Consider the following 144,179-nt stretch of genomic DNA (forward strand, 5'->3'; position numbering starts at 1 on the left):
GTATTTTTTTCCTTTTTTTTTTTTTTTTTTTTTTGTGGTACCAGAGTTGGGAATTGAACCTGTGACCTTGTGGGAAGCTGGCACTCCACTGAGTCACACTGACTTCCCTGAGTTGTTTTTTTCATTAGTTTGCTTGTTGTTTGATTTTGTTTTTAGGAGGCACTGGGGACTGACATGGCACCTCCCATGTGGAAAGTAAGTGCTCAACTGCTTGAACCACATCTGCTTCCTCCAGTGTATTTTTACTCACTTCTAATGTGCTTTTCATCCCTGTAATTTGTTCCTTTTATATTTTCACACTTTTTAATTGTCTTCTTAATATCCTTTATCTCATTAGCCATATTTTTATTTATCTCCTTGGATTGATTTAGGAGATTATTTGAATTTCTTTCTTTAGTTGTTCTAAATTCTTTGTATCTTCTGAAATTTTAATTTGTTCCCTTGACTGGGCCATTATCTTCCTGTTTCTTAGTATGGCTTGTAATATTTTGTTGATGTCTAGGCATGCAATTATCTTGATGAGTTAATTCTGAAGGTCAGGTTCTCCCTCATGTTTAGAGTTATATTGTTGATTGACTTTGTGTTTTCTCTTCTTTTTTTTTTTTAAAGATTTATTTTTTATTTATTTCTCTCCACTTTCTGCCCTGTTGTCTGCTCTCTTTGTTCAATTGCTGTGTTATCTTCTGAGTCTGGTTGCCCTATCTGGTGGAACTGGAAAACTGTGTCTCTGTTTTTGTTGTGTCATCTTGCTGTGTCAGTTCTGTGTGTGTGGCACCACTCCTGGGTGGGCTGTGCTTTTTTTTCACGCAGGGCATTGCTCCTTGCAGGATGTACTCCTTGCACGTGGGCCACCCCTATGCTGGGGTGCCCCGTGTGGCATGGCACTCCTACATGCGGCAGCACTGCGCGTGGGCCAGCTCACCACACAGTTCAGGAGGCCCTGGGGATTGAACCCCGGACCCTCCATATGGTAGACAGATGCTCTATCAGTTGAGCCACATCTGCTTCCCAGTGTTTTCTCTTCTTTGATGCTTGGCTCAACTTAATCTAGAACTTATAGTAGCCCATGTTCAACTTATTAGATTTTTTCAGCTATTCTTCATATGAATCTTGCCCTGGATATGTAGTACAATTTTTGAGATTGCACTTTTCGTGCAATTGTTTCACCTCTATGAGAAAGATTACTTTCTTCTGTTTCTTCCTCAGGAATCTTTATCTGTTCTGTTTTTGGCAGAATTTTCCCCCAACTCCTATGATTTTTTAAAATGTTCTTCCTCAACCAATGCCCCTTTTTCCTTACACTTTTTATTTCTGAGACCCTCCTATCCTACATCAATTCAGTTTAATGCCCCCTCCCCCTTTTCTATGTGAGGCTTTTCTGCCTACAGTTTCTTGCCCGTTAGAGTATCCCACATTGGGGAGCCAGACAAGGTCAATCCAGAAAGGTAGGTCACTACAGAAAAGTGTTTTGTATTTAGTTGGTCTGCTAACAGAAATTAGACTGAGTGTACCACTTTTTTCATTCTTTTCACTCTCTTCAATTTCAGTTTTTCTTCTGCCTAACTTATTACTTCTTCTGTCATTTCAAGTCTACTGTTGTATACCTCTAATATGTTTTTTACCCTGCTTTTTATTATTTCATTTTTTTTATTTCTCTCCTCCCTGCCACCCCAGTTGTCTGTTCTCTGTGTCTATTTGCTGTGTGTTCTTCTTTGTCTGCTTCTGTTGTTGTCAGCGGCACGGGAATCTGTGTCTCTTTTTGTTGTGTCATCTTGTTGTGTCAGCTCTCCGTGTGTGCGGCGCCATTTCTGGGCAGGCTGCACTTTCTTTTGCACTGGGCGGCTCTCCTTACAGGGTGTACTCCTTGCGTGTGGGGCTCCCCCATGCAGGGGACACCCCTGTGTGGCAGAGCACTCCTTGCACGCATTAGCACTATGCATGGCCAGCTCCACACGGGTCAAGGAGGCCCGGGGTTTGAACCGTGGACCTCCCATGTGGTAGAAGGACGTCCTATCCACTGGACCAAGTCTGCTTCCCTCTAATATGTTTTTGATCTCACCTATTGTATCTTTCATTACCATAAGCTCTGTTATTTTTCTATTCACATTTTCAAGTTCTTTGTGCTCACCCAGTGTTGTCTTGTTTATCTCTTTAAATATATTCTCTTTCAACTCTTTGATTTGATTTAGGAGCTGTGTATGATCCTCATTGATTAGTTGTCTCAAATCCTGTGTCTCATCTGAGGCTTTACTATATTCCTTTGCTTAAGCCATATCTTCCTTTTATATAGTATTGCTTGTAATTTTTTGGTAATGTCTAGGCATCTGATTATGATGATGTGTTTACTCTGATGGCCAATCATCTCTTATGAAGGGATTTAGTGGTGGGAGGCTGTGCTACTGCTGTTCTTTGATTCTTGGTTCTTCTTGTTCTAGTTCTTTAAGTTTGTCCATTTAGTTGCTCAAATCTGGGCCATGGTCCCATTAATGGGTTGCAGACCCACTTCCAAGGGCCTTGGGGAAGGAGGCTGTAAAGGCTCAAAAAAGTCTCTTTTATTTTATTTTCCTTGTATGCACTTCCTTGGTCTGCCAGCAAATGGCACTCTTCAACAGACCGCTCAATTCAAACCCTGGTCAGAATGTGTTCACTTTAATCCTGACCAGAAGAAAGTGATAAAAGGTCCTGTCTCAGGCTATTCAGAGTCTTGCAAATCAAACTTTCTCAGAAACTGTTCTCCCTTTGCCAGAAGCTCCCTCCCTTTCCCAGGGAGGAAACAATTCCACTCCCCTTTCTGTCCTCAACAACCAGTCGTGGTCTGTAGGGAAGGTGTTTGTGAAAGTTGGATCTCTTTCATCTCCAGCTGACTTCCAGGGCAAACAATGGTGTGGTGCCCCCTGGCCTAGAAGGGCTCATGGGCATACTGCATCCTTCTCTCTTCCTTTTTCTGGGAGATAGACCCCTGCAGCCCCCTATGTCCATAGTGCTGGCCAGAGGCCAGAGAATTTAAAGCTGTCTGTTCCAAGGGTGGAGGGGATTGTTGCTGGCAGCTGTAACTACAGATTTTATACATAGAGATTTCCCGTTGAGACTATTTTCCTTTGCCCCTCTCTCTTCTGGATGGTGTCCAGCCTTTCCCTGGTGTCCTAAACCTTAGAAAAATATTTTTTTCCAGGCAATTTCTTTTTTCCTTTCTTCTAGCAGTTTTACTGGGAGAGAAGTAAGTCCTGTGTATCTCTAATCCACAATCTTCCCTCAAGCCCCTGAGTATACCACTTGCCAGCCTTTCTACTGCGGCCTTTCCTTCCCACTGGGGGACCCTTTTACATGCAGCACTCCTCAGTGGCTTGTGTTCTGCCCTGGGTCTCTGTGAACTTGGGTCCCTGTGCCTGGATATGTGTGGAGGGCTGCCCTGACTAGCCCCCCACCCCCATGGCTTCTAACTTGCTGCTCTGAGTGGTTGTATACTCTGTCCCTAGTGGGAAGCACTTGGGCCATTCTCTTGAGCAACTTCCAAGCTCACATAACTGAGTTGGGGGAGGGAAGTGGATCAGCAGATCTGGAATGGAAATTTCTTACCTGATGCTTTTCTTTTTCTTCCGTTCAGCATTTGTGGAGTTCTGCCATCTTTACCATCCTCCAGATTTCTAAGCAAATGGGATTTGTCCTTTTATTCACTGAATCTCTGGGGAGATTTTTTTCAGGGGTTGTCTTACATCATCATGTTGATGGTATTTCTCCCCATTTATTAATTCCCCCCCCCCATTTATTTTAAATTATAGGACAACTAGTCTCAAGAATATGTAATTAGTCAATATTGATGTCCATTGATAGAACCAGGGTTCCTCCAGATTATCTTCTGATCTTTGCTTCATTGCATGGCCATTGGAGTCAGAAAACCTAAGATTTAAATCCCTTAAATTAAAAAGTCTGGTTTATTTTATTTTTTTAAGTGGGTCAATAATCATCCAACTGGAGACCATATTTCCCAGTTTTCTTTATAATAATCAAATTACCTTTATATAGTTCAGCAATTTTTTCTTTTCTTTTCTTTCTTAAAATAATAAAAGCATTTTAGGCCAGGAATTTTCCTCTAAGCATATGTTTGTCAGCATTCCATCAATTATTATTTGTAATATTCTGACTTATTTTCTTCCTAAAGCATTTTTTTAAATTTTCTTTTTGATGTAGGAGTTATTTAGGAAAATGGTTTTTAATTTATAATATAGGATTTCCTAATTGATTTTATTGGTTTTGCTGATTTGTATAGTGTCTGTCCCTCTTCACTAGCATATGAGAACAATGAAAGAAGTATCTTGCCTGTCTTATCCTCTGCTATATTTCCAATGCTTAATCAAGACCTAATACATAGTAAGCTCACAGTAAGTATTTATTGAATGGGAAAATAACTTTTAGCTTTACTATGCTGTGATCTTAGAATATGAATGGTCATGTATCTGCTTTTTGGAAATAATTGCAATTTTCTTTGTGGTTTATTATATGATCTATTTTCAAAATATTTCAAGATTACTGGAAAAAATGTATATCCAATAAGGCCACACAGTTTGGTGTATATTGGTAAAAGAAACCTTATGAATCATATGTTCTGTTTCTGAATTGATTGATTTATTAAATACTTGTTTCCTCCAAGATTGGAAGCTCTAAAATTGAGAGGCCTTCCTTTCTTCCTTCCTTCCTCCCTCCTTTCCTCCCTCCCTCCCCCCTTCTCTCTCTTTCTTTCCTTCTTTCTTTTTTTTTCTTTCAGTTTTCTCTTGAATTTCTAACAATTTTCATACATTCTACCAATAAATATGTAGCTCTCACTATGTTTCAAGCCTAGTACTAGTCTGGCTGTACAGCAGTGAACAATATCAAAAAAGACTTGGTCTTACTTTTATTGGGAGCCATGGGTATTAAACACATAAGCCAGCACAGCAATTATTCCAAGTGGCTATAAGTGCCATGGAAGGAATGATTAAGGTGACCATATGGAAGGTAACACAGGAAACCAAGTGGTAGAGTAGGTAGAAAAGGTTTCTTAGCAGAAGTGACTTTTCAGCCTGGCTGGGAAGCTTGAGGAAAGAAGGATAAGGAGCCAGTCTCTGGAAAAGAAAGTGGGAGTTTTAGGAGTTGAGGTTAAGTGGGGAAGGCAGTGAACTTAACCTGTATGGAACCGAGTTGGGAAAGAACTTGGCATGTTGTGCTTACCCAAGGGAGGCCAATGTGGCTACAGCAGTGGTTCTCAATAGTAACACCCTCCTTTTATAACAAATATTTTGCAGCACCCTTTTTATTATCCTGAAATGAAATTCACAGATAATATACTTAGATACATAATTTCCCCCAAATTCCAATATAATGTCCTAATGGTAATACAAAAGGGAAAACAAAAGGAAATAAATATATTACAGATTAATAAGTATTGAAAGTGTAAACTTGCAGCTGGAAGTATTCTAAAAGGTATAAGGAAGCTGTCAGATGCTTGGATCCAAACATCTAATCACCACAAATGTGACAGCTACAAATGCAGATTGACTCAGGCTTATTGGTTGGTGACTCACATCCTGTGTTTTGAGTTGGTGTTGATGATATAATATTCCTAAACTTATCTTAAAATTCTGACCAAAACAAAAAATTCCACTCTCCTTGGTTGATACAGAAGTTGTTTTTAGAAATAATTTGTTTTCATCTGTAAAATAATAACTATGTCGAGGTAATAAACTTCCCAAAAAAAGGATTATTTTTTTAACGTCCATGAATATCTGGCGGGACATACTAAAATTGTATGAGATGTAGGACATTTCTTCACCATTTTAGCTCTGTCCACTAAATACCAGTAGTGGCCTCCAATCATAGTGACAAACAAAAACTTACAAAACACTTCCTAGAGAGTGTGCCATGCTCTGGAGAAACCCCTGGGTAGAGCATTGTGACTAAGGTGGAGAGATGCTTGAGGTGGAGCTGGAGAGGGGGTCGGGCCTGTGTCGCCCTAAAGTCAACAGCCCAATAGAATGGCCAATGGTAGCATACTCTGGACCGTGGATAATGTCGAAGCTTCAATTTTTCTGTTTTCTTTAGATCTGGCAAGTCTTTGCATTAAGCTTTTAGTCTTTTGATTTTTTTTTTTTTATGGCTATTTCTTAGTTAAAAATCATTTTAGACCCACTTTAAGAGAAGTTATCTACCATTTGGGTCTGTTGATATCAAAGCACTACACTATACTGCCAAACTAGAATGGTGCTAGCAAACAATGGGTGCTCAAAATACATCAGATAAATGAATACGTCCGCTATTTCCTTTACTTATTTTCTTTAGTGTTTTGGAAGTTATATACCTTGCTTTATATTTTATATATGGTTATTTTTAAGATTTTCTACAGCTTTCATTAATATTTTCTATAATTGTCAAAAATGAAGAATGAAGTGACTTATTTTGAATCCTCCTTACTAAAGAGGATTTCCATTCTTTACTCATTACTTCTTAGTCTTTGTTGCTAAAATCTTGGGGTTTGGATCAATATTATTACAAGGCCTTCTTTTTTTCCCCTTAAAAAACCTTCTCTTTTTGACATTTACCCCTAGTTTTATCACCAGATATACAATTATTTAGATCTCATTTTAATTGGATTCCGTGTTCACTGCCTATTGTTTTATGCCCACTTTCCTGTTTGTGAGCTGTTAATTATATTTCTTTTTTTCTGTTTGTCTTCACATAATTTTTTCAAAAAGGGTACAGAGGTGGTATCTTTCTTGAGACCTTGTATTTTTATCATCATCAGTGAAAGACCACTTGAATAAGTATTGATTTACTGGGTTATATCCCTTGAATAATTAGCTCCTGAATAACTGAGAGTTAATTTGAATAATGTAGTCTTCAAAAGAACACCATTTCCAAGAACACTGCTATTTACATTGTTCTGAAATGCACATGAAAAAATTAATTCTTTACTGCTTGTCATGAGACCTACTCACCTCTCCTCCCCAGAACAATACGGTAGAACATCAGAGGGTTTGGCATTCATTATTTTTTCATTAATTCAAGCAAGAATACAAAGGTATATGATTCATCCAGCTTTTATTGATCAGTTATGATTTTAGCTCATAAACATAATTCAAAACAATAGGAACTCATGATCCCTGGCATTTGCAGAACTTAGTATTTTGTTGGAGAGAAAAGAAATTCATAGAAATTACTGGGGACTAATTACAAGGTGGTGTATAATCTAAAATCTGACATATAAAGCATTCTATAAAGCAATAAGACAGATTTTACAAGCCATCAAAACTATTTTAATGGTTAATATTGACACTGTATAAAGTTGTGAACTATTAATTTGTTTTTTCATTTACTATGTGCCATTCTTTGTTTAGGATATGGAAAATCTAAATGTGATTAAAATTGAGTAAGGTACCCCAGGAACTTTTAGAATGGTAAGGAAGAGACCAATTATCAGAGAATTCAAAATAAAGACAAGACTTACCTGCAGTAAGATTAGACAATACAGACTTCTTGGAAGTGGCACATCTTGGTGCTATTTCAGAGTATTATTTGAGTAGATGTATAGTTGAATAGAGATGATAGAAAACCATAGGTTGAAGGCAAAATGCCATTTGTTACTGTTATATAATCTTCTATAACCAGCACCAAACAAGTGTTGGTGCCTAACACTGCATCTTGCACATTTGACACTCAAAATATTGCTTGAGTTGATTTTAATTCAATCTAAAACCTTTACCGGTAATATTAATGTTTGGGGAATTTCTGCTGTGCTGGTCTTCAAGGATTACAATTTGGTTAGCTCTAAACAAACATGGATGAATCTAAAAGGGTTGAGAAATTGGTTTCCTAGAGGCTGAGAGGTGAATTATAAGAACCCCATTAGCTTAGCGTCTGAACAGATGTTTGTCCCAGGTGTCAACAGGCCACGTGCCAAATTCACAGGATTGCTTCCCTAAGCGAAAAAATAAAAACAGGGGACTAGACTGGAAAGTACTGATGGACAGGGGCACACTTTGTTCATCTTCGAAAATCTCACAGCCCCCAGGTTTGGTCCTTTTTAATGGTGAAACGTCAATAAAGACTGGTTAAATTGGGCCACATTCTTGATGATGGGACATTTCTTTCCCTGTAAGGTTTTTCAAAAACAATAGAATTGTCTAATAGCTGATGAATGAATGCTAAAGTACAATGTTCTGGTGAACTAATGAGGTGAGTTTATTAATACCAATTTACTTTACTCCAGGATAAACACTTCCTTGGGTGGAAGTGTTTTTTATTTTATAATTTGTTATAGCAAGAAACTCAGGGCATATAAATTCTAACTTGCTGTTAATTTTAAGGACATATATGACATCTCTTGTTCTCAGTATTTTCCCCCTTCAATTAAATAAGATAATCATATTGACTAAATCATCAGCTATGAAAAATATTTTAATAAAAATACCCCCACACCCATGCATCCCTTTAGTGATGAATAAAATGTGGTATAATGAGGTGGTAATCTCCAGCCCAGTGGGAGGGAGAGAATTGTAACCATAAGTTCTAAGATTCCTCAACCTTACCTGGAGACAATTATAATAATCATAGTTACAGTAATAATAGCAAAAATAACCCCAGTAGTACTTAGCATTTATATTATTCTACAAACAGAGTCATTTATTTCTTACGGGAGTATAGCAATCTAGTTGGAAAGGGGTGGGGAGGCTAGGAGAATTGTCTTAAAAAAATTTGTTTTTTTAGTATTTAAAAATTTTTTTTAAAAAGATAAATAGATCACATAAAATGTTACATTAAAAAATAAGAGGTTCCCATATACCCCACTCTCCACCCTATCCCTGTTCCTCCCACATCAACATCCCCTTTCATCAGTAAAGCACAATCATTGCATCTGGTGAATACTCCCTGGAGCACTGCCATACCACATGGACCACAGTTTACATTGTAGTTTATACTCTCCCCCAGTCCATCTAGTGGGTTATGGCAGGATATACAATGTCCTGGCATGTGTCCCTGCAATTGCATTCAGGACAACTCCAAGTCCCAAAATGACCCATATCATACCTCTTTCTCCCTCTCCCTGCCTTCAGCAAATCCTGTTGCCACTGTCTCCACATCAATGGTACATTTCTTTCATTGCTAGAGTCACAACATTTCTATAGTAGAATATCAGCAAGTCTATTCCAATCCATATTATATTCCTCCATCTTGTGGACCCTGGGATGATGATGTCCATTCCATCTCTAAATTGAGAGGGGACTTAGATCCCACATGGCTGATGGATGCAATTCTCCTGTTTGTAGTTGTAGACAGAGGAGAATTGCTTTGAGTTTCTATCGGTGTATCCCTGTGGTAGGTTGAATTATGTATCCAGAAAAAAAAAACAAACATTTTTCTTAATCCCATTCCTGTGGGTGTGTACCCACTGTAAGAAAAAATTTTTAGTTGAAGTGTGACCAAATGAATCAGGATGGGTCTTATTCCTATTATTTAAGGTCTTATGGGAGAAAGCTATGGGGAAGAGCTGGAAGTCAGTGGGAGCCTGGAATAAAAAAGGGAGAGGATGTTGCTGTGTGCATAGCTGTGTGTCGGGGAAAGCCAAAGAACCCGAGATCACTGGCAGCCAGCATCAGAAGACCACAGTCTCCTGGGAGAAAACTGTGCCTTGCAGACACCTTGATTTTGGACTTCTTCAAGCTCAAATCCGTGAGCCAATACATTCCTGTTGTTTTAGCCAAAACCAATTTATGGTATTTATGATAGTGGCCTAACAAAATTAAGACAATCACTTTGCCTAAAATTAGGAAAATGGCAACTGTTAATATTTAAGAATTGTATCACTGATGTGGAGACAGTGGCCACAGGAGTTGCCGAGGGCAGGAAAGGGAAAAAGAGGTATGATATGGGGCATTTTTGGGCTTGAGTAGTCCTGAATGATATTGTAGGCACAGATGCAGGACATTATATAACCTGCCATAACCCACTGAATGGGCTGGGCTAGTGTGTAAACTACAATGTAAACTATTATCTGTGCAGTGCAACAGTGCTCCAAAATGTATTCATCAAATGCAAGGAAAATGCCACAATGATGAAAGAGGTTGTTGATGTGGGAGGAGTGTGGGGGAGTGGGCAGTGGGGTATATGGAGACCATATTTTTTAATGTAACTTTTCTGTGATCAATGTATCTTTTAAAAAAAGACAATAAAAATAAAATTAAAAAATATCTAAGAATGGGGATGGGGCAGGTGCATGGAGGTGAGGTATCACTGAGGCAGGCTCAGATGCTCTACCCCCTCTCCTCAGCCCCCACAGCCTACTTCTTGATGCCTGCTAATGCTTGGTACTTTGTCTTTCCGGGGCTCAAGATTAATTTATTCACATCAATTCATACCTATCGCAGACATAGTCCCTGTAATTCTTTGTTCAGAGGAAGCATCATTTGTTCACGTCATTTCTGTTTCATGTCATTCTCTTACAGGATGACACTAACCTGTGTGAGACTAAAATGTCAAAGAAAAGCTAAAATATCTCCATGGAAGTTAATGAAATTACTTTATAAAGTACACTTCACATTATATATGAAGTTGGCCAGTATCAAGTAATGAATATTTGGACTACAGAATGTTAATGCTTTCCCCTCTCTGTGAAGTTTAAAGTTCACTGGGATCATTATAAATCAGTAATCAGGGCCAGAAGACAGTCTTGATTCGGGCAGGATAAATGCATTCTCCCTGCCCCATCCATTTTGTCAGTGATGGCCTTATCTAGAATTTCCCAAGCCGATTTTGAATATTCCCAGTCATCATTCTTAATGAATATCATCTACTATGTATACGAGCTCATGAGAGCTTTCTTAGCTGTAATTAAATATGCATAAAAGGCAAGTAACACTTTCAACTCAAGATCATGCTGGTTTGTTTTATCAAGTATTCTCGAATGGTCTGGTGATTTGTGATTAAAAGTGGATTAACCATTTGGGTTTCCTCCTTCAGGGTTATCAGTCCCGTTTCTTTAGCAGAGTATGTGAATCATGCCTTGGGTGAGGCACATGCCCTAAATTGCTAGATCTAGTTTGCCTGGGGTGCCCTTTCTAATTTCTAAGTCCCACAGATTTAGAAAACTTCAGCCCAGTCCTTCCTGATTTGTTAAAGAAAAACAAGTCGTCTTAGTTTGAAAAAGTCCTTCTCTGAGGAGTGTGACATTTTATGGATTTTAACATTTAAATACATTTTCTTTTTAAATTGAGTAGCTTTCCCAAACTAGAAAGATGGTATGTTTGCATATATCCACAATTCACCAGTACTGCAGGCAGAAAGCTAGATACAGTGAAGGAAAGAAATGGCTATTTAATAGCTCTTTTCTTTCCCATTCAGATCACATACACTTTTACTGAAAGAGGCCTCACAGCAAGGAGTATGATATTTCAGTGTTTTCAGGAAGCAATAATTGAATACTCCTCATTAAAAGGGCTCATAAAAGAATCCTATTAAAAGCAATACAAATAATAAACTTTGAAAATGCTGCTTTAAATTCCAAGAGGGTGGTGAAGATATGCTACAGTAACAGTTTTCCTAGTCATCCAGTGAATCTGAAAATCCTGTTGGCTGAATTTTTCTAAGCCAAGCAGGTCCTTCACTACCAAATGAAAGATCCAGGGAATATTTTAAATGCAGTCATTGAAACTTGTGCTTTTTACAGTCAGTCTTCTCCAAGAATTTATCCCTATTTCTGACAGTATACCCAATCAAAAGTCTAATTATCCTTAATCGCTTAATTAATAGGTAATTTTTACAAAGAGGCTAAACACCTGAACCCACCAAGTCCTCTTTGCATGGGCAAATCTAGCTCGTTCTTTGTGCTAATTACTATAAATGAGAATGTGGTCAAACTGCATGTTGCTGCAAATATTGGTAAAAGTATCCAATTCAAAAACAACAACAAAAAAGTTATTTTTTTGTTCCATTTTTAATCACAGAGGTGGCTGTAGAAGGCCCCAAATGCACAGGGCATATGGCTCACCTCACCACCCCAGATGGTGTTGCCCGCTGAGCATCCCCAAAGTCCACTCTGGCTGGCTTCGCTCTTTCGTTTGGCCCTCACCGCCTCGCCGCAGCCTTCCAGCTGTTCTGGCTGCTTTATGATGGTCTTTCTCCACAATTTCCCCTCATTTCCTGTCATCTCTCAGTGTTCTCTCTTCTCAGGGTTTTTTTAAAGCTTCTTCCTCACTTAGGTGTCAAGTCCTGGTGGTGGTCTGGCCTCTGAAGGAGTCAAAATTCATATGAATAGGAATTTGTGTATGAACAAGACTAATGCAGTTCTCCATTGTAGATCTCAGAGTGCTGGGATGATGTATCTTGATTTTTATACATTTCAGTTCAATGGTTTCCTAATTTTTCTCATCTGAAAAGTGTAAGAGACCTCTTGATGAAAGCATTTTGTTTTATTTTCATCCTCTTGAGTCCTGAAGTGATTGTTTTTATTACCAAATGGAAGTCATTTAATAAAAACTTAAAAATATCTGCAATATATCTTCTTCAGTTTAACAAGTGCAGTTGTTTTCTGTTTTTTTTTTGTTTGTTTGTTTATTTTTATGTTCTAGATAACTGGTTCTCAAACTTTTGCGCTATCAAAATGCCTGCAGAGCTTTTAGAACACAGATTGCTGGGTCAACCTGGAGTTTTTGATTTGGCAGGTCTGGAGGTGAGACCAGGTAATTTGCATTTCTAACTAGTTCCCTGCAGATCTTATGCTGGTCCAAGGACAGCACTTTGGAACCACTGCTCTACAGATAAGAGAATCTAAGAGGGTTAAGTGTCTAGTTTGGGTTGGAAATCAGTAATAATCCTTGCTTTACCACGTTTTTAGCTGGGTAGCCTCCTGGCTGATAAATCTTCCTAAATTTGTTTCCTTGTTATGAAAATAAGTTTAAGAAAACATCCTAGCAGGGCTGTTAAAAGGGAGAAATAAACTGTTTACTAAGCATTTGAAGAACAGTGATTGGTGATGAGTGTTGTTTTTATTATTACTTTGTATTTCTTCCCTAGAGTTCAATTTCCAGGATTTCTAACTGAATCACAAAGGATCCTTTAAGCACCCACTTTGGTTAAGGAAAGTGTGTATCTGTTTAGAAAATAAGAAAATTAATTCCCATTGGAAAGATCTTGAAAAGATAATGATTCTAAAATCATTTGAACATGCACAATATCCAAGAGATTTTTGAAAAGAGGCTCTTCTTTTGATTTGGGGTGTTACCACACTAGGCATCAAATTTACTATAAAGTCACAGAAATAAAAAAATCAAAATAGTATGGTATTGGGTTAGAAAAAGGCAAATAGATTAAAGGAACAGAGTAAAAAAATTTATTACACAGAGACATGTGCATATGTATGTATTTATACAAAAGCATATATATCAAAAGTACTTTGGAAGGTATATAATATATTCAAATCAGTGAGGAAATGACGATTAAATGATGTTGAGGCAATTAGATATTGATTTTTCAAAACATATTTGTTTCATATTATAACTGAGGGTTAAGAATTAACAGATGATTATGATTATTGAATTCTTATATAATTCTAGCATATTATAGAATAGCCAAAAGTAAATCCCTGAAATTACTGAAATTTAATGAACTAGGATCCAGATGCCTTAATCTCTGATAATAATTGTAAAACTATATAACGTTTACCTTGTGATTGTAAAAACCTTGTGACTGACCCCCATTTGTATTCTGCTCCCCTTTACCTGTTTAACAACTTTGAAGTCTTTTGATCACTAGACAGCCCCCTAGTGTTTGTTAATGAAACTATTTTACTAGATGAATCTAGAGCTAATCAAAATTGGCCTGCCTGACATGCGCAGTAGCTTCTGTGACTAAGCATGTAATCAATCTGCACATGTTCAGTAATTAGATCCTCTCAAGCCATTGTACTCAATAGCATAAACCTGTCTGTCTTTGGATACTGTAAAACTATCAGAATTACTGCAGTTCAGAGAGACAGATTTTAGGCTTGTTAGGCCGTCTGATCGCCTTGCTATGCTCTAGCAATAAACTCTTTCTTTGAAACCCCGATACCTCAGGAATTTGTCATTGGGCAAAGACCCTTGACTTTGCTTAGTAACAGTATCACACACAAATAATTTCTGGGTGGGTTTTGAAAAGCTAAATTATATTATAGAAAATACAGTATAATATTTCAGTAATTTGGGGAATGGAAAGAAATAAAAGTAAATGTCAGATTTGAACTGACAGAAATTTGAAACTTCTATATGAAAAAGGTGTTGATTATGAATAAAGTTGGAAGACAAAACAGACTAGAATAGAAAAACAGGCAAAAAATATCAATAGCCAATTCAGAAAAAGAAGAAGAACTATATATACCTGATGAAGATTGATAAGATTTGATGTTGGTAAGGCAATAGAATCCCAGTCACTTTCATATAATGTTGGTGGAAATGTAAGTTTATACAATTCTTTGATCAGAGAACAAAAAATGTACATACCATTTGAAAGGAAATCTACCTCTGAAAAGTAAGCAATAAAAATACTTTTATATGGACACAATATTATATTCACAGGAATGTTTATTGAAGTGTTTCTGTTAATACTGAAAAATCTGACCATCTAAATGTGCATTGAAAGGGAAATGAATATAGGATATCACATAAAATATAAGACTTGAGCTTCCAGAAAATGAAAAGTCAGATCTCACAAGAAACCCTTTGCTGGATAAAATATAATAAACATGCATTTGAAGGCATAGTTGAACTTTCAAGAAAATAAAAGATATTCACAGGGGCCAAAAAGAATTAGGAAATCAGGTAAGCAAACTCAAGAATACTCTGAGAGAATTTGCCTATAGCAAGAAATTGGAACTGTAGAGGATAGGAGACAAAGCCTTGACCCTGTGCAAAATGAGGAGGTGAAACTGAGTCTTCTGAATAAAACAGTTCCTTATGGTTAATCTTCAGTGAAAAAGGGTATGCTAGAAATCTTCACCTGCTAGCAAAGGGAGATGATAGATACTTGTTTGTCTGGATTCAAAACATATATGTGGGGAAGCGGATGTGGCTCAACTGATAGAGTATCTACCTACCACATGGGAGGTCCAGGGTTCAAACCCAGGGCCTCCTGGCCCATGTGGTAAGCTGGCCCACATGCGGCAGTGCCGTGTGCTAGGAGTGCCCTGCCACGCAGGGGTGTCCCCGGCGTAGGGGAGCCCCTTGCACAAGGAGTGTGCCCTGCATTGAGCCACCCCACGCAAAAAAAGCACAGCCTGCCCAGGAGTGGCACTGCACACACAGGGAGCTGACACAGCAAGATGACACAACAAAAAGACACGGATTCCTGGTGCCGCTGAGAATGCAAGCAGACACAGGAGAACACACAGCAAATGGACACAGAGAGCAGACAATGGGGTGGGAAAGGGGAGAGAAATAAATAATAAAATAAATCTTTAAAACAAAACAAAACATATATATGAACTCATTCACATGAATGAGTAAAAGTCATAACAACCCAATAGAAAAATAGGAAAATACAGCCAATTTGAAGAAGGGCAATATGAATAGCTAATCAGTAAGTGGAAAATAATTCTTAACTTAGCAATTAGTGATTGGGAAATTGCAATTTAAAACTATAAGAAGATATGCATCAAATTGGCAAAAAATGACAAAGTCAGAAGTTACCCATTATTGCTGAGGTTATAGAGTATCAAAACTTATAATGGGACAATAAATTGAATAACCATGTTGGAGAACAAAATGGCAATAACTAGATAACTTGAAGATACAAAATCTTACTAATCAGCAATCCATTCCTATATTCATACCTTAGAGAATATACCCAGGCATATAAGGATACATTTGAATGATAAAATCTTTATAGTAGCAAAGATCAGAAATAATCTAAATGTCCATCAAGATAAGAATATATGAATGACATAATCAAATAGTAGCATGCTATTTTGTAGTGAAAATTAAGAAACTAGAGCAATATATAGCCACCTAGGTGATTCTCACAAACATGGTATTGAATGAAAAGTACAATTTGTAGAGGAATATATACAATAGGATACTATTTCTATGAGTTAAAAAACATGCAAAAACATATAAATGCTGTTTACCAATATATACATTTCTACATTTGTAGAAAAAAAGAAGAAAGAAATGTATGAGGGTGACAGTCATAAATTTAGAGTAATGTTTACCCTTGTTGGAGCATGAGGGGCATGAGGTTATTGTGGTTTACACAGGGAGCTATAATTCGAGGAGTTTTTTATATAAGTTATTTGGTGAGTATATGGGTGGTGGTTGTATTATCTTTTTTACCCTTTTATAAGTCTCTAATATTTTAACAAGCTTTTAAACATAAAGACTGAAGTTGATAAATATATAATAAAATGGAAAGATGTCCAAAATATATTTTTAAATAGAAAATTTTGCAGACCATTTGTATAAAATGCCAAGCCCACCCCTTTCAAAACACAGTGTTTATGTCTAATATTCTTATGAGCACATAGAAAATAGTGCTGAAAGATACCCACACAATTGTTTACTATCACCCCGTAACTTCTGTCTTGTTTGAAAATGTTATAAGGATATAGTCTTGTGTTAATTACATAATAAAAAATTATAGTGTAATGAAAAAAAGACAAAAATATAAGAAGAGAGACAAAACATATCAGGGAAAATTATGCCAGTTCCAGTTCTGCAATTTACTGATGGTGTGACTTTCAACAAACCTGCTCATTACGATAGAGCCAAGGATTTGAGTTAGAGCGCTGTGTACTGACAACCCAGGTGACCTTGAACAAGATCCAGGGCTTGTCTTATCATCAGTTCTTTCATCTGTTAAATATGGATAATAATAATGGTTGTCTTGCAAGGTTGTTGAAAGATTGGGTGACATATGTGCATGCTCATTAACTAACTTCCTTTTTCCTCAAACTTCTCCATTTCACTCTTTCCTAACTGATTCCCATTTTGAAGAGATTAAAGACAATAAAATAGAGAACAACTCATCAATATGCGCAAGTATGGTAAGTGGTACAGTAGGAGAATGAGAGTCTATGATAGGATAGTTTCTACATATTCTATATTTGGTTTTCTTATTTTTAGATAAGAGAACCATGGAAATGCACATTTAACACTAAAACTGCAGGATATTGATAATTTACATCCTATCGGTCTAGCAATATCTCAGGTTCGTTTTTATAAAGAGCACTAATATACTAGATATAGGGAAGTACTTCTCATCAGCAATTGCTCATTCATAGAAAAGCAGCTAGAGCAGCTTTTTTGGTGTTGTTTTGGTTGGGACAAAATAATCACTTGAATTTTAAAATACAATTACTTATTAATAGCATAAGCATCAAACATGCAATGAACATGGAGCAACCTAAATTTGGAGAGGGTCGTGGAATTAAATGGATTCTGTAACAAATGTTCTCAATCATGACATTCTGGAGTTTGAGTTCCGAGGGCCTTTTGGCATGCTAGTATGGAGGACTGGCTTTTTCAGACCATTTATGTGAAAGTATTTTGCCAAAGTAAGCATGTCTTTCAAATACTTTTCCTGAGTGGCATGAAGTCTGGCCAGACATTTTGGTGTGTTTACACAGTCCCCAAAGGATTGAAAATCTGTTATTTGTAGATTTGGGGGAGGTCTTAGGTGTCACACAAGAATGACAGCTGTCATTAAGAAGATGTTTTGGTGTGTTCTAAATATAGTAATTATGGGACTAGAAATGGGACAAGTTAAGGAACTTTCAACAGTATATGGTAGATGTTTGGAAAGCTTTAGAACAAACAGAATATTGGAGAACAAATAATGATTTACAATTAGTAATAAATCATTTTATTTTCTTTTGCATATTTTTGCTGTGTGCTTTCTGCTTGAACTATACCTTTTGGTCTATATTGGGTTACTTTTAAAAGCTAAATGCTGATTTCTTTTTATTATTTATGGCTCCCCCCCCTCGTTGTTTTTGCTCACCATCTGCTTCCTGTGTCCATTTGTTGTGTTCTCTCTGTATCTGCTTCTCTTAAAAAGGCACCAGGAACCGAATCTGGGAACTCCCATGTGGGAGAGAGGTGCTCAATCACTTGAGTCACCTCAGCTTCCTGCTTTGTTGTGTCTCTCATTGTTTTTCTTCTTTGTGTCTTCTTGTTGTGTCATCTTGTTATGTCAGCTCGCCACACCTGCCTCTTGCATCAGCTTGCTGTCTTGCTCGTCTTTTCCAGGAGGCACTGGGGACTGAACTTGGGACCTTCCATGTGGTAGGCAGGAGCTCAACCAATTGAATCACATCTGCTTCTCTGATTTTTTTTAAAGAGTCAACCAGCAATGGTATTGATACATGGTATATGTGCTACTTTACAATATTTTATTTATGAACTCGATCAGTGAGATTATTTTCCCCCTCGCACCAATTCAGAAAAATGTAGAGATTACAGTTCTAAGTGCTCATTTAACTACTTGAAAATAATTTTTTAAAATAAAAAACATACAAAAAATTATGGTACCTCAAGTAAACTGCTTCAGTCTATTTCATATACTTTAGTGGCTCTGAGCTGTAAGGGTTCTGAATGACAATTTATTCAAATTCTGATCACTTTATCAGTACTGATAGTACTTTCTCAAGGTTTTAATCTGGTGAATCTAAAAATGATTAAAAGTTGAGAATTACATATTCAGTATTTAAAAACAATTAATTTTTAACTGCCCTTAATCAGAACAATTTAACAAAAATTATTTCGGTCCTTCCAATCCTTGTCCACATGGTCCTATATTTTCTTTCTTTCTTTCTTTCTTTCTTTCTTTCTTTATTTGTGCAGGTCTTTTTTTTTTTCTTTTTTTTCTTCTTTATTTTCTTTTAAATGTTACATTCATGTGGACCACTGTCCACATGGTGCAGTGGTGCTCTAGAACGTTCCTTTATTTTTAAATGTAGTATGATATACCTCTAATTGCATTCTGTGTTTTCATTAATCATATCAAAATCTTTCTACAGGTTTATGTGTAATCTACATAACTGTCATTTTCAATATTCTGAAATGTGTCAACATTTATTACCTCATTATCTATCACTAGACACTAAATTTTGTTTCATGTTTTTGCTCCTGTAGATAATGGCACAATAAATATCTAAGATTTGCTTCTATTGATTTCCTTGGGATATATAACTTTCTGAGAAAGTTACCCTCAAATAATTTGCTTCTTTATTTTGAAATAAAATTTTACTTACCCCTGGAGTTCTTAATTTTATGTGTAACTGTGAAGGAATGTGCATGGACTTTTAGAACTTCAAAGACCAGGTAATTCCACTGTTACTTAAATTGTTTGAGAACTCAGATAAGGAAGGATACTTTTTATTTAAGGCAAGTTAACATTGATAACCAAACCTGAAAAATACAGCACAAAATATAGAAAACTACCAAGCAATCTCGCTTATGAATATTGATGTAAAAATAATTCTAACTAAAACATTGGCAAACAGAAGGAATCAGCACATATAAAAAAAATTATGACTGAGAGGGATTTATTCTTAGAAATCAAGAATGATTGGGGAAACAGATGTGGCTTAAGCAATTGGACTCCCATCTACCATATAGGAGTCCAGGTGTCAATGCCTAGTGCCGCCTGGTGAGGGCAAACTGGCCCATGTGGAGTGCTGGCCCACCCTGGAATGCTGTCCTGCGCAAGAGTGCCCCCCTGCGTGGGAATACCGCGCAGTATGGGAAAGCCACTGCGTGCAGGAGGGCTGGCCACTGCTGGGAGCTGGTGCAGCAAGATGATGCAACAAGAGACACAGAGGAGAGAAAATAAGAAGACACAGCAGAACAGGGAGTTGAGGTGGCGCAGGAGAGCAACTGCCTCTTTCCCACTCCCGAAGGTCCCAGGATGAGTTCCTGGAGCCACATAATGAGAATGCAAGCAGACACAGAAGAACACACAGCAAATGGACACAGACAGCAGACAGACAATGGGGGGTGGAGGGTGGGAGAATAAATAAAATAAATCTTAAAAAATAAAAGGACAGCTTAACTGTAATGGGAAAAAAAAACAATGATTCATGTTAGGAAATCCTTTAATGCAATTTACTATATAATAAATATTAGATGGAAAAAAATCATATGATCTCCATAGATCCTGAAAGGCTTTTGACAAAATTCAACACCTATTCTTGATAAAAACACTCAGTGAGGGGAAGATGTGTGGCTCGCGCAGCTGGACACCACCTACCACATGGGAGGTCCTGGTGCAGTTCCAGATGCCTCCTAAAGAAGACGAGCAGGACAGTGAGCTGAGTGACAGGCTGGCATGGCAAACTGATGCAACAAGATGATGCAGTGAGAAATAAATAAATAAAATAAATCTTAAAAAAAAAAACAGTGAAATAAGAATTGATGGATATTTTTTAACATGGAAAGATTTAAAAAAACCTTAGTCTAGTGAGCGTCTTACTTAAGGGAGAACTCTAGATACTTTACCAATAAGACAGGAACAAGGCAAGGATACCAGTATCTGCACTACTAGAATTTCTTTTGGTACAATGAATCACTAAATTAATTAATTTAGACAAGGGAAAGCGAAAATTGGAAAAGAAGTAGTAAAACAATTATTTGCAGATAATATGATAATATATCTGAAAAGACTGAAAAAACCAGTGATAAAATTAACCTCCAAAATAAAAAAATTTGGGAAGGTAGTAAGATTTAGTTAACATACAAAAAATTGGTGTCATCTGTAAAAAATTCTTAATTAGAAGATGTAATTGAAGAGAAACCCCCACTTAAAAACAGCAGCAAATCCAGCTTTGAGCTGGTGATCCCATTTGTGCAGTGAAAGGGCCAGCATAGCATGTCTGGAGCTGAGCTGATTTTCACTCCTTCCTCTTTCCTTCTTGGGCTGCTGGTTTAGGCCAGTGCATCTAGAGAGGGGAAGATAGAATGATCTAATTGGTCAATTAGATCTAATTGGTCCCTGCTTTGGATATGCAAAGTGGTGGGAGAGAGGTGGGGGATGGAGAGCAAGTGGTTTGTAGGTTGTGGTTTTAAGCTAGTACAACCTTACTGGCAGGTGGGATTGAGCAAATAAGCATAAGCATTCGCTCTTAGAAAAGGGGCTACAATAAGAAAAGAGAAAGCATGAAAAACCCAGTGGTTTTATATTGATTGGAGCTTTCTAAGTATTAGTGTTAGGCTTCAAGGCAGGGCTTTTATGGATAACCAGAGATGACATGAAGAAAACTTCAACACAAGAGTTAGGGAAACTCACATTTATTATGTCTGCAGAGGTAAGGAACCAAGGTCAGTCTAAAGTGATTCAGACCCAACTCCCTCTGCCGCAATTTCACTTTTGCTTAAATACCCAAGTTACTACTTAGCATTTGCTTTGATTATGCATTAGTTTTTATGCATATGGATGAATGCACATAGCTCCTTATATAATTGTATGATTAGTGTGTTCAGGAAATCATGCACATACATTGTATGATCAAGAAAGGGGTGGGTAATCAAGTAAAAGTAAAGCCTTTGAATACAATACATTTTAATATGCCCAGAGGAACTCCACTCCTGCGTGGGAATTTTACTATTTTAGTTAAGTAAGTTGAAGCAAGGGAAGCAAGGGGCTTCTTCTGTGCAGGTCTGACCAACCGGTCAAAGTCAGTTTTCATACGTCATTGTTTCAATAGGATGTTCTTGACCACCAAAAGCAGAATTTGGCGCCAAGAGAGGGTTGAATCTCATTACTTTCTAATTTACATACAATTCTTTCCTTGTATCATAGCAACAGATACAGAAACAAGTTACTTTCAGGTATTCGGTCATCCTACATCCATCATTAGTGTGAGCTCAAGGTTCTTCCTCTATGTAGATAGATCCAGATGAATGTATGCGTTTGTGTGTTTCTTATATCTTTCTTGGAGAGGGCCTAGAAACAATGACATCAGGTTTGCAATGAGCATATCTCTACTACCCAGATCCTAGCTGTTAAATACAATTTGCCACTTAAAGGAGCCAAAGCTGACTCTAGGGCTTGGATAGGGAAAATACAAGATGAACATTTAACACCTTATGCCACAGAGTAAGAACAATATTGAAGAATGAAGGAAACATATTGTAACAGTTTGATATTATCGATGAATTCCAAAAAGAAATGTTGGATTATGTTTGTAAACTGGTCTTTTCCTCTGGGCATATCAAAATGTATTATATTCAAAGGCTTTACTTTTACTTGATTAAATAATGATTAAGGCTTTGATTGGGCCACATCATTAGGATGTTGAGTCCTTGCCTCCTTAGTGGAAAGGGACTCACAGAGAAACTGCACTGCAGAGGGAGGTTGGAGTCTTGAGCTGGAGCCCAAGGAAGTAAGCACGCAGAGGAGCTTGGTCGTGAGGAAAGAGAGAAGACCCCGGGAAAAGAAACAAGTCTTTCACCTAATGACCTTTCACCCACAGCTGAGTCCAGAGAGAGGCAAGCCCCAGGAAGAGAGGAACCCAGGAAGCCTGAACCCTTGCAGACATCGGCAGCCATCATGCTTCAACATGTGACAAAAGATTTTGGTGAGGGAAGTAACTTCCCCTTTATGGCCTGGTAACTGTAAGTTCCTACCCCATATAAATACCCTTTTTAAAAGCCAACAGGTTTCTGGTATTTTGCATCAGCACCCTTTTGGCTGACTAATGCACATATCCAGAGGACACAGGAGCCAGCTTTAAGGGGCTCCTACTAACCAAGCTTAGGACAATTTGAGCATGGAAATTAATAATGATAGTAATGAATTGTAACACTTTGAATAAAATAGAAGTTTACGAAGCGATATTGACATAAATAAGTGAATAAATAAATGGGTGCATTCTTTCCTACAGTAGAATGTCAACAAATCTAGAAGGAATAATGAAATTATAAGTCACCATTTGCTTACCATCGTAGTGATAACTGATTTAGATAAGAATCATCGATGGATACTAAGACGAGTGAAAGTCTAATGAGGAACAGGATATTTGCATAATCTCAGAGTAGCTCCCCAAGAAATATTTATTAATTACTTATAAATAAATACAGCATAATTTATAGGGAAGAGACTGGCAGATATCATCTTATTCAAGGAATAAAATTTAACATTACTAGAAGTAGGACAAATTGACATTGTGCCCTCCTGATGTGATATACGGAGAAGGGCAAAGCATCACTTCTGGAGCATTCCTGTCAAAAATGCATAAATTATGAGGAAACATTAGAAAGGTTGAAATTGGAATATTCCTCAAAGAAACTGGTCTGTACTCTAACAATTTCAAGGTCATGAAAGCGGAGGAAAGACTGAGAAATTGTTACAGTTTAAATGAGACTAAAGAGAATGGCAACTAAATGCAACATTTTTTCCAGAATTTGCATCCTGAATCTATAAAAGAAATTATTTGAATGGGGACTCTAGATTAGATGGTAGTATTAGTTCAGTGGTAATATCCTGGTTTTGATGTTTTTTGTTTTTTTTTTGTGGTTGTATAGGAGAGTGTTCACACACTGAAATATTAAAGGGTGATGGGTTATTATGTCTGGGATTTGTTCCCAAATAGTTCAGAAATGGCAAATAGTTGGGGCATCTGGATGAAGTGTATCTAGGAGTTCTATGTACTACTTCTGCAACTTTAATATAAAATTTAAAAGTATTTAAAAAAAAACAAGTTTAAAATATTCATGTGGAAGACTAAGAAATCAGACCAATGAGGAGAGATTATTAAATTGTATATTAAAACATAAAAACATGATGTTGGTACATTAATAGATAAACCATTAGAAAGAATAGAAAGGTCAGAAATGGATCCAAGTACATACAGAAATTAGACCCAGGTATATACTGAAAGATAATATATGATAAATTTATAGATTAAGTTACCATGGAAAAGATAGAGTTCTAAATAAATGCTGTTGGAACAATGGGCTAGCCTTGGAAAAAAGAAAATTGAGTCCATAACTTATAACACATCATAATAAACTCCAAATGCACCACTGATTTTAGTGAATTCATATTAATTGACTCTTTTTTTCCCTATGTTTGTCGTACTAAAAGTCCTAAGGTACAGTGACATCTGCAAGGACCCCAATATTGGTGTTTTTTTCATTTTTAAAAAATTTATTGAACTGTGTTACTCATACATAAACATACATAAACAATAAGTGTATAGTAATAGTTTTGAACTTACAAAACAAACACAAAACATCACACAGAGCTCCCATACCTCACCCCACCACCAATACCTAGCATTGTTGTGAAACATTTTTAATTAATGATGAAAGAGCATCCTCAAAATATTACTACTAACCAAAGTTTCTAACATTTGGTGCATTTTCCCCCCAACTCACCCAATTATTATTATTATTATTTTATATAATTTATAATTGAACATATATAAACAGTAAGTGTAGAGTAAAAATTGTGAACTTACAAAGCAAACAAACATAACTTTAAAGAGGGGTCCCACACATCAACCCACTACCAACAATAAGCATCAGTAGTTCATCTCAAAGTCCTCCTTTATCTTTTTTAAGAATCCACCACATACCAACAGGTCTTGAAGATGTTTTACGACATTTCTTCTAGAAGTGTTATTGTTCTTGGTTTTATATTCAGGTTTTTTATCTATTTTGAGTTAATTGTTGTATAAGGTACGAGATGGGGTCCTCTTACTTACTTTCGGCTGTGGATATCCAGTTCTTTCAACACCATTTGTTAAATGGACTGTTCTGCCTGAGCTGGGTGGATTTGATAGGCTTGTCAAAATTCACTTGACCATCGATGTAAGGTCTGTTTCTGAACCATCAGTTTGATTCCATTGGTCTATGTGCCTGTCTTCATTCCAGTACCATGCTGTTTTTATCACTGTAGCTAGAAAATATGATTTAAAGTCTGGAAGTGAGAGTCCTCCAACTTTGCTTTTCCTTTTTAAGATATTTCTGGCTATTCAGGACTCCTTACCCTTTCAAACAAATTTGATAATCATATTTTCCATTTATTTAAAAAGTGCTGGTGGAATTTTTATTAATATTACATTGAATCTGTATATCAATTTGGGTAAAATTGATGTCTTACTAATGTTTAGTCTTCCAATCGTGAGCATGGAATGTTCTTCCAATTAGGTCTTTAAAATTTTCTTTTAACAATGCATTGTAGTTTTCTTAATACAGTGCTCTACATCATTGGTTATGTTTATTCCTAAATATTTGATTCTTTTGGTTGCCATTGTAAATGGAATTTTTTCCCCTGGCATTCCTCCTCAGAATGCGCATTACTAGTGTCTTTCAAGGTCTATTTCATCTGATATATGTATAGCCACTCTAGTTTTGTTGTTGTTGTTGTTGTTGTTGTTGTTGTTACAGCATGCATGCAATGTCTTTTTCCAGGCTTTCACTTTCGATCTATTGGTATCCTTGGGTCTAAGGTTGCTTTAGGCAGCACATAGGTAGCTCATATTTTCTAATCCATTTTGCCAGTCTGTGTCTTTTGATTGAGGGAGTTTAAGCCATTAACATTCAAAGTTATTAATGTAAAGGCAGTTCTTACATCACCCATTTTGACCTTTGAGTTTTATCTGTCATGTTTTATATTCACCACCCCTTTGACATTTTTAGTTACTTTTGCTGATATTATCTTCATTTCTAGACTCTCTTCCAAGCCTCCCTCTCCTATCTTTTCTTTTCAGACTGTAGTATGCCCTTTAGTATTTCCTATAAAGCTGGTTTCTTGGTTAAAAACTCTCTCAAGTTTCTGTTTATCTGTGAACATTCTAAACTGGCACTAATTTTTAAAGACAATCTTGCTGGATATAAGATTCTTGGCTGGAAGTTTTTCTCTTGCAGGATCTTTAATATATCACACCACTGTCTTCTTGCCTCCATGGTTTCTGATGAGAAATTGGTACTTAATCTTATAGGATATCCCTTATATGTTATTCATTGCTTTTCTCTTGCTGCTCTCAGAATTTTCTCTGTCTTTGGCATTTGATATTCTGAGTAGTACGTGTCATTCAGATTTATTCAGATGGGAGTATGTTGCACTTCTTGGACATGGATGTCTATGTCCTTCAACAGGGTTGGTAAATTTTCAACAATTATTTCTTCAAATATTCCTTCTGCCCTTTTTCTCTTCTCTTCTCCTTCTGGGATACCCTTGACATGTATGTTTGCATGTTTCTTGATGTCATTTATTTCCCGAGACCTTGTTCAATTTTTTTCCATTCTTTTCTTCATCCGTTCTTTTGTATGTTCACATTCAGAGGCCATTTCTTCAAGATCACCAATCCTTTCTTCTTCCTCCTCCAATCTGCTATTATATGATTCCAATGTTTTTCTTTAATTTCATTTATTGCACTTTTCACTCCCATAAGATCTGCTATTTTTCTATGTATGCTTTCAAATTCTTCTTTGTGCTCACCCAATGTCTTCTTTTTTTTTTTAAAGATTTATTTATGTATTTATTACTCTCCCCTTCCCCCTACCCCAGTTGTCTGTTCTCTGTGTCTGTTCGCTGCATGTTCTTCTTTGTCCGCTTCTCTTGTTTTCAGCAGCATGGGAATCTGTTTCTTTTTATTGAGTAATCTTGCTGTGTCAGCTCTCCATGTGTGCGGCGCCGTTCCTGGCTGCACTTTCTTTCACGCTGGGCGGCTCTCCTTACGGGGCACACTCCTTGTGCGTGGGGCTCCCCTATGCAGGGGCACCCCTGCGAGGCATGGCACTCCTCACGTGCATCAGCACTGTGCATGGGCCAGCTGTACACGGGTCAAGGAGGCCCAGGGTTTGAATCGCGGACCTCCCATGTGGTAGACAGATGCCATAACCACTGGGCCAAGTCCGCTTCCCCCAATGTCTTCTTAATACCCTTAAGCTCTTTACCCATCTCATTGAATTTATTAAGATTTGTTTGAACATCTATGATTCGTTGTCTCAACTCCTTTATGTCATCTGGGGGCTTATCTTGTTTTTTTAACTGGGCCATATCTTCCTGTTTTTTGGTGTGGATTGTAATTTTTTACTGGTGTCTTGGCATCTGGTTTACTAAATGTATTTATTCTGGGTGTAGTTTCTTTTTAGTTTAGGGTTTTCTTGCCCTTTCTCCCTTGGTAGTGTAGTAGGAGCTAAGGATGTAGTTGGTGCTATAAGCTATGGAGACTCAAGCTGCTCTCATTGCCCCAGGTACTGATGAAGCTTCTCCCCCATTTCTCCTTTGCCAGGTGTAGGGACAGAGCCACAGCTGTGTGTAATGATCCAAGTTGTGCAGTCCTAAACTGTAGTTGCCCAGAGGGACTGATGAAGCTTCATGGCCTTTCCCTTCCTACCTGGGGTAGGGAAAGAGCTGCAGGAGTGGGCAGCAATCTAAGCTGTGCAGTTCCAAAATAACTGCAGTTGCCCCAGTAGATTTCTGACTATTCAGTCTGTGCCAGCTGAAAAAACCTGCAGTTACCTGGAGATGCTGGTGCAGGTCCTGCCAGCTTCCTCCCTTCCAGAGGTGGAGCTGAAGCCTAGGCTAGAGCTGTAGTCTGATCTGGGCAAAAAGAAGCTTATTCTTATTGTCACTGATTTTAAATCAGCCCGGCTTCCCCTCATGCTGGAAGTGGAGTAAAAATGGTGCTACTGGCCTCTTTCTGACTTGGACATATTCGAACTTTAGCAGTTCTTAGGGTTTTACTTTAGCCCTACCTGAATTTACTAATCAGTAGCTGAAGTTGGTGGTCAACTGTCTCTTCCTCCCCTGTTTTTTGGGAAATGGAGCTTCCAAGTCCAGCCACAGAACAACTCCTAAGGCAGTTTGCACTGCCAGAATAGGATGATCACTAGCCTCCATGGCATAGAGTGTGCTCTACTCAAGAATCTTCTCTACACATGGGCAGTCTCCTTCTTTCATTCTTTCAAAGATATTGCAGGTCTTGTGGAGCCCCCAAATAGTATTTTAGATAGCTCTGTGTGATTGCTAACTTCCCTGTAGCATGAGCTGACTCTAGGAGCTCCTTACTCTGCTGCCATCTTGCTGGTTATCTCTGATATTGGTTTTTAAATATCACTCAAGGGAAACGGACTTGGCCCAGTGGTTAGGGCGTCCGTCTACCACATGGGAGGTCCGTGGTTCAAACCCCGGGCCTCCTTGACCTGTGTGGAGCTGGCCCATGCTCAGTGCTGATGCGCGCAGGGAGTGCCCTGCCACGCAGGGGTGTCCCCCGCGTGGGGGAGCCCCACGCGCAAGGAGTGCGCCCCGTAGGGAGAGCCGCCCAGTGCGAAAGAAAGTGCAGCCTGCCCAGGAATGGTGCCGCCCATACTTCCCGTGCCGCCGACGACAACAGAAGCGGACAAAGAAACAAGACACAGCAAGTAGACACAGAGAACAGACAACCGGGGGGGGGGGGGGGGGGGGGGGATTAAATAAATAAAAAAATCTTAAAAAAAAAAAGTATCACTCAAAGGAACCAGAACTTCTTTAAATATTAGATAATTTTAGGTCCTGTGAAGAGAAAGCAAGAGAAAGCACAAGAAAAAAACCAAGAACATATTATGCCAGAAAATGTGGAAGTACAGAAGGAGTGTTGGAAATGTACCAAAAAAACATGGTAATAACACCTACTTGCTAAATTTGGTACAAAATGAGCATCAAAAAAACATAATGACAGTTGTAGATTATAAGCACATTGAATATTAAAAATGACATATCCGGATGGTGGGGTATTTTCTAAGACTCTTGACCTTCACACTGCAAACAATGTCAATGTCATATAAACAACAACAAAAACAAAAAGGGAGGGTTAAAGGGGACTAAAAAAACTGTGACAACTAAATGGAATATGTGATCTTTAACTGGATCTTGGATTAGAAAAAAATAGCTGGAACGGACATTTTGTAGACAACCAGGAAATTTAAATCTCGGAATATATTAGACAATATTACTGTATCACTGTTAAATTTATTGGGCATAATAATGGTACTGAGTTTACATAAGAGAATATTCTTATTCTTAAGAACATGCTGAAGTAATTACTGGTGAAATGTCATGATATGTCTAACTCATTTTTACATGATTTTGTCAAAATTGTGGGATAGTGTATGAGTAAATGCGGGAAAATGTTAAAACATAAAAAGATGTAGGCGACGGGTGTTCATTGAACTATACTTTCAATTTCCTATAGATATGCAATTTTTCAAAATGAAAATTGGAGGAATAAAAAACAAATGACAAAAAAAGCCACCACCAAGTTATTAAATAATCATTTAGATTCATAAGGAATATTTATAGATTATGCAATTTTTCAAATTCTTTATGAGTTAAGATAGGTATAAGAAGTAAATATACAAGTATATGAAATAATAAATGATGTAAGTAGAAACCATCTGTTTTTTTACTTGGCAGATGTTTTAGTTTCTTGGGCTGCTAGAGCAACTACCATGAAATGGGTCAGGTTAAACATGGGAATTTAATGGTTCTTGGTTTTGAATTTAGTAAAAAAGTCCAAATCAAGGCATCATCAAGGCAATGCTTCCTCCCCAAAGACTGTGGCATTTGGGTCTGTCTTCTGGTGAACATTGGTCCTCAGTTTGTCACATGGCAAGGCACAGGGTAGTGTCTCTTAGTCTTCCCCCTCTCTTCTAGTTTCCATTGATGTTCAGCTTCTGGCTGCTCACTCTGTGGCTTTCTCTCTGTTGGTCTGAATTTCATTCTCATTCTGATTGGGCTTGGCCACACTTTAACTGACGTAACCTCATCAAAAGGTCCTGCTTGCAATGGGTTCACACCCACAGGAATGGATTACCTTTAAGAACACGTTTTTCTGGGGAACATACAGTTTCAAACCACTGTAGCAGATGAGGACATAGGTCCACAGAATCAATTAACTTCCCTAAGGTCACAATCTAATGTATATAAGATTCCACTTTTGTGAGCTATAAAAGGGGAATAATATGATTATCTACTTCATAGGTTTATTTTGAAGATTAAATTAACATACTCATAGCCCAGGGTATGAGTATTTTAATACTCATGTAGCCCATACATGGTAAATGCACAGCTATTTTTATTAAGCTCCATCTTTTCGATTAGATATTTCTCAAGAGTGAAGAGTTTAAAATGGTTTATATTTTACTGTGCTCACTGACCTTACTATTTTGAAATTTACATATCAGGATGACTTGACTAAGAATTGTTGCTCATAAACACTAGACTCTATTTTTGACATGAAAATACATTAAAAAAATTATCTGTGTCTGTTGTCCTTCCATGGTTCTTACTTTGGTTATATGTATAACATATATATATTTCCTATCTACCAAGGTCAAAGTTAGTTGTGTTTTAAAAATTTTTCAAACATGTTTGATTGAGACTACTGCTTCAGTGATACTTTTATTCTTGCATTTATTTCTGTTTTACTTTCGATTGGGTTTTAAAATATGTTTAAGAATTTGGAGTGAAACAGGGTTATTTAGTAACGGCAACTTAGAGTTCTACAGGAATCATAGCAATGATAATATTATTAGTCCTTGGGACAGGTCTTATTTTCAATGGCTCTGTTTGAGCACTGGCCTACACTGTCTTCTAGGATTATTTTACATCTAGGACTGTGCTCAGTGCTTTGTGTACACTTCAAAACTGCTAGGGAATTACAAAGTGAAACACCTAGTAATTTCAATTAGGGTGTTGAATTCCACCAGGGAGTTGGTTGACAGTGGGGAACAAATATTTATAGAGGGTCTGGGGAAAGAAAAACACTTGAGGAATCTCATGGCAGCTAGGTGTTTTTCCTTACCTTAAGCCACTTAAAGTGAAATGGTTTATGTGCAGAGTTCCTTTGGGGTGTTAACCAGATGAAAATAACCTCCATGTCATGATTTTCTATTGAACATGAAATCTTGCCATATGCAGCCTATCTTAGTGGAAATACTGGCCTTGTTAACAAAGAAACTAAGGAGAACTTATAGCTTAGTGTAAAAGTCAGTTGATTTTGCCTTCGGCAGTTTGTTTTCTGGACTAAGAAAATATCTGTGTATAAATGTCTGAGAGGAATTATAGAAGTGAAGCTTAAATTTATTTTCTCTGAACATGTGTTAATATACTACTGAAATGTAAAAGTCTGGTTGTATGAATATATTGATAAAGTATTTCTAGAAACATCAGTCCCCAAAGCAGTTAAGTCTTATTAATACAAATATTTATAAAAGAGAAGATAAGAGAAAGAAATATCAATGGAATGGCCAAGTGTGTGTGTGTGTGTGTGTGTGTGTTTGTGTATGTGTGTGTACATGCATGGGCATGTTTTCTGGAAATACTTTTCTCCCTTAAGAGGAAATAATTATACTTATTCCTTAGAAGTTTATACCAAAAGAATGGTAGAGTAAATGAGAATATTTCTGTGTAGTTCATATTGTTTATTTTGTTAAATATTCATATCTCTTCCTATGGGTTCCATAAGAAACCAATATGGGCATTTTTTTAAAAAAGGAATAAATTGGAATCAATAAATTTAGATTGTTTAATTTTATTAAAAACTTGGAAATATAGGATAAATTGTAACAAAAACATTGGTAATTTAATTTTTGTTGTCTACAAGGAGAGGGTACTTCATTTCTCATTCTTACTGTCTTAGAAGGGTATTAAATGCAGTGCAGAGCTTTTGGAAAGCAGCTGTGAACCTGGATATCCCACTTACTTGCCTGTATTTTATGTCCAAACAGATGTGTACGCAAATCACACCTGTTCTAATTCCAGAGGCTCTGCTTCAGTCAATCACTTTAAAATAACTTCTGTCACTAAGATATAAAATGTACTAAAGAATGTTGAAGGCTGGACAATGAAGGTGTCAGCAGCTCTCTGACCAAGGGCACGGCTGAAACATATGGTCACATTTTCCATGTTTTCATGGGACTCCAGGGAGTACTCAATGACAAATCAATGAAAACTTCTCTTGGATGAGAAAGTGAGAAGCCCAGAGAATACGTTGTGGGAACAATAAGGCACATCTTGTGCTAGGAAAGCTTTTCTTTTGCTCTCCTGTTAGAAAAATCCTGAAGTATAATGGCCTTGTGTGATATATTAACAGCAGGTAGGTCTTATTTTGAAAGCCAACTTGTCTTAGAAGATTAAAGGTAGAGTGTGTGGCACTTACTGTTTTATTACTCTTAAAATATTTTCATATTTATCTGGCATAAACCAGGTATGATAACTCAGAAGAGAGAACTGATACCTTTTCTATAATGATATACTAATAAGGTAAGAATTTTCTAGTTATAACCCATATTTACTGCTATTTAAGTTAGATCCAGAGTGTTAAAAAATTCTGAAAAGTTCTTTCACAGAAAAAGTAATTTACTTTAAATTGATGTCATGCATTATGTTAGCTCGGTTCTGACACTAGTTACTGTTCTTTTCTCTATATGGTCTCATATTATTTCTGTTTGGTAAAGCAGACTGTTGATATTTGGCCAGAATTTACTGTTCCATGTTTGGAAACAGCACAATTATATTTCATTGCTTTCTTTGTAGACATTTAACAGTTAATTGTTGGTGACAGCAACAGTATCTGGCATGTTAAATCTATAGCGGTCACTTGATGGTAGACCTTTCAGTTACAAGGCTCATTATCTCACCAGTTGTCACAGTTGTTAGTCATTAAGAGTCTCACATCCTTTTAATTCTCAGTTGTCCTTTCCTGTATCACCACTATAAACTCTACAATATAAGCAGACAGCATGCATAAATCCTACCACAAATATATTCCAATTTTATCCATCAATCTTTTCCTGATCTTTTATTGATAAGTATCCTACATCACTTTTGCAAAGATGAGATCTCCATCAAGAAGATTATACTACATGTTCTTGAATTTTAAGATCTAAAGCTCCCTTTACCTTGGGAATAAATTTGTACAGAATGCAGTCTGAAAAACACTACAACTTCAGTTTTGCAGCTTGAGAGTTATGGTTATTCACCATGTGTATCTACATCTGCACAGGAAACAAAAAGGCCCTGTTTCCAAATCCCAAAACAGTTTGCGAGACTCCATAGGAACAATCATATTCTTGAAACCACCTGTCATTTACTGGCAATGAAAGAGGCCAATCATCCACCTCTTTGGTACCTCATGTTCAGATCTGCTGACTGTACAGTCTGGGATGGAATTTTCAGGAGGAAAAGGTGAGGATTCAGTGGTCAATACAATGTTGATTTCATCATGGAAACTGTCAAGATTGCAGAGGACTGCTTTTAGATGGCTATTTCTCCCTTCACTTTTGCCAGAGTTTGCCTCATGTATTTTGGGATACCCTAGTTAAGTGCATAGATATCTATGACTGTTATTTCTCCCTGGTGTTTTGCCCCTTTTATTAATATATAGTGGTCTTCTACATCTCTCATTACTTTTTTGCATTTGAAGTCTGCTTTTTTTGGTTACTGTTTGTATGAAATATATTTTCTAACCATTCACTTTCAGGCATTTTGTATTCCTGGATCTAATGTGAGTCTCTTGTAGACAGTATATGGATAGCTCATGTTTTTTAATCCATTCTATCAGCCTATCACTTTTGACTGGGGAATTTAATCTATTCATATTCAAAGATATTACTGTAAATGCATTATTTATTTCCACCATTTTTATTCTTTGGCTTTCACATATCATTTCTTACATCTGTCATTTTATCTTTTTGTTTATCTTTTATAATACACTATCATAAAGTGTATTAGTTAGCCAAAGGGGTGCTGATGTAAAATACCAGAAATTGGTTGGTTTTTACAAAGGGTATTTATTGGGGGTAGGAGCTTACAGATAGCAGGCCATAAAGCATAAGTTACTTCCCTCACCAAACTCTATTTTCATTTGTTGGAGGAAGATGGCTGCCAACATTTGTGAGGGTTCAGGCTTCTTGGATTCCTTTCTTCCAGGGTCTTGCTTCTCTCTGGGTTCAGGGTTCTATCTTCCTAGGGCTAGCTTTTTCCTGGGTTTAGGGTTCCTCTCTTTCTGGGGCTGGCTTCTCTTTCCTCTGTGTGCTTACTTCCCAGGACTCCAGCTAAAGGCTTCCGCATCGAACACCAACATCAAAACTCCAACATCAAAACCCCTCAACTCCGTTCTTTGCCATGCTTTTTATTTGTCCTAATGATGTGGCCCAATCAAAGTCCTAATCATAACTTAATCATGCCCAGATACAGACTAGATTACAAACATAATCCAATAACTATTTTTGAAATTCATAACCACATCAAACTCCTGCACCAAGTCTCTCTACTGTCTTTTCTTTTTAGGCTGTAGGACTCCCTTTGGTGCTTCTGGCAAAGTCAGAATTTTTTTAGTGAACTCTCTTAGTTTCTGTTTATTTGTGAATATTTAAACTCACCTTCATGTTTGAAGAAAAATCTTGCTGGATAAAGAATTCTAGGTTGGCAATTTTTCTATTTCAGTATCTAATTGTATCATACCACTGCCTTTTAGCCTCTGTGGTTTCTGATGAGAAATCTGCAGTAAGTTTTACTGGGTGTCCCTGGTATGCGATTTTTTGCTTCTCCCGTGCTGGTCTCAGAATTTTCTCTTTATCTTTGATGTTTAACATTCTGAATAGCCTGTTTCTTGGAGTAGGTCTATTCAGATTTATTCTGATTGGAGTATGCTGTGCTTGGACATGTAAATTCATTTCTTTCATGAGAGTTGGGAAATTTTCAGCCATTATTTCCTCAAATACTTTTCTACCTCTTTTCCTTTCTCTTTTCCTTCTGGAACTCCCATGATATGTATGCTGTTTTTGTACTTTGTGTTATCATTTAGTTTCCTGAGTCCCTGCTCAATTTTTATCCATTCTTTTCTCTCTCTGTTTTCTCTCTTCTATTTCAGCTGTTCTGTTTTCAACATCACTTACTCTTTCTTCAGTACTTTCAAAAACACTTTTGTATGACTGATGTGTTTTTAATTTCACCTATTGTGTCTTTCATTCCCATAAGATGTGTTATTTTTCTAGTCAGGTTTTCAAATTCTTTGTGCTCACCCAATGTCTTCTTGATGTCTTTTATCTCCTAAACATATTGTCTTTCAACTCTATTTGATTTAGGAGATTTGTATGATCCTCCCTGATCAGTAATCTCAAACCTGTGTCTCACCTGGGGCAATGCTATACTCCTTTGCTTAAGCCATATCTTCCTTTTATACAGTATTGTTTGTAATTTTTTTGCTGATATCTAGGCATCTGATTATGATGGTAAGTTTACTCTGATTCCTCTTTCTTGCATAGGGATTTAGTGGCTGGAGACTGCATGTTACTTTTATTCTTGGATCAACTTATTCCAGCTCTTTAAGTTACTCCCTTTTTAGTTGCTAAAATCAGAATCATGGACTCAGTAATGGGTTGCAGACCTGCTTTCAAGGCCTTGGAGAGGGAAATTGTAAAGGCTCAAAAAAAGCCTTTTTTATTTATTTTATTTTCCTTGTATGCACTTCCTTGTCTGCCAGCAGATGGCACTCTTTGACAGCTCTCTCACCCCAAACCTTCATTGGAACCTGTTTGCTGTAACCCCACTGGAACACTGTGACAGAGGATTCTGTCCCAGGGCTGTTCTGAGCTGCTCAATTCAAACTTTTTCAGAAGTTGTTCTCTTCCCTTTGTCAGAAGCTCCCTCCTTTTCCTGGGTGGGAAATAATTCCACTCCCCTCTGTGTCACCTAGTCCTGGTCAGTAGGGTGGGTATTTGAGAGGGTTGGATCTCTTCCGTCTGCTTCGGGCTCCCAGAGTGAACAATGGTATGGCTCCACCTTGCCCGGAAGGGGTCCTAGGACAGAGCAAACCAAATTTGGCCAAAGCTGAATCAGCCTTAGGCTGTGTCCCTCTGTCCCCTTTCCTGGGGAAGTAGATCTCTGTGGCCCCCTCTGTCCAAAGTCACAGCCAGAGGCCAGAGGGCTCAAAGCTCTCTACTCTGTGCCTGAGGGGGTGTTAGGGGAGAGGGGCTGCAGCTCTTACTCATTGTAAAAGAGTTTCCCATTGAGATTCTTTTTCTTTGCCCCTCTCTTTTCTGAATGATGTCCAGCCTTCCTCTAGCGTCCTAAGCCCTAGAACATTTTTTCCAGGCCATTTCTGCCTGTCCTTTAGCTATTTTTCTGGGAGAGAAGAGTGAGTGCTGTGTCTCTCTAATCCTCCATCTTCCCGCAAGTTAAGGACTGCTTTTAGAAGAGCCTTTTTAATCTATTTGCTTCCTGGCAATATTGTCTCTGATCATTTTCAATTTTCCTGTCTCCTCTTTCCTCTCTTTTCACATACAAATCTCTTATTGCTATATATTTATGTAGTAAATAAAAATATCACAGCAGTTTCAGCTAATATTATTATGAAGCGATATTTGGGATGTATACAAGTTGGCAGCTAACCAGGCCATTCATAATGGTTGTTTCCTTTTCCTAATTTTAAAAACAATTTATAGAAGTATATCATTCATACATAAACATATATAACAATAAATGCATAGTGAAAGTTGTGAACTTACGAAATAAACATGTATAACATTATACAGGGTTCCTATACATCACCCTACCACAAATACCTTGCATTGTTGTGAAACATTTGTCATAAATCATGACAGAGCATCCTCAAAGTATTACTACTAACTATAGTCCTTATCTTACATTTGGTAAGATTTAACACATCCTATGGGGTTTTTTGTTCATAAACTATATAATTTATCTAAAGTGCACAATCAATGGCATTTGGTATAATCACCAAATTGCATGTTCATCACTTCAGTCAATATTAAAGCATTTTCATTAATCAAAACAAAACAAAAAACCCCCAAGAAAACAGAAAACAAAACCACTATCATACCTATATGTTAGCACTACTAATGACAAATCTTAATGTGTGGTTTAACCATTTCTATTCATTTCCAAATATTTCCAAACAACTTTTTACCAATTCTGCACAGATTAAACTTCAGCTTTCCACTCTCTAACCACATTATAGTTTCTGGTTACTTATATTCTAGCTACTATCTCCACGAGTTTGCTCATTATTTTTAGTTCATAATAATGAAATCATACAATATTTGTTCTTTTGTGCCTGGGTTGCTTCCCTCAACATAATGTCCTCTGGGTTCATTTACTTTGTCATATACTTCATGACATTTCTTCTTACCACTATGTATATACCACAATTTGTTTATCCATTCATCAGTTGATGGACATCTGGAGTGTTTCCATTTTTTGGCAATTTGAATAATGTCACTATGAACATTGGTGTGCAGATGTCTGTTAGTGTCACTGCTTTCAGTTCTTCTGGGTATATACCTAGTAGGGGTATTGCTAGGTCACATGGTAGATCTATATATAACTTCCCTAGACTTATACAATTCTACATTCCCACCAACAGTGAATAAACATTCCTGAGCATCCTCTTCAACACTTGTAGTGTGAAATGGTATCTCATTTAGCTTTGATTTGCATTTCCCTAATACCTAGTGATGTTGAACATTTTTTCATGTTTTTTTTTTTTTTTGCCATTTGTATTTCTTCTTTAGAAAAATGTCTATTCTGGTCTTTTGCCCATTTTTTAATCAGTGCATTTGTTTTTTTATTGTTGAGTTGTAGGATCTTTTTAATATCATGGATATTAGACCCTTGTTGAATGTGTGATTTCCAAATATTTTCTCCCATGGGGTAGGCTTATTTTTTACCCTATTCACAAGTCCTTTGAGGTACAGAAGTGGTTAGTTTTGAGGTAGTCCCATTTACCTATTTTTCCTTTTGTTGCTCATTTGCTTTGGGTGTAAAATTTAAGAACTACCCACCTAATGCAAGGTGTTGTAGATATTTCCCTACATTATATTCTAGGAATTTTATGGTTCTGCCTTTTATGTTTAGGTCTTTGATCCATTTTGAGTTGATTCCTGCATAGGGAGTGGGATAGGGGTCCTTTTCCATTGTTTGGTATGGCTATCCAGTTCTCCAACACCATTTGTTGAAGAAACTTCTGTCTCAGCAAGGTGGGTTTGGTAAACTTATCAAAAATCAGTTGACCATAGAGGTGCAGGTCTATTTCTGAACTCTCAATTTGATTCCATTGATCAATGTGTCTATCTTCATGCCAATACCATGTTGTTTGATCACTGTAGCTTTATAATATACTTCAAGTTAAGGAAGAATGTGTCCTCTGACTTTGCTCTTCTATTTTAGGATGTTTTTGGCTATTTGGATCTCTTTCCCTTCCAAATAAATTTTGTAATTGACTTTTCTATTTCTGTAAAGTAGGCTGTTGGAATTTTGATTGATATTGCACTGAATCTTTAAGTTAATTTGGATAGAATTGACTTCTTCATGATGTTTAGTCTTACAATCCATGCCCATGGAATATCTTTCTATTTTTTAAGGTCTTTGATTTTTTTTTTAGCAGTGTTTTGTAGTTTTCTGAATACAGATCCTTTACATTCCTGGTTAAAGTAATTCCTAGATATTTGAGTCTTTTTGCTATTATTGTAAATGGATTTTTACAGCTTGCTTATTACTACTGTATGGAAATGCTACTGATTTTTGCTTGTTGATCTTGTATCCTGCCATTTTGCTGAACTCATTTTTTAGCTCTAATAGTTTAGTTGTTATTTCAGGATTTTCTAGATATACAGTCATGTCACCTGCAAATAGTGAGAGTTTTACTTCCTTTTTTCCAATTTGGATGACTTTTATTTCTTTCTCTTGTCTAATTGCTCTGGCTAGAACTTTTAGTACAATGTTGAATAACAGTGCTGACAGTGGGCATCCTTGTCTTATTCCTGATCTTAGAGGGAAAGCTACCTCTCCCTATTGAGTACGATGTTGATGTAGGATTTTCATATATGCCCTTTGTTATCTTGATGAGCTTTCCTTCTATACCTGTCATTTGAATTTATCAAGAAAGGATGCTGGATTTTGTCAAATGCCTTTTCTACATCAAGCAAGATGATGATGATGTGTTTTTTTCCCTTTCAGTTTGTTAGTATGGTGAAGTATGTTAATTGATTTTCTTATATTGAACCACCCTTGAATACTAGGAATAAAAGCATCCTGTTTGTGATGTATATTTCTTTTAATACATTGTTGGATTTTATTTGCAAGTATTTTGTTGAGAATTTTCCATCTATGTTCATTAGAGAGGTTGATCTGTAATTTCCTTTTCTTGTATTTTCTTTGTCTGGCTTGGTATTAGGGTGATGTTGGTTTCATAAAATGTGTTGGGTAATTTACCTTCCTCTTCATTTTTTGGGGGAAAAGTTTAAACAATATTAGTATTAATTATTTTCAAAAGGTTTGGTAGAATTCACCCATGAAGCCATCTGGTGCTGGACTTTTCTTTGTTGGAAGATTTTTGAGGACTGATTGATTCCATCTCTTTACTTGTGATTGTTTTTTTATCTTCCTGTGTTTCTCATAGAGTCAATACGAGTTGTTTGTGCATTTCTAGGAATTTGTTCATTTAATCTAGGTTGTCTAATTTGCTGGCATACAGTTTCTCATAATACCCTTTTATGATCCTTTTTAATTTCTGTGGGGTCAGTACTCAGTTTCTCATAATACCCTTTTATGATCCTTTTTAATTTCTGTGGGGTCAATACTGACTTTGCTGTATCTCATAAGTTTTGAGAAGTTGTATTCTCATTTTCATTTGTCACAAGATATCTACTAATTTCTCTTGCAATTTCTTCTTTTACCCACTGGTTGCTTAGGAATGTGTTGTTTAGCCTCCATATATTTACAGATTTCCCCCTTTCCCACCTGTTATTGATTTCCAGCTTCATTCCATTATGGCTAGAAAAGGTGCTTTGTATAATTTCAATCTTCTTAAATTTATTGACAGCTGTGTTTTGACCCAACATGTGGTCTATTTTGGAGAAAGAACCATAAGCACTTGGGAAGAATGTATAACCTGCTGATTTGGGGTTCAGTGTTCTGTATATGGCTGTCAGGTCCAGCTTGTGAATTGTATTGTTCAAGTTCTATGTTTCCTTGTTTTCTGTCTAGTTCTATCTATTGATATGAGTGGTGTGTTGAAGTCTCCAGCTATTATTGTATTTCTCCTTTCGGTTTTGTCAGAGTTTGTCTCACATATTTTGGGTCACCCTGGTTAGGTGCATGGACATTTTTGACTGTTATTTCTTCCTGGTGGATTGTCCCTTTTATTAACATATAATGACCTTCTGCATCTCATCACTTTAGTTTTTTGCATTCAAAGTCTGTTTTTTCTGACACCAGTATATCTACCCCTGCTCTTTTTTGGTTACTAAGTTGCGTGAACTATCTTTTTCCAAATTCCACTTATACTCTAGTTGCCTCCTTGGGTCTAAGGTGAGTCCCGTGCAGACAGCATATGAATGACTCATGTTTTCTTATTCAGTCTGTCTGCCTATGTCTCTCCTACCCCACCAAGATGGCTCCCTTGTATGTTTGTTTGTTGGTTTTGCTTGTTGTCTGCTCATTGTTTTTTGGCTCATTGTTTTTGCTTGTTGTCTGTTCATTATCAGTTTGTTTTTTCTTTAGGAGGTCCTGGGAACCTAATGTGGAAGATGGGTGCTTGAGCTACATCTGCTCCCTGCTCATTTTGTTTTTGCTCATTGTCTGCTCATTGTTTGCTCCTTGTCTTGCTCATTGTTTTTGCTTGTTGTTTGCTCCTTGTCTGCTCATTGTTTTTGCTTGATGTCTGCTTGTTGTCTGTTTGTTGTTTTTTTTTGTTTTCTTTAGGACGCACTGGGAACTGAACCTGTGACCTCCCATGTAGGAGGCAGGCACTCAACTGCTTGAGCCACATCTGCTCCCTGCCTATGTCTTTTGATTGAAGAGTTGAATCTGTTAGCATTCAATGTTATTACTGTAAAGGCATTACTTATTTCAACCATTTAATCCTTTGTTTTTCATATGCCACATCTTAGTTTTATCTATCTTTTTACCCTTTTCTTTCCTTTTCTGATAGTCTTCACTTCTGAACTCTCCTCCAAGCCTCTCTTCTCTTTTCTTTTCTGGCTACAGAACTCCCTTAGTGTTTCCTGCAGAGCTGGATTTTTATGAACTCTCTTAGTTTCGGTTTATTTGTGAACATCTTAAACTTACTACCTTATTTAAAGGACAATTTTGCTGGGTAAAGAATTCTTGGTTATCAATTTTTCTCTTTCAGTAACTGAATTATATCATAGCACTGCCTTTTGCCTCCATAGTTTTTGAAGAGAAATCCTCACTAAGTCTTATTGGATGTCCCTTATATACGATGTTTCTCTTTGCTTGTGCTGATTTTCAAAATTTTGTCCTTATCTTTGGCATTTGGCATTCAGAAAATTGTTTGTCTTGGTGTAGGTCTGATCGAATTTTTTCTAATAGGGATATGATATGCTTCCTGGACATGTATATTCATGTCTTCCATGAGAGTTGGGAAATTTTGGGTCATTATTTTCTCAAATACTCTTTCTGACCCCTTTCCCTTCTCTTTTCTTTCTGGAACTCCCATAACATGTATGTTGGTGCACTTGTGCTATCATTCAACTCCCTGAGCCCCTGTTCAACTTTTTTCCCCATTCTTTTCTCTGTTCTTCTTTCTTCAATTTCAGTTGTTCTTTCCTCTATGTCACTGATTGTTTTTCTGCCATGATTTCAAATCTGCTATTCTGTGCCTCTATTATAGTTTAAATCTCACTCATTGTGTCTTTCATTCCCATAAGCTCTGTGATTTTTCTATACAAAATTTCAAATTTTTCTTTGTGCTCATCCAATATCTTTTATTTCTTTAGCCTTGTTGTCCTTCAACTCCATGATTTGATTTAGGAGATTTGTATGAACCTCATTGATTAGCTGTTTCAAGTCCTGTGTGTCATTTGGAACTTTGACTTTTTCCTTTGATTTGAGTCATGTCTTCCTTTTTCTTACTGTAGGTTGAATTTTTTTGCTAGTGTCTGGGCTTTTGATACTGATGCCCTAAGATGTCTTAGAGAATAATGTAACACAAACAGCAATAACATGTTTTGGGAAAATTATTCTTATCTATCTCAACCCACCTCCCCTGTATCCCCACTTTCCTCCAGATATTTTAGAATTCTTTATGTTGATTCAAAATTAATTAAATAAAATGAATAGAATCCCAGAATTTCTCTTTGCCAAGGTTGTTTGATGTTGAGTCTCTCCAGGTTTGATTTATTAACATTGAGGGAAATGATGCAGCCAGACACCCTGTAAACGTTGGTGCAGAGTGGATCATTCAAGTCCACTGATATGAGCTACCTACCACCATGACCCATTCATGGTGCCTACTGGCACTTCCCTTAGTACAAGCGTCTGGTCAGATTGCCATCCTCACACCTGAGTGGTTGTTGATGTATTGGGGGCACAGATTAAAGCTGTCAGATGTGGTGTCCTGGTCACTAAGAACAAAACCAGACTTTATAAGATAAATATTAGGAATTAGTCTTGTAACTAAACTATCTTCTATCCTGTAGCTCACCTGTCCATAGCAAATTCATGGTTTCTCCATACATTCATATTCCCATGAAAAATCAAGGGACACATAAATTGAGTGTATTGAATTTATTTTAGCTTTGAATTTCATTAAGACCCTGAGTTTAGCATTGGTGTGTTTGTTTTGATTTGTTGTGCTGTTTTTTTGGCTCGAATTTATTTTCTAATTTAGGCCATTGATTTATGATTGTTTTTCATTAAAATGTGGAAGAGGGAAATACATAGAATTTTTTTTCTAGTGAAAGGGTGATAATATGAATTCTTATAAATTTGACAAGACATTGTGGATCTGTGAGATTCAGACTCTTCTAGTGACAAAGATCATGATTTGTTTTTAAATTTCTCTTTCCTCATGTACAACAATTTCCTGCTAAGGGCCTGTCATTATCAGAAAGTCCACAAACATTCTTAGTGTAACACCTGTCCATAAATGCCCCAAGGTATTGTAAGTTGTGTAATATTAGCATTTGGGATTTTCAGAACTCCTAGAAACATTTTAAACAGGACAGATATTTTTTACCTCAGGATATTTAGATATTTATTTAACACAAACCACCTTGATATAGTGTTTTTTTTAAATAGGAAACTGAAAGTATAGGTATATGGTACAAAATTTGTCAGATACAAAGTGGGATACAATGAAAAGTAAGTCTTCTATCCAGTACCCCAACTCTAGTCACCCCCATATTCCTCCCAAGATGTAATTGTCATTTTCTTCTCTATGTTTCCAGATAGTCTGGAATATATATAGTTAACCTACTTAATCAGCCCTCCTATTTAGGGTGTTTTCAGTCATTTACTATTATGAACGATGCTGTGGAGAGTCTCTTTGTATATTTAGAACATTTTTCATAGATTTCTGCATGGCTTGTTTTTTCCTTTCATTCAGATCTCTACTTAAAGATCCTTACCAGCCTTATTTAAACCATATACCACCCATGTCTTACCCTACTTAATTTTTCTTCATAGCACCTGCCACCTTTTGACATATGTCTTCATTTATTTATAGGCTTTATCCCGGACCAATATTAGCTTCATGGGCCTATCTACTGGGTTTACTATTCTATCCTAAATGCCTAGAACAGTAGCGGGTAAGCAGTTGGTGCTAAGTATTTATAAAACATATAGGTCATTTTGCACCTTTGTGAGTATATATGTAGGAAAAATTGACCAGAGGTGCAATTACTGTGTCAAAGGATATGGACATTTAAAATTTTGACACATAGTGACAAATTTCTTTTCCTAGAAGTTGTAGAAATTTATGCTGCCATCAGGATGCATGAGTGCTGATTGCTCCACGCCCTCACCTACAAGTTCATACTCTTAAATATTTTCCAATATGATATAATCTATAGTATCTCATTTTGGTTACAATTTATATTTCTCTGTTATGAAAGATATATACAACCAGAGTCTCTCTCTGCTTATGATGATGGTACATATATGAAGTGTTATCATTTGAACTTCCTAAAAGACCCAAAGATATATATATATATATATTTTTCTGGAAGACTGTCTACTCCCAAATTAACTTGATTATTTTTAATTTAACAAATCAATTTTATTGATATATATTATTTTAGTAGAAATCCATCCAAAGTGTACAATCAGTGGTATTTGGTGTAATCACATATTTGTGCATTCATCACTTCAGTCATTCTTAGAGCACTTTCATTATTCCAACAATAACAATAAACAAAAAACAAATGAACAAACTCACCTCTCAATCTCTCTATGCTCCCCCTGCTGTATATAGCTGCTATTTTTCTTTTTCCTTCTCTCTAGTATACTTGTACTTATATTTTGTAGAAACAGTCCTATATATGCAATATACCCATATTCATATTTTACATGAGGTTTTGTTACTTTATACAGTCTCATGTTATAGTTTTTAGCTTTCATTCTAGTAATATGCATAACAGACTTTCCCTTTCAACCACTCTCATACCAGTTACAAACACCATCATATTCTGTCACCATTTCTATTCATTTCCAAAGATTTAAAAACAACACCCAAAAATATTCTTGACACTCATGCTCAGATACCAGAAGTTGTTTTTATATCTGCCCTGGACTCTGTAGGTACCTAGTGGTTCTTGGCAACCTCTGTTATGTTCTTGCTAACTTACACTGAGATCCATGACTTACATGTATGGAACACTGGCTAATAAAATTACAGGTTAAGGGAAACGGACTTTGGCCCAGTGGTTAGGGCGCCCGTCTACCATATGGGAGGTCCGCGGTTCAAACCCTGGGCCTCCTTGACCCGTGTGGAGCTGGCCATGCGCAGTGCTGATGCGCGCAAGGAGTGCCGTGCCACGCAAGGGTGTCCCCCGCGTGGGGGAGCCCCACGCGCAAGGAGTGCGCCTGTGAGGAAAGCCGCCCAGCGTGAAAAGAAAGTGCAGCCTGCCCAGGAATGGCGCCGCCCACACTTCCCGTGCCGCTAACGACAACAGAAGCAGCTAACGACAACAGAAGCAGACAAAGAAACAAGACGCAGCAAATAGACACCAAGAACAGACGACCAGGGGAGGGGGGGAAATTAAATAAATAAATAAATCTTTAAAAAAAAAAAATTACAGGTTAAATTCATTTACTTCAATTGCAGTCTCCATGTTTTCTTCCTATTATGAGGATATCTGTTTTCCAGATGTTTCCTGCTCTAGCCTTTAGCTGCCAGAAGACATGGACAACATCCAGAGGAAGCCCCTTCTCTTTCTGTAAGTCTTAGTTTCTTTTCCCTATAAGAGGTCCCTCACATCATCCTTGGTTTACCAGCTCAATAAGCAAGTATCTATTTTATTTTATTTTATTTTATTTTATTTCATTTTATTTATTTCTCTCCCTTTACTCTCCCCCCCACACACACACAGTTTTCTGCTCTTTGTTTCCATTCACTGTGTGTTCTTCTGTGACCACTTCTGTCCTTATCAGTAGCACTGGGAATCTGTGTTTCTTTTTGTTGCGTCATCTTGTGTCAGCTCTCCATGTGTGTGGCACCATTCTTGGGTAGGCTGTACTTTTCTTGTGCTGGGTGGCTCTCCTTATGGGGTACACTCCTTGTGCGTGGGGCTCCCCTATGTGGGGGACACTCCTGCATGGCACAGCATTCCTTGTGTGCATCAGCACTGCACATGGGCCAGCTCCACACTGGTCAAGGAGGCCCCGGGGTTTGAACCGTGGACCTCCCATGTGGTAGGTGGACGCCCTATCCATTGGGCCAAGTCTGCTTCCCAATGAGCAAGTATCTAAGCAAATTTTGGTAGTTGCTTCTGACATCTAGATTTCTTTTTTTTAAAAAAGATTTATTTTTATTTATTTCTCTCCCCTTCCCCCTTGCCCCCCCCCCCCCCAGTTGTCTGCTCTCTGTGTCCATTCACTATGTGCTCTTCTGTGTCCACTGTATTCTTGCCAGCAGTACTGGGAATCTGTGTCTCTTTTTGTTGAGTCATCTTGTTGCGTCAGCTCTCCGTGTATATGGCACCAACCATGGGCAGGCTGGACTTCCTTTTGTGTGGGGTGGCTCTCCTTACAGGGTGCACTCCTTGTGTGTGGGGATCCTCTACATGGGGGACACCTCTGCGTGGCATGGCACTCCTTGCATGCATCAGCACTGTGTGTGGGTCAACTCACCACACAGGTCAGGAGGCCCTGGGTTTGAACCTTGGACCTCCCATGTGGTAGGGAGATGCTCTAACCATTGAACCAAATCTGCTTCCTAGATTTCTTATGAAATAAAATTTCTCTGGTTTTCCTTCTGGTTCCTGCCATTTAATGTTCTTCCATTTTTACAATAAAGGTCGTATTTGGGGACCCAACCTGTACCACCAGTAAGAGCAACATCAAGCAATATGTATTAAAACAACAAAGTTAAAAAATATCAGGCCTTTGAAGTATAATTGGATCTGAGTAAAAGAGTAGTATCAATCCAGTCTTAGTTAATTTTACTCCTGGTAATTTTTAGACCACCCCTAAGAATGTTTACATGTGTTAAACCTATTTATTTGGATCATCACAGTTTTATTGGAAAGTGAAATATGAGTTTACTATTGAAATTTATGTTTTGGCCTGCTAGATGAAATATAAACATACAAAATACAGACTTCTCATAGCAAGGATAAAATAATGTCATGAAGGCAATTGTCCATACTGGAACTTCTTGGTGCCATGACTCTACTAATGCCAACACTTTTATAGTATCTTCTGCCCCCAACAAAAAAATAGAAGGCATGAATTATTTAATTTTACAAACCATATCAAAGCCTTGAAAAATAGTGCCATTATAAGAATACTGAAGCAAAGACATCAAAACAATTTTCAGGTCTCGTGAAAGCTTGTGTTTTCTTACTTCTAACAAGAAGTCAGATGCACTATAGCATGTGGTTTTTCATTTTGAGTGCTAGCCTTGAATCTTCTGAATTTTAATGTGGTTTGTGTTTATAATTTTGTGTGTGATGTTAGATAATGTCTTCATTCCTTTCTCTCTTATTAGTTGGGGAGTTATGAAGAATCATTGCTAAACTCATATACATAATTCTAATAAGATCCAATATTAAAACAATCTAGTAATATATTGATTGAAATACAATAGAAAAATCTGAGGAAAAATTATTTTTCTAAAATTTCTTTCTGAAGTTCTCATACCAGTAAATGTCATGTTGGGAAAATCTCATGGGATAGAAATAGATCATGCATATATATCCAATTGATCAGAGAGAAATGAAGTAATAAGGGATTTTTGCTTTATAGGAAAAATTTTGCACTAATATGGGCTTGTTGGATATAACCTTGATGAAAAACAATTTAAAAAATACTAAAACAAAACCCCTGTTTTTAAAAATAGCAGTCATAATGTTAGGGCCCAATGATTCTAAAAACTATAGTGGCTAAGAGAAGATAAACTTGACACTGGAATATAAAATCCCTGAAGTGGTTTGGATGACTGTGTTGTATAAATGTAACTAAGAAATACCTTCATGCTGAGATTTAATTCTTGGGGGTCAGTGTAGTGGTAAGGTTTGGGGAAAAAAACAGACATATCAACGAAACCTTCATTATTGTGTCTACCGGGGAGTCTCAGTATGAAGTCTTTTTGCATCAAGAATACTTTCAACACGGAATCAAAAAGCCTAAAGCATGTAGGAGATCAACCAAGGAATGACAAAATTCTTAAAAAGAAACATGAACTTTTGAACTCCTGGATATAAAATTTTACATGTAGTGCTCTTAAACATACATTATTTAAAAATAAATTTTCCAAGTGTACCAAGATATATATTTTTCAGCCACTTAATTATTTATCAAAAGGCATTTGAGTCAATGAAACTAAAAGTTATTTTATAATCATTATCACATAAAATACACAAATGAAAAAATTCAATAGTTAAATAAAAAACTAATTTTCTTTTCTTTATTTTTATATTTAAAATACTTAGCTTTATTTAGGTATAAATTACATACGATAAACTACATATATTTATCACATATATTTGCTAAGTTCTGACATGTATGCTCCCATATAATTATCACCACAATCAAGACAGTGAACATATCCATCACCCACAGAAGTTTTCTTATGCCTCTTTGTGATCCCTCCTGATCCTCATTGCCAGATAACCATTGTTCTGCTTTCTGTCACTATAGATTAGTTGGTATTTTCTTGAGTATTATATAAATGGAATCATATGGTATATAATCTTTTTGTTTTCTTTTACTCAGCTTAATTATTTTGAGAATCACCCTTGTTGCCTTTATCAAGTTCATTCCTTTTTAAAAATTTTTTAAATTTTTATTTATAAAAGGTACATAGACTACATAAAATGTTACATAAAAATATAGGGGATTCCCATATGCCCCACACCTCCCACTTTTCCCACATTAATAACTTCTTTCATTACTATGGTACATTCATTGCAATTGATGGACACATTTTGGAGCATTGCCACTAAGCATGGATTATAGCTTACGTTGTAGTTTACACTCTCTCCCACTCTGTTCTTTAGGTTATGGGAAGATATATAATGTCCTGTATCTGTCTTTGCAATGTTATTCAGGACAATTCTAAGTCCTGAAAATGCCCCCATATTACACCTTTTTTTTCCTTCTCCCTGCCTTCAGCACCTCCAGTGGCCACTGTCTCCATGTCAATTTATACTTTATTCCATTGCTAGAATCAGTTATTCCACTCTAGCCCATATTTTATTCACTGACCCTGAGGATTCTGGGATGTTGATGCCTACTCCATCTCGAATTGAGAGGGGTCTTCGATTCCATATAGTTGTTGGATAGAATTCTCTTGCTTGCAGTTGTAGACTCTCTCAGTTCCTTGGTTTGGTGGTTGTCTGCCTTTACCTCCTTATTAGTTGTCCTCAGTGAGCCCAATGAACTGAAGCATAGGTGTTGAAATTCTGCTGAACTCAGGACCCAGCTGACACATGGATAGGTCAGAGATTCAAGTCTCTTGGGCATACCCCTACCAACTCGAGCACCAACTATAGGTTCAATAAAAGGGACAGAAGAGGCATGTGTAGAGAAGTCACTCTGAGTTCAACTCTGTCACTTTCGGGAGCACAAACCCCAAAGTAGGGCCCACTGGCAAGGCACCAAACTCTGGAGCTATCTGCCATGACCATAGGACCTGGTTGTCTCTGTAGCCCTCAGGGGCCCCACTACTTGGGGTAGTATCTACTTTATGAGATCCTGCTGAGACATGCATAAGCATTACTGCTCTGATGACCTCCCACACATTTTGAAGTCTCTTAGCCATACAAACCCATTTGTCTTCACCTTTTCTCCCTTTTATTCAAGGTTTTTTTTCCCAGTTGCATCACCAGCTGGTTCTTGGGAGTAATTCCTTGGTGTCAGGGAGACTCATTACCAGGAGTCTTGTCCTATGCTGGGGGGAAGGTAGTGCATTTATATGCTAAGTTTGGCTTAGAGAGTAGCCACATTTGAGCAACATGAAAGCTCTCAGAAGATAACTCTTAGGCACCCTGCAACACTAGGCTAAGTTGCAATTTCAAGAGCAAAGGATCATAAGCATAGTTGTCAATGTTAAGGGTTTATCAATGGAACATCCTTCTTCACTGGTCATTGCCCCTCTACTTCGGAAATTGTTGCTATTCCATTAGAGAATGTGGCAGAGCTCCAAAGGATGGGAATTCAATATTCTTTCAGTTGCTGTGTGAATCTCTACATACTGTGGCAATGCCTCATGAACATTTGAACATATTTATCTACCTTATATGCATGCCCAGGTGAACTTCCTCTCATTTATTTCCCATCACTGACACCCCACATCAATGCTCTTCCCTTGCCATAGTTCAACCCTTGTGTGACCCAAAACTTCAAAAATGAAGCTAAGTATATTGCCAGATTCAATTAATAAGAAAATGAGATAGTAATGATAGGTTTAAACATAAGAAATAAAATACATAATAATTTAGAAAAACTAAAATAAAGTAAAAAAACAAAAAATATTGAAAGAATTAAAAAAATTTTTTTTGCCTTTTATCATTGTAAAACTCTTGTCCTGTATGTACAGTGGCAGTTTATTCCATTTCTTCCTCAGTGTCTTACCTTTTTTTCATTATGTCTTCAAAGAAGTTTTAGGTCACTGTAAAGTCACACACAGAATATAGGAGACTCCCATATACTCATCATCCTCCCCCTTTTCTGCTTCCTTATTAATGATCCTTTTACATGTGGTTGGTACATTTGTTGCAACTGATGTGCAAATATTTAAACCTAGGTATTAACCGTGGTCAGTAGTTTACATTATGGTTTACATTTTGGACCATACACTTTTATAAAATTTTGGTGAAATTTAACATGGCCTGTATTCATCATTGCAAGATCATGCAGAACACTTCCATTGCCCTCAACTACCCTCTCTTCCATTAATTTCCCCTCTTACCCTCTGGGCCTACAGTGACCACCAGCCTTCACTGCTTGAAGGACAAGATTCATAGACACTTGCAACAATTCTGAGTGCTTGACACACTTGTCTGTCCTCTTCTACTAGGAACCACCCATGTTCTCGAGAGACACTCTCCCCTCTGTTTGAGAACATATCGGACCTCCCCAGGATGGGAGTACAACACCTTCCTGCTCATTATGTGATCTCCACCCACTAATATAACACACTATAACAAGACGAACACACACACTCCCTAGAAGTCTGCCCCAGGTGTGCCCTTTGCTGAATGCTCCCCATCCAACACCCTATACCAATAACTGTTCCTTGTCATATTGCGAAATGAGTTTTCTCAACATTGTAGTTTCAACTCTGTACTCACCAATCTCCAGTGTTCACCTGCTCCCTCCCCCAACACTCCCCCCTGTTCCATGGACCACCTGACCCATTCTCCCCACCCTAGTCCTCTGTCAGTCTTGAGCTGCCCAACCCAGTAGTATCCCTACACCCTTGCCATATCCCTTCACTGCACAACTACTCATTTCTATCTTATAGATTTTGCCCTTATGGGCATTGTTTCACAACTTCCCTTTTTATTTCCTGTAAAACTAGCTTCCACACTCTAGCTCTCTGAGTTGGCTCAATTAACTTAATTCATATCAGAAAGGTCATGTAGTATTTGTCCTTCCATGCCTGGCTTGCTTCACTCAACATAAGGTCCTCAAGATTCATCCACGTTATCCCTTGTTTTAGTACTGTATTCCTTCTTACAGCTGAGTAATATTCCATTGTATGTATATACCCACATTTTGTTTACCCATTTATCTGTTGATGGGCATTTGGGTTGATTCCACCTTTTGGCAATAGTAGATAATGCCTCTGTGAACATTGGTGTGCACATATTGGTTCATTTCCTTGTTTTCAGTTCTTCTGGGTATATACCAGCAGTGGAATTGCTGGGTCATATGGCAGATCTATAGTTAGTTTTTTGAGGAACTGCCAAAATGTCCTTCACAATGCTGGATCCTTCTACATTCCCACCAGCAGTAGATGAAGGTTCCCATTACTCCACATCCTCTCCATCACTTGTAGTCCTCTGTTTTTTAAAATTGCTGCCAGTTTAATGGGTGTAAGATAGTATCTCGTTCTAATTTTGATTTGCATTTCCATAAAAGCCAGTGATGTTGAGCATCTTTTCATGTGCTTTTTAGCCATTTGTATTTCTTCTTTGGAGAAATGTCTTTTCAAATCACTTGCCCATTTTTAAATGGGTTGTTTGCCTTTTTATTTTGAGATATAGGATTTCTTTATATATGCTGGATATTAGAATCCTATCAGATATATGGTTACCAAATATTTTCTCCCATTGCATAGGCTTTCTTTTCACTTTCTTGACAAACTTCTTTGAGGTGCAAAAGATTTTAATATTGAGGAGGTCCCATTGATCTGTTTTTACTTTTGCTGCTCATGATTTGGGTGTGAAGTTCATTAAGCCATTTCCTATTATGAGCTCCTGTAATGATTCTTTAAGTTACCTTCCAAGGTCTTTATGGTTTTGGCTCTTATATTTAGATCTTTAACCTATCTTGAGTTAATTTTTGTACAAGGTGTGAGATGGTGTTACTCTCTCATTCTTTTGGATATGGATATCCAGTTCGACAAGCACCGTTTATTGAAGATGCCATTCTCTTCCAGTTGAGTGGGCTTGGTGGCCTCGTTGAACATCAGATGACTGCATATGCGATGATCTATATCAGAACTCTCAGTTTTGTTCCATTGATCAGTATATCTATCCTTGTGCCATTACCATAAAGTTTTGACCACTGAAGCTTAGTAGTATATTTTAAAGTCAGGCAATGTGATTCCTCTGATTTCATTTTTCTTTTCCAATATGTCTTTGTCTATTCAGGGCCTCTTGCCCTTCCAAATAAATTTCATAGTTTTTCCAATTGAGTAAAAAAATGTTGGGTGGTTTTTATTGGGATTGCATTAAATCTGTAGATTATTTTGGGTAGGAAGGACATCTTAATATTTAGTCTTCCTATCCATGAATAGGGAATATTCTCCCATTTAAGTCTTCTTTGATTTCCTTTAACAGTGTTGTGTAGTTTTCTGTGCATAATTCATTTAGATCTTTAGTTAAATTTATTCCTAGGTATTTGATTTTTTTAGTTACAATTGTAAATGGATTTTTTTCTTGATTTCCCCCTCAGATTGCTCTTTATTTGTGTATAGGAATTTTACTGATTTTTGCACATTGATCTTATAATGTGTGACTTTACTGAACTCATTTATAAGTTCTAGAAGCTTTGTTGTAAATTTCTCTGGGCTTTGTATGTATAGGGTCATGTCTCTGCAAATAGTAAAATTTTGACTACTTTCTTTCCAATTTGGGTGACTTTTATATATATTTTTCTTGCCTCAGTGCTTGAGCAAGTACTCCTAACACAATACTAAGTAGGAGTGGTGATAGTGGGTATCCTTGTCTTATTTCTGATCTTAGAGGACTTTTAGGATATCACTGTTATATATGATTTTAGCTGTGGGTTTTTCTTATTTACCCTTTATTATTTTCAGAAAGTTTCCTTCTATTCTTATCTTTTGCAGTGTTTTTATCAGGAAAGGGTGCTGTATTTTGCTGAATGTGTTTTTTTGCAGGTATGGAGATGATCGTGGGATTTTTTTCTTTTGATCTCTTTATGTGGTGTATTACATTGATTAATTCTTTTAGGCTGAACCATCCTTGCATACCTGGGATGAAACCCACTTGGTCATAGTGTATAATTCATTTGATGTGTTGTTGAATATGTTTAGCAAGTATTTTGTTGAGGATTCTAGCATCTAGGTTATTTAGAGAAATTGGTCTTTCCTTTTCCTTTACTGTGATGTCTTTTTTGACTTTGGTATTAGGGTAATGTTGGCATCACAGAATGAGTTAGGCAATATTCCTTCTACTTCAATTTTTTGGAAGAGTTTAAGATGGATCAGTGTTAGTTCTTTCCAGAATATTTGGTAGAATTCACCTGTGAAGCCTTCTGGCCTTGGACTCTTCTTAGTTGGGAGGTTTTTAATGACAGATTCTATCTCATTACTTGTGATTGGTCTGTTGAGTTCATCAATTTCTTCTTTCATCAATGTAAGCTGCTTGTGTGTTTATAGGAATTTGTCCATTTCCTCTAAATTGTCCTAGCTGGCATATAATTTTTCAAAGTATTTATTTTTTGTGGGGTCAGTGGTGATATCCCTTTCCTCATTTCTTATTATGTATATTTGCATCTTCTCTCTTTTATTCTTTGTTAGTTTAGCTAAGGGTTTGTCAATTTTATTGATCGTCTAGAAGAACCAGCTTTTGGTTTTATTTGTTCTAATGCTTTTTTATTTTCTATTTCATTTAGTACTGCTCTGATCTTTGTTATTTCTTTCTTTCTACTTCCTTTGGGGTTGGTTTGTTATTTTTTAAAAATTCCTCCAGGTGTATGCGTAGGTCTTCCATTTTATCTTTCTTCTTTTTTGATATATGAATTTGGGCCATGACTTTCCCTCTCAGTACCGCTTTTGCTGTATCCCATATGTTTTGCTATATTGTGTTGTCATTTTCATACATCAGGGTAGTTACTGATTTCTTTTAAAATTTCCTCCTTGACCCACAGTTTGTCTAAGAGTGTGTTGTTTAACTTTCATATCTTTGTGCCTAATTTGGTTCTCTGGTCCTTACAGATTTCCAGCTTCATTCCACTGTGGCCAGGGAAATTACTTTGTATATTTAAGTCTTTCTGAGTTCATTGACACTTTTTCTATGGCCTAGCATGTGGTCTTTTTTGGAGAATGATCCATGTGCACTTGAGAAGAATTTATATCTCAGTATATTTGGATGTAGTGTTCTGTATATGTCTGTTAGGCCCAGATCCTCTCATGTATTATTCAAAGTCTTTGTCTCTTTATTAATTCTCTGTGAGATGTTCTGTGTAATGATGATAATGGTGTATTAATGTCATCCACTATAATTGTAGAGGCATCTCCTCCTCCACTTAGTTTTCAGTGTTTGCCTCATGTATTTTGAGGTGCCCTGGTTAGGTGCATAAACGTGTCTGATTGTTCGTTCTTCTTGAAAGACTACCTTTTTAACTAATATATAGTGTCTGTTTTTGTCTCTTACAATAGCTTTGCATTTAAAGTCTATTTTGTCCAAATTAGTATAGCTATTCTGCCCTTTTTTGGTTATGGTTTGCTTTTAAGATTGTTTTCCAGTCATTCACTTTCAACCTTCTTGAATTCCTGGGTCTAAGGTTGGTTTCTTGTAGACAACACCTAGATGGATCATATTTCCTTATCCATTCTGCCAATCTATGTCTCTTGACTGATGAGTTTAATCCATTAACAGTCATTGTTATTACTCTCAAGGAATTATTTACATTAGCCATATTTTCTTTGGCTTTATATATGTCATATGTTGTTTTTATTTCTCTTTTTGTCTTTTTAGTTGTTCTTACACTCTTCAACTCTCTTTCCTATTTTTTCCTTTCAACCTGCAGAACTCTCATTAATATTTTTTGAAAGGCACATTTATTATTGGCATACTCTATTAGTTTCTGTTTATCTGCCAATATTTTGAACTCTCCATCATTTTTGAATGCCATCTTTGCTGGATAGAGAATTCTTGGCTGGAAGTTTTTTTCTTTTAGCATGTTGAATATGTCATACCACTGCCTCATTGCCTCCATGGTTTCTGATGAGAAATTGGCATTTAATCTTATTGTGTTTCCCTTGTATGTGATGGTTCTGTTTTCTCTTGCTGCCTTCAGTATTTTCTCTTTGTCTCAAGCATTGGACAGTTTGACAAGTATATGTCTTGGAGTAGGCCTATTGGGATTTATACTATTTGGGGTGTGCTGTGCATCCTGGACATGTACATCCACCTCCTTCAATAGGATTGGGAAGTTTTCAATCATTATTTCCTCCAGTACTCCTTCTGTCCCCTTTCTCTTCTCTTCTCTCTCTGGAATGTTTATAATGGGTGTTTGTGCATTTTGTATTATCATTCAAATCCCTAAGTCCCTGCTGGATTTTTCTATATTTTTATCTATCTGCTCTACTATCTGTTTGATTTCAGATGCACTGTCTTCCACATCACTGATTCTTTCCTCTGCCTGTTCCAATCTGCTGTTATGTGCCAAGAGTATTTTTTTATATCTTATTTGTGCCATTCATCACCATCACATAGGTTTTCTTTTTATGTATGTTTAACATTTCTGCAGTATGTTCTCACAGTGTTTTCTCTTTTTTTTAAACTTTTTTTTGCTTATTTTTTTAAAAAAATTAATTTCTCTCCCCTTCCCCCCCCCACCCTGGTTGTCTGTTTTCTCTGTGTCTATTTGCTGTGTGTTCTTTTGTCCACTTCTGTTGTTGTCAGCGGCACGGGAATCTGTGTTTCTCTCTGTTGCGTCATCTTGTTGTGTCAGCTCTCCGTGTGAGTGGTGCCATTCTTGGGCAGGCTGCACTTTCTTTCATGCTGAGCGGCTCTCCTTATGGGGCACACTCCTTGCGTGTGGGGCTCCCCTATGTGGGGGACACCCCTGTGTTGCACAGCTCTCCTTGCGCGCATCAGCACTGCTCATGGGACAGCTCCACACGGGTCAAGGAGGCCCGGGGTTTGAACCGCGTACCTCCCATGTGGTAAACGGACACCCTAACCACTGGGCCAAGTCCACTACCTCACAGTGTTTTCTTAATATCCTTTATTTCTTCCTTCTCTGCATTAAGTTGGTTCATGATATTTATTTGCACAGCTTTAATTAGTTGTTCAATGCTCTGCTTCTGTTCCTGGTCTTTAGTTTGTTCATTGGACTGGCTCATGTCTTCCTGTTTCTTGGTATGGTTTGTAATTTTTTGTTGCTCTCTGGTCATCTTTTCATCTTGGAGTTAGATGGAGTCATTGCGCCACGAGGCCCCTTCTCATCTTTTTATCTTGATGCATTCATTCAGTTGATTAGCTTTTCTCTCCATCTAGGATTTTATTTAGCTGCTGTTTGTGTGTGTGTGTTAAGTTTTTTCTTTGACACATTGTTCTTCTTATTCCTTTTCCTTTTTGTTGAATTTTCCCTTGAAGGAAAAAGTTTAGGGCCAGAGAAAGCAAAAGAATTAAGAAAAGAAAAAGTATAATACTTATAATATTATCTATAAAATACAGTTAAAAGAGGAACTGTATAAGACTTAGGAAAATGAATATTTAACTCATGTAAGCAGTGTAGGGTGAAAAATAATAGGAATAAAAAAGTGGAGGATGTACAACAAAATAGAAAACATTATAGAGAAGTATGTAGCCTGAATTAAAATTTCATAATGATAATGAGATAGGGAAAGAGAAAAGAAAGGGCAAAAAGAAAAATTTAATTAAAAAAAAAGAAAACAGAACAGGAGAGTTAGAAATAAAAAACCCCAGAAAATTTGTAAACTAAACAAAGAGAGGTGGAATGTAAAAACAAAAAGTGGTAGATAGAAAGATATAGGAAGGAAAAGAGATAGCATTGGTAGCCAAAATTGGTATACACAGAAAAGGAAATCAATGAAGAGGAAACACATCAAACAAGAAACAAGCCAGCAGTACCTAATTAAAATTTTTAAAATTGTGGGGGGGCGGGGGGGGAGAGTAGAGAAAGAGGAAACAAAGACAAGAAAACAACAACCAACAAAAACACAAACAAATCCACAAGCAAGCAGTCAAACAAAAACTAAGGAAAAACAACCTTCCCTCTGCCAGTTTTAAAACAGGTTTTAGCGAGTAAATGAAGTTAAATTTTAAAACAAATGTAACCCTTTTTTAAATGAAAAATAAGAGACCCGAGAGACACTAATACAAGGATAACGTCTATGTTTTCCCTGGCCTAAAGTATCAGCTAGATGTTTAATATCCCAGTGGATAACTACTCTAACAGGAGCTGGGGATCAGATTAGGGACTTTGTATATTCAAGGTGGAAATTCCTCCACTGAGCTGAAATTTCTCATTGGGTCAGTCAGCGCTTCAGAAATCTATCTAGTTATTTTCCCTCTGGCAAGTCTGACTCTTTGCAATTGGGTAAATTTCTGCTGATTAGGAATCTGTCTTTACCCTCTTTCTATTCTTATTGTTTTCTCTCCCAGGGCAGCAGGAGCAGTAGCCTGTTTGAACATTTCCTTTTGAAATTCAAAAGACCCTGGTGACAACATCACCACAGAAAAAAATGACTCTTAACCCTCTTCAAGAGCACCCACTCCTCCCAGGGAACCCCAAATAGGCTCTTGGAAGCTTATTGAGTGCTCCTACTGCCCACCTTCCTTAGGGGAGTTGAACTTTTGATAGTTTTCAACACCACACTACTTAATTGCCTGACTTCACCTTCTCCCATGCCAATTTTCTCTGAGGGTGGTTAGGTAAATCAGACTGCCTCAGCAGATTTGCCTCTCCCCTTTTTCTGGTGCCACCTCGAGCGAACTGGTATGCTCCTCAAAGTTCAAAAGGGGGTCCAAGCAATCAAACCCACAGAAGGGAAACCCCTCTCTAGCCTTCGCTCTCGGAAAACACCTCCTCAGGCTTGGTGACTGGCGGAAGTTGGGGCTTGCTGCAGCTTTTTGCCTTGAGGGTGAGGTTTAGCCATCCCACAGTTCCAGCCTCAAGGACCAGAAACTCACTAATCTCTTTGTTGAACTCTCTCCAAATTGATGCCCTGAAGCCTCCTGCCCTGTGGGTTCCCAAAATAGCTCACTAGGGCAGGCTCTTGCCCCCACTCAGCTGTTTTTTTTGCAAGACAGATGACATGTGCACTTAATCTGACGCTATCTCCCCCTATTCCTCCTCATTCCTTTTTTGTTGCTGGATATATCATAATTTATCCATTCACCCATTAATGCACTTTTGGGTTGTTTCCAACTTTTGGTTATTACAAAGAAAGCTACTATGAACATTTGTTTACAAGCCTTTATGTAGATATATGCTTTCTTTTCTTTTTGGACAATACCTAGGAGTGAAATGGCTGTGCTATATGATGCATGCGTTTTAAACTTTTTAAAGAACTACCAAACTGTTTTCCAAAGAGGTTGCACTGTTTTGTTACCACCAGCAGTGCATGAGGGTTCCAGCTCTCTACGTCCTCTCCAACACTTGGTATGGTCAGTCTTTTTAATTATAGACATTCTAAAAGGTGGATAGTGGTATTAAATTGTAGTTTTAATTTGCATATTTCTAATGACTAATGATGTTGAACATCTTTTCATGTGTTGATTGGTCATCCATATACCTTCTTCGATGAGGGTCTTTTAAAGTCTTTTGCCCATTTTAAACTTGAGCTCTTTGTCTACCCTGCCTTTCTCCTTAACATTTTTTTGTGGCAACAAATAACACAACTCAGAATTTCCCATTTTAACCACTTTCAAGTGTACAATTCAGTAGTATGAATTATATTCACAATATTGTGCTACTATCATCACCATCAATTGCCAATACTTTTCAATCACCCCAAACAAAATATCAGCATCCATTAAGCAATAACTCCCTCCTGCCACCTTCACCTGGCCCGTGGTAACATGTATTCTATTGTCTATCTCTATGAAATTTGCTTCTTCTAAATATTTCATATAAGTGAGATCATACAGTATTTGTCTTTTTGTGTCTGACTTATTGCACTCAACGTATCTTCAAGATTCATCAATGATGTAGCATGCATTAGACCTTCATTCCTTTTTGCAACTGAATAATATTCCATTGTGTATAATACCATATTTTGCTTATCCAAGAGATGCTTTGAATCTCTTGAGGGACTACTTGGGTTGCTACCATTTTAATGTTTCTATAAATTTTGGTGGACAATATTCATTTGAGTCCCTGCTTTCAATTCTTTTGTGGTGCATACCAAGAAGTACAATTGCTAAGTCATATGGTAAGTCTATTTTCAACTTTCTGAGGAACCATCAAACTGACTTCCCCAGTGGCTGCACCATTTTACAATGCTACCAGTAATGTATAAGTGGTCTTATTTTTCTCCATCCTTGCCAACACGTATTCTTTTCTGCTTTTTAAAAACAATAGGCATCTTAGTAGGTGTGAAGTGATATGTTTGTTTTCTTATGTTTGAGATTTGAAAGTTTTTAATGTATGGTGGATACAATTCTTTATTAGATAAATGCCTTGCAAATATATTCTTCTAGTTTTCAGTGTGCTTTTAAGTTCTCTTAATATGTCTTTCTAAGAATAGAAATCTGCTACCATTCTTATTTGTTTCTCTACAAGGATCATGGTTTTTTCCTTTTGCTGCTTTTAGGATTTTCTCTTTTTCACTGGATTTGATAAATTTGATTATGATATGCCTTACTGTAGTTTTCTTCATCTTTCTTGAGCTTGGGGTTTGTTAAGATTCTTGGATATGTGGTTCATAGTTTTCATTAAATTTGGAAATATTTCTGCTATTATTTGTTCAATATGTTTTGTTTCCCCCTCCCTGTTCTCTTTTTGGGAACTCCAATTACATGTATATTATCCCACTTGAAGATGTCCTACAGCTCACTGATTCCCATTTCATTTTTTAAAAATCTTTTTTCTCTGTGTGTCTCATTTTGGAAATTTCTATTGCTGATCATTTCTTCTGCAATATCAAATCTGCTTTTAATCCCATCCAGTGTATCTTTCAACTCCAGTCTTGTAATTTTCATCTATGAAAGTTTGATTTGGGTCTTGTTTTATATTTTCAATGTTTCTACTTAACTTTTGCTCTGTCTAGGGCTTCTTGCCACTAAGGCAAGAGACTCCCGAATAGTCAACCCGTTACTTCACAAATTATGAGGCTTTGGGGCTTGGCTGTTGTGAACAGGGCACAATTCCCAGGTTTTCATGAACCCCTGACACTATTCCTTCTAATTCTTTCAGGTAATTCTTTGCCTGGTCTTGGGTAGTTTCCTCACACACAAATGCTGATCAGTACTCTGATGACTACTCAAGAAGGACCCTTTGCAAATCCCTGGAGTTCTCTTTTCACGTAGCTCTCTTCTGTCCAGTATTCTGCCCTATGAACCCTAGTCTCTGGACTTCCTGGGCTCTCAACTATGCTTCCTCAACTCAGAAAATTCATCAGGCTCTGCCTGGATCCCCCTCCCTGTAAGAAGGCATGGAAACTCTCTTAATCTGGGACAATCATAGGGCTTACATCATTTGTTTCCTGTCTCTCAGGGATCACTGTGTTTCATTCCCTACACCCAATGTTTTGGTAACCTTGCTTCATTTTTTGGTCATCATTGTTATTTCAGATGGAAATATTCCTTCATCTTTACCAAAAGTGGAGGTCTCAAAAACCTAATTTTCCAAATGCTTACATTCTATTTTTTAGAAGAATAAGTAACATTTTAAAGAAGTAAATAAGGAGAAAGGTGAGTGTGACATTTCTTTTTACATGGAGTATTTATCCTGAGGCACAATGTTAATAGTTTGGGTTTCCTTTAATTCATTCTGATATTGAAATGATTATTATTTAATATGTGGTAAGACTTCTAGATATAGACACCAAAGCTACATTTTAATTAATCAGATTCCTGCCTTGAGGAAATTGAAATCTAATGACACAAAGGATATATAATACTGGAACTCAAATATAGAATAAGTGGGCAGGGATAACTAATGTGGAAGTGCACTATGCTGAAACTTTAACCTTTAAAAGTTTTCTTTAAATGGCAATCGAGCTACAAAATAAGAATGAAAGAAATGATAATTGAGAGTTATAGTTATAAGATGAGATGCAGTATGTAAATTTCTAGAATTGCCATGTTGTGGGATGATGATACAGCAATAGAGGAGATAAGATGCACTATGTAGCAACTTCCTAAGGTAGATTGGAAAGTATTATTACCTCAGTTTTAAAAATAGCAAACTTGAGGTCTGGTGAGAAAAAATTGGATTCTTTAAAGACATACTTTCCCTAACTGCTCTAGTCAGAGCTAACCATACCTTCCCCCGTGTCCCTTAATTGTTCCTTGCTCATACAACTATGACCACACTAAGCCAAAGTTATCACGATTATCTCTCTTACTATAATGTGTATCTAGGTTTATCACATAGAAAAACATGCCAGTAGGGTATTTTGGATTGAATTGTGTTTCTCAGAAGGATATATTTAAGTGTAAATTTCCAGTAAATCAAAATTTGACCTTATTTTGAAATAGGGTAATTTATACATTAAATTAGGTGGCAAGTTAAATTGAGGTCATGCTGGAGTAGGGTGGGCCCTTAACCCAGCATGACTGATGTGCTTTTGAAAGGAAATTTGGACATAGACAAAGACAGAGTGGAGTGTGTCATATGATGAGTGAGGCAGAGAATGCTCTGGATTGGCACCAACCACCAGAAACTAAGAAGAGGCAAGACTTGACAAGGAAGTATGGTCCTGCCAACACCTTGGTTTCAGACTTCTTGCCACTGGAACAGTTAGACAGTAAATGTCTGTTGTTTAAAGCCTTCCAGTTTATGACACTTTGTTAAGGCAGCCCTAGCAGATTAAAACAAAAGGGTACAATTTGACCTGGAAGTGGTGACTATCTCTGTGAGGGGGCACTCAGTTTACATATGTTTATAGTTTTGAGTTATGTAACAATTTTTTTGTATTGGTATTGTTGCAAAACTACATGCTATCATATCCATCACTGACTATCTATTATGCAGCGTAACTTTATATATATATATTAAGTGGTCAGTAAATAATTGTATAATAAATGAATAAATGTGTACTTTGAATTTTTGGAAGAATTGGGGGAAAAGTATACTAAGAGAACTTAAAATAGCACTATTTTCCTTAACTGTGACTTCATATTTCACAAAAAGGTATAGAGATAAATATTTGTATAGAAAAGCAGGAGTCAGGGTCTCCTAATCCCTTACCTTCAATATTTGAAGGAATAATAAAGGATTCATTATTTTAAACATTTTCTGTATTTCATATATACTCTTCCTTTCCTTCCCACCCACATCCAAAAGCATCAGTAAATCTTTTTTGGAGGGTCATATATCTGCCTTTATTGGAATGGGACAGGACACCTCCAATAACAGTAAAAAAGTTAGTTTACAAAAGCAGGGAGTCATTGAAGCTGCATGGTTGATACCCTTGGAAGCTTATATATAAATGCCAACCTAGAACAGAAGGAAGAGGGCTCCAAAGCCTATGAAGGGAGAGGCTCCAAGGAGCTGAGGAGCTCTTTGTAGATATCCTGATGTACTTAGTGGAGGTTACCTCATAAATGAAGAACCAAAGCAGTGAAGAACATGGCAATGGCCAACAGCACCACTGTCAGATGGGGGAAGACAGCTGGGTTCACTGGGCTAGTACACCTGCTCATGGCCTCCAGCTCCAGTTTGCTGGATATCCCTATGCCACTATTCTGCCCAGCAAGTCTTTTTGATTCTGTTTTCAAAACATGTCCCAAATCTAACCACTTTACCACCTCCATTCCTGCTTGAAGCCACCATGACCTCACCTTCTCCCTAACAAAGAGTTGCCTGCTTCTACTCTTGCCCTTCAACAATCTGTTCTTTATGTAGCAGCCAGAATGATTTTTTAATGTATCATAATACTCCCCTGGTTAAAACTTGTTGATGACTTCCCATCAACTGAAAATAAGTTCTAAACCCTTGTGTGTGGAGCTGCCTTTGCCACTCTTTCCTCTTCTCTCACCAGTCTCTTCCCACTTTTTCTGCTTTTATTGGCCTTGATATTTCATAAATACTAAGTGTGTTGCATTGCTAGCCTCTCTACTTTGAATGCCTTGTCCCATTTTTGTCTTGAAATGATTTGAATAACTGTATCTCTAATGGAACAAACATATAAAGCCTCCAATAGACTCCTCTGAAAGATTTCACACATTTGGATCTATAAGTTGTAGGTTTGTTAAAGAACCAGCCACAGTGACTTCTAGTTTGGAAATAAAGATGGTTTACTATAATCCTGCAATAGGGATAGTTTGTTGAAGGGAAGACATTCCATGTCTCATGACTGTCTTGGGAGGTTGACGTTACTGTTTGAACCATGAATTACCCAGCATCTGTACTGGTAGAACAAGCAGCTGTCATTCCTTCTGTCTCCCTCAAAGTGTTGTCACTTCCACAGTCGGCAATTTCCAGCCTGAATGAGCCTCCTTAAGGATGTAGCACCTAACCTTCCCTCCAAGGTCAATTGCAGTTCAGTTGACAGGGACAGAGCTATTACAGCAATGTTACACAATTTGTTTTTTACTCAGATCCATTTTATACCATTAATATGGGCATTGCTATTTGCTAGAGACAGGAGGCTCTGTTCAGAGAGAAGAACATGAAAAATGACCTGGGGAGAAATGGGATCTTTATAACAAAGAGATATATCAATGTAGGAACTTATTAAAAACATACCATTTATAATGCACAAATTGTAGTCATTGCAATGGCCATCATTGTTATTCTGAACTGCTTCTCCAGACTTTTCAAAGAAGACCGGTGTCCTCAGACAGTCTCTTTTGTCAATGATGGATTTTTCTTTTTATGTTGCAGCACTATAGGATTTGTTCCTCTGCTTGGTTCAAAGGGCTGCACTTCTGTTCATCTTTGTTTTCACCAATTTCCCTTCTATCTTGTGTCTTCTAAGCTGGCTACAGGAGTTAATTTTTTTTTTCTTTCTGGAAATAAACAAAACAGAAATGATCTTTATGCATCAGGGAATTTAAAACTCCCCTAAAATATTAATAAAAATATAATCACTGTAGAATCTCTGTAAAAATCAATTCTGTCCTATATAAGAATATTTTGATACGTTGTGTTTTGATGGCTAAGAGTACTATGCAATTGTAGAATACTCAGGAAGATGACACATTCCACCTCTGGTGGATTTTTGATATACCTGCATGTAGCGTTTTGCAAATAGCTGGCTTCTCTTTTTCAGGATAGAAATAGCCACTGGGACATCATTTGAACTTTCAACTGACATGCTGATAATTGTGAACAAGCAGCAGTAGATAGACTATGCTGGTGACTAAGAAAATGAGATGTGGGGTTGCTTAATTTAAAGGTATCATCTGTGCTAGTGGCAGTGCAACAGACCTAGCAAACAGCAGTTAACAGAGGGAAGACATAATGTGATATAAAAAGAACTGTGGCTAATGCTTCAATCTTTTATTATATGCCCATAAACTGAGGAAGTAATAGAACTAGTAGCAGTTCTTTCCAGGAAAAATATATGATTAATAGAGCTCAAGTTAGGTAAGTAGGAAAAATATTAAATGCTATGTATTTTGTGGATTGGGGGCAATGGGAGAATTTATGTGGTCTATGTGTGTGTATGTGCACCTGTGCACATGCACATACATGTGTACCAATTCAGCATGAAAATAGTTTTCAAATAAAATGTTTATGGTCTCTCTCATGTTGCAGCCAATTGAATATTGAAGGAGACCCATCTCAACTGCCACTGTAAAATGAGTTACAACTTAAAAAGGAGCAAATAGCAAATCTCCTCTACCCAAATCAATGCTTATATTTTTATTATCTTGGACCTCCTTCTTGTTACTGAGTGTGGCAGTCTTAAATTCCAATTCAATGGTATTGTTGTGTTCCCTGGTGGAAGCATTCCTCCTTTTGGAACTAAGACCTGTGGGCTCCCAGAGCTTAAGGTTGCAGGGACAGGAAGCAAAAATTTTCCTAGTAGATCATTAGGGGTAATACCGAATTGTGCCACTCCCATTTCCACCCCTTGATTTCCTGGACCCATGAATCCTAGCTATGGAAACAGCACCATAGAGTAAATGCTGATTTAGAGCATATACAGCCTCCTGGAGAACATTACCCCAGCCCTGCAAGATATTGCCACCTAGTTGGTGCCATAATTGAGTCTTCCAAAGCCCAACCCACTGTTCTGTCAATGCGGCTGCTTCAGGATAATGGGGAACATGGTAAAACCAGTGAATTCCATGGGCATATGTCCATTCCCACACATTATTTGCTGTGAAATGGGTTCCTTGATCAGAAGGAATATTGTGTGGAATGCCATGGTGGTGGACAAGACATTCGGTAAATCCATGGATGATAGTTTTGGAAGAAGCATTGCATGTAAGGAATGCAAACCCATATCCAGAGTATATGTCTATTCCAGTTAAAACAAATCACTGTCCCTTCCATGATGGAAGTGGTCCAATGTAATCAACCTGCCCAAGGTAGCAGGTTGATCACCTCGGGGAATGCTGCCATATTAAGGGCTGAGTGTGGGTCTCTGCTGCTGGCAGATTGGGCACTCAGCAGTGGCTGGAGCCAAGTCAGGCTTGGGGAGCAGAAGTTCATGTTGCTGAGCTCATGCATAACCTCCATCCCTACCTCCATGGCCACTTTGTTCATGAGCCCAATGGGCAATGACAGGGACTGGGGAATGGCTGGGGAAAGAGGCTGAGTTTTAGCCACAGAGTGAGTCATCTTATCCACTTGGTTATTAAAATCTTCCTCTGCTAAAGTCACCCTCTGGTGAGCATTCGTGTGGGACAAAAATATTTTCATGTTTTTTGCCCACTCAGAAAGGTCTATCCACATACCTTATCTCCAGACCTCTTTGTCACCAGTTTTCCAGTCATGTTCCTTCCAAGTCCCTGACTATCCAGCCAAACCACTGGCAGCAGCCAATGAATCAGTGTTACAAATACACCTCCAGCCATTTCTCTTCCAAGCAAAATGAACAACCAAGTGCTCTGCTTGAAGTTCTGCCCACTGGGAGGATTTGCCTTCACCACTGTCCTTCAGTGATGTCCCAGAAAGGGACTGCAGTGCTGCAGCTGTCCACTTTTGGGTGGTACCTGCATAACATGCAAAACCATCTATAGACCCGGCCTGAGTTTCCTATTCCTCAGTCAACTGATTGTGAGGAACTCCCCAAGAGACCAGACTGTAGGCTGGGAAAGAGAAGGTAACATGGCAGGAGTGGTGACTATGGGCTACTTCATCATGTAACTTACTTGTGCCTTCAGAACCTGCTTGAGCCCTGTATACCACTACTACTTTATTATGAAGTGCTGCTGTGCATGCCCAACTTCATGGTGGGTCAGACAATGCCCAGGTCATGATAGGCAACTCAGTTCTCATGGTAACTTGATGGCCCATGGTTAAGAGTTCAGTCTCTACTAAAGCCCAATAGCAGGTCAAAAGCCTCTCTCTCAAAAGGAGAGTAGTTACCTGCAGCGGGTGGCAGGGCTTTGCTCCAAAATCCAAGGGTCTCGTCAACAGCTCCAGACTACATCTTTATTTGCCACTGACACTTCCAGTACCACTGGATCTGCTGGATCATGTTGTCCAAGTGGTAGTGCAGCTTGCACAGCAGCCTGTACCTGTCAGAGCCTCCTCTTGTTCCTGTCCCCAATCAAAACTAGTAGCTTTTCTGGTCACTTGATAAATGTGCCAGAGCAGCACACACAAATGAGGACTGTGTTGTCTCCAAAATCCAAGGAGACCAACAAAGTTGTGGCTCTTTTTTGGTTATCAGAGGGGCCAAATGCAACTTTCACTTTTGAAGGGATATCTTGACATGCCCTGCATCATTGGATACCTAGAAATATCACTGAGATGGAAGGCCCCTATATTTTTGTTGGTTTTATCTCCCATCCTCTCTCTCACACAAATGCCTTACCAATAAGTCTAGGATTATTGTTACCCCTTGCTCACTAAGTTCTATTAATATGATATCATCAATATAATGGACCAGTGTGATGTCTCATGGGAAGGAGAGACAATCAAGTTCCCTGTGGATAATATTATGACATAGGGCTGCAGAGTTGATATATCCCTTAGGAAGAACAATGAAGGCAGACTGATGACCTTGCCAGCTGAAAGCAAACTGTTTCTGGTGGCACATACTAATGGCAATTGAGAGAAAAGCATTTGCCAGATCAATAGCTGCATACCAGGTACCAGGGGATGTGTTGATTTGTTCAAGCAATGATACCACATCTGGGACAGCAGCTGTGATTGGAGTCACCACCCAGTTAAGTTTACAATAATCTACTATTATCCTCATCTGTTTTCTGTACAGGCCAAATAGAGTTGAATGGGGATATAGTGCATTTTTCAAATCTTTGATGGTGGTACTAATCTCTACAATCCCTCCATGAATCTGGTGCTTAATGAGGGTGGAACCAAGAAAATGGCCATTGGCCAAGACTGTGGAAAATGTGTGCCACCATGATACCCCAAGGAGGAAAGAAGCCCTCATCTTAAAATGACTCTCAGACCTGGAAATCTAACAGAGTATGCCCTGCAGGTTTTCAGAACTGTTGGGGACCAGTGACTCATGTTTCCCTCTCAAATTCTTCTTATGGTAATGCAAATGTTTACCCTCTATCTGTCCCTTAGTATATTGGGTGCAGATAAATTGTTTTGTAAGTTTCACAGGTCTACAGTCAGATGGGGACTTTGCCCCAAGACAAACTGTATATCTATAACTGTGATATGATTTTTGTACTTAGTATTGCTAACTGAAAGGATTTAAGATTTTCAAAATATTGTAATGTCTTTTTGGGATTCAGAGGGTAGAGTGTGGCAGTTTGAGATTATTTTTGTGAAACTCCCAAAAAGAAAAGAATTATGTTTGTAAACTGGTCTGTTCCTCTGGATATAGTGACCTTTGATTATATTAAATTTGGTGAGGGACCTCTGGTACATCTGTAAGGTACAGACTTGGGTTGAATCCTACCTCCCTTTGGTCCATATAAGTGGACACTCATTCAAGAAGACACAGAGAGGAAGACATGGAAGAGGAGAGAACTTTGCCAGTTTTGATCCTGTAGCTCCAAGGAGAGATGAGCCATTCACTCGATAGTTTGCAGCTCAAGAAACCAGAGCAGCTGAGCAACTGAGAAGGCCTGGAAAGAAGAACGATTCCTGTGCCAGAAACTGATATAGGCAGAGATCACCCACCATCTTGCTTCAACATGTGGTAAGTGACTTTGAGAGAGCGACCTTGTTTGGACTCTTAAGGACCTTGTGACTGTAACATTTACCCCAAGTAAATACCCTTTACAAAAGGGTAAATACCCAAAAAACAGATTTCTGGTACTTTGCATCAGCACCCCTTTGGCTGACTTATATACTGAGATAGGTTTTTTTTTTTTTTTTTTTTTTTTTTTTTAAAGTAATGGGTATTAGAAGTTAAAGAACAACTGAACATTTTCATATATGGTCAAATCTGAAAAGTTTTTGGATTAACTAAAGTGAAGTTCAGTAGGGATTAGGGCAACTCTTACCTTTCCAGAAAAGTACCAAAATTAGTGTTGGAGAGTATGGGGAAGAAAGCAGTCATTCATTTCTTGGAGCCGATCTTGTTGAATGTAAGCAAGATCTAAGTTCTGCCAGTCAACCTTTCTTTCCAGCATCCCTGTGTTTGCCTGACTGCAAGTCTGCTGCTTTCCTCCTGGTACCCACCCTCTTCCTGACTAATAGCTCTAACCAGCCATTATTTTTATACTGAGCCCTACTGGGGAGGAGAGGATTGACCCAAATCAGGGGTAATTGGCCTCCAGATATTTCAGAGGAGATGGTTGTCTTGTTTTCATGTTTACTTTGAGTTAGTTTTCTCTCCCTACCCCATATAACATATGACACATAAGATATTTATAAATCATCTCTATGTATTAAGCATGGTGTTAGACCTCAAAGTACAAAGATGAATAAGACCTGCTCTTATACTTCAATTCCAAGGTGTTCTAGGAGAGGGAATGGTGTAAGGCACTAAATAAATAATATGTATGTTTTCCACATAGTTCATTCAGGAGACTTTAGAGGAAGGAATCAATAGTGCTTCACAGACAAGGTAAGAATTAAACCTGGAGCTTCAAGGATGTATTAGTTTGTCAAAGGGACCCTGATGCAAAGTACAAGAAATCCGTTGGCTTTTATATTGGGGGTTTATTTGGGGTAAAAGTTTACAGTTCTGAGGGCTTAAAAAGTCCAGCTCAAGGCACCGTAAGAGGTGTTTTCTCACCAAAGTCAGTTGCCACATGTTGAAGCAAGATGGTTGCCAATCTCTGGCTGGTCTCTGCCTTTCCCTCTGGGCTCACCTTTTCCACTTGAGCTCCGTGGGCCAGGCTTCATGGTTAAGTGATCCTGTAGCCTCCTTTCTCCTGGCGTAGGGCTTATTTCTTTCTGGGCCTTCTATATCAGTTTCAGCTGGTCTGGCCTCTTTCCAATCTTGGCTGTAAACTATCAGACAAAATGGCTCATCTCTCCCCAGGGCCTCAGCTGTTTGAGTCTTCTTCTTTCTGTCACATGGCAGGATCAAAATTGACAGAGCTCTCTCTTCCTGTGCCTATCTGTGTGATATCTGTTAATATCAGACCCAGCAAGGGGGTGGGGACTTAACCTTAGTCACGCCCTACTGATGTGGTCAAATTAAAAAACCCTAACAGCAATCTTAACAGGTAATCTAATCAAAGATCCCTCAACTGAATTTAATATAATCAAAGGGTATCACACATAATCTTTCTCTTGGGGATTCATAAATAATCTCAAACTGCCACAAAGGATAAAATGGGATTGGACAACAAGAGACTTCCAAGCAGTGGATGCAGGCTAAATAAAAGCAGTCATGCATGATTTACTGTGTTTAGAAAATAGAATGTGGCTATAAGGAAGATTATGTAGATTTGTGGCAGGGAGAAGGTAGGAGATGACCTTGGAAAAATAGGTAATATCTAGATTTTAAAAGACATTGAAATACAGGGCTAGGGGGCTTCTCCCAATCTTGGTAAAGGGGAACCATGGAGAATTTTAAGCTGAGAAGTATTCAAGTGTTAGAGAACACACTTTGTGTGTAGAGAGTGGACTGACTAGATTTGGGGAGACCATGGACAAGTAAATGGGGACACCATAAAATCAAGGCAGTTGGGAAGGAGGGAAGCAAACAGAAAAATGCCAGAGATAGAATTGTCAGAACTTGATAGATGTAAAAAAAAAGAACAGCTGATGGAGTTTGAACAGCTGGTGGAGTTTGAACAGCTGGTGGAGTTTGCACATCTGTAAAACTTTAGAACTGGAGACTGTGAAAAAAGATTAGAAATACATATTGTGGTGGGTTTTAACTCTATGTACCCCCAGAAAATCACGTTCTTTAAGCTTATCCATTCCTGCGGGTGTAAACCTATTGTAAGCAGGACCTTATGATTAAGTTACTTAAGTCATGGCTCAGTGTGGGTCTTAGTCCTCTTACTGGAGTTCTTTATAAGAGAATGAAATTCAGACAAAGAGAGAGAAAGTCACCAAAGCAAGAAGATAAAAGCACTGAAACCCAGAAGAGAAGGGAAAGGCTAGCAGATGCTGCCATATACCTTGCCATGTGGCAGAGGATCAAGAATTGCTGGCAGCCAGTCTTGGAGAAGAAAGCATTACCTTGTTGACACCTTGATTTGGACATTTTTCACAGGCTCAAAACTATAAGTTAATAAATTCTCATTGTTAAAAGCTGTAGCAGTTGGATATTGTTTACCAATTCCAAAAATAGATAATGGATTATGTTTGTAAACTGGTCTGTTCCTCTGGTGTATTAGATTGTATTAACTTCAGAGGTTGGATGTTGCATCCCTGCCCCCTTGGTGGGTGGGGACACACAGAGGAAATGACAAGGCAGAGGAGTATTTAGAGTTTTGGATGCTAGAGCCCCAGGAAGTAAACACACAAGAGAAGAACAGGGAGGAACAGAGACAGCTCCATAGACATGGCAGAGGCCCCGCGAAGCAAGAGAGCCTGGTAGTTAACAACTTTGTGAAGAGAACAGAGCAGCTGAGCCTGGAGAGGAATGAGCTCTGAGAGAGAAGATGAGACTTATGCCAGCCTACAGCTGGCACCACAGAGCCTTAAGAGGCAGAGGAAGCCTGAACCCTTGCAGATATTCACAGCCATCTTGCTTCAACAAATGGCAACAGACTTTGCTGAGGGAAGTTTACACTTTACGACCTGGTAACTGTAAGCTTCTACCCTAAATAAATAAGCTTTGTAAAGCCAACAGATTTCTGGTACTGTGGGTGACTAATACAAAAGCCAACTCATTTTATGGTATCTGTTTCAACAGCCTAGAAAACTAAAACACATATCTTAATTTGGGTATGGTGAGAACAGACTCTGCTATGATCACTTATTTCTAAAACAATTAGATTTACACTGTATAAACTCAGAGTTCTCAGTGCAGTGGGGGAAAAGGATTCCTAGTTTCCCTCTGTATCCAAATATATATCATTGGTACACCCTACTCCCAAGAATTAAATAGAAGAATAAATGGTGCCATAGTGAAACTCATGCAACAAATTAAAATATAAATATTATTTAAACTTGGCTTTTATATAGAATTGCTCACTTAAATATACATATAAATTAACCAAAGTTATCATTTCAATAAATAGTAACCAAAAATCATACTTCAAAGGGTCTTCTTCCTACCTCTAATCTTTCACAAATCAATTGTAATTTGACTTATACCCTTTTAAAAATATTAATGCACTTATATCTTTTTTTATCATTTACATCTAAATAAAAATATCATTTGTTTCCATTAATTTTTTTTAAACAAATCAATTTTATTGATACATATTAGTACAACATGAATCCATCCTAAGCATACAATCAATGGTATTTGGTATAATCACATAGTTTTGCATACATCACTTCAATCATTTTCATTATTCCAATAATAATAAATAAAAAACACAAGACAAACAAAAAAACCTCATCCCTTCTCAATCTCTCTATGCATCCCCTGCCATACATAAGCTGCTATTCCATTTCAGTCTCTTTAGTTTATGTATTTCTATTTTGTAAAAACAGAGTTCTATAGGCTTTATTACCCATTATCATATTTCACATGAGGTTTCACTATGTTATACAGTCCCATGTTACATTTTTTAGCTTTCTTTCTAGTAATTGCATGTCCTTAGACTGTCCCTTTCAACCACTGTCATACCCATGTAATAGCTCTGCTAGTTACAAACACTGTGGTGTGCTTTCACCACTTCTATTCATTTCCAAAGATTTATAACCTTTTCCCTAATTCTGCACAGATTTTTAAAAAAAATTTAATTTAATTTAATTTTAAAATTATCTTTTTTTAAAGTTAATACATCACACAAAATGTTACATTAAAAAATATGAGGTTCCCATATACCCCACTTCCCTCCCCCACCCCCATCATTTTTTTCAATTGTCTTTTTTTTTTTGGAAGATAATTCTGCACAGATAAATCCTCAGTGTTCCATTCTCTACCCTCCTTCTATTCTCTGGTGACATATATTCTAATTTTTAATTCCATGAGTTTACACCATACATTTAGTTCATAAAAACACAATCATATAGTATCTGTCCTTTTGTGTCTGGCTTGCTTCACTCAGTATAATGTCCTCTATGTTCGTCTTTTTGCCAGTACTATGCTGGTTTTTTGTTTGTTGGTTTGTTTGTTTGTTTTTACTACTGTAACTAAGTAATGTGTCTTAAAGTCTTGAAGTAGGTGTCCTCCAAATTCCTTCATTTTTAAGACATTTTTGGCTATTCAGGACCCCTGACCCTTCCAAATAAATTTCATAATTGGCTTTTCCATTTCTGCAAATAAAGGGGTATTGTGCTTTTTATTGGGATTGTGTTGAATCTGTAAATCAGTTTCTGAACTCTCAATTTGATTCCACTGATCAGTGTGCCTATATTTATGCCAATACCTTGCTGTTTTTACCACTGTAGCTTTATTATACAATGCAAGTCAGGAAGCATGAGTTCTCCAACTTTGCTCTTTTCTTGGAAGTTTTTGGCTATTTGGGATCCCTCTCCCCTAAAAATAAATTTGGTAATTGACATTTCTATTTCTGCAAAGTAGGCTGGTGGAATTTTGATTGGTATTGAATTGAATCTATAAATCAATTTGGGTAGAATTGACAACTAATGATACTTAGTCTTCCAGTCTATGGACATGAAATGTCCTTCCATTTATTTAAGTCCTCTTCAGTTTTATTTTTTTTGCAATGTTTTGTAGTTTTTTGAATATTGGTCCTTTATGTCCTTGATTAAGTTTATTCCTAAATATTTGATTCTTTCAGTTGCTATTATAAATATAATTTTTTTTTCTGATTTCCTCCTCAGATTTTTCATCAGTTGTGTATAGAAGCGCTATTAATTTTTGCATATTAATATTGTATCCCGTCTCTTGCTTAAATTGTCTAGTAATTCTAGTAGGTTTGTGGTGGGTTTTTCAGGATTTCTAGATATAGAATCTTATTATCAGTGAATAGTGAAAGTTTTACTACTTCCTTTCCTATTTGGGTGCCTTTTATTTCTTTATCTAGCTTAATTGCTCTAGCTAGAACTTCTAGCACAATATTGAAGAACAGTCATGACAGTGGGCATCCTTGTCTTGTTCCTGACAAGCAGGAAAGCTTTCAGTCTTTCACTGTTGAATAAAATGCTAGCTGTAGGTTTTTCATAAATACATTTTACCATGTTGAGTAACCTTCTGTCTAGCCCTATCTTTTGGAGTGTTTTTATCCAGAGAGGATGCTGTATTTTGTCAAATGCCTTTTTTACATCAATTGAGAGGATGTGATTTTTCTTCTTCAGTTTATTAATGTGGCTTATTACACTAATTGATTTTCTTGTATTGAACCACACTTGTCTACCTGGAATAAACCCCCCTTGATCATAGCATGTAATTCTTTTAATGTGCTTTTGGATTCAGTTTGCTTGTATTTTGTTGAGGATTTTGCATCTATATTCCTTAGAGATATTGGCCTGTAATTTTCTTTTTTTAATAGTATCTTTATCTAGTTTTGGTAGTAGGGTGTTGTTGGCTTCTTAGAATGAGTTTGGTAATGTTATTTCCTTGTTCAATATTTTGGAAGAGCTTGAGCAAGGTTAATATTGATCCTAGGCTTTTCATCTTTGGGAGGTTTTTGATGATTGTTTCAATCTCTTTACTTGCGACTGGTTTGTTAAGATCTTCTATTTTTCTTGGTGTCAGTGTAGTTTCTAATGAGAGGTTGGCATTTAATCTTATCAAGGATCCCTTTTATGTGATGCTTTGCTTTTTCTTTCTATCTCTGATAATTGTCATTCTGAATAGTAGGCATCTCAGAGTAGGCCTATTTGGATTTATTTGGATTTATTCTGTTTGGGTGCATTGTCCTTCTTGGATATTGATATTTGTGTCTTTCATAAGGGTTGGGAAGTTTTTAGTCATCATATCCGCAAATATCCCTTCTGCCCCCTTTCCATTCTCTTCTCCTTCTGGCTCACCAATGATTTGTGTGGCGGTTTGAGATTATTTCTGAATCCCAAAAAAGAATATTATGTTTGTAAACTGATCTATTTCTCAGTTGTGAAGCCCCTTGAATGCATTAGATTCAGTGGACATGTCTTGATTAAATTACCTGTTAAACTTAGGACTCAGATTGTGTCCCACCCCCTTGTAGGCTGATATAAACACCCACACAAGAAGACACTCTTAGGGGAGAGAACTCTGTCATGTTTGATCTTGAGTCCCTGGAGAGAGCTGTGCCATTTGCCTGATAGTTTGCCTGCAGCTGAGCAACTAGGCAGCTGAGCAGCTGAGAAAACCTGTAAAGAAATGAGTCCCATGCCTGACTGGCCCTATGCCTGCCTACAGCTGAGATCAGAAGAAGCTGGGCCCAAAGAGCCATAAGAGGAAGAAGAAAGGAGAGATCAGGCAGAGATTGCCAACCATCTTGCTTCAAAACATGGCAACTGACTTCGATGAGAAAGCAGCTTTGAGTTGGACTCTTTAGGGCAGGGATTCGTAGTATGTTCTGTTCCATGGACCTCTTTGCCAGGTGGGTGAAAACCACAGATCTCTTACTAAGTTCACACTATACTGAGTATTATTTAATAAATATATCACACTTACACCAGCACATCTCCACAAGAATAATGTTTTCCTTGAATTTAAATTCAAGCTCACTGACTCCTTTTTAAGAGCCCCACTTTAGAGACTTGTAACTGTAAACTTTTACCTAAAATAAACACCCTTTAAAAAATCCAATAGATTTCCAGTACTTTGCTTCAGCACCCTTTTGGCTGACTACTACAAGGCTATGTTTGTGCATTCCTCATTGTCATTCAATTCCCTGAGACCCTGTTTCATTTTTTCCATCCTTTTCTCTTTCTGTTTTCCTGTCTTTTCTAGTTCAGATGATCTGTTCTTGATATCATAAATTCTGTCTTTGAGCAATTCAAATCTGCAGTTCTGTGCCTTTAATGTATTTTTAATTCCATCCAGTGTGTCTTCCATTCCCATAAGTACTGTTACTTTTCTTTGCAGGCTTTCAAATTGTTCTTTATGCTCATCTAGTGTCTTCTTAATATTCTTTATCTCTGTAGTCATATTTTTCCTTCAATTCTTTGAATTTGATTTAGGAGATCTGTGTGATTATCATTGCTTAGTTATCTTAAATCCCGTATCTTCTCAGGATATTTGGTTTGTTCCTTTGACTGGGCCATCACTTCTTATTTCCTAGTATGGCTTGTAATTTTTTGCTGATGACTAGGCATCTGAATATGTTGGTGATTTTATTCTCACTTAAATCTTTTAAATGTCCAACTAAGAAAGAAATGTAAGTTGCTGGAAATGCTTTCCAAGAATCATAGGAGTGAAACATGCTTTCTGTTTTCCAAATTAAAAACAAAACAAAACAGAACTCTCTTTTAATTATGAAAACTCATTATTCTGGTTTTCATGAATTTCTGAAGACTGCAGGTCCTCTTTGAGACAGAAAAGTTAACGTTTTGTGATGTCTTTTTCTCATTCTTAATTAAGACAACATAAAGCTTCATTTTGCTAATGCTTTAAGACACACACATTTCCTTTTGGAATAAGGTTTTGTTCCTTACCAAGTGGTTTTATTCACAGGTTTTTATAAAAGCAAAGCAGGAAAAACAAAGTTGTTCAACACTGGTCTGGCAATATTATAAAAAGTCATGCATTTTAATGTTAATAAAATTCTCACACCAGTTAAATACCTAGGTACCCAGACTTAGAAATTCTTTGTATTCTTCTTTCTGATTTTTCAATTTCTATCTTTTTTTCACTTATTATGTACCAAAGCTATGCTATGTGTTATCTTTTTTTGTTTCTGCTTTGCATTTTCTTTGTCTGTGTTTTCTTCCCTGCCAGTCTTCTTTCAGTTTTGTCAGGCAAGATACTAGCATTGGTGATAAAAAGGCAAGTAAATGATTTCCTTCAAGGAGGTTTTGGACTATAGACACATGCAGATTGCTCACATATATGATTCTTATGATCTCTTTGTGGTCATGTGAAATGGATTTGTTATTCATTTTAAAGATTAAACTATTAAGGTGATTGTAGAAAGGAATATTAAATATAAAAATCTGTGATTCTTGTTTCATTTAAATTAGCAAAAATCACATCCTTTCTCTGCTTAGTACTTCTCAAAGAAAGAACATGACTTCTCTCAATTATAAATTGATTTCAAAATTATGACATTTACATAAGTTACAAGTTTTCTTTGAATGTGTATTTTTGTATTCAGGATAATACCAGAAAGTTAGAATAGACCAGTGACTTAAGAGAGAAAGGGATTATCTTATCAAAGATCTTTGGATTTGGTAGAGCATATGAAATAATGAATAAATGCTATTTTTAATTGTGATTCCAATATGTTCTTTCATTCATTCATTTAACATACAGCTCTTGTGACCCAATGTGCTTATGTTTGAGACACTATTCTAGGCACTGGGACATATTCCATGCTGCCACGATGCTCACACTTTAGAAAGTGTAACTTCAAGCAGTAGATGTTACATTGAGGCTTGTAGGAGTTGTGGAACTTCATTCATTGTGGAACTTATTTAAATATAAAAATCCTGGTTTGGCAAAGATATACTTCTGCTTTAAACTATATTTATTCTTTTGCATAATATTTTAAAAATTTAGAATATTACCATTTATATTTTAAAAAGTAGTTCTGAAAAACCATGTTATCTTAAATATGTTACTTTTGTATGTTTTCAATGATTAAATCCCAACTTAAATATCTTTATTGTTCAATGGCTATAGCAACTTTTGCAACATTGGATCAGAATGATATGGTATGACTGAAATGGTAATTTTTCTATGTGTTTAATGATCACAGCACCTGAACAACCATTTTGTGTCTATTGAAATCAGTCAATTTTAAGTCAGTTTAAACATACAAAATTTTGGGATTTTTCCTGGATATAGTCAATCATCATTTGCCATGCTAAGAAATATTAAAATACAGATGAAATGGAATATTTTCTAAGAAAATATGTTACCAAACCTAAAAAAGAGCTGATGACCAGAGAAATATTGGTAAAATAATCACAAATTTATCCATATTAAAGACATCTTTGCCAGAAGAACGTAAGAGCAATTTCTTCTAAAAGTAGGAAACAGGTAATTATATTTGATGAACTCTTCTAGAGCAGAGAAAAAGATGGAAGGCATTCCAATTCTGTGAGCTTTAAAAATCAAAAATACCCAAACTGAGCAAGGGTTATACAACAAGAGAAAAATTACGAACACATTTTATTTCTAAACATAACCACAAATACCCTAACTTAGAAAGTAGCAAATCAAATATGCTTAATGTTGAACCTTTTTGGATACTGTCAATAGAATCAGAAATTGCTACTGTTCAACATCATACAGGTGGTCCTAGCCAATGAATAGAACAAGTAGCAGATTGATGAGTCGATCAAAGATACAAAAACACAAACAAACAAACAAACAAAAAACAAAAATGAATGAGGATTAGAAAGGAAGAGAGAAAAAACCTATGAATATTTTCAGACATTATAATTTTCTATCAGAATTTTCAATTCAGAAAATATTAGGGTTTATTGAAGGATCAAGAAAGATGAGCTGTCATTATATCAATACACAAAAATCAATATACTTCAAAGACATCATCATTTGGAAATGTAATTGATGAAAGGATGTGCTTTATAATAGCTAAATTAAAGCTTAGAATATCTACAACTAAATTACAAGACATTATAAGTTTCTATGTTTTAGTTTCCTAAAACTGCTGGAACAAATTGCTACAAACATAGTAGCTTAAAGTAACACAAATTTATCACCTTATCGTTCTGGAGATCAGAAGTCCTATATGAATTATGAGGGCTGTATTCTTTCTGGAAGCTCTAGGGGAGGATCTGTTTCATCGTTCGTTCCAGTTTCTAGAGGCTGCCTGTGTTCCTTGGCTCAGATACCATTTCTCTATCTTCAAAACTAGCAATCACATCATCTGACTTTTGTTTCTTCTTCTCAAGCCTTTCTCCTGCCTTCTTTCATCTTTTAAGGACCCTTATGATTACACTGGGCCTACTCCAATAATCCAGGAAATTTCCCAATCTCAAAATCTTTAACTCAAACATAAAATCTTCAACTTAAAAAAAAGACTGAAAGTCCTTTTTTCCATGTAAGGTAACATATTCTCAGGTTTTGGGGATTAGGATATGGGTATCTATAGAAACCCATTATTCAACCTACCACAATCTATTTGAGGAAAGTAGAGCTATTGCAATGCAGTGATTAAAATTGCTAGCTCTAAAATCAAACGACTTGAGGGGAATCCCAATTCTACCACTTAATTTGTGATCTTAAAATTGAACATAATCTCTAAATTTTTTCCCCTTATCTGTGAAATAATAATTTTCTTCTTTCTTCAAAGAGTGATTGCAGAAAATAATAATGTAATCCTTGTAAAGGGTTTAGCACAACTTGATAATTTAATAAACCAAGATGATAAGGACAGCGTACAATGAAAAAGAATACTTAAAGACAATAGAATTCTTGGCAAATTGTTATGCTTATCAATATAAAATTTCAATAGAAGAATTGGAAGATAAAGTTCAGGAAATAAAATGTAAAATAAAAAAACAATAAAGGGAAAATATGAGTTAATGCAGAGGCATAGAGAATAATTTTAGAAATTCCATTGTATAATAATAGGCATTCCAGAAAGAGAGAATAACAACAAAAACTGAATAAAAGCATATAGTTTCCCACAGCTAAAGAACAACGAGGTTCTTCATATGGAAGAGGACTACTGAATGCTGTGTAAAATGAATGTATTATGGGTGCATCACATTTCTCAAGGGAAATATTTAATGCTGGAAAGCAGTAGAACATGATGTTTAAAAATCAGACAGAAAAGAATTTCAACCTAGACTTCTATACCTAGACATACTATCACTCAAACATGAAGGGAAAAATACATGTTCAGACACAAAAGGACATAGGTTTACCTTCCATATAATCTTCCTTAATGAAGGTGTCCACCAAGAAATAACTAAGCTGCAAGGCAAAAAACACATTTATTTGAGGTCTTAGAATTACAGTTCGGGGAGCATGGATTCAGGTAGCAACCCAAGTAACATCCTGTCTTGACACTTCCAAGCAAGAGTTTTTAAAGGAAAAGAAGATGATGACATAAACTGTTAGTGATTGGCAGAAACTCAGGGTGCTCCGAATATCCTTCAGGTAAGAAAGTTTACTGGTTTCTCTATCTCGTGGTTTGTTCATGTTCCAGACAGCCTTAGGGCTTTGAGGAACATTGGTGCTTGTGGCTGCGCATACTTTGGCAGTTTGTGACATCTGGCTGAGATTTGCTTAAGAGTAGCCTCCAGAATGGTCTCCCTACTCCATTTTAAATCTCTTAATCATAGTGATTCTATTTCGTTTTTCTTTGTTTTCACAAAGCAAAGGGAAGGAACAAACTAGGAGGAGGACATAAGATCTGGGAACTAAAGGACTCAACCATCTCTAGTGTGTTGTCCTCATTTGCATGGTCCAAAATGGCTCACTACCACATTTACATTTCAGACAGCAGAAAGGGAAAAAGAAATCGGAGGACCTCCCTTTGAGTACAGTCCAAATTTCACTCACATTGTTTTTGCTTACATCCTACTGGTGGGAATTTAATCATACCTAGCTGGCAGGGAAGCTCGGGCTGCTGACCTTGTGCTCTAAACGACTTCATTATTCTACCTGCTCTTGAATACTGTTACTAAGTACTTACAATGTGTCAGGCACCATGATACCTCCTAAATCAACTATCTTTATTTTTAGCTTCTGAACAATCATATGAGGTATTGTTCCCATTTTGCTAAATAAATAAAAATAGGGACTCAGAAAGTTTAAATAATTTCCCCAATTCTCACAACTAGTAAATGGAAGAGACAGGGCTAGAGCTCACATCTGCCTGACTCAAGTGTTCATAATCTTAACTGATAAACTACACTGCCTTAATTTCTACTATCAACCAGTGCTATACCGTACACTGGAGGTGTAGTTTTGTTGTTACAGCCGAGGGTGTTCTGCACCACTGCCCAGCTTGTGTTCCTGGAAACTGTGGTCTCCTGGATGGATATAAAGACATTGATACAAAATTTCCCTTGGATAAAAAGTTCCTTTGTAGAACAGGGTGGGGATAGAGTGACTTCCAGGTAGTCTGGGGTATAATTGCACTTTCAAATGTACAAATTGAGAGTGGCTGGAAGCTTTTACCCATCTCTTTTCTCTAGACATGGAAATGCTCTAGAAATGGTTCAAATGCTAATCAATATTCAAGTCCATTTATCTGCTTATTTAGAGATAATTTGTTTCTGAAATTGGAAAATCCTTCATTGATAGTCTTTTACTTTTTATTTAAATTCCATCACAACTTTTAGTCTTTTTCTGTTTTCACGGGTTTTTAAATTAGAACACAGGGGAAGCCAAACCAGACCCAGTTTGCTTACTGCCATCAAACTTGGAAATTGACCCAGGGTCAGTCTTTGTGTTCTTAAGGGAGCAGCCATTAAGAGGAGAGCTGAGCAATGGCTACTTTATATTCTCAGCAGGTCTGAACACATACAATTTACATCAAGGAGGGGAAAAATTATGGACAGAAAAAAGGAAAGAAAAAAAAATGACTCAAAACTGTTTAGCCTGTACTTTTTCAAAGAATTAATCTTTGTCTTATGAAGAAGTCTGCTTGTGTTTGTGAATATGCATGTCTGTTTGTGTGTTTTGGAGAACACCTGTTTGAGTAGTTGGGAAAATACAAGGTGTGGTTGAAACTCACCTGGTTGGAAATTTTGAAAGGTGCTATCTTGAATTGTCTTCTTTATCTTGGAAGGTTTTGGAGTTTTAGAAGCCAATTCTTCAGATAAAAAACATCAGATACCAACAGTGTACAGCTGAAGACCTCCAAGAGTTTATTTTAGAACAAATTACCCTGATGTAGGTAAATTCACTGTTGGGGAGAAAGAGATAAATCCAGTTTGAAAATAATGCCTGTGGGCATAGAGTGGGATTTCCCACCAGTTTAGGTTCCCTGAGTTAGGGATGGAAAGGAAAGAAGGGGGTAATTTGGCATAAAATTGCCGAGAAATACTTATGAACTGCGTTGCGAGTAGGCGAGGTTGCCTGAGGTTTGTCTTTGGATACTTTTCCTTTGAACTATGAGAAAAGTCATATTTACGGTACAATTTTCAGTCTTCTTTACCTATGTATAATTCTCTTTAATTTCTCCAGAGTTTAAATAAAGTGTCTGATAGTATTTATTGCTAAGAATAAAGCGAGAGTAAAGGGAAATGTGATTTGCCAAACATCAGTTCTTCAGAGACAGTAAAGGAACAACTTCAAATTCAGGAGTTTCAGGCAAATGCAGTCCACTCTGGCAGTGCAGGGATGCCTCCGATGGAGAGTGACACTTGGGGCACAGACAGTGTAGGAAGGACCAACAGAAAACTAACCACTTTTCTCCCCGTTTGACAGAGGGAGGTGGCTCTTGCAATGGGGGAGAAGGATGATGGGGTTACTTTCGTACAAAGTGCTTATTTATGTGTTTTGCCTGACCATGACTTTATGACCAGTACCCTAGTAGGATTAGGAGATGATAAATGGTGGGGCTTGTGGGTGAGGCGGTGGCGGTGGCCCTGAAGGCTGTTCAGGCTTGGGGGGCGATTCGCCCCCCAAATACTGCTGAGGTGAACAACCAACCGCCTGTCGAGGAGACTCTTGGGCCAAGTTGGAGAACTCGGCTGCAGGAAACAAACCAGAAGCAGTAGAAGTAAATTCGCAGATTTTGATGGGATCCTCTATCATATTTCACACCCTATGGATGCAAAACAAAAGTGATGATCAGTATTTGAAAGTCTACAAGAACTGCAGGCACACGGTGCTAAGGGGTTATTAAAGAGGGTATAATGGGAATTCCTTGGTAAATCCGGAATCAGGATGCAATGTCTCTTTGCTCTGTGACCTTGAAAATCTCCGTGCATCCAAGGATTCAATTGTGCATCAGTCTGACAAGTTGAAACTGTTTTGCCTCTATCTTTGAGAAATACTCCCGGTTTCAAGACGATGGCAAGGAAGGAGAGAACAGAGCAGTTATCCATTATAGGGATGATGAGACCATGTATGTTAATTCCAAAAAGGACAGAGTCACCGTAGTCTTAAGCAAGTGTTTAAAGAGGACGACGATGTGATGTGATCATTAGAAAGGTGTTTATGCAGGAATTCAAAGAGCCGGCAGATCGCGCTTGCTGCACTGGTCCTAGCCGCAGGGAACCGCCTCTGGAGCTGGAGCATACCCCAACGGGCCTGACTCCACTGGCCACACTACCTTTGTGCTGCTCCCTCCCCACACCAAGAAACAGCACGGTCTACCTGAGCCACACCTTTAGAGACTACCTGCACGGCCACATCGGCTCAAAGGCCCGTAGCGGGCCACACCATCTGGCTTCTTTAAGGTGCTGAGCTGTGCACGCCTGAGTGCTGAGAAAAAAGAAACGAAAACAATCGCAGGGAAGACGGTTTAACCCCGTTAACTCTTAGCACAAAAAGAGGAAGTAGCTGGCAATTGAAGGATGGAACACTTGCTTCCAGATAATCGTAGTAGCTTTTTTTTTTTCTTTTTAATTTTTAAAATGTATCCTCCCTTGCCCAGATGGTTCTCTCGTCTATCTGATCATTGCTTGCCTTCTCCAGGAGGCTTGGTTGAGCCACATCCTCTTCAGTAGTAGCTTTTCAAGTTGCACCTCTTTAGGTTCTTGAGGGATTCTCCCTTTTGGTTCCCTTTTGTACATGTTTGGAAAATAATCTGCAGAAATGAGCTGTGCTTGCAAGGGCTTCATAGTTCTCTGAAAGTTAAAAAAAAAAAAAGAATAATTCCCACTTGATAGAGTTAATTCCTTTTTCTTTATCTTCCCTTCCTCTCTTCCCCTCCTTTCTACCCTCTTTTCCAAGCTGTTTGGCTTTGCAATATGCTACTGGTAATGAGCTGCTGGAAAATGCAATTGTAACTTGTTTTCTCAAAAGTATTTGAGTTCAAAACTCCTATATCTAAAGAAATACGGTTGGTGCCATTAATAAAGATTATCTTTCTATCTTAAAAAAAAAAAAAGGAAAAGAAAAAGATGGTAAATGATTTATTTTGATAACCATGACCACCAAATCTTGTGTAGGTAGATTATTACTTGTTTCTACATGTACTGTACAAAGAAATACATTTAAAGGAGATTTTATATAAGGATATTGTAAACAGAATAAATTTTCATATGTCCTTTTACAAGTACAATTCTGGTTAAAAACCAATATGCTTAGATTAGCATTTATACTGTAATTGGAAGATAATGATGTATACATAGCGTATACCACGTCTGCTGAAAACCAGGCCTGGGGAGAGTTTGTAAATAATTTAATAGATTGCATAATATAGGCAGTGGAGCATTGGAATTTCTTCCTCCTTTTTTAGATTGGGTTGTACAATTTCAGATTTGTTTTGCCAGCTTTCCTGTTTGTTTTTTTTCTCCCAAAACCATCCAAGAAGAGACAATTTAAAATCTGAAATGTGTTTATCCTCCTGACTGCTTTGTTTTGCCTTCTGACTTTCCTGGCACAAGATTATGCAAGGAAGTTTATTCTGATCATCAAGAAGCAATGGTCCTATTGAGAACTCATGATCAGAGATAACATCTTATTGGTGCCTCTGCTGCCAGTAGAGTTACTTGGCTCCATTGAAAGTAATCTTATGCTTTTTCTGGGTAGAGTTGCTGCACAAAAATGAGGTAATGAAAGTCTTAGAGTCATCTTATGTTTTGTTTTTCTGTGTTCCCTGAGTCAAGAAATCTCTGGGTCTTGGTTAAGATGTTCTCTTCTCTACCCCTAAGATCCAAATTATAGCTTTAAAGGTGTACATCAGATGAAGTGACTGAAATTTTAGAAATGCATTCCTTGTAAAAGAACAGGCTTTCTTCCAATGAGGGAAATTCATATGCACAGTGGCAAAGGTCCTGTTTTAGTCCGTCACATCTGAGTCTGTGTAAAAGGTAATGGGTAGCAGCCATTGTTGTCTAATAACAACATTCTTCCCATATTGCCTTTCTAGGTCAATAGCCCTTCTGATCAAGGGGTTTCACAGTATTCCCACCAGAAGACATACGCTTCCTCAGTCTTGGTCAATGTGCACAAACTATGAATCCACACTGAAAACTAGAGAGTTAGATAGTCTTTTGCTCTCTTACTCCTACCCTAAGCCAGTAGATTTTTGTCTTTGTAGTGACATAGAACTCAGTGATGACTGTGTCTTTTCTAGAGTTACCTGCCAGTCTGGATTCTGTGGAGTTAAAAGTTATCGCATACATATACTCTCTTGGGCATCGATAAGGAAGATGTTTTCAGAGTGATTCCATTATAAAGTAACATATTTCCATTTTGCAGGCCAGTTAAGTATTGGAATGATTAACTGAGAGCACTTATGTATATTCATGATGGTTTTTGAGTTTTCTGGGGGAAAGTGAGGCTAGCTGCTATAACAAACAATCTTAAAATCTCTGTGACATAACACAATAAAAGACAATTTTTCACTAGCATGAAGCCCAATAGGATAGAGAGAGATTTGTACAGAAAAATAGCCATAGACAAAAGGTAAATGAATGTATGGTTGTGTGTGCCAATGAAACTTCATGTATAAAAACAGGTGGTGGGCTGGATTTGGCTGCTAAGCTGAAGTCTGCAGACCCTGGACTAGAGGATCCTGAGTGAGAAATATTTATGATTCAGACATAGAAGCAGAATATATTACTTTCATTCTCATTCTGTTGGCCAGAAACCATTCACACAGTCTTGGCCTTACTGTAAGAAAGCTGAAATGCAATTTAGCTGGATGCCCAGAAGAAAAGGAGAAAAAAGGTTATTTTGGGCCCCAGTCTCTGCTACGGTCTTCAATAGCTTAATATGAATTGGCTCTTACAGGTAATCCAGAAGCTTCTAATGATTCAGTCTTAGGGATGGAAGTTGAATAATTTAGTATGTATTTTCTACTGTGTTTTTGTTTAAAAACCCACCAATGACAAAATTCCCAGAAAAGAGTCATTCCACAATGCATACTTTGAGAATCCAATTACTTTCATTGTCTTGGTCCTGATAGTTCACAGAACTGAAAGAAAATTGCCAGTAGTTGAAAGAGAAGTAGGTGGGTCCTCCCTTTTTGGGGTAGAGCAGGGGAAGGGTCTTGAGCAATTAATGGGATATTTAAAAATTATTAATATGCTCTTTCCTCTTACCTTTGAGGACTAGATCTTCCCCAAATAGTCCCAAGTTGCTCATATGAGGAGGATACAAGTCACAAGGAGAATACAAATGGAAAGAAAAAGATGATGGTCAACTGTTGACATGCAAAATAGACTTTTTAAATAAGTTTTGAGAGCCAGGGAGAAACTGTCTTTTAATGCCTTTATCTCTTTTTGTAAAATATCTAATAACCAAACATGAAAGACTCACGTGCCTAAAACTCTTCTGTAGTTTAAGATTTTCATCAATGATAAAAAGCCCCAATTCTTGTGACTTGAGGCAGAGGAAGGTATGCCTAGGGAAAATTTTTTTCAAAGTACATCCCCTTTACAAACTTGGAGGGATTTGTGGAAAGAGAAGCTGAGAGAAACTTGGGAGTTGGTTAGCAATTTCTTCCCTCTGGGTTTTTCTCTTTGGATTCTGGAGATTTAAATTTCTTAAGTTTAGATTTCCTAATTTACCCTTGATTTTAGTATGGCATAGTTGGATGCAGAAGTAGCTGAGAATATAGCTGAGAAATGTGCCGGGGCAAGGGCTACAGAATTGACCACCTGAGCTGAGGAAGAATGGGAGGTCCAGCCTAGACCTGAAAGGAATCTACATCACCAGTGCCAGCTGTGGGGAGGCTGAGTCACCCAGGCAATACTGCCAGGTTCCCGCCTAGCCAAGAGAAAGCAGACTACAATTTATACCCATCATAGACTTCAGCCTGAATGACAGAATTGCAAGCTGTCCTCAGTTGGACAAGGGATATGGTTCCAGACAACAGAAGGACCACTCTGTTCCCATAAGTTACCTGCTCTATGTCAGCCTCAGAAGCCCCTAAGGGCCTCTCAAGCAGAGAGCCGAGGCTTCTGGGAGTCTAAGCCTTTTTATCCAAGGGTAACTTAGTAACACCAAAAGGTACTGTTTAAACTATAGGATCTGACCACAAATAAACAGATTGGACACTTAGGTAATTTTTTTTCTTCCTAACTAGCTTAGGAGGAAGACTGATTAGTTATAGACAAAATCAAGAGATTTTATTTCCTCTACACATCTGAAGTGATTTGTGAGTTAAATATTAATATGTGCTATCTTGCTGTACTGGCTAATGAATTAAAATTAAAAATTTAAAAAGAAACCATGTAAAATTTTTTATTGCATTTCAAACTCCCAGATAATTGGTAAATATTTGTATTATTCAAACATGCAGATGTTTTTACATCCACTTATCCTGAGAGAATTGATTACAATAAATAAAAAGCACTTTGTAACATTTGGCAGGGATGAAAATTGGATATACTCTGAATTTTATCATATATGTCATAGGCTGCTTTTATATATACACAGTACTTTAACTAAAAACTCCAAATGTCTTAAAAAATGTATGTAGGGGAAAGTTGCTTTCCTTTTATACAGTTGATGCCCTCACAATTGATGGTCTCATAAAAAAAAGGCATATCATTACACAATTTGCCTGTCATTAACATTGATTGAAGCCACATACCATTTTCCACCCTTAAGCTTCCTGCCTATTCTACATGTTACTACTTTGTGCCCAAGAGGAAATTTTTCAGAAAAACATTCGATAAATATTAAAGAGGTGAAACATGCTCACATGAAGTGAGGAGGAACTTTCTGTTTCTGCTTGTTTAACAGGGAATATTTTATTCATTTTTTATTCTGCCTCTCCAGGGTAAGGGACAAAGAGTCGTTTCACTCTTTGTCTCTGTCCCATTCTGTCCCCCTCTGTCTCCATGCATATCTGTGCCGGAGATGAGCCTCTCTGGGCATTTGGGAAGGTGTGCAGCGAGCAAAGCCTCCCTGATGAGTGTTGTCATTTCTGAGATGAAGCCTTTGCCTGGCTGGTAGTTGTAGCTGCTGCTAAGGCTAGAGAGCTGCTGTTGGGAACCCGTGAAATGGCTCCCAGCAGCTGCGCTATCGGGCAAAGAGCCTGGCGTGCCTTCCCTTGCCTCCGCCTCCAAGGGCAGTAGATTGTAAATTCAATAGAATTCAAATCTTTAGCTGCCGGAGCAGCCAGGCAGCAGGCCCAGAGGCCCTTTCAAATCAGGGTTTTTACAGTTATTTTAATCCACAAGAGATGCCAGCATTTCCCTGCTTCACAAAGACAAGCAAAACTGTACAAACACTGAAGCTGGTCAGATGCAAAGTCTTGAAGAGGAATTTGAGCCAGATTCTTTTATGGGGAAAAATGAGAACAAGTCCATGTGCATTGTCCATTGTGCTAATCTGCTGTCTAGTTTCAATTTTCTGGGACAGTCTAAGGTAGGAAATGATACAATAAATAAATGGGGAGAGAAAGTATATGAAAATACATACCATTTTGCACTGAGACTGTAACTGGCATGCCACAGATCAGATGCTCTTGTATTCAGTGATGGTTACATTGGTTTAAGCCTGCCAGGGCATCCGAACTCGGTTTAGCAATAGTTATTACACTCAGGACGCTGATGAGCCCTCCTGCAGTACAGACCGCATTCCACAGGAAGAGCAGTATACCAGGACAGACTCCCAGGTCAGGACACCTGTGTTCGAATCCTGCCCTGCCATTTACTAGCCATGAGAATTTGGGCGCACTTGGAACCTCTCTGTGCCCCAGATCCCTCACCTCAATGATGAGAAAGATGATAAGATGGCATTTATAAAGAGGATTAAATGAGTAAGCATAAGAGAAGAGCATTGGGCAGTATTTGGCAAATAATAGGTGCTATTCAAATGATGGTTTGCAGCCTACCAGTATCGGCATCACCGGGAAACTTGCTAGAAATGCCAAGGCCCTGTCCCTGACCTACAGCATCAGAACCTGAGTTTCAACAGGATCCTGAGGTGACTTCTCTGCATGTTAAAGTTTGAAGGAGCACTACTCTATAAGTATTGGTGTTAGTGTTTCGGACTGGCTTTAATGAGACTAAGTGGTCAGGGTCAGCAGGGAGCATCCCGATGATATGCCTTTCTGTTCTAGGCTCTGAGCACTAAGAAGAGAGCTTCCCTTGCCCCTGCTGACATTGGTCTCTGATTGTTCTGGCTTCTTGGTGCCCAATGGACTGTGGTCCGGTGAACCTATATGGTTTGACAGTCTCACTCTGCATCTGGATCTTAGTGTTTACTTTACGTTCAAATCCTAAAGTTTCTGATTCCAGTCAGATAATTTAACCCCAAACCTCTATTAGCACTCTGTTTGTCCAGTTTATTGCATGTCTTAAATTATAAACTGCATCTGATCCCTTTGCAGTTCAGCTAGAAGGTTCTATGACCAGTTGCCTTGCCTGGAAAAAAGCCAAAAAATATTAGGAACTTAATATGAGAAATAAAAAAAAAATTCTGAGAATTTAACACTTCCCTCCTAGGCTCTACACTGCACAGAAGCATTTGGTTTTTATAGTTGGCTCTAAGAGGCAACTTTCTAATAGAGATTTTATAGTAGAGAAGGAAGCTCAGCCTTTAATATTGCAAAGGTCAACAAAGCAAAATTTTCTCTATTTATGGTATAGGTGTGATATTTGGGTTTCTTAGCAGCCAACCTTCTTTTGGCTTTAGGAAGGCATTCATCCCCATACCTGTTTGCTTTATTTCACATAAAATGGTCCTTAGCAAAGAGGTTTGGAAACAGAGACCTTATGTAAGCATCCATGCCAAGTTTATCACAATTCCATGATGCTTGGCTAATAATGCAATAAGAATGGATGACACCAGGATGCCAGGGTCCTTGATGTGTGGTGGATTGAAGGGATGGGATTTTTTGTGAACTGAACAGAAGAAATGCTTCAAGAATACACTGGCACCTAACAAAGTAGCAGAGCAGCCCAGTAGACAGTCAGGGATTCATAGCAATAAGCTGTGCATCCTGCCATGGATGGAGCTGGAAAGGGGAGAGGTTAGTTACTTGTAGACTGTGAGATTAATGTGTTTCACAAACCATTTCCATTGCAGATGTCTAACTGCTTGGATATCTGCAATTATTGATTGACTTTTCTGTGCATGGCACTAAGAAAGAAGCCAAGGAACAAATAGAAGTATACAACTTAGATCCTTCCCTTAAACAATTTGCAGGTTCATGTGGGAAATTCACATATGCATATGAAATGAAAATATACATTAGCAGGGAGTAAGTGGAAGGTTCCAAATAAGTAGCAGAGAAGAGATTACTTCAGTCTAGTCTAGAGGGGTTAGAACAGTTTCAAGAAGGTGGAATTGGAGTCATATGCTACAGGAACAATTAATATTTGTTATACCTTGGCTCACAATCTTGTAAATATGCAAGATTGTGGCATGGGGTAAAGTTTAATTGGAAAAAGAAGAGGGATTTTAGGGGGCCAATAAGTAACACCCTTGAGAGATACAGGTATCAGACACTTTGAGAGAATATCAGCTTTATTGCTGATGAAAGCTCAGTTGGAGAACATGACTAATGTAGTGCCTGCCTAATTTTTTGTACTGTACTGCTGACTGAGGCAGACTTGGCTGTGCCATCACTGGAAGAGCTGGACAACCACAACCCCCTCACAGGGTCAGGGCCTTACTGCAAGGCTGAGAGCAGAACAAAGCACCCAAAGGTAATCTATTCTGTTGGCTTAGTGTTTTCTCCAAAATTCACCAATCGTAAGTCATCCCTCCTACCTGGAAATAGATCCTGTCCCCTGTCCAACCGCTGCATATAATTCCCTGGAGTTAAGTTTATATCTGTATGACTAATGAAACAACCAACCAACCAACCAACCAACCAACTAACCACCACATAATTTCTCTTTCTTCAAAATGTACACTTTTGTGAAGTTAGTATGTCTATATACTGAATATATATATATCTTTTTCTTCTCATTAGGTTAAATAAGGTTTTAGTTTAATTTTTAAAAAATTTAAAAATTAATTTGCACTTGGTGTCAGCTTTCTTCTTTGTAATTTGCTCTTTCTTATTTTGTTCCCTAACCTTACTATGTTCTCTGTTGGCTTCCAAGAAGTCTCTCCTTCTTGGGTCTCTCCCTCTTCTCTGATATTTTCTTGTTCTCCTTCTTTGGAACCTCTACTTTTGCCTGTCTCTTAAATAAAATTGTGTCCAAGATTCTAATCTTTGTAACTTATCTTTTCCTTTTATGTTTGTTCTTTCAGAAATATGATAATTAAATCAATGTTTATTGAGTCCTGGCTGTCTGTTAGTGTGCTAGGCACTCAGGACAGTGAGTCTTTGGCAAAGACCCTGGCTTCAAATTCTTTAGCCTCTCACAGTTCTGACCATCACTTATTTTTAGTTCCTCTCCTCTCAGATCCCAACCTAAATCCTACACTGAGAATTGCTATTTAGAAATCCTATAGGTACTGTAGATCCAACATAGAAAAATACTGAACTTACTCTCCGTGTAAATCTACTCTTTTTTTTCTTTTAATCCTTTATTATCTTTTTTTAAAGATTCAAAGAACACAAAATGTTACATTAAAAATATAAGAGGTAACCATATACCCCACTTCCCTCTCCTCACTCCTCCCACATCAACAGTGTGGCACATTCATTGCATTTGATTAATACGTTTTGGAGCACTGCTACACAGCATGGATTATAGTTTACGTGGTAGTTTACACTCTCTCCCAGTCCATTCAGTGGGTTATGGCAGGATATATAATGACCTGCATCAGTCCCTGCAGTATCATTGAGGACAACTCCAAGTTCCAAAAATGCCCCCATATCATACCTCTTCTTCTTTCTCCCTGCCCTCAGCAACTACCATGGTCACTGTTTACACTTCAGTGATACAATTTCTTCCATTACTAGAGTCACGATAATTCTATAGTAGAATACCAGTAAGTCCACTCTAATCTGTATTTTATTTCTCCATCCTGAAGACCCTGGGATGGCAATGTCCACTCCACCTCTAAATCGAGAGGGGCCTTAGATCCCACATGGCCAATGGATGGGATTCTCCTGCTTGTAGTTGTAGACTCTCTCGGTTCCCTGGTATAGTGGTTGACCACCCTCACCTCCCTGTTAGCTGACCTGGGTAAGTCTAAGGAACCAGAGAGTAGGAGTTGCAAGTCTGCTGAGACTCAGAGCCCAGCTACCACATGGGCTGTCCAGAGATTCAAGTCTCCTGAGTATACACCAACCACAGGTTCAGTAAAAGTGACAGAAGGGGAAAGTGTAGAGAGGTCACATCTGAGTCCAACTCCATCACAGTCACAAGCACAAATTCCAAAGTAGGGCCCTGGCAAGGCACTGAATGCCAGAGCCATCTGCCATGACCGTGAGTCCTGGATGTCTCCATAGCCCTCAGGAACACCACTACCTGTGGTTGTATCTACTTTGGCTGTGCTTGAGATCCTGCTGAGATATGCATAAGCACGACCCCTCTGATGACCTCCTGACTCATTTTGAAGTCTCTTAGCCATAGAAACTAATTTGTCTTTACCATTCCCCCTTTTATTCAAGGTCTTTTTCTAATTGCTTCACCACCTGGTGCTTGGTTGTAATCCCTCGGAACCAGGGAGCCTCATCCCCAGGAGTCATGTCTGATGCTGGGAGGAAGGTGATGCATTTACATGCTGAGTTTTGCTTAGAGAATGGCCACATTTGAGCAACATGGAGGCTCTTAAGAGGTAACTCTTAGGCACCCTGCAGCTCTAGGCCTAGTTGAAATTTCAAGCATACAGACGCATAACATTTTCTTCTTTGTTCCCTTTTTTAAAATGAAATAGCATCATCACAGACTTCCATGTTGGAAAGATTATTGTCCTCTCTGTATCTACTCAGTTGCCTGTTCCTGTTCATTCTGCTTCTGACATATCTCTCAAATCCCTTTCCTTCTTTGCATTTCTGCCATCTTGGTAAAGGCCCTCCTTGGCTTTCACCTGTACAGATACCACAAACCTTAATTGTGTCCATGCTTCCAGGTTATCACACGGCCTCCAGAGCTGTCTTTCTCCTCACATTTTTCTACATATTGTTCTCCAGCTTACTTTCAGTATAATCCATAATTCTGCCCAATGTGGTCCTCACTAGTCTCCCATCTCCCAACATTTTCATGCATGCACTCATGCTCTAGCAGCACCGGACTAGACAGAATTCTCCAGTCACTCCCATGCATTTCCATGCTTCAGTGCCTTTGTTGACCCCTGAGCCCGGGCTGCCTTTTTCTCTCCATCTTTGCTTGGTGAGTCCCAAACGGTTTAGTTTAAATCCTTCTTCTGTCAAGCTATCTCCACACTACACAGATAACTCTCCCTCCAATTTCTTTGTTCATATTCTTCTTGCAGCCCTTCATGCTGTAGTCTGTATTTCCAGGAATTTGTCCATTGTCACAGAGCAGACAATCAATTATTCTTTTTCTTTTCTTTCCTTTTTGGGTGGTTGCTGAATAGGCAAAATAAATTTTACCATGGTTTGTATCCAAAGCTTGATCGCTATTTGATCCTTAGCTACTTATTTCAGCCTTAGCAAAAAGATTGGATTGTTCAACAGTTGAGATTTATACCTGATGCAAATGCAATTGTGAAATGTAAGCTTAGATTTGCTGGGTTTGCATTTAGCTTGGAATTCCATCTTGGGACAAAAAAAAAAGGTTCATTTTTTTTCATATCTCTAGGCTTTTCTTCCTTACAATATATTCTGATGGAAGAATTGTACCTGAAAAATTATGATAGTCCAATTTTCCTCATGTATTTTTGTATGGGTTAAAAGAACTGAAAGTATTCTGAGATTTTGCAAAGCATAATTACTTTACATTGTATGTGTAGATTGTTTGTAATACTGTATTTAACATTTTAATGAAGAAAATGTTTAACAGTGATATGATTTCTTTTTCTTCCCTCATAGGTCATTGGGAATATAAATGATGGGAAGGCATATAGTTAATTCCATGTATGCTATCCGTAAATTAATCCACAAGTTGGTTATATAACCTATCATCATTTTCAATGGTAGGATTATTGCATCCAGTTACTTTGTGAAGCTTTATGTTTTCCTTTAAGTTCTAGGTATTTCAGGGTGATGCTCAGGTAAGTTTATTATCATTGCAGTGTGCTCCAGGAATACATTCCTAGTAATCTGACTGTCTCCACAGGGTGGATTTTGCAGATACACTTCAACTCATTTACAGCTCAGGATGGTATGAGTGCTGGGGGACAATAAAGATTTAGTAATGCTATTGGCATGTTAGACTGCATGTGGGTACTTTTCCAGATTCCTTTTGGATTTAATATTATTTCCAAGGGATTTTTCTTTTGCAGTGAGTTTAATCTTAGGTTATTAAGAAGTATACCAAAATAAAACTTAGGATGCTTTTTGACTAAACATTTAAATATAAAACCACACAGGGTACAATTTAAAAACTACCATAAAAATTGAGAAAAGTGTTAAAGTGACACTAAACATTAACAATTCTTAGTGGATTGGTTTGTGCAGAAGGAGCTATTAAACATGGTACTATCAAAACAAAAATGAGTTTTAAATATCTTTTGCCCCAACTAAATGTATGCTGTTATGACATGCCAGCTACTATACATTATTACATAATTTGTGAGACAAATAAAACTTAGATCTGTAACTGTTAAAGAAATGATCCACCTTCCACAACAGTAGCTGCTCATGGTTTGTTACACACACTAGGCAGTTGTAATTCTTTTTTGTCTTTACTGAGTCCCATCTGCTGGAGTCTATGTAATTCCTGCTTAGTTGTCACCTTAGTTTTCTAGGGCTGCTGTAAAAAAAGTACCACAAACTAAGTGGCTAAAAAACAGTAATTGAATGCCCCACAGTTCTGAAGGCTGAAAGTCTGAAATCAAAGTGTCGACAGGGTCATGCTTCCTTTGAAATATGTAGGGAAGAATCTGTTCCATGCCTCTCTTTTGTTTCCTGGCCATGGCTTACCAGCAATCCATGGCATTCTCTGACTCAGCCATCCCAAAGTGTTTCTCCCCTCTTCTATCTGAACATGTCTACTTCTCCCTTTCTAATAAGGGCTTGAGTCATATTGGATTAGGGCCTACCCTAATCCATTTAACCTCATTTTAATTGATCCTATTTACACAAAGATCCTATTTCCAAATAGGACCACGTTCACAGGGGATTAGGACTTGAACATATATTTTGGGGGTATACAATTCAACCCATAACAGTTTTCAAGGCTCATATCAGGTGGCCCTGGATCCAGACTACTTCCCTGTTACCCTTTGACTGGGGTAGGGAACTCTCTATTGCTTATCTCAATCACTGTATTTTTCCATCCTGCTTTTATAATTATCTGTTCATGTGTCAGTCTGCACTCTTAGACTATGTCCTCCTTGAGATCAGAGGCAGTTCCTTATTCACCTGTGCTTAGCGCTGTGACTCCCACATAGTGGCAGATGCTGTATAAGCATTTGTAGATAGAAAAAATGAAGCCTACTCTAAGGGACTAAAATTTTCATTGCCATGCAGCACCATTGAAAGTTCTTATTTTGAAAAACTGTATTGAATATAATACCACCTAAATTTTATGGACATATTTGAGTTACTGCATTAAACTACTCTGTTTAATTTGGTTCTAAAATAAAAGCAATATCTCTTGTCCTATAGTTATTTAAAGTGGATATTTTTAAAACAAAGTGGAGGTGAATTAAAAAGCATAGAGAAAGTCGTAAGTTTAAATTGCTTCCCAATATAATCTCCTGAGTTCATATTTAATAAAGATAAGTTACTCAATCAACAGTTGCTCCATGTGTGAGGGTATTTGTACATAAATCACTTAGTTTGGCTTGGATCTAACATTGATAGGACATAATTGATCTTTAAAAGTTTTATGAAGAATCACAGACTGTGAAATTAAAGGCAGTTGTATTGTCTAACTTTGCCTTTCCATCAACCAGACACCTGTTTTGCTGGTAGTGGAAGCCTTGTTTTATATGTATTATTGACCAGTCCATCAATTAACTCTGCCTCACAGTCATTAACGTCATGTTACTTTCTAGTTTAAATCAGAAAGACCCATCAGAGTTTTCTAACCTGATAAACTGCCAGCCAGCTAGGGCTTTTTCCCAATATCCAAAAATGTTTGAAATAAGTATTAAAACAGTACTTAATGTTTTCTGGCACATGATTTTGTTAAACTGGTTTGTCATTTATCCTTAGGAATTGTACAGTGTTGTTATTTGTGATAAATGTTGGAAAATATCCAGGATGCTAGTTTTACTCAAATTTTCTTGATCTGTAATAAGGTATCCCTTGAAATTTTACTTTTTGATTATTCATAAATATTGTTACTATCCATAAGCTTTGGGAAAAAATAAAAATGAACTGAATAGTATCCAGTAGTTAGAGCTGGTAATTGAAATCTTTGGGAAATATTGGATGTTTATATTTTTGTCTCCCAAATTTCATGGTCTTAGAAGGATCTGTAGTAGTATCCTAGTGCTGCTGTAACAAATTAGTACAAATTAATGGCTTAGACACAAATTTATTATCTTACAGTTCTGGAGGTCCAAAGTCCAAAATGGGTTTCATAAAGGGTAAAAAGAAGGTATTGGCAGGACTGCATTCCTTGTGGAGGTTCTAGGGGAGACTCCATTTCCTTGCCTTTTCTACCATCTAGACTTGTGGCTCCTTCTTTCATCTTCATAGTCAGAAATTGCATCACTCCAAGTTCTGTTTTGGTCACCTTGGGCCTGCCTGAATAATCTAGGATAATTTTCCCATCTTAAGGTTCTTAATCACAAATCAATTTTGCTATGTGCATTAGGAGGTCTCAGGACAGTACTCAGGTTCAGTGATTTGCTAGGAAGACTCACAGAACAAAATTTATAGTCTTACTCACAGTTGTGATTTATTACAGATATTAAGGATCCAAAATAAAACCAGCAAAAGGAAAAGGAAGTTGGGACAAAGTGAGAGGGACAACAAGCTTCCAAGGATCTTCTTCCAGTCTCCCAGTGGAGTCACACAGGTCATGCTTAATTCCCCAGCAATAAGTTCTGACAACACATGTGAAATGTTGGCAACCAAGGAACTTGTTAGAGACTCAACATCCAGCCTTCACTTAGGCAGCCTCTGCCTAACACATAGGAAAGCAGGTATTTTAGTTTGCTATGCTGCTGAGATGCAAGGTACAGAAATAGGTTGGCCTTTACAATGGCGATTTATTAACCTATAAGCTTACAGTTCTGAGGCCATGAAAATATCCACATTAAGGCATCATTGAGTAATACTTTCTTCCTGAAGACTGGCTATTGGTGATCCTGGACTCCCCTGTCATATGGCAAAGCACATGTGGTGTCTGTTGGTCTTTCCCGTCTCTTCTGAGTTTCCCTGCTTTCAGTTTCTGGCTTTAGTGACTTTCCCTCTCTTTACCTGAATTTCATTCTCTTATAAAGGACTCCAGTAAGAGGATTAAGACCCACCCTGGGCCATGCCTTACTGAAGTAACCAAAATGCCTTTACATGAAGTAACCTGATCCAAATTCCCACCTAGAATATGTTCGCACCCATAGGAATGGACTTTCTTGGGTACAGATATTCTCAAACTACACAGCAGGTGTTCAGCCTAACCATACAGTTTGCACCATAGTTTAGAATCTGTGAGCCATTGTTAATGGTGGGAACCTTCCTGAAATCTAAGTTCCCAAATACAAGCCAAGGGCCTTCCCTGCAAGCAGGTCTTTTCAAGGGTAGCAGGTTAGGCCTATTATGCTAACTCTTTTCTCCATACCATGTAAGGTAATATATTTGCAGGTTCCAAAGATTAGAATGTAGACATCTCCAGGCCTACTACCACCAGGCCATCATAACTTATTTACTATCATTGTCTATAAATTCTGAGCTGATCTCAAGCTCCCAGTTTATTTCCCCTCCAATCCATTCTCCAGATAGAAATGAGTGTTCTCTCAGAAACACAAATCTAATCATGTCACTGACCTATTAAAAGCCATCCAGTATTTCCTGTCCACCTCTCCAGGGACAATTTTTATCCCATTCCACCTTACATGCTATATAGTTTCTAATCACATTGAATTCTCTTAGTTCCTCAAATGGAACATACTTCCTCTTTACTTGTAGGCTCTTCTATGAGTTTGTCCCTTTGTACCAAACGTTTTCCCTTTATTTGCCAAGTTCATTCTGACTGTCTCAGTTTGCCAGAGTTTCTATGATGAATACCACACAATGGTTGGCTTAAGCAACAAGCATTTATTCTTTCACGGTTTTGAAGGTTAGAAGTCCAAAATCAAGATGTCAGCAAGGCCTTGCTTTCTCCCAGAGTCAGTAGTATTCTGGTGAGGCAGTCTTTAATCAAGTGGTATTGCTTTTTGTCTCCTCCTGTGACTTCCTTTGACTTCTGGCTTTTATTTATAAGACCTCCAGTAATATGGATTAAGACTCATCCTGATTCAATTTGGTCACACGTTAGCTAATAATATCTTTAGAAAATCCTATTTACAAATTGGTTTCCTCCCCGCCCTTAGGAATGTGGATTAAGATTTGAACAAATCTTTTGTGGGGTATATGATTCAATCCCCAATACTAACCCTTCACTTGGATCTCATCTTAAACATTTTTTCCTCAGGGAGATCTTACCAGGCATCTAGAATAGGTTAGGTCTCTCTGTTATGGTACTATGTACCCTATATTTTTCCTATAACTGTAATCACCCCCGAAATTATGATATTGTTTGTGTTCCCTGCTATGTTATAATTTCCATGATGCTAGTGTCTCTTCTTATTTTGTGCACTGTTATATCACTAATATCTAGTTGTTGAATAGGGCATAATAGGTTTTCAATAAATATTTCCTGAATGAAAGAATTAATCAATGCTGAAAAATTTTAGGAATGATTAGACACTTTAGTCTGACAGTTCCTCAAAAGCTAGAAAGTAGAGTTTTCATAAGACCCAGCAATTCTATTCCTAGGTATATACCTACAAATGAAACATACACCCACACAAAAACTTGAACATGAATGTTCATGCCAGCATTATTCATAATACTGAAAAATGGAAACAACCCTACTGTCCTTCAACTGATGAATAAATAATAAAATGTGATATGTCCATACATTGAAATGTTATTTTGACAATACAAATAAATGAAGTACAGATTCATGCTACAAGATGTATGGACCTCAAAATCTTTTTCTCAGTGAAAGACCAGTCACAACCAGATATTATATGACTCTATTTATATGAAATGTCCAGAACAGGCAAATCTATAGAAAGTAGATTAGAGGTTGCCTAGGGCTGGGGAGATGAGGAGAAAGTGGTGAGTGACTGCCAATGGGCATGAGGGTTTCTTTTGGAGGTAATAAAAATGTTCTAGAGTTGTCTGTGGTGATGGTTGTACAATTCTGTGAATATGCTAAAAAACATTGACTTTTACACTTTAAATGGATGGGTTGTATGATATATTAATTATTTATCAATAAAGCTTTGTTTTGAATTGAATTGTGTTTCCCAAAAAGATATGTTGAAGTCCCATGTCCTGGTACCTGTGAAAGTGACTTTATTGGAAACAGGACCTTTGCAGATGTATTTAATTTAACATGAGATCATACTAAAGTAGGATGAGTGCTATTCCAATATTACTGGTGTCCTCATATTAAGAGGAGGAAGGACACCCGGACAAGAGGGTGTGAAAATGAAGGTGGAGATTAGAGTGATGCAACTACTAATACAAGTCGAGAAAAGCCAAGGATTGCCAGCAACCCCCAGGAGCTAGTAGAGGCAAGGAAGGAGTTTTCCCTGCATCCTGACTTCAGACCTGACCTCCAGAACTGTGAGACAATACATTTTGTTTATTTTAAACCACTTAGTTTGTGGTACTTTGTTACAGCAGCCCTAGAATACTAAGACAAACTGTTATTTGTTCTTGTTTTGTTTTTTTTTTTTAAGAATGATTGTAAACTAGACAACGTATCATTCAGCTTTAAAGGAGAGCTGATGGCGATTGCATCAGTCTAGACCGGGAAGACCATTGAGTAGCGCCTTCCCTTTCTGCGCCTCCGAGCCTGTGCTCTTTAGGTTAGTCTGGTCTTTTGCTACCTCTGAGGCCGCCGCTGGAGTGGAGGGGCTTGCTCCACGCCCTCTGAGTCCCTCTACCTAGTCCGCTGGCTCTTCGATATTTGGCAGAATATCGTGCTAACAGAGGAAAAATGAAAGGAGAACTGGGTATGATGTTAAACTTGCAAAATGTTACACAAAAGACTACGACACTGAGAGAAACAAAACTGGTGGCCTCTGAAATCTATGACATTCTTCAATCCTCCAGTATGGCAGATAGTGAGAGTTTCAATGAAATGAATTCACTACAAAGGAAAGCTCAGCTTTTTTCTGGGAACCACAAACAAATGTGCCAGAACAGTCGTTTTGCATATAGATGGTCTTGATGATATGAGCTTTTAAAAAGATGGTTCTGCCAGTTTTTTCTTTTTGGGCATGAAACCCAGGAGGGTCTCATTCCACCATCTCCATCATGTCTCATTCTGTTTGCTTCTTGGAGAAATCTGTGTGAAGAGGCCTTTTTAAAAATTAAAGGAGTTGTAGGGCTTTACTTTTCAAATGGTTGTTCGAAGATGTGTGGTATGAATCCGTTAAGATTTGAAAGCAGAGGCTTTGGCATCAGCAATAGCTTCAACCAAGGTTATGAATGCACAGCAAGTTGTGAAAAGTGAGTGGAGAAGAGATGCTGGTCCCATTCCAAGATACTGCTGTAGAAGTAGAACAAAACACAGACCTGCCAGACTACCTGCCTGAGGATGAGAGTCCCACAAAGGAACAAGATCAAGTGGTGTCCAGGGTTGCTCACACCCAGAAGGTGGAGCTAGCTGGTTGAGCACAGCTGCAAACTTTTTATCCAGGTCATGTTACTGGTGACTTAAATTTGGGGCTCAAGGACTGTGAACCAACAAGGGGCCAGTTTTCCAGTGTTGTGGTGAACTGTCAAGTGCAATTTGCAATAAGTTACATGGAAAGTGTTTAGATGACATGATTGCGTATGCTGCATTTTACATTTTATTGGACATTTTACCCCACTAAGTGGTAAAAGTGACAGAGGCTATAGGTGGAATTGCTTTGTTTACAAAGGCATTTTTGGTTTTGTTTTCCTTTGTTTAGCTGCCTCACTGTTTTGTTTTTCATATGGTTCCACTGTTAAAATCAAACACGTATGTACAGCTTTACCTTTTATTTTACATGAAGCATGTGATTAGAAAAACTTATTTTCTCAAGCCTCAGGAACTATCTGAAGAGAATTTTTTTTAGATCAAATTGTGTGTGGATTACTGAACATTTTTTCTGCTTTTCTTCATGAAACGTACTTGGTTTGGTACTCTTCATTAAAAGTTAAAAGAAAACAACAACAAAAGAAGACCATTGAGTAAAACAGTACTAGTTGAAGGAGTAAATGGCCTACACCATTTTCCTTGGTCTTCTGCATTATGTTATTGATTGAAATATCCTGGCCAGCTAGTTTACCACACAATTCAAATAATCATGTATTGTTTTTCCTTGGATAACCATTATACTTTGGTATGCAGCAGAAGGACTTTTTGAGTATTTTGTCACATGAAATATTAAAAAATACATGAACTTAAGAGTTGAGATTTAGTAAAAAGACATCTTTAAGTCAAATAATTAGCTTTTTGTTTTTGTTTTCTCTCTGTTGGTGTGTGATATAGAAGAATGCAATGTCTGATTCAGGCTAAGGCACCAAAAACTTTACATACTATTGCTGTTGTACCTTCAGTGCAATATTAATCTGCAAAAAAGGCAAACTTCTTGTGAAAATTGTTTTGAACTGATGGGCCCCTTAAAGAGTCTTGAGAATTCCTAAAGGGTCTGTAGACCACACTTAGAGAACTGCTGCCATAAAGTGATTTAAAATCACATAAATCTTAATACCATGACCCAGAATGTGCTTATAGAAATTGCCTCAACTCACCAACACTCCAATCAGAGGATCTGCCCCAATGGACCTTACTTTTAGGGTTGATAGTCATCTCAATCAAGTCAGAAAATATTTTGGTAAAATTTTTCCTTAATGTCGCATACTTCTGATTAAAGGGACAGCATGGTTAATTGCTAAATAATTAGCATTTCATTGCTTTTCACTGTCAGAGGATGCATTAACAGCAATCACTTCAACCATACCTCACCTAGGTCTTAATTTCTTTTCTCTCTTCTGGTCCCTTATCTAGGATAGTGAGCTAAGGGGCCCAAGGAGGTTGGGATAGAGTCAAGGCCTCTGATAAAATAAGTAACCTTTTGTGATCTAAGAAGTTCATAAAATTCTGCTCTGAGTATCTTTCTTGGGAAGCTTTTTGTCTGATTTATGGTAATAGATGGATTGAAACATATTCTGACTGCCCTACATCGGGGACCTGAGAAACCAGGTACCAGATTCTTGATCTGAGCTTAAAAGATGCCATTCAGAGCTTAGTTGCATGCATAGTTAGCCTCAGCACATGAATAATTCTCCCAGCAATGACAGAAGGGAAAACGTGCCAAACTGTTCTATAAATTTGCACTTAGGTTTTCAGATTGCGCTGCTATAATCTGTGACAACACTAAAGGATAATGTGTCAGGGGCCAGTTAGAGTTTTGCAATGTGTTAACACTGTCTTTGTTTAGCTTTTTACTACACCTTTCTTTGGAAAACACTGAAATACTTCTTTGTGTCACAGAAGATTTCTCAGCATGGCCAGGTGGCATTTAAAGGGCCTAATGAGAAAGATGACTTGGCTCCAAGTATCAAAGTCAAAAGACACATCACAGCTGCCCTGTCCCATAGGGTCTGGAATGAGATCGACACTTTCAATTACTGCCCAGTGTGGCAGAGTCACTACTTCCTTCTCAGCATCCACCTTCTTCAAGCAGGATTCATGCCCTCTCTTCATCTGTTCAAGTGGGCACTTTGGCATGAAGGAAGCTCTGCTTTATCTCCCTAATGCATCTTGCTGTCTTTGGCACATTTGTTGTTTGTTGGTGGTAGTGCCAGGTCTCAGCTGTTACATGACAGGTTTTGATAGAGTGAATCAATTGTTGTTTTTTCCTCTTGAAATACCCATCAGGCTTTATATTTCCCTGTTAGAAATGAAGGCTGCTTCATAATAGTTGTTACCGGGAATAAGAAAATTGTGCCACAGGAAATTTATATCATTTTCATATTTGATCATGTTGGATGAATTGTCAGGAGATAAACAAGTCTTGATTTTTCAGTGTTCATTTAGATGAAAACAAATTCCAGATTTCTCTCTTTTTTGGAAATATAGTTAAAAGTGTATTCATTTGGGCATAGCTAAAAAATTCCTTAGACACACCCTGTGGCAGCTTTGATATTACTTTAAGAATCTCAAAAATAAAGAGATTATGTTTTTGAGCTAATCTATTCCTATGGGTGTGATGTCCTTTGATTGCATTAAATCTGGTTGAGGGTCCTTTGATTAGATTACTTGATAAGATCATTTTATGGCTTTTGATTGCACTATGTCAGTGGGGCATGTTTCATGTTGAATCTCCATCCTCTTGCTGGGTCTGATAAAAATGAAGACAAAGAAAGAGAGACACACAGACACAGGAAAAGGAAACTGCCTTTTTTGATCCTGGCATGTGAGAGAGGACTAGAGGATCCTCAAGCACAAAGCCCCCAAGAGCCTGGCCCTACAGAACAGCTCAAGAGGAGACGGGGAGCCCAGAGGGGAAGGAGAGGAAGGTTAAGACTTTGGCAGAGATCAGCGGCCATCTTGCTTTCTACTTGCCTGGACAACAGAATCAACATTATCAGACACGGGTGAGAAAGCACCTCTTATGGTGCTTTGGTTTGGACTTTTCGCAGCCTTGGAACTGTAAACTTTTACCCGGTATAAATCCCCTTTATAAAAGCCAACCCATTTCTGGTACTTTGCATTGGCACCATTCTGGAAAACTAAACACACACACACACACACACACAGTGAGGGAGAGAAAAAGAAACTGACTTCATTATTTCCATCTTTCCTCTGTCCTGGAAGAGTAGGAACCATCAAAGAAATGTTTCTTTCTGGGAGTTAAGGAGATTGCTTTTCATTTGAATGTTATTTGAAATTTCCTGTGGATGTGGATCGGAAATCTTGGGGTCAGGGGATTTGTGAGCCAAATATTCTTGAACCTGATTCTTACAAAATCAGAAATTCATATTGGTTAACCATTGCCACAGGATAGCTATCCAACTTTCCAGCATCTAGATAAAATTGAGTGGTAAATCCAGAAAGTTGAATGTTCCTTGCTTTTGAACAATCAAGTTAAACCTTCTATGTCCGATCATGTTATTTAAAACCCAAACCATCTCCAAGTTAAAGAAATACTAGAACACTCTAAAGTTTTTAAAATGGCATTTAAAATACAGCTGATTCTAATTTATGGTAAAACACCAAGGAAAAAAAAATAGAATAAATTTATGTCCTACCTTTGTCTATGGTGTACATTCTGTGTGGAAACTTCCACAGCAATTGTGCCCACTGGAGAATGTGGAAAGGCAGACATTTTTTGAAGTCAGTGATTCCTCTCACCATTAGTAGAGGCCAAAACTAGCACACAGCACACAAACAGCTAGTTTTGCTAGTTATATGACCTTGGACAAAGTCACCTCTCTGTGCTTCTATTTCCTCAATTGTGGAATGGGGAAATAATAGTGCCATCTCATAGAGTTGTGTGAAGATTAAATGAGGGACTGTAATAAAGCACTAGAACAATCCCTGACACATAAGCACCACATAATTGTTAGTTGTTATAACTGAGATGATGCTAGGTGTATTAGTCAGTTAAGGGAGTGCTGATACAAAGTACCAGAACTTTGTTGGCTTTTATAAAGGGTATTTTTTTGGGGGTAAAAGCTTACAGTTACAAGGCCCTAAAGAGTCCAACTCAAGGTTACTTCCTCACCAAAAACTCTGTTGCCACATGTTGAAACAAGATGACAGGCAGTGTCTGTGAGGGTTCAGCCTTCCTCTTAAGACTCCATGGGTCCAGCTTCTTCCGATCTCAGCTGTAGGCTGGAGGGCTCATTTCTTTCTGGGCGATCTCAACCACTCTGCTCTCTTCACAAAGTCAGCTGTAAACTATCAGGCAAATGGCTCATCTCTCTAGGGGGCTCCAGAGTCAAAACCAAGTTCTCTCTTCTGCTGTGCCTTTTTCTGTGTATTTACTTTGGTGTAAGAGTCTGTTTCATCAGCCCACCAAGGGGGTGGGGACTCAACTGTGCACGCTCTGCTAACATGGTTGAATGAAAGCCCAATTCCTGATTTAATCAAGTAAATGTAAAGCCTTTGACTTTAAATCAATCAAAGGGCATAATGCCCAGACAAACAGACCAGTTTATAAACATAATCAATAACTCTCTTTGTAATTCATAACTAATAACAAACTGCCACACCAGGAGTCTAAGAGAAGGGATAAGTAGAGAGAGGGAAGGTGAGAAAGAGAGAAAGGATCAGATCACCCTGACGGATAAAGAGAAGAGGTGGTGGGTCCACAGTTGGTGTATTCCATGGCACTTACACATGGAAAATAACTAACTTTGTTCTCAGAGACAAAGTCTGCATGGTTCACTCAGGGAGGTTCATTTTGGGCATGGTGCCCCCTAGCCTTGCCAAAGAACCACATGTCCCAAGTGTGGCCTGGAATCAGCAGAACCCACAGACATGAAGGGATATTCTTAGTTAAGACTATGAGAATCTCAGCAGTAATTAGGGAGTTTTCCCCTACCTTTTGGTCCTGTTTGACTCATCACCTCTGTGCATTTTTGTGAGAGGGAAAACCCAGCAGGATGGATATTTGGATTTGGATTTATGTTTAGTGAAAGAAAATAAAGAAATGCAATGTGTTCTGTGGACTCCAATGGTGGACTGAGATTTATTTCCACCAGAGTAATTGGTTCTTGTAATGATATTGTTTATAGATGTGCTTTTTGTATGTTTCACATATATCTGTCCTCTTTTCCTAAATATATTATGTCTTTGATAGCAGGGACCATTTAAAAATATCTCTCACTGTGCCTGGAATATCACTCTCTGCCTACAGGGACCATTTAGTGGATGTTGATGTGCTGTCCAGGGCCACTAGGCTCTCATCCCACATGATAGGGCACAGAGGTATACCAAATGCTTCACCAAACTACATGACACAAGATTTTGATCAAAGTATAACCTTTTTTTTTTTTTGTCTTTGCTACAACTGAATATTGTCAGAACTTGGTGAGAGGTAGTGCAGTTGAGTGAATGGGCTGTGTGAAGCAGTTTAATAAACATAAAACTGGCATTAAATAGAGAGCACAGGCTTATTGGAACACGTGAAAACTTTGCATGGTGAGGATATAAGATGATATAGTTAGGGCAGGAGAATGTTCTATTCAAATAATCACAGAGAGGCTACAAAGGAATAAATGATATTATAATTGGGGAATTAAAAAAATGTTTTAAAGATACATAGATCACAAAAAAATGTTACATTAAAAAATACAAGAAGTTCCCATATACCCCACTCCCCACACCCCCCATTCCTCTCACACTGACATCTTCTTTATTTAGTGCGGTACATACATTGCATTTGATGAGTACATTTTGGAACATGGCTACACAGCATGGATTACAGTTTATGCTGTAGTTTATACTCTCTCCCAGTCCATTCAGTGGGTTATAATGTCCTGCATCAGTCCCTACAATATCATTGAGGACTACTCCAAGTCCCACAAATGCCCCAATATCACATCTCCTCTTCCCTCTCCCTGCCCTCAAAACTTCCAGTGGCCACTGTCTCCACATCAATGATATAATTTCTTCCATTGCTAGAGTCACAATAATTCTATAGTAAAATACCAGTAAGTCCACTCTAACCCATATTTTATTCCTCCATCCTGAGCACCCTGGGATGGCAATGTCCATGCCACCTCTAAATTGAGAAGGGGCTTAGATTATTTGGGGAAATTTTTATGGTAGCTGTGAGACATTGTTATATTGTAATAGTGATTGCTATATTATTGTTAGTGACTTTGATGATGATTTTGGTATTTATTTGCTTCAAGTATTCTCCCAAAATTCTGGTATTCATGAGTGTGACAAATACTGAAAGATTGAGAACTACTGTTTTGGGATAATTTGTATCTTTAAAAGAGTAGTGAGAAGCAAATGAAAAGGAAGTTCTTGATTTTTCTAACACATTCAGCTATATCTCAAGTGCATTACCTAAATACTTCCTGCCTATTGTCAAGCAGTCAAGGAGACTCTAAATGGCAATGATCACTGCCACCACTAGTCTGACTTGCCACACTTCCATAGATTCCTTTGGTAAAGAGACAAGAAGCACAAATGGATTTAGACCAGGTATTTTTAACCAGGGGTCAATGGCCCCCAAGGGATCCATGGAAAGATTTCAGGGGGTCTGTGAGCTTGAATTGAAAATTTAAAAAAAAAAATTCTTGTAAGGTTGTGGTGGTGTGGGTGTGATGTATTTATTAAATAATACACAGTATAGTGTAGACTTGGTATGATTTTTATTTTGATTAGCATGTTCAGAGTGCAATGGATAACTGCCTGCAAAAAGATTGGTAAGGATGGTAGAGATGGTTTTATGATGCTATGGGAAAACTCGAATTTCTAAATGTTTGCCAAAAATGACCATTTGAACAGATGTTGAACTGTTAGGTTAATTGGCATTGAAATTCTGGGAAAGTTGTTAAACATGATTTTGAATAATCCTAAAATTTAACTTAAAGACATGTTGATGTTGAATGTCATAAAACAGTCGCTACATTCTGAGACGGGGTTTGTGGTTTTCACCTGACTGGCAAAGGGGTCCATGGAAAAAAAAGGTTAAGAACCCCTGATTTAGACAGTTTATGCATGAACTTAATGTTTACATCAGTTTGCCCTTACCCCCAAGTCCCAGGGGGGTGGTGCAGACATGGGCCCAGGTGAATACCGTGCACACAGGGGTATGTGTCACATCTGAGGAACACAGAATTTAGGAAACTCTCAAATTTATATCAGGTTCTATCTTTTCTCTATTTGGGTAAAGCATTGTCCATCCAGTGTCTGTGTGAGATGTGCTTCTGGTGATCCTGACACCTGCAAATCAGGGAGTGGGTTGACATACTTGGCTCCTCCCCTGGGGGATGGTAGAAGTCTGTTCTCCAATATGTGTCATCTTAGGTGAATTATTTAACCTCTCTGTAAAAAGCAGAGTAGTATTTTCCGGTTTGAAAGATTAAATTAGATAGCATATTTAAAACACTTTAGGGAAGCGGACTTGGCCCAGTGGTTAGGGCATCCGCGTACCACGGGGGAGGTCCACGGTTCAACCCCGGGCCTCCTTGACCGGTGTGGAGCTGGCCCATGCTCAGTGCTGATGTGCGCAAGGAGTGCCCTGACACGCAGGGGTGTCCCCGGTGTAGGGCAGCCCCATGCGCAAGGAGTGTGCCCTATAAGGAGAGCTGCCCTGCGGTCACCCCTCGGGCTGAAGTGTGGTTTGCTGGCCTGGCGGGGGAGCAGCCGCGGCAGGCCAAGCTGCTGCCCCCATAATAGGGTGGCTGGTCGGACTCACCGCCACCCCTGAAGGGAGCTCGGCATGGGCACAGAGTGCCCTCGGGTCTCCCCTTCTCGGCAGCCATGCTTCCGCGGCCGCCCCTCCTCCCGGATGGTGCCACACGATGCCTGTGGGGCGGCACCCTTCTTCTTCTTTCTCCCTGCACAGGCGCAGGGCGGAAAATTCCAGTCTGCCCTTTTCCCTTCCCCCGACAGCAGCAACAGCCAGGCGTGGGCGGAAAACTCAAGTCTGCCCTTTTCCCCTCCCCCGACAGCAGCAACAGCCAGGCGTGGGCGGGAAAACTCAAGTCTGCCCTCCACCCCAGCAACAGCAGCCACCAATCCCTAAACCCTGCCCCTTCCCCCAGCAACAGCGACAGCCAATCCCTAACCACCACCCCTCCCCCGTCCAGTACCGCCCACTGACCTTTCACTGGCAACCAATCAGAACAGGGCGTGGCTTCGACCAATCAGCCTTCCCCAGCCCCTATAAAACTGGTGCCTCTCCCTCAATAAAGTGGACTTGCGTGTTTACCTTGTCTCCGAGGTAGTTCTTCTGCCGTGCGCCCTCCAGTCCTGAGAGCCCCCGACAAGGGCCTGGCCTCCCTTGTCCCCAGTTCGTTGCCTGCTTCTCCGGGCGACCCCTTCGTCGCCTGCTTCTCCGGGCAACCCCTTCGTCGCCAGCTTCGCTGGGCGACCCTGTCAGCCGAACCGCGCAACCCCTGTGAGACCGATCCCTCGTCTGCTGCCGGACCGACCCCTCGTCCCAAGTGGGACCGACCCCTCATCCCAAGCGGGACCGACCCCTCGTCCAGAGCTGGACCGACCCCTCGTCCACAGCCAGACCCCACCTCTACCGACCGAGCAAGCCTCCGCACTGCCCCACGTGAAAGAAAGTGCAGGCAGCCCAAGAATGGCGCCGCACACACGGAGAGCTGACACAACAAGATGACGCAACAAAAAGAGACAGAGATTCCCATGCCGCTGACAACAACAGAAGCGGACAAAGAAGAGGATGCAGCAAATAGACACAGAGAACAGACAACTGCGGGGGAGGGGAGAGAAATAAATAAATAAATCTTTAAAAAATAAAAAATGAAAAAAATAAAACACTTTACATCACTGTATCTAGCATCCACCTTCTTCAAGCAGGATTCACACTCTCTAGTTATCTTTTCAAGTGGATGTTTTGGCTTGAAGAGAGCTGCACTTTATCTCCCTATTGCATCTTGCTGTCTTTGGCACATTTGTTGTTTGATGGTGGGTGGTGCCAGGACTCCTACAATTGTAAAAGTTAGGACCATATTTGGCTGAGGGTAACAGAAAAGTTCATCCACAATAGCTTGAAAAAGTAAGGGTTTTATTTTCTTACATAACAAAGAAGATAACATAAATAGTCCCGACTGGTTCAGCTCCTCACTAAGGCAGCCAGGGATAGGCCTGCTCTGCTTTCTCACTCCCTGCCCTCCTTACATTGGCAAATGGTTGCTATTCCCCTAGGCCTAAATCTGCTTTCCAGGGAGGAAGAAGTTGGAAGGGCAAAAAGCCTTCTATTTGCAAGCTTTGTAGGTTCATTCTGGAGGAAAGGTCCTTCTCAGAGACTTCATCCAAATAAGAATTGGCAGGTTCTAGGTTACATGACCATTCTTTGCTGATATGGAGGCTTGGAGATTGGATATTTTAAATTAGACACACTATTTCCCAAACAAAGTTGGAGTTATGTTAGCAAGCGTAGGGGTAGCTAGTGCCCAGTAGTTAAACAGCTTAAGCATCCTGGATACCTATTTTTTCCGGGGAATGAACTTGATTCTGACCAACATACATGCCAGCGAATCAGTACATGCACCATGATAGGTATGCCACTGTAAGAGCCAATCATATATTCTGATAGTTGCAACATAAAAGCAGCTCCTATATAAACAGAGGAGTGGGGAGAGCGAAAGAAGCTTAAAGGAGCAGGAGAAAGCAGAGAAAGAGCAAAAGAAGGGAAAGAACATAGAATAAACTCAATATTCATAAACTCCCCCGCAGCTCCACGTGCTTTTTTCTTTGCTAACAGGCCCTGACTACTCCACTCTAGCTGAAGAACTGGGGCCCGACATTTGGCATAGTCGGCAGGATCCTCCGAGCACTGTGAGAGGATCTTCAGCCCTGGGGGACCCAACAGTGCATGATGGGGGCAGGATGTGACCCCTTTGGCCTTTAGTATTCGGTGGTGGCAATTCTCCAGCAGTGGGCCGCCCTGGAAAGCTGGGATACCGTTCATCCCACCCTGGAGTCTATTGCACAGGTGCTAGAATCTTTGGGAACTGCGTTACCCCCATCCCAGAAGGAATGGGTTGAAAAAGTGTCCTGGTTGTTCCTGACTATGCTACGGGAACAGCACAAGGAAATTTTGGCTGTGCAAGCCCAAGTTCAAAAACTTACGGAGTGGCAGGAAGAACTGAAAACCCACCTGAATGCGCTGGAAAAAGAGACAGCTCCTGGAGAAGTTGATGGTGCTGTGAGTGGTTGCAATAAGTCCCAGGTGGGATCCCCACTCCATCTCCAGGCTTGGCCTATTGTGAAGCAGCAGATAGAGCATAATCAGTTCCTTGCACCAGTGGAGGATCCCCAGGTCCATCAACCAACTACTTACACGTCATATTTCCACTGAAGGGCTGAAACATCTAGCTAAGCAGTTTTATCAGCGGCAGTCTAAGACTTTGCACACTTGGTTGCTGTGCCTTTAAGATAACCACCCTAATTCCCCCACTCTGGCTAAAGAGCTAAAACCGGAGAGTAAGGTAAAAGAGGGAATGAATACTGGCTAGCTGACTGGCTGTGTGTGCCACAGACACTGTCTCTGTGTTTCAGCTGCTCATGCTTTAATGTGGTGCTTCAGTGAGCAATAAAAACTTTCGGTCTTGGCAGCCACAGACTCTAGACAGTATGCACTTTTTATTAGGCATTTATATTTAAATTTGAAAAGGTTAATTCTACTTGATCCAGTGGTCAAAGGATAAGTATATTCCCAGCTTCCAGATTTTAGACTTTATGAATAGCCTACTTGGTGAACTCTAAAATGGAATGGAATGAACACATCACAGTTAATAGGCCTACTGGACAGCCTTATTGCTTCTACCATAGGTAGTCTAATTACTTTATATTTTAATTTCTTCTTCTTCATTAACAAGGTACTAAGGGGCACCTTCAATGAATTGGCTCTCAGCATTTTGGCTTTAAGCTTCTGTTTCCATCTTGATATTATCAAAGATTGGTCAGCTGGGATCAAGCCATTCTGTGTAGGCTAGCTTCTTGGATGTGAATTAATCTATTACGTTGAGGAATATATTTTTTCCAGATATTTTCTCTGGTGTAAATGTTACTAAAATATATTTCTCACTCTTTAATCAAAGGATACTGAAAAGAATTTACCCTAATTTTGATGATTCAGAATAACTTTTTGAGCATCAGACATTATGAAATGCTGTATTATAGACATTGCTATAAAACTCACTATTGTCAACTTTTTGCTTACTTGCTTCTTTCTCATAGAATGAAGCTTGTTTAACTGTGTAACACTTTGGGCCATTGTAAAAGCCTCCCTTCAAGAACTTTCATCATCCTCTAAGAACATATCGGTGACATCACTGTTGCTGCCCTTGCTTTAGACTTTTCGTCCCCGTTCAAATTATTATTTTTGATGTGACACTATCTATAGTTGGAACATGCGCCCCAACCAGTGAAGCTGTTTCCATTCTCCTTTCTCATTTGTACTAATTTCATTAACAAAGTAGAAGGGGAATCTCTCTCTGCCTTTCAAAGATTTTGTGAGTGTTTTGAAGAGTATTTTCCAAAGCAGGGATTGGGAAACATTTTCTGTAAAAGGCAAGATAATAAATGTTTTAGGAATTATGGGCCACTTGCAATCTCTATCACACATTCTCCTTCCTCCCCTTTTTCCTCTTAGTTTGGAAAGCATGTAAAAACAGACCATGGACCGGATTTGACCTGTAGCTGATGTTTGCTGACTCTTACTTGGACGTACAAAGCCTTTTTATCATGAGAACTGTGGTCTTTAACATCTTGAAGAAGTGTGCCCTGTTATTTAAAAAGCTTTGAGGGTTTACTCCCAGTAGAGGTATTTATTTTTATTTATAAAATATTTACATATTTTACCAAACTAATAAATCATGAACATTATTAAGCATGCACAAAAATAGAAATTTAAAAAGGTTGAGATAAAATGTGGACATAAATAGAAGCTTTATAAGTTCTCTCTGTACCCCAGGCAAGTGTCTTGGGAAATCCACATTTCATCTTAGAGTTCTATTAGGAAAAAAATATGACTCTTTTGCTCACATGAAACCAGCCAAAAATTTTCTAGAAGATCTTAATATTCAACTTTTACCTTGAAACCCGAGGGAACTTGATTCATTGGGACCTGCCAAGATAAAGGTTGAAAAAGATTTCAAGAATAGACTTAAAAAAACCACACACACACACACACACAGAAAAACCAGTTCTCTAAAAACTATTCAGAGAATAGACTATGATCAAGAATGAACTTTCTCAAGACTATGAAATTTTCCTTCAGGACCATGATTTACTAATTATTTTTCACTGTTGAATATATAGTCTTCTAATGTGACACCTCACTTTAAAATGCCAAAGCCACCATTCTGGGCACACAAACCAGATAAATGCATTTACTTACAAAACTGTACTTTCAGGGAGCAAAAGCCTGGAACCCAGGGTACTTTCAAATAGTTTTTTATTTTTTAAAATATTTTAAAAGAAGCTTTAGATTACATAAATGTTACATAAAAAAATATAAGGAACTCCTACAGGCCCACTCCCTCCCCCTTCCATACTTTCCCACATTAACAACATCCTTCATTAGTGTAGTTCAATTGAAGCATGGCTATGAACCATGGACTACAGTTTACATTATAGTTTATAGTCTGTCCTGCACACTTTTGTAAGTTATGACAAGATATACACTGGCCTGTATCCGTCACTGCATTGTCATGCCGGACAAATCCAATGTCCCCAAAATGCCCTCGTATTATACTTATTCTTCGCTTTCCCATCCCTCAGAACCTCTGGTGGCCACTGCCTTTACACTAATTATAACAGTCCTTCCATTGCTAAAATAATAATGTCTATAGTAGAATACTAATAAGTCTACGTTAGTCCATTGTTCATTCTCCAATCTTGAGGATTTTAGGATGGTGATGCCCAGTCTGCTCCTAATTGAGAGGGGGCTTAGATCCCATGGGGCAGATGGGTGGAGCTATCTTGCTTATAGTTGCAGACACTCTCTCTTCCTTGGGATGGGTGATGTCCTTTATCATCTCCTTGTTAGTTGTCCTGGGTGCGTCCAATGAGGAGTGTAGGTGTTGCAGCTCTGCTGAAATTCAGGGATCAACTGTTTTTATGGCTACAAGATTTCAAAGTGAGTCTGGAGGTCCTTCCAGAAGTTACACAAGTCTCAGCAGGATCTTATTGACTGCCACAGTAAGCAGTTCCTCAAATAGTGGGGCTACTGAGAGCTCTAGAGACATTCAGACACTGTAAACAGGGCAGATAGCTCAGAAATTTGCCACCCTGTCAGTGGGCCTTAGGTTGGAATTTATGCTCCCCAGTGTAATAGATTTTGACTCATTTATAGGTTCTCCTCACATGACTCTCCTGCCTCTTTTATTTGAACACATAATTAGTTCTATTTTTGATAAATATATGTCCCAGAGACTTAAATCTTTGGTCCATCCAAATTGTTTTTTATTTATTTGTTTGTTTGTTTATTCATTTATTCCCCCCCTCCCCCCACCTCCTGCTGCCCTGCTGTTTTTGCTGCCTGTGTCCATTTGCGTGATCTTCTGTATCTATCTCTCTTTTTTGGTCTTCTCTTCTTTTTTCTCCTCTAGGATTCACCAGGATTTGATCCCGGGGACCTCTGATGTAGAGAGAATTTCCCTGTCACCTGTGGCACCTCAATTCCTGGTTTCCTCTGTGCTTCATTTTGATTCTCCCCTTCATCTCTCTTTTTGTTGCATCATCATCTTGCTGCATAACTCACTTGTGTGGGCACTGGCTCACTGCGTGAGCACTTGGCTCTCTGCACGTGCACTTGGCTTGCCACATGCACGTGCACTGGCTTGCTGTGCAGGCACACTTTCTCTTTTTCTTCTTTACCAGGAGGTCCCAGGGATTGAACCCAGGTCTTCCTGTGTGATAGGCGGGGCCCTATCACTTGAGCCACATCCACTTCCCCAAATTGTTTTCTCAGAACCATTATTGAACATGTCCTACATCAGACCCCAAGATTCTTTACCTGGGAATCCATTGATTCTATGTACATGAATTTTAGCATATCAATGAACACACTAACATTTTTATGTAAAGCCATGTCTGTACATAAAATGTGCATATTTGGGGAATATAGTCATAACTATCTATTTAGGAGACAGAAATCACACCAGCTATTTTCCCAGAGAGAATGTGATATAAGGAACATTAACTAGGTGTAAAATTATTAACCAGGTAACTGAAAAGGCAAAAAGAGAACATTAAATTGTCACCAAGGTAGCAATAGCAGGAAACAGCTGCTATGCCTCGAGTTGGAGAAATAAAGGGAAGGAGCTGGAATAAGTAAAACGTAGAACTTGGGGATGGGCACCCATAGACCTAAACTCATATTTCTGAGAAGGAGACACTGTTCATCTGGGGTTGGGACCCAAACCTCTTAGAAGGGGCACCAGCCAGAGACTGGGAGCAGTCTCAGAAAGTGCTGGAATGACTTCAACTGGAATCAACTACAACTTCTGGAAAAAAACAGTCACTATTGGGATGATGCTTACAGGAAACCCAAATAAACAGAAAGCTGATAAGAAGGAGCAAATCCCTTCCTCCTCTTTTGGCCTTGCAGTCTCACTCAAGCGCCCCCTGTTGGCAGAATCTAACAGGCATTTGCTGGCAAAACAGATATGTTTGCGGTATCACAAAGCAAGTTGAGTTTATGGCTGACCTATAAGAGCTTCATCAGTGGTCCAATGTCCCATAACTTTAATTAAATTCTTAAAGACCAGTGGAATCCCAAAAGTTAAGAACTTCTACTCCACTTTTCTAATATTTGGGGAAGAGGACACAAGTGAAGATAAATCTGAATAACCTGAGCTTTTCATTTTCTGGGTTCTGGTGTTACATAGGGCAGACAAACCAGTTATACTTAATCCATCATGAATGTCATGGAACTAAACTTCTGAAGTTGTGTGCTTCTTCCATTTGGTTTTCTCTGGGAAGCCATTTCACTTCTTGGGATTGTATAGTGCACATCTTTTGTGCTGGTCTCCAGTCCCAAGACCCTCACAGAACCCAGTCTGTGCTGCTTCCTGGGTCTCCATGCTATGATTGGTGCAAAAGTTAGAGACACCTGAAATGCTGGGACAATAAGTACAGCTCAGAAGAAGGCATGTCTCACAGGTGGTGAAGTTGGAAGATGTGAGCTAGAAGCTACCACAGCCGTGTTCGCTACTGTGAGGAGGAAACTGCTTTGCAACAAGAGGGCCTTAAGCCAGCACAGTGAGAAAGCAGAGAGGAGCAGCAGAGTCCTGCAGCTTTCCAGTACTCGTTCCGGTTGCCCTGACGCAAATGCACCACCGCCCTGTGAGAACTCAGTTTGCTTGTCCAAGTTGGATTTCTATCACTGGTACCCAAAAGAGTCTTTGTTGTGCTGCTTTTGTGTACACCATTTGGACAATTAATCTCTCAAGGACTCTGTTGCCAAAGAGATAAAACAACATTGTTAGAGGAGTAAATGAGGAAAGGTATGTAAAGCACTTACTGTGCAGTGCCTACCGTAAAGTACACCTCGGAACCGCTATCTATGAGCAGTAGTTTGGTTTTACTAGACTGTGCAATGTATAGCAATTTCTTCCTGAAGCTCTTACACTACTCTACTACACCATTTGGTGTGCTCTTTCATGAAACCCTGGTACTGTCAAGTACCAAAAGGTGTGGAGGGTGGAGGGAGAGGTCTATTAACACCCAATGCATTATTTCTTTGAAGATATTTACACAAGTCTAGCATAGGTGTCTGTGGGGGCAGCCGTCCCTTTAGGCTATTTTTTTTTATTTTAATTTTAATTTCTTATTTTTAAAGATTTATTTTTCATTTATTTCTCTCCCCTTCCCCACCCTGTTGTCTCATTGTCTGCTCTCTGTGTCCATTAGCTGTGTGTTCTTCTGTGTTGGCTTGCATTATCTGGCGGCACTGGGAAACTGAGTTTCTTTTTGGTTGTTGTTGCATCATCTTGCTGCATCAGCTCTCTGTTGTTGCATCATCTTGCTGTATCAGCTCTCCATGTGTGCAGCGCCACTCCTGGGCGGGCTGTGCTTTTTTCATGCAGGGCAGCTCTCCTTGTGGAGCACACTCCTTGTGCATGGGGCACCCCTACGTGGGGACACCCCTGTGTGGCACAGCATTCCTTGCATGGCACAGCACTCCTTGCATGCCCCAGCACTGCGCATGGGCCAGCTTACCACATGGGTCAGGAGGCCCTGGGGATCAAACCCTGAACTCTCCATATGGTAGACAGATGCTTTATCAGTTGAGCCACATCTGCTTCCCTAGGCTAAATTTTTTTTTCAGGAGGTACCAGGGATTGAACCAGGACCTCATACATGGGAAGCAGGTGCTCAACCACTGAGCTATATCTGCTCCCCTGGGCTGTTTAATTTTATCTTTATCTTCTGCTATGCATCATTGCTGTTGTTCTCTACCATCACTATCAGCTGCTGAATCTCTGTCATTATTTCTAATTGGTGATGTGGAGGTTGATTTCCACCACATTTGAGTCTATCTTCTCTTAAGCTTTTCCTTTTGTTATATTTTTTCCAAATCTTGTTACCTCTGTTTTGCTTCTTGACATCTCATGTGAAAAGTCGGGTATGTGTATATGTATTTTTGTATTTCAGAAGGTCAATGTAATATTTTAATGAGAAGGATAACTCTCATGGATACTAGCATATTCTTACCAGTATGAGATAAGAAGTTAAATTATAATCAGAAGGTCAGTTGGTAACTAGGAAATAGAGTAAGAGGCATAAGAAACTTCCTGAGCTAGTTGATTCAGCTGTTGCTGCTGCAGATTTAAGAAGATAAAAGTACTTTGTTATTCAGAAATTATTTTTGAATTATCAAACCAGATGACTAAAGATTATGCTACCTCTCTATTTAAAATAATTTACAAATAAGAAGAGAAGTATTTTACCTGTCTGAACAACTATCTTTGCTTCATAAATACAAAGAAATGGGGATTTTTCAATTAAAAAAATACCAGAAAGCAAGGGGAATTGAGTGATGGCTAGAAAAATTATCTATTATAATCAATAAACAAATTATTATTAGGCATACAAATGACATCATATAAGTTCTGTAACCAGCTAGTTGGTCAAGTGTATCAGTATCAGTTTGATACTTTTATCCACATAGTCCACTAATTTAAATGAATTGATCTAAATTGGTCTTAGATGACTGAAATAATTGCGCTGATATTTCAGCTAATTGATTTATGCAGGCACTGCTTGAGACAAAGTTTGAGCTACATTAGTGAGATGTAACAATAATATGTAACAATAATAGCATATTTCTATCTCATGCCCCAGCCCCTCCTCTGAGTTCTAGGCTCATATATCCAACTGGTCACTGGAGAACCCACATGAATGACCAATAGGTACTTCAACTTTGACACATTCAAAAAAGAAATTTTGATTTCTTCCTACAAAATCTATTCCTTCCCTCCTCTTTCCACTGCACTAAATGGTCTACATCAAACACTTATTTCTCAGACCCCTCATCCCACAGTTAATTTTTGTTAACTTTTGCTGTGGAGGTGGCTTTTGCTCACATCCCACACACTCCATCAGCAAGTTCTATCGCCAGTTCCAGAGAACACATCTCATCACCTTTAGAACTCCCATCTGGTCCAAACCTCCTTCATCTGTCTTCTGGAACTGCAGTAGCCCTACAGTAGCTAACTGGTATCTTTGTGCCCGCTCAGTCCCTCCATCTGTTCTACACAGGAACATCACAGAGATAGTTGAAAAATATAAATCACCTCACATCTTTCCCCGATTTAATGCTCATTAAACAGCCAACACACTCAAAGTAATACACAGGTGATTTTTTTTATTTTCTTTTACATGTTTTTTACATTTTCCATATTTTCTGTAGTTATATGTGTTATTTATAGAATCTGAAAATAATGCATTTTTACCTCTTTCCTTTTAGAAGGAATGTAACATTTTGAATACAAATTAAAGAAAGCATTTCTTGGTACAACTTTGCTTTCTGTATTCACTTGGTTTTATACACATACCCTGACACTAATTTCAATGACTTCCTTTCGTTTTGACTACTTCTATTATTAGTTAGATATAAGATAATTCTCAGTGACGCTGGGAGATAGCATAGAATAGTGGGAAAGGCATGGATTTTAAAGCATAAGACCTGAGATCTAGTTTATTTGACAACAGATTAGCCACATGGATTTAGTCCATTGACTTAATCTTTGTCTTCTCCTCCCTACACCCACCAAAAAAAGAAGGGGCGGGATTCGTTTTCCTACCACATAGGATTTTTATTAAGATCAAATACATGATATTGTAGAAAGTATGTGGTGATGTATAAAACACTCAATGAATGTAAATGAAAAAGAATAGAATTACACAATTGTCAGATGATGAGTAGTAAAATCTGCTGATGGAGTGATGAGTTAGAAATGCTTGCCAAAATAGATTTAGGGTTCAATTGAATATTGTGTTTATCATATGCTATCGTAACCCAATATATATAGGCATGGAGGATGATTAGAGTAGTGGATATCCGATGCTAACTGAATAAAAATTAAAATAGATGTAGTGGTGGGCAGGCCTGCTCATCAGAGGAGACAACTGTACATAGCTCAGAGAAAAACTCTGCCTTGTTAAGTGGCTGGGCTTTCTTATATCACGTGAGGGAACAGCTAAAAGCATGGAGGGGGATGTGGGTACAAATAAGGCCCTGATTTTCGTGTCAAGAGAGGTTGTATCTGGTAGCCTGTGGGGAAGCTGCAGGCAGCCCTGGAGAAAAGGGACTCTCTTGGTCAGGAGGATCCAGTTTTGACCCTCTCAGAAGTAGCATAGACAGTGATGAGACCTGAGGGAAAAAGGTTCTCTGCCCACTGGGAAAATTTGGAGTTGGAACTTCAGAAGAAAGAATAATAACAACAACAAAAGGGTTTGAGAGCCTTATTCAGTTTAATAGCAATTACGAATTATTGGCAACCAGGCACATTGCTAGATCCATTTTATATTACCATATTTAATACTTAATATGCACTTGTAAGTATGTATTATAATTTTACTCAAAGGAAAACTCTAAACTCAGAGGAGTTATATAAGTTTTTAAGGTCACCTTGCCTGTAAATGACCAATCTGGGATTGAAATCTAGTTCTGTTGATCTCTTTACACTATATCCTCTTGCTAGCCAATGAATTTCTGGGTAGTAGAGGCCTTAAATTTGATCAAATTGAAGATTGCTAGAGGCATGGATGTCTTTGATACCAGGGTATGATGCTCTTGGAAGCAACAAGTGTCAACGATGTGTGGACCTGCTTTCTTTAAAAAAGAAGGAAAACTTGATTTGTAGTTCATCATCTCTGAAAGACTATCCTGATTTTTTCCAGTCATGTATTTTCTTGGCAAGGAAAGATTTTACTATTTGAAGACATCCTTTACATTATCCAAAAAAGTGTCACCTGATCAGTGTGTATTAATGTAAGATACGTGTTAGCTGCACAGGGAGTTCTGCATGGTTCATTCAGGTGTGGGCAAATGGCATAGATACCCATAATTCATGACCTACTTTGCAGATTCAGGGACATTATAGCAAGGACATTGCTTCATTATCATTTTGTGCTCCAAGCCACAAAATAGAACACACAATTGCAATGAGATCTTTTCGGTCATGTGTGGCTTCTTTTCAAATGTTTCAAGACAAGACTTTTGAGTTGGGACAAATCCAAGGTTTACTAAAATCTCAGTCTTTTCAAATCCAGTCTTCTTTCCACAAGGATTCACATTGTTTAATGTATCATGGACAGACACCAGGGCTCCATTGAATTTTGTTGGCTTCATATTTTTATTGGAAAAAAAATTCTTTAATACAGAAAGCACTGAAACTTTTGTTTTCAATTTTTGTTCAATTGTGGAAGTAAAATTTAAGAATACAGAGATGATTTTATCATAAATTATTTTCTTTGGCATTTTATGGCTAGACTCTATAAAACAAATTTATAAAGACGAATCATGTATTTGGAAATATAATGACCGTTCAGGGTCTCCAATTCTGCTCACAGGAAAATTACTCGATGATATGGCAACAGTGATGAATGTACCTTAACTGACGACACACAGTGCAGGTATTTTGCTGCTATTCCACATTATCTGGATTCAATAACTCATAGATGGAATATTTGTCACAAAGACATGTTTCAAATTATCTAGAAGAAATTAAAGACAAAAATATTTGGCATCTGTTTCATGTGCCCTCTGAATTCTTTCCATGGACCCCATTGCCACAGTTTAAGGAATGCTGTTTTAGAGGGAAACTAAACATTAGCTTTGGTGTAAGAATAGATAACTTCCGTAATCTGTGAGAGCAGCCCTTTCTGTTGTAAGACTCCCTTAAACTGTGTGATTCAAATATACATCAAGTAGAGCAGGTGCTTTATTGTATGACAGAATAAAAAATGTCTATATTTGAGAAAATAATTTATGGTTTGCAGAGAGTTTCAAGGAAGATTATTTTATATGTGATAGGGTTGTATTTCAGTTATCTATTTTGTGCAAAAAAACTACCCCAAAGGTTAGGGGCTTTCAAACCACATCAATGTATTCTTCTTCATGGTTCTGTGGTGCTTCTTCTGCTCCATGTGGCATCAGCTGGGATGTGCACGCAGCTGCATTCAACTGGGAGCTTGGCTGGTCCACCTTGGTTCTTCACATCTTCTCTCACCAGCAGGATAGCCAAATTTTCCTTACAGAATGGTGACTGGGATCCTAGAGACAGTGTGCTCAGAGGACAAGACCCAATGTGTAAGTGCTTATTAAGCCTCTGCTTGCATCCTGTTTTCTAGTACCCCACTGGCCAAAGCAAATCTCAGGATTAAGCTCATGCAGGAGGAAGTTTTATATGGGTGTGAATTCCAGGAGGTACAGTTCATTGTAGGATACCAAAGTGAGAGTCTACCAGAACCTGCTATTCCTCTCTCAATATCTGTCCATCTCTTCCCCTTTTTCCTTAGTAATGAAAGTCCTGGCAATTAGTAGCCTACATGGCTACCTAGAATAAAGATTATATTTCCTAGCTTAACATTCATCAAATGTTAGGGGCCATTTTTGGAGACTGCCTACTATAGTGTCCTTAAAGGGAAAGTGTATTTGTTTCTTCTTATTTTGAGCTTCTAGTACTTTCGATGGTCTAAGCGGTGATGTGAGACAAAGCTGAGCAAACAAAATTCTGTACAAAAGTTCTCCACAGTTTAGCTGCACTTCAATTATTTGTATTCTTCATTCTCATTAAGGAAAAGAAAAGAAGAAAAAACTCATTTCTTGGATGTAGAAACAGTTATGGCAATAATATTTACTGAGAATCTGTTCTCTAACCTGCTGGGAGTGTTTTGGGAATGTTTGAAAATGTTTTAGAAAACATGGTTTGAAACAAAAACATTGTGTCTTATTCATATTCATTGCAAAAATAATTACAGATTATTGTTGGCAAACTCATCATCTTTTTTTAAAACATACTATAAATGGGGCAAACTGTGTGTGGTACAAAAATAAATTTTCCTTTTGACCAATTCTGCTTTTGCTTTCCTGCTGTATTCATGGTGTAGCTGTTGGTTAAATACTATCTTTAACACATTCAAGAAAATACTGTTACTATTAACAAAATTAATATTTGAAGAGAAGTGCATATCCATTATAACCATTTGACCCAATATAAATTTTTATTTATTTTTATTTACCACCTGTTGCCCCACCTCCCCTCCCCGCCACAGCTGGTTCTTTCATCTGTCTGCTCATTGTCTGCTTGCCTTCTCCAGGAGGCACTGGGAACTGAATCCAGGAACTCCCAAATGGGAAGTGAGTACCCAACAGCCTGAGCCACATCTGCTCCCCTGAGGGCTGTGGTATCTGCTGTCTTGTGGCATCTGCTCATTTAGGTGTCTGCTCCTTGCTGTGTGTGCGGCATCTAGTTTGTTGCATTGGGTGCAGTGTCTGCTAATATTCTTCAGGAGGCACTGGGACTTGAACCCGAGACCTCCCATGTGATAGGTGGGTGCTCAATGATAGGGCCATATCCACATCCCTCAGTATAAAGTTTGATGATTTAACTATAGCAGTGGTTAAAAGCCTTGGCTTTAGGTTAGAAATTTGGTTTCATAACCTCGTTTTTCCTTTTCCTAACCATGTGTCCTTGAGTGCTCTAACAGACAGTTTCCTCATCTATAAAATGGGAATAGTAATGTCTACTGTTGTATATAAGATAATATATGCAAGGCTAAGAGTAAGCACTCAATAAATGGAATTATTATTAGCCTAATGTTCTTTAATTCTTTATTAGAATTAGCAGCTTTGGCGAATGCTTAGCATATTTCATGTAACAAGACCTTCCCTCTCGGGCAAATTGGTGAGCATGTGAAAGAGAGAAAGAGGGAGAGTGAGAGAGAAAGAGCTAGTATATTTCTTTGTAGAATGTCTCTTCTATTGGAAATTTTCTTTTAGCAATTGAGTGTGTTAATATAGGCAAATATTCAGAAACCATCCATCCATCCATTTATTTAGCAGTTCAATCATTACCAGAATTTATGAAGTGTCCATTATGTGGCAAGGATTAAAAATATAAAAAATAAAAGATTGTCCCTGTTTTCAAGGGTTTCAAAATCCAGTGAATGATTTATGTCAAAGAGAGATATAAACAAATAATTAAAGCAGTGTTAAGTTTAATTTGCGATGCATCCATTATCAACTGCATATGATTCTAGGTGCTTGCAAAAGGAAAAACACTTAAGTGAAAGATAAAGATGGCCAAGGAAAGGATTGTGGTGTCAGAGGAGAGATAGGACCTCCTGGGCAGAGGCTGTAACTTTTGAGGAGACAAGAAGGAATGCAAGAATACGGTATAGCCCGAGGAACCTCCATAGTTTAGAACGTCGGGATTGTGAAGGACTCAAAGGGTGGCTGTCAGAGTAAGGCTAGAAAGGTAGGGTGAGCCAGATCATGAAGGCGTTCTGGTGCCTTGATAAAGACTGTGGGGAAGTGGACTTGGCCCAGTGGTTAGGGCATCCGTCTACCACATGGGAGGTCCGCGGTTCAAACCCCGGGCCCCTTTGACCCGTGTGCAGCTGGCCCATGTGCAGTGCTGATGCGCGTAAGGAGGGCCGTGCCACGCAGGGGTGTCCCCGCATAGGGGACCCCCACACACAAGGAGTGCACCCTGAATGGAGAGCCACCCAGTGCAAAAGGAAGTGCAGCCTGCCCAGGAATGGCACCGCACACAAGGAGAGCTGACACAGCAAGATGACGTAACAAAAAGAAACAGATTCCAGTGCTGCTGACAACAACAGAAGCAGACAAAGAAGAAGACGCAGCAAATAGACACAGAGAACAGACATCCGGGGTCGGGGGGGGGAAGGGGAGAGAAATAAATAAAATAAATAAATCTTTAAAAAAAAAAACTGTGGACTTGCACTTGCAGAAACTGGAGAATCACTGAATGGTATTAGGAGAGAAACGCGATCAGATTAGCACTTCCATTTGGGCAGCATGTGGAAGATGGACTGGAGAGACGGGGATGGCAGACAGAGATTCCTGTTGGGAGGCTCCTGCAAGCATCAAGAGAGGAAGGCCGAGAGGCGAAACTAAGATTGTGGTAGTGGAAACGAAGAAAAGAAAACATGTCTGGGGGGATGTGTGCCTAGGTGAGGTATGGGGAGGGGACAGCGGTAAGGAATGTGGAGGAAGATCTCCAGAAAGACCTTTGGGTTTTGATTCGGGTGACTGAGGGGATGGTAGTGCCAGTGCCTGAGATGGGAACAAAGAAGGAGGAGATGTATGTGGGGGAAGAAGGGATGATGTCTATCATTGTGGACATGGTAAGTTGGATATGACCAGGGGAATCCAAGTGGAGATGTCTCAAACCAGTGGATTCATGAATGTAGCACAAGGACAGAGAACGCTGGAGAGATTGAGTTTAAATCCCTTTACCTCAAGTAGCCGCATGTATGCAGCAGTGAAGCTAGCACTGAATAGGGCCTGATCTAGGCAGAACCCTGAAATAAGCAAGGTCTGTCTCTTTGGTGCCTTCTACCACTTCCGAACTGTTAGTGTTTGCTATCAGCTGCTATTTTCTATGACCCCTGCCTCTCTTTTTAACCCCATCTTCTACTTCACAGATTTAAATTCCAGTTATACCAAACAACTTGCAGTTTTATGGCTAGTTAATACTATTTGATGAAGACAGCATGCTATTCCAAGTTTAGTGTTTCACATCCATCTTCTGTTCTGAATTTTCTTCTCAATTTTTATGCCTAATTGAAATTGCACTCAATCATTACCTCCTCTAGGAAGCCTGCCTGGTTTCCTTGCCATTTTAGTAAACCTTTTTTGCATTATATCATTCCAGGGTAATATTTATAAATATTATATATTTTACATTTAATATTTTATATAAATAAAATTACTTTTTGACTACTTACAATATCCTATAAAATGATTTACCTGAAACCATTAGTGGGATTATACTACAGTTAGTTTTTAGATCTAATTTCTTCAATTAGCAGTATATCATAAGCATTTTCCACATCAGTATATACATAGCTTCATCATCTTTCATAGCTACATGGTATTCTATTGGCTGCATGCATCTATTGTAGTCAATGATTTTTAAAAAATAATACCTAGCTTCTTGTCCTTCAATTTTTAAGTTTATTTCTCTGTTGTTGTTTTTTTCCCTATAGATTGTATGGTCCTTGCTAATAGGGGCTAGGCTTTATTTAGAGGCAATTCTCCATGTATTGCTTGCTCTTCCACACATATTGAGAGCAGAGTCATGGACAGCCTTTGTTCTGGACTAGCTTTTTAGGGATGTTTGTATAATGAACAGCCTTGAAAGATATACTGTCTCCCTCTGCAGCAGAGGGCAGGCCTGATTATCACCAGGATAATAAGGATAATGTTCCCCCTCTAGAATAAAACTCAGGTAGGACTGCTTGCAGTCCATTATGAAAGATTTGGGTTTCCCAGCCTCAGAGCTCCTTGACTGTGACCCCAAACCCATCACATGTACAGTATTCACCTGGACCTGTTCCATGTCACCTACACAGAGTTAAGGGAACTAATGCAAACATAATAAAGCTCGTGCTGTTTGCTGAGCTCTGAATAACAAAAGTCCATTGCTTCTGACTCAGAGTTTTCTGCCAGCATCCATGAAACTGTGGCAGGCTTCTTAACCTGCAAGTGAGGTTAAATCTTAGTCCCTTCACAGTTCTTTACAAGCTGTATTAGATTTATTTCTCAGCACTTACTGTTATTATTGTTGTTGTTATTGTTATTGTGAGCATAGCTAATATGCACTTAGTACTTATGAGCTAAATATTACATACTTATTTTCTTTTATTTGTCACACAATCAGAATGTTATTTCTGCCTTTTATAGATGAGTAAACTGCATGGAATGATAAATGACTTGCCAAGCTTTCACCATCAGGAAGCAATAGAATTATATGAGTCAAACCCAAGTCTTTGGTCTCCTTTGCATATCACTACAGAATAGCTAAAAGGATAAACCGCCTCAGGGATCTTCAGTATTTCAACTGGACTGATTTCTTAAGCCAAATGAATGAATTCTTTGGTTTTAAAAAAAATAAACACAGAATAGGGGAGATATTCTTGGGTAAAGAGGTCTTCCCAACATTCCTCAAGTCAGATGAGGAAACAAATAATCTATATGTATATTTAACCTTACTGAGGGGATTAGAATATACATGATAAATATAACCCTTACTCTTAAGGATTATGCAATCTTGTCTGGGTGGTGACCTCTACCCATAGAGAGCAACTAGACAGTAAGACTATTTAATTAAGGTGCACATTGCATGATTCAAGCAACAAGTAAATTCTGAATTGAGAGAGAGGAACCATCAATGAGGTCAGGATTCATCTGGAAGACACTCATGGAGAAGGCAGGGCTAGAACAGAGCCTGGCAGAAGGAAAAGTCAGTTTCAAGTGGGTTCAATAAGCCTACGAAAGAATTTGAGATGAACTTGACTGCATTTGCTATGTGTTCCAGAAAAAAAAAAAAAAAAATCTGGGGTGCCTGCTTTTCTTCATCTATGAAAAGAACAGTTTTGCAGTTTTGTGTCTTTTTAAAAATCACAACCCCCCAAAAATCCAAAGCATACTCACACACATACAAAACAATACTCACCATGATATTTTCTCATTTTCACTTAACTCAGAGTTTGCGAGCCTTTTCTCTCGGTGTGGATGTTGCCAAAGGCTCCTGACATTCTTACCTTGATTGGATCCCTGCAGTGCAGTCTACTTCAGACTACCTTTTTTAGACCACTTGAAAGTTTTTCAATTTATTCAGCAGAATATATCAGCCTGACAGCTATGGAGAGCTGGTGCCTGCAGAAGATATATCTTTCCTCTGAAGGTGGCACTGGCTGCCAATTTTTCTTTGGGGTGAGCTCCTGTTCAGAGAAACCCTCTGTGGTTTGGGTACCCGTCCCATTTGAGCTGATCTCCTTTTCTGCCTACCGCTCTATCTGGATACTGGCTCTACCGGCTGTGTGTGAGTGGGGAGGGGAGCCCATTGTGTTATTTCTCTGCTTTGCGATTAGCAAATTACTTTTTGCTTAAACTGGGTCATCCCATCTCTTTTTTCTTGCCTGAGCAATTTATCTGCCTCTATCATTTCCTAGATGTTGATATCAATGTCACTTTGCCTCGGATGGTGTCCCTTGAGTCCTTGAAGTTCCTGCTATCTGTCTTCTCTTTGATTATTTGCCATCCACTCTGTAGAATGGCTTCGCTCTCCTCTTGCTGTCCATCCTCATCACACAAGCGATCTGGTTCAGCTCAACTGCCCTGAGCCTTCCCTGCTGGGCTGCATCGAGGAGGCAGAAAGATTTCCTCTGGGATTGTCAGAGTCCTCTAGAAGGTGCCTCCATTTACTTCTGATAGCACATGACACAGCCTGAAGGCGAAACATACCCACTGCTGTCAGTTTTACTAAGTGGACTTTATAAGGAGACACTGACATCAAAAGTAGTAACGGAAGGAAGAACTTCTTTTTGTTTTTCTAGGGTTTAGGCCTTCCACTTTCTCTGCTCTTTTTGAATGTGAATTTCTCTTTTAATTCTGCACAGCAAGCTATCAGGAAATTAGTTGAAAGCTAATGGATTATAATTCCAGGCTGAGTGATCTTAAGACTTATTAAATTCTAGTAATGGAAAAGTCTGTAAGAGGCCATTGAACCTCTTTCCCTTTTCTAGGAGTGAGGGCCCTCAAGCATCCCAGACAGATGGATTTTGAGGCTATTTATAAAACAGGCAGCAGGAGGAGAACCCGGCTTATGGTGAATGGGTCTGTTTTTAACAAGAAACATTTAATAGTAATGAGGATTGTACACTATTAATAAAACAGCCAAGAAAAGGACTGGAGAATTATGGTAGCTAATGGTCTGAAGAACATTTACTATAAACCTGATTTTATGATACATTTTAGAAGAGCAGTTTGATCATAAATATTCACTCTTTCATGACATGTTGCACATAAAGTCTGATCCTGGGAACATCTTTAAAATACCTTCTAAAATTATAGGAGACAAGAAAAGATAGCTGTCACATACTAAGGAAGCTCTCTTATGCCTGAGCTACCTTTGATGTAGGAACCCTCAGTCAAATTATTTCTGCTAAAGATTTACCCTCAGGGAAACTCATAGTAAAGTGAAAAGGTCAACTCACTGTGAATTTGGAAATGTCTATAAAAGGATGAGACATTTGTTTGGGTGGTAGTTGGAACATAGATATCTTGACTCTGGATTGTATTATGATCACAAAGAGTTCTTGCTATGGCTAGAGTCAAAGTTTTGGTCCTTTACGGTCATGCCATCCTTAATATAAACGGGCAAAGTTCTCTTTCCAAAGGTGATGGCAGCGATCAGCCCAATCTTCCCTTGGAGGCACTACTATTAATGAAAACTCCTTCATCCCACCCCAGACATTGTGGACAGGGCCATAATTTCAAGCAAGGCCAGTAAAACAAGTTCAGAGATATCTTTATCCTAAGACATCCTTAATTCCTCAGGGAATATTTTATTCTGAGATTCAATAACCCTGACTTCCCTTAATTTTCTCAGAAATATACAGGAGAATCTAATTACAATGGAATTCAAGTTGCTGTTTTCCTTAGATCTGAGAGATAATTCCTTATTCAGTCTTAATTTGTGAATGAAGAAGTATACTGAGTAAGGGAAGAAAAAAGGGATATTTAGAAATTTTCAGCTCTCTAAATCAGATCTTCAGTGTAGGATTTATTATTATTATCGTTTTTTGTTTATACTCAAAACATAAAGCATACTTATATATTCAGGGTAAGTGTGAAAGCAGGAAATCTCATCCCAATGATAAATATACATTAGTTGTGAATTATTTGATATTTTCTACTTTGTTTCTTCTTGCTGACATTTTTGTAGGTGAATGGTCTACAACCTATTTTAATAATGGTAAAATATTTACCCCACTGGTAAAATAAAATATTTTTAACATGCACTTTCAAGTATCTGTCTATCAACCAACCAACCTACCTAGCTACCAATTTTATCTACCATCTCGTATCTATATATCATCTATATATATATATCTATTTAATACATTTACCCTCATACTAATATGTTGTTTGTTTTTAAAATTTTTATTCCAGTAACATACATTGATCCTAAAATCTCCCCCTTTTATTAATAACCACATTCAAATATATAATTCAGTGCTGTTTATTACTTTCACAATGTTGTGTTACCCTCACCACCATTCATTACCCAAACTTTACAATCAATCCAAATAGAAACTCTGTTTAAGCATTATTCCCATACCCTATTCCCACTCTGCCCCTTGATAACCTAAAATTCTAGTTCCTGACTCTGTGAATTTGATTAGAAATATATTATGTACATTAAAAACATGCACAGATGGGGATTGAATGTGGCTCAAGCAGTTGGGCACCTGTTTCCCACATAGGAGGTCCCAAGTTTGGTTCCTGGTACCTCCAAAAAACAAAAACAACAAACAAGCAAACAAAAAAACTCAGGGAGCCAATGTGGCTCAGTGGTTGAGAGCTGGCTCCCCATTTATGAAGTCCTGGGTTCAAGCCCCAGTACCTCAAACAAACAAACAAGAAACAGTAAACAAACAAAAAACATGCACAGAAATAAAAGTGAGCTAGAAATACATAAATGTATCTTAAGTATCTTGCCAAATAATAATAGTATTTGTGATGCTTAATTTTATGTGTCCTTTGATTAGGCCATAGTCCCCAGTTATTTAATCAAATGCTAAATTAGAGGTTGCTGGAAAGTATTTTGTAGATGTGTTTGACAACTGCCATCTGTTGACTTAAGTAAAGATTACACTTAATAATGTGGACGGGCCTCATCCAATCAGTTGAAGCTCTTAAGGGCAAAAACTAAGTTTCCCTGTAGAAGAAATTCTGCCTCAGGACTGCAGTATAAATTCCTGCCTGAGAGTCTAGCCTGCTCATCTGTCCTAAAAATTTCAAACTTGCTAGTTCCCACAATCATAGATTGAGCCATTTCCTTAAAATAAATCTCATCTCTTTATATCATCTAAATCTGTCTATTACCTATCTCTATCTAATCTATCCACCTGTCTTTCTACCTGTCTGTCTGTCTGTCTATCTAGCTAGCTAGCTAGCTAGCTGTCTATCTAGCTAGCTAGCTGTCTAGCTATCCTGCTATCTATCTATCATCTATCATCTCTCTATCCTATTGGTTCTGTTTCTCTGAAGAACCCTGATTGCAACAATATCATTAGTTAATAGCTCATGGGATTACATAGAGTTAAGACAAGGGTAACTGTTAACTACAAATATCAACCTGGGGGGCCAGGCACCATCTTAGAGACCACTATTTTTGATAATGTAATAGAATTGATAACCAAAAGAGCCATTTATCCATTTAGGATGAGTATTGTTTTATTTTATGGTAATGGATATAGACCAAAGACAAAGTGTCATGGTCAAGAAATTCCAGTAGGTCCTCTATTAAAAGAGCTATCATTACTGACTAATATTCAGAATAATCTAATTTAACTCTGCTCCTCTATGAATCCATAATGGACAACTTTTTAGGTAGGAAAGAACCAACAATTAAGTTCTAACAGATGTTTAAAGTAGAATTATTTAACTCAAAAATGCATCCGCAGGGGTATATTGCTACATCCATTAGGTAACACCGATGAGAAATGTAATCTGTCTCTTGTGGATGTCATATGTCCAGTTAAAATAAAATACCAAAAAACTGAGCTTGTGAGCTGCAAGATGAATCTAATGAAAAATACAGCTGCAAATGCTCTGTGACTGTTGGAAAAGTTGAAACATTTACTAATGTAATTGATCTATAAAGCTGGTTTAAGAAAACTAAGCATATAAGGATTAAGGATTTTATTTTGGGAAGTAAGAGCATCTAAAACAAAAGTTCTAATTACTTCCCTTTGATTTTAGATTGTTAAAAAGATTTCTTACATAAATATGGAAATCACTATTCTATGTAGCTGTTAAATTTAGGATTAATTCCTTTTAAAGTACTTCCTTAAAAACTTAGGGTACAATATATTCAACTCTGGGAAAGATAGCAATGGCTTTCTTTAAACAGAGATAGTCTGTTTTCTCTATTCTTTCCTCTAAACATTTTGTCCTTGCCTTCTAACTTCTGAAGCAAAAGCCACCTAACAAGTATGGAAGCAATACTCTACCTTATAGGCACCAAAAGGCTCTCTCTGATGTTATTTGCAGTAACAATTGACTGTGAAACCATCTTTGAATTATGATTTGGGAATTTTTGAGATGTATTGAACTGTTCAAATTTATTTGTATAAAAGAGGCTAGCTAGCATCAGGAGGTGTGCCTTAAAATTTTTATCCTAAGCCTCTTTTTGTGTCATTGTATAAAATCAGTGAGTGCATTTGGGAATAGGTACAATGAAGACTCTCTCTCATCCTCAAAAGCTTCTTGATATTTTAACATTCTCTTCTTTCTGATTTATGTTGTGTGGTTAATGCATTAAAAATGTTGAATGCATTCCACTCACATATTATATATCCTTTGGACATCAAGTGGATTTCAAATTCTCTTGCAGTGAGAGAATCACATCATTTTTTGTCAAAGTTCTATTCAGCTTTTGTTCCTTTAGTATTTTAAAAAAATTTGTATCAGAATCTATTAATATTTTCTATGACCTTCCTACAGATAAAGGTAAAGCCGTGAAATTTTTCCTCAAAAATGAGTTAAAATTATTTTTATGAGACTACTGAGTAAAATATTATGAAATAGGAGCATATATATTGCCTTTCAAAAGCTAAGGCATAATTAATAGGCTTATATTGATTATTGTTGACTGGCAAAATCTTAGAGATGTCCACAAATCCTTATATTATGGAATTTGCTGGAAATATGGAAGAAAAGTCTTACAGAGGATTCTTATTTTCTATACCTAACATTGCTCTATGTTTGGGTAGAAGCATTTCAATTTTAAGGGTTAAAAATATTGGTTATCAAGCATGGTTGGCCATTAGAATCGTGGTGGATAGGGAACAAATCACCAGCCCCACTGTCAGTCATTTTGATTCAATGCTCTGGAGTGGGGTTCAGGAATCTGTATTTTTAAAAACCTCCCCAGATATTGAAACAATAGCTTTCAAACATGTTTCCATTTGGGTTTACACTATGGTTTATATTTTAGACTATACAATTTTCTCAAATTTTAGTTATCTTATGTTTTACATTGTGGTTTACATTTTAGCATATAGACTTTTATATATTTTTGGTGTAATTTAACATGTCCTATATCCATCATTGCATGACCTTGTGGAACACTTCCATTGCCCCACCGTTACACTGATTCCATCTACTCAATATCTCTTTCTCCCTCCCCTCAGGGCCCAAAGTGACAAGCAATCTTCATTACTTGAAGGACCATATTCAGAGATACTTGCAACAATGTTGAGGGCTTGACATACTTGACTGCCTTAACCCATTGGGAGCCATCTATTCTCTCAAGAGATACAATTCCCTCTGTTTGAGAACATCAGTCTTCCCCAGGATGTGGGTGTACCTTCACTCTCATTGTATGGGTCTCCACCCAATGATATAACCCACTATGACAAAATGAGAACTCACACACTCCCTAGAAGCTTGCCCTGTATCAGATTCCCCTCCTTAAGCATCTTAAACAGGTAACCTTCCTTATTATATTTTCTAAAGAGTTTTCTCTACATTATAATTTCAACCACATACCTGACAATCTCCTATGTTCAAATGTTCCCCCCAATTTCTTGGGCCACCTGACCCTTCCTCCCATCCCTAGGCCCCATCAAGGCCACAAAGCCCTACCCCAAGGTACCCCTCTTCCCCCATTTTATCCCTTCCCTGGACAAATACCTACCTCCAGCTTATCATAGCTTTCACCCATGTCAGGTGTCAGCTTGCAACCTTCCTCTACCCCCCAACTTCCTTTAAGCCTATCATCCAGTCTCTAGCTCTCTGAGAGTGCTTGGTTTACTTATTTCATATCAGAGAGGTCATGTAGTATTTGTCCTTCAACACCTGGGTTGCTTCACTCAACATAAGGTTCTCAAGATTCATCCACGTTATCACATGTGTTTGTACTGTATTTGTTCTTATAGCTGAGGAGTAGTCCATTGTATGTATATACCACATTTATTTATCTGTATATCAGCTGCAGCAAATATAATATGAACATGTGAAAAAATCATCACTGGGGAAGGGACAAACGGTTTGATGTTGGATAGGTGGGAGTACCGTATATTGTATATGTGAATTACTGTGATCTAAGACTTTTGTGAAGACAAACTTAATAAGTAGAAAAAAAAATAGAGAAAGGATGTAGGCACTGAGGAATAAATGCCTTGCCACTGTACATACAGGGCAACACCTATAGCAGTGATGAAAGGCAAAAGTCAAAAACAAACCTTTTTAATTTTTTAATTTTTTGATACCCCAATTTATTTTTCCTTTATTTGATTTTTCTAAATTACTATGTACACTATATCTAGCCTTTAAACCCATCACTATATTCCATTTTACTCTTAGTGGAACCTGGCAATATATTGGGCTTCCTTTCTGAAGAAGTTTTGGACCACAGAGAGGTTCAGCTATGGCAGGGGGAGGGACAGTCATATGGTGTGTTATTGGTGGGGGGCACATGGTTGGGAGGGAGTTCTCCAGGGCATGTATACAGGGTACATAGAAAAGTTTGGATATTTTCATAGTGGTTTCAGTTGGAAACGACAGCTGAGAGAGTGCTGAGTTCCTGTTCAGGGGAGCTCTATGACATTCCCCAATGGAAGAGCAACAATACTCCAAGTGCAATGGCAAAGACCAACCGAGATGGATGGTGCAACGATGAGCCCTTGATACTGATGGTTGTGATTATGAGTCTGTGTGCCTGAAATATGAACTAGACCTAGAGCTGTGGGGTGCCTAAGAGTTACCTCCTGAGAGCCTCCATGTTGCTCAAATGTGGCCACTCTCTAAGCCAAACTCAGCATGTAGATGCATTACCTTCCCCCCAGCCTGGGACATGACTACCAGGGTTGAGCCTCCTTGGTGCCGAGGCATTATTACCAAGCACCAGCTGACGACGTAACTAGAAAAAGACCTTGAATAAAACGGTCGACTCAGACCAGCAGAATATCTTAGCCTACATGTAATATCACATGTTAAAAACTGCTTTATGGCTTTGGATAAAAAGGGGAAATGAAAAGGACAAATGAATTTATATGACTATGAGTTTCCAAAAAAGAGTCAGGAAGTCATCAGAGTGGTAGTGCTTATGCACACCTCAGTAGGGTCTCAGAGATAGCCAAAGTAGATAGAAGCCCAAGTAGTGGTTCTCCTGAGGGCTATAGAGACCCACAGATTCTATGGTCATGGCAGATGGCTCTGGAGTTCAGTGCCATGTCAGTTGACCCTACTTTGGAGTTTGTGTTCATGAGTATGATGGAGTTGAACTCAGATATGACCTTTCTACACATGCCTCTTATGTTCCTTTTACTGGATCTGTGGTTGGCACTGGGGTTGGTATATACTCAGGAGACCTGAATCTCTGGACTGTCCATGTGACAGCCAGGCCCTGAGCCTCAGAAGACCTGCGACTCCTACCATCTGGTTTATTGGACTTACCCTGGCCAGCTAACAGGGAGGTGAAGAAGGTCAACCACCACACCAGGGAACCAAGAGTGCCCAGAACTGCAAGCAGGAGAATTGCATCCATCATCCATGTGGAATCTAAACACCCTCTTGATATAGAGGGGGAGTGGACATAACCATCCCAGGGTCCACAGGCTGGAGGAATAGAATATGGATTAGAGTGGACTTACTGATATTCTACTATGAAAGTAGTGTTATTAGTAATGGAAGAAATTGTAGCATTGATGTGGAGAAAGTGGCCATGGTAGCTTCTGAGGGTAGGGAGAGGGAAGAAGACATATGATGTGGGGGCATTTTCAGGACTTGGAGTTGTCCTGGATGGTACTGCAGGGACAGATGCTGGACATTGTATGTCCTGCCATGGCCCACTGGGTGGACTGGGGGAGAGTGTAAACTACAATGTAAACCACTATCCATGTGGTGCAGCAGTGCTCCAAAATGTATTCACCAAATGCAATGAATGTGCCACACTGATGAAAGAGGTTATTGATGAGGGAGGAGGGGGGGAGGTTTGAGAGGAGTGGAGAGTATATGGGGACCTCATATTTTTTTAATGTAACATTTAAAAAAAATAAAGAAGGAAAAAAATGAAAAAAAAATAAAGCTAGTTATTAAATGGAAACAAAACAAAACAAAACAAAAAATCTCCCCGATAAGATTTTGATTATAAGCCAGATTTTAAGTGTGGAAGTGGTCAGATTTCTTAGTATAGCAATTAGAAAGGAAAACACACACACACACACACACACGTTTTTGGAAAGGCAGAATTTTAGACAATCACCATATCAATACAAGTAATAGAGGACGTTTGCTTCAGTTGGTTTGCTGCTTATTACAATATTCCTCTTGGTGCAGTGTGACTTTGTTCACTGGTGGCAAAGGCCTGGCATACTTAATTACAGGGTAGACAATCATAGCCTCTAGAAAAGGACTAGAGCAAAGCCTGCGCTCTCTGGTCCTGGTGGATTGTGGATAGGAAAACAGCCAGTTGAAGACAGTTCATCAACAGGTTGTGTAGTTCCCCCACGCCCTTTAAACTTTAATGTGCAGGAGTATTTGATACAACCAAATTGTTGTAGGGACCAGTCCAGGGATACTGGACTTAGGAAAAGACTGCCAGTACTTCGAAGAATCCAACCTTCAGCTCAGTCCCACAGCTCAGCATAACACAGATGGGAAGGCAAGGAAATATGAGGGACAGTTTAGATATATAACAGGATGTTAAGATTTAAGTTTTGGGGTTCACAAAGTAAAAACTCACCAGATGTGAAATTCCAAAGCAAGGTGATAGGTCACAATATATGGAGTTTATAAAAGAAATGGAAAATACCAAATTTCAAATCTCACTTAGGAAGTCTTCATTTATATCAAAATTATAATAAGGTGGTGAAAGGGAGATTTTTGACGAGAGGAAAGTGATGTGTGTGTGTGTGCATGTAGAGGGGGTGGAGTGTTTCTTTCTCCTTCACTTCAGTGGGACCACTGAGATTGTTTAGAATGCTTTCCTCACAATTGGGTAACAGAGGGAGTTGTGCCTGCCTCCCATCTGTAATAGCAGGGTAGAGGTGGCTGTGTGAGAACTGGCTACCACTCCTAGAGCTTGTTGAGACAAAGAATGGGTAAGTAATTTCCATGGTGGGCCATGCAAGTGGCAGACTTGCCCAGATTTGAAGGATGAGATGTCTTCAGTACAAATTGTCCAAATCTAGTGGAGTACTGCAAAGTTAGGAACTCAGGAGGGTCTGTGTGTCAAGGGAGCACCTGTGGAGCCCCCCAGGGAGGACAATCTCCAAGAAGCACACAGGAGCCCCTGTGTGCAGGTGTCAGTGATAAACACTTTCATTTTCACCAGATGACATGTTATGTCTTGAGCCTATCAGTGCAGGAGAAAAAAAAGATTTTCTTAATCTAGAAAACATTTAAAGCAAGAAGAATAAAAATATTCTGATCATACTGGGTTTGTTCAAAAAACAGTCAGATGGGTTGATCATTAGTGGATCTGGAAATGTCTGCGTAAGCTGGTGAGAGATGTAGAGGCAAACAAAGTCTGGGGGGTGCAGAGTCAAGAGGCAGCAATATTCCCTTACTATAAGAACGGAGGCAAATGGGTAGGGCCAAGGATTTTAGTGATGGGAATCAGCAAATCATCCCTCCTACCAAAATACAAGGAAAAAAGAATGCCACCAAAATAGTGACCTGAGAAGTGCAGGAAGAAGACAAGACCACTTCTCTGCAGAGAATGCCTGTGGATTGGATTCTGGTCCCTTTTCCCAACCTCTGCTGCCTGCATGTCACACTTCTCCTCAGTGCCACCATGAAGCTGAGAAAGGGATGGATGGAGAAGGACATTGAGGATTTTTTGAATTGGACAGGTAAAGAGACGGCTTAAATAATATTGAGTCAGACTAAAGTTACTGCACTGGACTAAATTTCCATGTTTTTTCTGTGCTAAATAATGGTAGCAGTGGTGATTAGTAACAACGGTAGTGAAATGTGGTGGTTACAAAAAGGGTCAGAACAAGTTGATGGAAAAAATGGGGGCATAGTGTGACTTTCTGATTTTTTTCATTTTTTGTCTATTTTCCGTGTACTGTTTCACTTGAGGAGGAAGCTACACTGACAGATGCCATGGTACAAGTTCAATGCTTATTTCATTCACTGATTTTAAGACAGTATTAGGGATCCTATGGTGCTGTGCCTTGGGCCAGAGAAGAAGGAATTTGGTGAGGAAGAGCTGAGAGACTGCACTGGCTAAGGGCAGAGGACAAGTCATAGAGTTATATTTTTATACTAACCAAAGGTAGACTGTGGTTTCTTTGAATTAGCTCTGTTTCGACTGGGTCAAAGGCTGAGTGGTATGTAGCTTTGACACTACATATGCTTTTTTTTTTTTAATATAAATAACCATAATGGTTTATTACCATTAAGACTAAACTTGTATTGAAAAGATTTTATATAACAAGACAAGAAAAGCAATAACAAATTTAACTATCAACTAGATTATGCATAGCAAGTAACTGTTTCTATTACCCAGGGAAGAGCATGAACCCTTGTATTTTTTTTTTGTTTTCGTTTTAAATATATAACCATACAAAGCAAAAACATACTAAAATGATCAGTGCACTGGACATGGGAGGGTGCTCCCTCAGTCATTTTGTGCCCTTAGCTCTGTTTTGTGTTCCCAATCTGAATTACATTAAAGTAAAGGCCCAGTTGTTTTACTTTTCTACTGTGCAGTAAGAACAAATATTCACAACAAACATGACAATATAGTAAGCACTAGTTCTACAAGTTACCTTAATACCTTTTTAACTGCCACTTAAATATCATAAGAAAACATTTTAAGACATGCAAACAAAACTAGCCAAGTGTTACAACTTATAATAAATTAACCAAAAGAAAAAATAACTTTATATATATATATATATATATTTATATTGTGTATACACATATGCTTTTTCAAAATGAGAGAGGGAGAGAGAGAAACAGAGTGAAAGAGATTGATATTTCAAGGGGAAATAGTTTTCCTTGCTTTTATTTCTAGGATGAGGTAAAAGTATTGGAGATGTACAAAAATTAAGTAGCATTGTTATAGATTCTTATTTAACATTTTCATTTTCACAACTCTTTTTTTTTTTGAGGATAAGAAGGACTAAGAAACCCCACTCTGCGAAAAGTGTGAGTGTACCGATCTTGCTGGATTTCCTGAGAACCACAGGGATTCAAGCACTCTGATGACCTTCAGTGCAAGCTACCTTGTAGATGGCTGCAGGATGGCAGAATGTCTATAAGAGTCATGGATATGGATTCTTTTAAGAAATCAATCACTTCGGGTGATTAGACTGTATTACAACAAACAAGGCGTGACATTTTTCCTGGTTAACCTGTTTAATTTTTCCTCTCTGTCCATTAAAGAGTCTATTTTCAAGGTGGGGAGAGTAAGAGAGGCATATCATTTAAACCTAACAAATGGTTGAAAAAATAGCTTTTTTTCCTAGAATACATTCATGGGATGTTTTTTGGTTTTAACTTTGTGGTTTATTTTCATATTGAAAAAAAAAACAACCAAAAGAATAACAGAAAAGGGAAAAACTACTATACGAGCTTATTGGAACATCATGATTTTGCATCAGCATGCATATAAAAAGCCATTAAGCATCCTAATTAGATTGGGAATGGTGTAAAGATTGTTATATTACTGATTGCTGCAACTGAATACTAGATACAGCATTTATCATGGTAAAATTCAACTATCAGAAAATATGGGGAATTGTTATACATTGAGATGAGTGATTCAGCCTAGGTATTGGATGCAGTGAGAGTTCTTTTAAAGAAAAATATTCAAAAGGGCAGATACTATAGAAGGGATAGCAGTTCAGTTGTGACAGATGCAACCAAAAAGTAAAGTGTAGAATTCCTTTGGCCACACAGAGATATCATGGTCACATTTGGCATATGTTAATGACTTTATCTCACATTCTTTGAGAGAGCACCCTTAGTTAGTTGTAAAAACAGAACTCGTCTTCAGCATGTGGAGTAGATATGGCCTATATTTTTGGAGGTTATTTTACCTAACTGGAAGGTTCATATTAACATTTAAGATACCAAAATCATTATGCTCTGACAAAAGGATAGCATGCTGCCACTTGAGTCCAAATATACATGTGACTTCAAACCTCACAAAAAGACCCTGAGTGGGTTTTCATTGCAAACCCAGATATTTCATGAGACTGATCTTGTACAATATGCTCTGTTATGCAACAACTGCTTATTTCAACCTGAGTTTTCTATGTGCTTACTTTTCTCTATTGCATCTTTAGGAAGACTGTTGAGAGGATTTCTGGGAGTTCTGTCAAAAAATGGCTCAGAAATCCAGCCATCAAAACAGCAGGCATGAGCTAACCTCACAGTGGAGTCAGCTGAGGTCGTTGGGAGGCAGGGCTTGAAGAGACAGTGATGGGCCCCAGAATGCACTCACAGGCCCTCCCAACTCTCTCAGGTGCCTTGGCTTTTGAACTGAACAGGAGTAGATTTGGGAAAACTGAAGCTAGTACTATCCACGGAGTGATAGATAGCCTAGCTCAACTACTCTGTTACGCTAAAAAATGTGAGAACTCTTATGGTTTCATATTTGAGGTTTTATTTCATATGTTTTGGGGGCAGAGGAAGGGTAGTAAATTGAAATAATTGAAGAAATGTTGATTAGTAGTAGTAATAGTAGTAGTGGTAGTATTTCAAATATTTTTGTTTCTGCCATGTTTATTTTATATATTTCTTTTTTCTGCTTTACGGTTTTTTCTTTCTCAAGCACAGTATATTCATTGTTTAAAAATACCTTTCCCAGTTCCCTTTTATTGTATAGTTTTAAGATGATTTACTATTAAAAGTCTTTAATTCTGTTTCTAAACCTCAATTTTCACACAATTTCACATTTTGTTAAATTATAAACTCATTAAAATTCATTGTCTCCTCTGCACTCATTTTTTATATTTTTATTTCATTGGCATAGAGATGTTTAATCTCAAATCTCATCCCATTATTATTTTTAACTCAATATTTTATGCTTACTGGGTTTTTTGTTCTTTTCTTACTTTTTGAATTCTTTTTACCTTTATTCTCATTATTCTTTATTCTTAATTTTTTTTTATTATATTACTGTTTTTTAGTAAATACTGGGGATTGAACCCAGGGTAGCAGGCATTCAAGCACTGAACTATATCTACTCCCCGAAGAGAGTTGTTTTTTTATCATTTGTTTTTGTTTGTTTTCATTTTTAGGAGGTACTGGGGATTGAACCCAAGTGCTCAACCACTTGAGCTACATTTGCTCCCCTTACTGTATTTTTAATCTGTTAACTATCTTCTAGTCTTTCTGGTGAGTGTTCCTAATTTGTTCCTCTCATTTGCAGTATCATCTAGTTAATTGGAGCTGGAAGCCTAGAAGTTTCTACCTTGAACTAGATGAATTTAGCTTTTATGATCTGTGACAGGGCACTTTATGTGGGATAGTGAATTTGGTGGACTATGGGCTACCCGGCTGCACCTTTTGAGATCCATTATCTTCCTTATGTTATAGTCTCCAGACTGAGTGTTCAATTGTGGAATGTGGCCAATTGGGGTCATTAAAGAAAGGACACTGGTGTAGTGGCTTTACTGTGGGTTTTTACATAATACAACTTCAAGGGAAGTTGGAACATTTATTTTCCCATATTCACGGATTTAGACTTTATTGTTCCTGCTGGCAGGAAAAATGGTTGGCTGAGGTTAGGATTGGGCTTGCTGTTGATTCTTTGGCTTCTATGACGGGGATTTTTCTTAACACCACTATAATCATGGCACACACTATATTCTGGACAAGGTGATTCTTTTCTGATGATAATTTAATTTTTATTTGTTCTACACATGCCCCTGACTGAATTCATCATCATTGGCTACTTATCACCAGAAGTGTTGTCAAGCTCCCAGGGGCATTTCCTGGGGTGACCGCAGTGGGTCCTATCTCTGTGGCCTCCCCCTCCAAGGCAGTCACAGGAGTATTAGTGGAGATGTTAGCCACATTTCCTCACTGGGGCCAGCAGTAGAGTTCATTTAATGTTAAACTGTCTCTGTATATGCCATCTCAAGGTGGATGCTTTGGACTAAATATTAAGAGATAATATCCCTTAATTTTTGTGGCAGTTCAGTGGGCCCCCAGCCCTGACTTTCCCTAAGAAAAACGCAGCCTGCAGTAAACAGCCACCTACATGCCCCAGGATGCAAGTTAAAAATGTAACAAACATCCTCACAAGAGAACAATGAACAGATGGTATTGTAGACCATAATTTTCTCCAGGCTGTACAATTCCTTCCTACAGACCCACGTGTGCTTCACGTGACCCCAACAGAAATTCTGTTATGAAATGTCTTTGCTCTGAGACCCTATATATTGCCCCTCATTTTCCTGCCTCTTGGCGGAATGTTATTTTTGTTCTTCCATCTGCTGCCTTCGAAGACTCTCTCCTGTCCATAAGTCCCAATCCCAAACAAAGCTGATGCCTGACACTGGGCCAAGGACATCCTCTGGTTTTGCCCTGACCTTCAGGATCCGGGTTGCAACAATTTTCATGTTTGGTAAAAGCAAATCAAAGCTTGAGGTAGGTTGGGATTAGAGGGCAGAGAAGAATAAAATGAACAAAGGGGCTTTAAAACAAATTGGTTACCTGTTATCACAAATTCATGGTGCTAGCTCTGAGGAGAGATATCTTCTCACATTTTCTATCAAAAAATTTTGATAACTTAAAAAATGGTGTGATCCCCATGTTATCCTAGAAAATGTAGAAATTACCCTCTTTGACAAAGACTGCTAGGTAGCAAATAAACTAATAAAAAGCAAAACAAAATAACATAAAAAAATGGGAGTAGTTAGCGCTTAACATATGAAACAAAACTCAGAAGTTCCACCTGTAAAATTATCAAATTTACATCCTAAAACTTCTCAATGTTAAAAAAAAAAAATCTAGTTAAATAAAACTATGTGGAAAGCTCCAAACCGAGCAGTAGATTTTTGAAAGATGATTACTTGAGGTCAGATTTTGGCAAGTGAGGCAGATGATTGTAGTTTGGTGACATGCTTATATTACCTAGATTTACAAAGCAAGGTCAACTTCTCTGAGTTTTGTACACTGAAAGAACTGCTTTTTTTATGCCTCCTTATATTCCACAGTCGATTTAAGAGTTAATTTAGTATATGTGGAAGGTTTTGTGCTTCTGGAATTATTCAAAGACTTCATGTAGTATATTCTACCTTTGTCAATTTCTTTTTGTGTGTTTTATTATCTCTCTTTTTCATATACTAAACTTTAAAGAGGTTTTAAAAAATCATAAGCATGCTCTTATATGTGATGATGGTGGTAGCGGTGGTGGTAATGTGATTTTTTTCTTGTTCATTAGATTATTAATTGGAGGAAATGAGTGAAATTATACTTTTGTATTTGCTCAACAAATTATTACCAAATCTGGGGTAGTAATATTTTTAAAGGCTTAAAACACTGTAACAATAATAATATAATAAGTTAGCATTTATTAAACACTTTGCATGTGCCAGGGATTTTTCCTAGAGCTTGATGTGTAATTTTCTTATTTACTTCTCATGACAACACTTTGAGATAGATGTTATTTTTTCCCCATTTTTTAACTGAGGAAACTCAAGTAAAGACAGATTAATTTTCCAAATGTCACCTGCTAAGTGGCAGAGTTGGAATTCAAAACCCAGAGAGCTGACATCAGAAAACAAAGATATATAATATTACTGAAAGTTAAAGATTTGTTAAAAAGTTAGCAGAAAATTAACTTCCTTTAAATAAAAATGTGTAATAACATCAGTAAAAAATTATCGTTCATACAGATCCTCATGTAACAGATGTCTTCTTTAGCAGGAGGTGGTGGATATACTATCAAAAAAAATTTTTTTACAGGATAAGTGGAAACAGTGTAGTTCTCTCCAGCTTCTTCTTTATACTCCCCAAACTGGAATTCTCATTTCTTTCAAAGTAGTACTTTAGATTCAAATGACACCTTTTGAATTTTTTTTCTTTTTGCACACAACTTCCTTTGATGTTTCCTTCATAGGTAACACATATGCTATTAGCTTCTTCAAGGGGAATTTTTATGAGAAAACTGGAAACATTATACCTTACAACAATGTCAGTAATAATAATTTCAAATACCATACTTGCCAGAGGATCAAGACCAGTTTGAAAAATTAAAGTGAAAATTGTTCTGCCAGATTTGCAAACTTTATTCCTTTACAATTATCCCAAACTGTATCCTTATTCATTTGCAGTTGCATGCTCAGCCTTTTATAAACTACTGACACCATCTGTAGAAATACTATTGGTAATTTTTGGACATTGCACTATTCACACTTAGTTAGAACAGAGGTAAAGCTATCACTATTTTCCATTTTCCAGTTTTTCTAGCTGTATCTTGATAAAATCTAGACAAAGGAAAATGACAGGCTCTATTGATAGATGGGAGAGTTTTCCTACTGGTACACTTTCATAGTTTTGAATGTTACCTTCAAATAACTTTGGCAGCTTAGAGCTATGTATTAGTCAGCCAAGGGGTGCTGATGCAAAATACCAGAAATCTGTTGGCTTTTATAAA

At 38.1% G+C, this 144,179-nt stretch overlaps 2 pseudogenes; both read left to right on the plus strand.

The window, feature by feature from the left end:
- The first annotated feature begins 9,506 nt into the window (after nt 1-9,506).
- LOC101440693 (actin-related protein 2/3 complex subunit 2 pseudogene) lies at nt 9,507-83,223 on the plus strand (annotated as a pseudogene).
- A 10,730-nt stretch (nt 83,224-93,953) lies between these two features.
- Nucleotides 93,954-100,798, plus strand: LOC101440250 (armadillo repeat-containing protein 1 pseudogene; annotated as a pseudogene).
- The last annotated feature ends 43,381 nt before the right edge of the window (nt 100,799-144,179 follow it).

This window comes from Dasypus novemcinctus, chromosome 11 (assembly GCF_030445035.2).
Source record: "Dasypus novemcinctus isolate mDasNov1 chromosome 11, mDasNov1.1.hap2, whole genome shotgun sequence".
Lineage (NCBI taxonomy): Eukaryota > Metazoa > Chordata > Mammalia > Cingulata > Dasypodidae > Dasypus > Dasypus novemcinctus.